Source organism: Ylistrum balloti, unplaced genomic scaffold (assembly GCF_031769215.1).
Source record: "Ylistrum balloti isolate Yb309-2 unplaced genomic scaffold, AGI_CSIRO_Ybal_v1 Utg369582, whole genome shotgun sequence".
NCBI lineage: Eukaryota > Metazoa > Mollusca > Bivalvia > Pectinida > Pectinidae > Ylistrum > Ylistrum balloti.
In genome coordinates, this window is record NW_026781872.1 from 58980 (window position 1) to 193881 (window position 134902).

The 134902-nt window shown below is 34.6% G+C and overlaps 6 protein-coding genes across 6 annotated transcripts in view; 3 read left to right on the forward strand and 3 right to left on the reverse strand.

The window, feature by feature from the left end:
* Window positions 1-136, forward strand: part of LOC132543461 (uncharacterized) — a 1257-nt gene extending 1121 nt beyond the window's left edge. Inside the window, exon 3 of the mRNA XM_060206965.1 lies at window positions 1-136. This exon is cut by the window's left edge and continues 85 nt beyond it. Coding sequence (XP_060062948.1) covers window positions 1-136 — 136 coding nt within the window.
* Window positions 137-11832: 11696 nt separating this feature from the next.
* LOC132543613 (inositol oxygenase-like) lies at window positions 11833-13960 on the reverse strand. The gene has a single exon (XM_060207130.1). The coding sequence runs from the start codon at window positions 13732-13734 to the stop codon at window positions 12874-12876; it is 861 nt and encodes a 286-aa protein (XP_060063113.1). The 5' UTR covers window positions 13735-13960; the 3' UTR covers window positions 11833-12873.
* A 4469-nt stretch (window positions 13961-18429) lies between these two features.
* On the reverse strand, window positions 18430-29853 carry LOC132543592 (probable Bax inhibitor 1). The gene is made up of 9 exons (XM_060207109.1): window positions 29726-29853; window positions 26634-26742; window positions 26342-26462; window positions 25688-25736; window positions 23509-23606; window positions 22816-22895; window positions 22396-22496; window positions 20666-20735; window positions 18430-20307 (listed from the first exon to the last, which is right to left on the reverse strand). The coding sequence occupies exons 1-9, from the start codon at window positions 29785-29787 to the stop codon at window positions 20284-20286; spliced, it is 714 nt and encodes a 237-aa protein (XP_060063092.1). The 5' UTR covers window positions 29788-29853; the 3' UTR covers window positions 18430-20283.
* Window positions 29854-36055: 6202 nt separating this feature from the next.
* LOC132543570 (tubulin delta chain-like) lies at window positions 36056-49990 on the forward strand. The gene is made up of 15 exons (XM_060207088.1): window positions 36056-36215; window positions 36384-36479; window positions 36759-36811; window positions 37519-37591; window positions 38449-38507; window positions 39577-39654; window positions 39777-39840; window positions 40223-40378; window positions 41184-41279; window positions 41568-41640; window positions 42103-42244; window positions 43737-43897; window positions 44269-44384; window positions 44891-45045; window positions 49941-49990. The coding sequence occupies exons 1-13, from the start codon at window positions 36121-36123 to the stop codon at window positions 44335-44337; spliced, it is 1215 nt and encodes a 404-aa protein (XP_060063071.1). The 5' UTR covers window positions 36056-36120; the 3' UTR covers window positions 44338-44384; window positions 44891-45045; window positions 49941-49990.
* A 171-nt stretch (window positions 49991-50161) lies between these two features.
* Window positions 50162-55820, forward strand: LOC132543559 (sulfotransferase 1C4-like). The gene is made up of 6 exons (XM_060207077.1): window positions 50162-50249; window positions 50867-51087; window positions 52332-52655; window positions 53789-53892; window positions 54231-54405; window positions 54923-55820. Exons 2-6 carry the CDS (start codon window positions 50916-50918, stop codon window positions 55033-55035), a joined length of 888 nt encoding a protein of 295 aa, XP_060063060.1. The 5' UTR covers window positions 50162-50249; window positions 50867-50915; the 3' UTR covers window positions 55036-55820.
* A 1372-nt stretch (window positions 55821-57192) lies between these two features.
* LOC132543471 (xanthine dehydrogenase/oxidase-like) lies at window positions 57193-102710 on the reverse strand. Its single transcript, XM_060206977.1, has 34 exons — window positions 102663-102710; window positions 96482-96539; window positions 95398-95494; window positions 94961-95069; window positions 94218-94344; window positions 93288-93352; window positions 91620-91703; window positions 91242-91295; window positions 90885-91017; window positions 89879-90049; window positions 89583-89656; window positions 88685-88778; window positions 88297-88406; window positions 87778-87959; window positions 85140-85293; window positions 84846-85026; window positions 82686-82864; window positions 81178-81297; window positions 79349-79573; window positions 74396-74459; window positions 73927-73996; window positions 72637-72724; window positions 71532-71618; window positions 70738-70929; window positions 70255-70400; window positions 69332-69413; window positions 67582-67677; window positions 67112-67240; window positions 63575-63649; window positions 60010-60062; window positions 59650-59764; window positions 58954-59040; window positions 57570-57737; window positions 57193-57375 (listed from the first exon to the last, which is right to left on the reverse strand). Exons 1-34 carry the CDS (start codon window positions 102708-102710, stop codon window positions 57193-57195), a joined length of 3900 nt encoding a protein of 1299 aa, XP_060062960.1.
* Between the last annotated feature and the right edge of the window lie 32192 nt (window positions 102711-134902).

The following is a 134902-nucleotide window of genomic DNA, read 5'->3' on the forward strand; positions in this document are numbered from 1 at the left end:
ACAATTCACCTTTTGGGATAGTGATCAACCCTGGCAACAAACAAGCATCTATATCATATTGGTTGGAAATAATTATGTATGGATGAACGGACATGGAACACAACCACGTGACTTTGTGTGTGAAATACTTGTATAACTTGAAACCAATGATTGAGCCTTTCATTTGTAGAATGGACACCATGTGATTATGAAAATGATTCCATAGCTGATGGGTCATATATGTAGTAGTGAATATATGTAGTAGTGAATATATGTAGCAGTGAATATATATGTAGTAGTGAATATATGTAGTAGTGAATATATGTAGCAGTGAATATATGTAGAATATATGTAGTAGTGAATATATGTAGTAGTGAATATATGTAGTAGTGAATATATGTAGTAGTGAATATATGTAGCAGTGAATATATGTAGTAGTGAATATATGTAGTAGTGAATATATGTAGCAGTGAATATATGTAGCAGTGAATATATGTAGTGAATATATGTAGTAGTGAATATAAGTGAATATATGTAGTAGTGAATATATGTAGCAGTGAATATATGTAGAATATATGTAGCAGTGAATATAGTGAATATATGTAGCAGTGAATATATGTAGCAGTGAATATATGTAGTAGTGAATATATGTAGTAGTGAATATATGTAGTAGTGAATATATGTAGTAGTGAATATATGTAGTAGTGAATATATGTAGCAGTGAATATATGTAGTAGTGAATATATGTAGCAGTGAATATATGTAGCAGTGAATATATGTAGCAGTGAATATATGTAGCAGTGAATATATGTAGTAGTGAATATATGTAGCAGTGAATATATGTAGCAGTGAATATATGTAGCAGTGAATATATGTATTAGTGAATATATGTAGCAGTGAATATATGTAGTAGTGAATATATGTAGTAGTGAATATATGTAGTAGTGAATATATGTAGCAGTGAATATATGTAGCAGTGAATATATGTATTAGTGAATATATGTAGTAGTGAATAGCATTTTAAATCTGAAATAATAAATTGAACTTCATATTTACAATCGACACGTGCGAGGAATCTTATACTGGGAGGAAGTAGCCAGGAAAATCCACGTTGTTGGTCAGGTGACCCCATATCTATGTACGTCCGGTCCGGGAATCGAACCTCAGACGCCTGGGTAAATGGTTAAAGGATGTGAAAGAATTGTCATAGATGTCAATACAGAACAAATAGTACTTTAACAGATATAGTATAACAGTATTTCGTGTGTTGTTTAGTTGTGAATGTCTTCGTACTGACTGGTGTTGTTTGCTATCTAGCAACATTGTTCAAGTATATAGATGTATTTAGATTATTGTTAAATTTTGTTTTGTTTTTCAAATAAAATGGAATGCACGCGCACTTTAATGAAGCATGAATAAATGTCAGTGTGTCTGTCTTTAGTAACAGATCAATTTTCGTCATATTGCATAGGACGTTAAGAGTACAAGAATAATTCTAGTAAAGAACTGTTGAGAATTCATGTGAAAATGTTTCTTTGTGCTCAAGTTAATTTTGTTATCATTTATACTCAGAAGATTTATATGATATCTCAATGAGTGGAATTTACCAGGTAGCTACGACAGAATGTTTAATATAATTTAGTAAACATCAGTTCTTTAATAAACGACGCTTTCACTTGAGAAACAGCATACATAGTTATGCCCGTGGACCAATTAACCCTTCTCTGTGTCAAAGGTTCCTAATGGTTTGTCCTTCATTCCTATTAGGATGTTATACACTTTCCTGTAATAACAGGTGAGAATACAGCACATGATGATAACAATTCTAGAATCGATAACAAAAAGTTGGAGTTTATCGTATTATTAAGGTAATAATGTAAGGATCAAATGTAAAGAATTTAAAGGAAAAGGTAATCAATAAAAACGTCACATTTGCTGGTCGGCAGATGTTTGTGTACAACAAATAGGTTTCTGAAGTTGTAACAGGTAGATATGATTGTAAGCCAACTTCTTGCATTATTTTTCTGTGGAGATAATGTGACGTAGATGATTGAAGTGATAAAATAATGTTTTAAATTGTTTCTCTTCTAAAAATAATACACCAACATGTCAACATAACACAACTCAAACAACTGAATTTTTTTTTTCAAATTTAATCACTAGTGTCCTGTAAAAGGATATATCAAAACAAAATCATTTTCTGATTTTGTTTATATTGTTAGCGAATCACAGAATTTTACACACTATACAAAATCAATAATTAAATATTTTAGCATTGAAATAATGCATAAGTAATGCTTTATTTACAAACGACATTGATGGATTTTATAAAGTTTATCAAATAAAATGGAATTGGAATTTCATGTTTTAAGTTTTTATCGGAGTAATTTCTGTATATTTAAGATGTCGTTCTGAAGACAAGCATAATTACTTTTCTTTGAGGATGGAACGCCTTAACCATTTATCCGTTAGTATACAAATCAGTCCCGTTACCAACACATCATCCGTATAAAAAGAAAGGGTCGGATGCGTGAATTAACGGACATGAAACGCTAACATTGTATATTAACACTTTATAATTTACGATTATGTCGTATTGAAAATCCGGACTGATGATTTTAATGTGTGTTACGTGACCACATTGAGATTCGCTAGCTAGGACAGAGATAGAGTGTTGGTTAGATTATTAAAATGGTGTTGGATAAAAAAAAAACTACCATGATGTCAATATAATCATAATACAAACTCAAATTCAATGAATCAAGGGCAAAATACGAACAGGAGCTTCTGCCCAAACACTGTCCTTGTAGTCTCTACTGCGGTTACGAATCGATTGCGCAAGTGTATCAATCGTATACGACCGTCATCCCTGGCGGTCGTTTTACGGGGTCGGCCGCTTCGGGGACGATCGGATGTTGATCCAGTTTGGTTTAAACGACTTACCAACTGGCAAATTGTCTAAACACTGCAACCAAAATGATGTGCAACTCGACGGCGAGACTCCCCAGCCTGGATCATGCCTACAGCCCTTTCTCTCTGTACTTGTGACAGCCGGGGCATAATGATAAAGTTGATAGATAGCAAGATTCGGTGATTTCTAAGTCCTAAGGATCTAAGGAACAGTTGTCAGTTTGAATGTTTATGAAATTCAAGCGAAGATACAAGTTAGTCGCAGAAAACCTCGTGCAGCTCTCTCGCTAATACAGACTTTCACGCTTGAATGATTTTGGTAAGCCCCTTGGATTTTGTAATGTAAAACATTACCATTTTCTGATATTGCACAAACGTTATTTTGTTTTCACTCATTGACAGGTATTCGCCAAGGAAACATGTTTACCTTTCTTTTTTTGTTGAGTATATATGTATACTGCATGTTGTAAAGCGTTCCATTGAATCGGAATATAGTTCCTGTTACAGCAGCCATGCTTTTGAGTTGTAAACATAAAATGGTATCAGAAAATCTGATAAAATCCACGCCAGATTGTGCCATCAATCGAAAAACAGCTATCCAACTGTAAGTTATGGAGGCTTTAGTGGGTGCAACTCCCATAATGGACTGGCAAAGCGAAGATTTAGAGACGGCTTGGAAAACATTCAAACAGCACGTTGACTGTATGTTCTCGGGACCGCTTCTGAAGAAAACGGAGCCTGAAAAATGTTCCCATCTTATGATATGGGCAGGGGAGAAAGGAAGAGACATGTTTACTACATGGAACCTCACAGAGGACGAACAAAAGGAACTCAAGCATTACTATAAACGCTTTGAACAGTATGTCAAACCACGCTCAAACGTTATTTACAACCGGTACAAGTTTCAGATTAAAACGCAAGGCGAAAATGAAACTTTTGAACAGTTTACAACGCAGTTACAAGTGTTGGTGAGAGACAAGTCAGATGAGATGGTTCGCGATCGAATCGTTATCGGTGTGCGGAATTCTAAAATCCGCGAGAAGCTAATCAATGTTGGCAGTGAACAAACGTTACAAAAGGCAACGGATATTGCTAGGACTCACGAACTCTCCCACGCACAAGCTAAGTCAATGGCTGGGGAAGATATTAAAGTACACGCGATCTCCAAACCAAAACGTGAATCGCACGGCGATCGTAAGCAGGGTAAACCATGGTCAGGTAAGCCTCATAGTCATAAACAGAGACCAAAAGTTAAGGAAACTAACTGTTCAAGGTGTGGTCCTGTGTACCCCGGAGGTGGTAAACATGCTAACTGTCCGGCATTTGGAAAAACTTGTTTGAAATGCAAAAGGAAAAATCATTTTGCTAAACAATGTAGGTCCAAAGATGTGCATGGCATCGAAAAAACATTGAGTGACAGTGAAGACGAGTTCTACGTTGGCTACCTAGAAACTAACTGTCAGTGTTCAGGCTGAGTGGAGCAAATCCATGGCAGTTGAGGGCAAAAGCATATTGTTTCAGTTAGACACTCAGGCAATGTGTAACGTGATCAGTTTACATACATTAGAACAACTCAACCCCTCTCCGGTCGTACTCAGGTCATACTATCAACCCTAAAGGTATGGTAACCCTAAAGTGCAAACACAAAGGAACAGTCAAAAACCTAAAATTTCACGTCGTTGAACGTGATGTCAAACCAATACTTGGCGCTCACTCGTGCAAGGACTTCAATCTCGTGAAACGTGTAAATGTGGTGGATACCAGTACTACCTGTATTCCTGAAGATCTTCAAGAGTTTGCCGATGTATTTGAAGGGTTAGGGTGCATACCAGGAACACATAAGATTCAAGTGGACCCTGAGGTGAAGCCCGTTGTTCATGCACCACGAAAAGTGCCTATCGCTATCAAAGACAAAGTCAAGTCGGAACTTGACCGGATGAAAAAGGAAGGTGTGATTGTAAAGCAATCCGCGTCAACTCCTTGGGTAAAATCGATGGTCACATTTAGATCTCTCATTAGTAGTAAAATGTTTAACAGCAAGTAAATATTTACAGTGATTGTCTGATAGAATTTTCTCTTATCTTAAGGGGAAGGATGTAATGTATTGTACTGTTGGTTCGGTTACGCCACCATAACTCATTAGAAGACTCGCTATGAGTACTATATCTAGTCAGTGTCAGTCATAGTCTTTATCATATATGTATACTGCATGTTGTAAAGCATTCTATTGAATCGGAATATAGTTCCTGTTACAGCAGGCATGCTTTTGAGTTGTAAACATGACATATCTTTAATTGACTTCATACAAGCTTTAGAGACTACTTTGAAAAATAAACGAATTATCATGTAGTTTTAATGCCAAAATGCTCGTATTAAGGGGATTTTATTAATAAATTTCATTTATTTTGATTTTGCTAAGTAAATGATAACCTTTTCTTGTGATTAGATGTGAGTGATGTTAGGGATTATACAATCCGGATGTACAATGTAATAGTTGCTGAATTCCCAGCATCATATAAGTGCGAATTTAGGCGACAGTATTGTGCTGTCAAGGGTCACGCAGCCTTAATGTAACGAGTGTCGATTAAAGTTACTCCCCTTAATTTGCTCTTCTGTAATAACAAACGTTGCTACTACGTCGTGTTATGAAATACATTTTCGGTGCATCGAATGCATATTTTCCTTTCAATGTGTTTTGTGGCCCCACACACTAAGCTTTGTGATTTAATCAGTTAATCGTTATGCCTATTTACTAAGTAAATCATGTTTTCTGTGTTTTCAATCTCAATTGGCAAAACAGTGCGTTTTGTGTCAATCATACTCGAGCTGATGTATTTCGTTGTTTTGTTTTATAGTTTCACTTGATTCGTCAGCAATAAATGAGATTTGTCGTTGAACAGTGAAAAGTGTCTGTGTACGCTACACGCGGTCGCGATGTCGAAAGAACTACCCGAGTCGAGCTCAGGGGCTCACCTTGACGAGGTGTCATCAGAACAGGGACCTAGGGACCGGTACAGCGACCAAAGGGAAACAAGAAAACTTTCGGAAATGGCAAGTAACCTTTATGAAGAGACTGTCCTTACTTTAACTGGAGGATTATCATGTTATTTCTGAACCGGCACTAATAGGACCATCCGTGTTCTATCGTGGACCAGTACCACAGGAACCTGGTGAACCGTTTCGCCGTCCCTCGATTAAGGAGATCTTTCAAAATGAACTTAACATAGTTCTGGATATTTTTGTCTTGCTTTATGCTGATGATACTGTTATTCTCTCAGACTCTGTCGAATGTTTACAGAAGGCGCTGGATATCTTTCATTTGTATTGTACCAAGTGGAAACTTAATGTTAATGTCAAGAAAACCAAGGTCATGATATTTTGTAAGAAAAGGTTAAAAAATAGTGAAGGTTTTAAGATTAATGGCCTTATAATTGAAGAAGTAGATAGCTTTAATTACTTGGGTGTAACATTTAATTTTAATGGTAACTTTTATAAGTGCAAGCAACAGTTGCGTGAACAATCACAAAAGGCTCTTTTCTCTGTGTATAGGAGTATTAAAATCAACATCTTCCAATTGATTTACAGCTCAAATTATTTGACATCTTAGTTAAGCCTATATTACTTTATGGATCAGAAATATGGGACTTTGAAAATATTAAAATTGTCGAACAAGTCCACTTGCAATTTTGTAAAAGAATTTTAGAGGTAAGAAACACGACACCAAATTTTATGGTATATGCCGAACTTGGCCATTACCCTCTGGAAATAGATATTAAACTCAGAATGGTTAATTTTTACAACTAGTTAATAATGCATGAGTCAAAGTTAAGTAGTCTTATGTACAGACTGATATACAAACTTCATGTCAACAATTTGTGTAAGTTTAAATGGGTAGATTTTATTAAATCTTGCTTTGATGATGTAGGACAGAGCGCTGTTTTCCAGAATCAGGACCCAATTAGTAAATACTATATAAAAACCAGTATTAAAAAAAATTTTAATAGATCAATTTATACAAAAAGGGAGAAACGAAACAGAAAATTCATCTAGAGGCTTATTCTAAAGTAGTTTTAAAAATTCTTTACTGCTTAAGCCATACCTGACTCAACTCTCTGTTAAAAACAGACGGATTTTATGCAAAATTAGATGTTGTTAAATGAAATTTCCCATTGAAACTGGAAGATGGCGCAATGTTCAGAGACAGAATAGGAAATGTTCTCTATGTAATACCTCAGTAGGTGACGAATTCCATTACTTATTTCAGTGCTCTGATATAAGATTGATTGAACTGAGACAGAAATTCTTACCTTCATATTACTGGAGAAATCCAAACGTGTTCAAAATGTACGGGTTGCTCTCAGTTTGTTATAAAAAAAGTTCTAAATGCCTTTTGTTTATTTTCAAACAGTCTTGACAAAATATTGTAAGAAAGATAATGTTTTCATTATATAAGTGGTTTTATGAAACCCAAGTATATCAGCTTTATGAAAAAAACTACCAGATGCCATGCATTTACTTAATCAAATATTGTGAAGAAACACTACGTTATCATTAAATAATATCAAAGGGTATTTAGATGTACTAATTGATATCAGTCTTTTACATATACACCTGATGCCCTCTGTTTATTTTAAACAGCGTGGTGTTATAATAGCAAAGTGTATATAATGTGCAAATTGCTATCAGTTTGATATAAATATTTGATACCCCATTTTATTTCAAAGTCTAAACAAAATACTATGTTATCCTTAAATAATGTGGTTTAATGAAACCAGTTTGATATACAAAAGTACCTAATGCCCTTTGGTTATCTTGAACAGCCGTAACAAAATATTATGAAGCAATACTGTGTTATCATTATATAATGTGGTGTTATATCAAAGTGTATTTGAATGTACTAATTGCGACCAATATGAAAATTGAAAGTACTAAATGCACCCTGTTTATTTTAAAGTCTTAACAAAATATTTTGAAGTAACACTATGTTATCCTTATATAGCGTGATGTTATGCTACCATCTTGATTTATATAAGTAAATCGTATTGTTCTAGTTGTTATCAGTCTGATCTATGAAAGTACTGTATAGTCCTAACAAAATACAGTGAAGCTTTACGACTTCCAGTTACCATCCATTTTGTCACTTATCTATTGATATAGTATTGTTTTACCTCATGTTATACATTTTCATGTATCTGAAGATCCAATAAACTTGAAACTTGATTACTGCCGACAACACAGCGATCTCTGCATCGATTGAGTTCCGAACCAGCTCACAACATATCCCGTGAACCAGGCCACAGAGCGTTCACAGAGTTCACACAGTTTCTTATGAAAAAGGGACTAATTATCCAGAGACTGAGCAGTTTTGACGACAAACCTGAACATTTCTCTATCTGGAAGGCAAGTTTTACCGATATTAAACGTGAACTAGCGCCGCAGAAGAGGTTGACCTCTTAATCAAATACCTCGGACCAGAGTCCACGAAACACGCTAAAAGCCTACGGGTGTCTGACCCGAAATGGTTGAAAAGGCTTTACGTGACAAACTAGAAAACTTTCCAAGAGTTAGCAAGGATGTTAAAAAGCTCTCCGAACTGTCTGACATACCATCTGAGATCGCATCTGTCATGGAGGATCCCAAATACGAAACACTGCTGTTTGCTCTTCATTAAAAACAAACGTTGCTACTACGTCGTGTTATGAAACACATTTTCGATGCATCGAATGCATATTTTCCTTTCGATGTGGTTTGTGGCCGCATACACTGTTTTGTGATTTAATCAGTTAATCGTTACTAAGTAAATAATGTTTTCTGTGTTTTGTATATCTCATTTGGCAAAATAGCGCGTTTTGTGTCAATCATACTCGAGCTAAGTGTTTCATTGTTTTGTTTTATAGTTTCACTTGATTCGTCAGTATTAAACGAGATTTGTCACTTAACAAGTATAATTCTTGTTCTGTGATGCAAACTTTTATTCAACTACGGTTCTTTATCTATACAGCCGGCATAAACTATTGAAATAACTTGAAAAGGAATTACATTCTGCACTAGCGATTGCGGGCCAAATCAGTTCTTTTACCAATTCAGGTCTATTAAGCACACAATTTGACATCTATTACGAAATCTGACTCTAGAAGTATGATTTGTAAGCCAATTAAATTTTAGCGTCCGGATTTCGTCATGAAGTGTAGTCACGTTTTGCCACATTCAGCTGTATTTTTCGAATTACGTGATGTGCATGTAGGAAGAAATCAAATATCATGACACAATGATTGTGATTACAGTTTATCAGAGCTGAAGTTTTAATGTTGGGATAGAAGATAGCAGCGATATTTTAAAACCTGAAATATAAGCCCAGTCACAACACAAAATCAATGAAGCGAGAGAAACTTTATTGGATAACAACATAATATGGATAGGTTTATAAAATCAATGAAGCGAGAGAAACTCTAATGGATAACAAAATATAGATAGGTTTATAAAATCAATGAAGCGAGAGAAACTAATGGATGACTAAATAATATGGATAGGTTTATAAAATCAATGAAGACAAAATTTAAAGGAAATCTATAAGATGACGACAATCTAAATGAAATCTGCCTCAAAAATGGACTCCATAAAATGTCATTTCTAAATACTTAATTCATATATTTTAAAAAAATGAAGTGACAAATTAGCGAAATAATAAACTGTATGTACTTAGATATCATTTCCCCAGTCGAAAGTTACGAATATGAACGCACGTCTATAATGGATGCGTCATAACAGACCCTGTTTTGGAAAAGTAACAGTGTAAACCAAGAATCTAAAATAAACAAAATCGGGTTGAGGAAAGATTCAATTTTCCGGAGGCAAAGTTGACAATCGTAATCACGGTTTGAATACGGGTTTAGTATTGATACACTAAGATATTATGTTGAGCTACATTTAAAGCCATCAGGATAAAAAAAGACATCAGTAAAAATGGCATTTCAAATATTTTTTCGACGTAACATAAAGCTACCCTGTCGCTGAACATTCAAGCTCACGAATTCAGTCCAGTATCATATCATTTCATTGACTGGTACATACTTCTTACACTTCAGTTAAAACCAGTAACAACTGTCGTGTAAATAAAACCTCCATTTATATCTCAAGTTAATTACGCAATTGCAATATATAACCATAAAAAATGAGTTGAGGATTAAGAACGGAAGAAAAATCAACCTTGGTAGATTAAAATTGACCTACACCATGGAGAACGAGTATCACAACAGGTTTAATGACGAGGTGTATGACTGACAGGAAATCGATCTGCTTGTATCTTTCATATAGATATATTCTATAGATCGATCTGCTTGTATCCTTCATATAAATATATTTTATAGATCGATCTGCTTGTATCCTTCATATAAATATATTCTATCAATCGATCTGCTTGTATCCTTCATATAAATATATTCTATAAATAGATTCACTAATGCGTCCGGGGTACAATCACATCAATCTATAAAAATATACACCTTATAATTCCTTTACGTTACACTTGCCAGAATTTGTGGATTACATGTCTGTGTATCAGTTCCATACCTAAGTCATTGCCTCAATGTCTACTGATGTGTTTGTCTGAGTAAAAGTATAATTTGTGCGTTCACTGTCACTTTTGTCACTCCTTAAACATTTAAACTCTAATTGGACTGCATTGACCTTCTGTCTACTCGATAATTTTTTAATCGTAACGTTACAAGTCTAAAGACCATCTTTGAAACTGTTGAGGTTTAGAAAAGTCTAGGTTATCTGAAAGCTGTTGATCGGTATTATAGACTATGACTTACCATTTTTAATATTTTGTGATAATGTAATCATTTATGATTTTTAGCATTTGCCTTTTACGTTTTAGTTTGTTTGATGTTATTTCCTTTTTGAACACTAATAGTCTTTCGTGTGTTGACGGGCCATAATTATCGTAATAAAAATAATAATAATTGTCACTCCTTGTTCGGGATATAAATGTAGGAAAAGCATCTCAATCTTTTAAACTTCGCCTCTGAATAAAGAAGTCGGTCCTTGGGTACGTTATATAGACCTTACGATCTCGCGATCTCAAAGGGAAATAACTCATTAGTGAAATGTAATTAACGTGCAGTATATATTTTATGTGTGATTTTATCCTGTAACTTTATCACGGTATTTTCCAATATATATATATCGGTGAAAGTACAAAGTACACTGAACATATTCCATGTCGTGAGTGTTTGTTATGTAATCGCTTCGTTAAACATACGGTGTTTTACTGTATGTATACACTAATGGAGCCAAATCATTGAATCTAGAGTTTCACCGCTTTGCAAGCTTATTCAAAAATTTAGATTTAAAAAATCGATATACAGATACATACAAACGTATTTAACACGACAGTATCTGGTGCCCAGTATCTTATTCAATACACAGCAGACATACCTAACAAATCTATATAAGTTACACTGCTGTCAACGCTTACCGTTGATGGTACACATAACACACGTCTGGGTTCATTTGTATATATTTATGTGTGTAGTATGGTCAATATATTAGACAGTTGCCGAACTGTTGTATTATATACAAGACTATATCATATTATCTGTTAAATAGTATAAAGATCCGGCCTGTATAAAGAGTTCATGTTAATCTGGCTGAAGATTGACATAAAACATCACACCAGTAAAAATATTTGTAAAAGTCTTTTGATAAATTGCGTCATGGAAACATTTAGTGTAAATTTATAATAAAAACAGACCCCAGAACTACTAACTTCTCTTCTCTGTGTACCTCGTGATAGATATGGAGTATTGATAAAATACATAGTGATTACCTATATATTAATACCATTGTTAATGCTATAATATCTTAATAATATCAATAAAAACATCTATATCTTTTCTATAATAACAACAGCCAATACGTTGATAAATAAGAACAGAGAGATTTAATTAATACAAAGCTTCCTTCCGGTTTATTTACAAACTTGTCAGCTCCGTTCGTATCAACTACATAAAACTAATTAATTGAAACAATCTCTTTGTTAAATCATCTCCTCCAAATTTAAATACAAATAATAAATAAGAAAACATGCTAAAATCGTACATTATTCTTTTCTATACTAATAAGCAACTTTATTCAATGAATGCACCAATTTCATGTCATAAACTGCATATAAATCTAATAATGATATTATCTTTATCAATGTATTCTCTAAAACAAGTCGGTCAAAAGATAAGACTGTTCAATATGTTTATCAAACAAAAAACAATAAAATCACAACAGAACATATTCTAAAATTTTGTATTATTGATAGTATCGTCTTGCACTTCATAAATCTAGTACTTCAAAAATTAGACCCTTCACGTCATCATGATAGACAATAATGGAATGTATATAGGGATGTTAATTGAATCACCCTTTACGTCGCCTACATCCGGGGACCAAGACACTCTCTACATATTATGTATTAAGCTGTTACAATATTCCTGATTATTTTCCATAATAGCTGTTTTGGCCCACATCAGTTGTATATAAAATGATTTAATCTTCCTGAGGGCAATGTACTATAACTTGAGCAGTGTTATAATCACAGCAGGTTAACAATATAAGTACGTGCAAATTTATATATAAAAAATAAAACTTTAAAATGAGCCTGGAAACTATCTTCCTTAGTAAAATAAATTGTAAGGGAATAACAAGTCTACGATTGATCCCTGGGAATACGTCACATTTCGTTCACCGGTAAGATGCTTACTCCAATTTTCTAAATATGTCAATCCCATAATGTCTTGTCTATACATGGTAAAACATTCCGTGCTATGCCAGCATTATAGATAATTGACTATACTCCAGAACTAGTATGATAAAGCACTTATGTGTGAAAACAGAGTGGTGTTTGTAATGATGTTGTTCATCTCAGACACCCTCAGGTAATTCACTCGACGCTGCATATCCGTATTCAGTGTTGAATATGTATCTCCAGCTTTACCATTTCACCTTTCCTGGAATATATTTGTCCATAAGACTGCTGTAGTATGTCTGCAGTTTCTCAACATCGGGTGGAATAGGAGACTTGGTATAAAGGTCAAATTGATTAAACTCATTGACCCAGGTCATCATCTCATTGTCCTTGTTGTTACAAAGATAATCATAGGCTCCGGAGGTGTGCCAAGGATAGAAGGAATGGAACCTGATCATATACAACGCTTCTTCTGGAAGATAGCACTTGTTAAGGTCAGAGGTTAGCACTCGGTACAAATATTCATCGTGGCCCCAAGACATAGTCACGTTACTGAGACCACAGTTTTCTGTGTACATTCCCAATTTAGAATTGAGCTTTTCATCCTGAAGGTCGGGGTTATCCTTGAAGCTTTCTGTCCCGAAAACAATGCTTTCATCCGGATAACAACCTACCGGAAATGTATCACCAACTGTGGACCACTGAGGCTCCCCCCAATGGGCCATCACCTTCCCTGCATCGTGAATTAATCCCACCACATGAAACCAGTCCTTGTCCGGATGTGCTTTTCGGATTGCTTCCGCGGTCTGGTATGCGTGAAGGGAGTTCGGAATGTCCACATCGGGATCACTTTCGTCCATGAAGGCATCCAATGAATTAATCGCTTCCATCATTGTCATTTCGGCATGACTGAATTTTGTGTAATGTTCTATTTTTTCGCGCACATAGGCCAGGGTTTGTCGGGTATGCATAGTCTTGTATGTGTTTACAACACGGGTGGGAGAGTTATGTATATCAAACTCTCGGTAGTTCCTCTTGTCTTTATACTCCGGGCGATATTCCGATGGGTCTGACAACACAATCCTCTCCTCGTTATCCGTCATCATCGGTTACTACTGTATTGTTGTTATGATAGAACTACTCGATTCCGTTACAAAATGGCGAGTTTTACAGCACAGACGAGAGATACACTGCAATAAGCGAACAATCCTTTCCCTCAGTTAGCCGGTGATGGGTGACGCGTGAATGTTCCTTAGCCTAAAATCATTTGAGCTTGAACATATGAATGTTTATCATTTCATGTGGAGCTATGCGTGAATGATCAGCAGTAGGTCGCCATGTTACACCGCCATTACACCCAATACACGTCTGTTTGTAAACACTGGTCGTGGATTGAAGCCAGTGAGATTGTAACCTCAATATCGCTACTATAGTCTGTTTCGGATTATCATTGTAGCTGTAAAAAATGTGTGTATTGCGCCTTGTTATCGCTTTCGGATGTCGTATATCATTAACTCACACCAATATGACCACACTATGTTATACACATTGCACGTGTAGATAATGTCATATCTGTCCGAAGTCGTCAACCACAGACAGATAACGAGAAATGTATACGGTTCCTTGTTGTACAGGTGAATTAACACTGGCGGAATAACCGTTTGTTATAGGTTTCGTTTCATATTTCTTAACATTAACGGTCAGTATATCTCACCATATGATATATACATATCCGTGATTCTTTAGCTCGTAATTTCTCTACAATACTATATTACACGCATTTCTATAGCAACGTTTATTTTTTTTTTCGTATTTATTTTTTTTTATGTAACTCGGACAGGAACTGATTAGCTTTAATGTTATTGACCTACCCCAGATGCAACTGTACCTCTGTGTTATAATTATAATTTATCATATTTATATAGTTCTAAAACTAAATATAAAAATATACAAAGCTGTAGTTATTCACATGGGAATTAAACCACACCAGATACAGCACCATGTCAAATGACTAAAAAAAATCTTATCTCATCGATGACATATAGATTGGATAACGTCATATACATACCTACATACAGTTTTGGGGTCGCACAACGGTACACGATACCTTACACGTTACACGATGTATGCATGATGTGTGCACGATGTATGCATGATGTGTGCACGATGTATGCACAATGTGCGCACGATGGTAAAATTGACGAAATGAGTTATGCAATTCGTTCGCACGTTACGCGGTTCTATTGCACAAATGTGTGATTCTATCGTGATTGATATAAATTTAGAAATGACTTATAAGTAAGTGTGGTTTAGGGTTTATTTGTTTTCTAAATATATAAGAGTACAACTAAATATATCCTAATTAAGCCATTAATATATAGGTTGGACACCTGTATATATATATCACATACACACTTAATAGTCAGAAACACTTTTTTTTTGAGTCAGATACACTCATAACGTGAAGTGTTTTTTTTTTACAAAAAGCCACACATGACCAGCCTTAGTGTACAGACACAGATTATATATACATTATATATGTAAATATTAAATGGACGTCTCCTCATTTCACAACATTGAATAATTTAAAATCTCATACCGTCAGCAAGGAAATTTTATTTTATCTATTTCTGTATTACCCTCATATTTCATACATTTTGTAAACAAAAAATATCTTGTGTTTTTTGTGTTATGCTTGTTTCACGGGCGACCCAATCCTAGGTGCTCACTCTTATTAATGTAAAGCTATCTAGACGTGAAAACACAAAAATTCATAAGCCTGATTATTTCAATTTCCTTATCGTGAATTTTCCATTTCTGGATATCAACATTCTTGCATCACTAACCTACGATATTTACCTGTCTCAAGGGCCTGTTTCGATTATCTCGATTTTCGTGCAAGAGCTTGTCAATTGACTGACAAAAATCACGGAGAAGTTTCACTGTCGTCATAGTGATCTCATTGAGAAATATTCTATTTCTTTGTGCGATATGAAGCTGGACTTGTTTGATGCTCCATCCTTTACCTGTTGATATAGTCTTGTATATAATACAACAGTTCGGTAACTGTCTAATATATTGACCATACTAAACACAGAGATATATACAAATGAACCCAGACGTGTGTTATGTGTACCATCAACGGTAAGCGACGCTAAACAACGGCGGCCAAAATTATCTAAAAACCGACCCTATTACATATTGACCATACTACACACATAAATATATACAAATGAACCCAGACGTGTGTTATGTGTACCATCAACGGTAAGCGTTGACAGCAGTGTAACTTATATAGATTTGTTAGGTATGTCTGCTGTGCATTGAATAAGATACTGGGCACCAGATACTGTCGTGTTAAATACGTTTGTATGTACCTGTATATCGGTTTTGTAAATCTAACTTTTTGAATATTCAATGATTTGGCTCCATTAGTGTATACATACAGTAAAACCCTTTGAGATCGCGAGATCGGAAGGTCTATATAACGTACCCAAGGACCGACTTCTTTATTCAGAGGCGAAGTTTAAAAGAAAAAGAATGATTATTTCCTAACTTCATATCCCGAACAATGAGTGACAAAAGTGACAGTGAACGCACAAATTATACTTTTACTCAGACAAACACATCAGTAGACATTGAGACAATGACTTAGGTATGGAACTGATACACAGACATGTAATCCACAAATTCTGGCAAGTGTAACGTAAAGGAATTGTTTGGAGTAGATTTTAATAGATTGATGTGATTGTACCCCTGACGCATTAGTGAATCTATTTATAGAATATATTTATATGAAGGATACAAGCAGATCGACCTACAGAATATATTTATATATAAGGATAAAAGTAGATATATCTATAGAATATATTTATATGAAGGATACAAGCAGATCGATTTATAGAATATATTTATATGAAGGATACAAGCAGATCTATAGAATATATTTATATGAAGGATCTATAAAATATATTTATATGAAGGATACAAGCAGATCGATCTATAAAATATATTTATATGAAGGATATAAGCAGATCGATTTCCTGTCAGTCATACACCTAGTCATTAAACCTGTTGTGATACTCGTTCTCCATGGTGTAGGTCAATTTTAATCTACCAAGGTTGATTTTTCTTCCGTTCTTAATCCTCAAGTCATTTTTTATGGTTATATATTGCAATTGCGTAATTAACTTCAGATATAAATGGAGGTTTTAATTACACGACAGTATCTTTGTTGTTGTTGAATTGTAAGAGATATGTGTCATTTAACGAGGTAATATGATAGTCTTCTAGTTCTCCAACAAATTCAGACATGTATAGAAAAAAAGTCGGTCAACAGAGGGACACAATTATTTCCCACAGATATGTCAGTTATCTATTTGAATCAATATAATATTCTTTTCTCCCAAGAACACAAAACATGATTTTATATTTTTTTCTGAATTTAAAACAGAATCATATTCAGAGTTTTGACTTTGATATGTATTTTCTTTCTATAACTAAATCGCATTTCGACTTGTTAGCCTGGTTACGCTTTGTAACTAAGAGAATAGTAATCATGAATCATTATGTATATTAAAGAAAGAATTATAGTTTATGAAGGACTTACATGATTATATAGTCCAATATGCTACAGGCAAATGACTTCACTGTTAGATTTATAATAATTGGTTTGATATTTCCATCACTGAATAGTAACATTCCTACCTTAAATGATTTGTCCATGTTTAATTGGTTTTCTAGTCCACGTCAATGTCTTGATGACGTGATAAATCACCACTGCCAACGGGAAATATATTTACAGCCTTTAGTTTGTGTCAATAAACAATAAACACAATACAATAATAAGGTAATGAAATGTCTTGACAAAAGACAAAATAATTGACACTTTTAAAGTTGTTATATTCCCTGATGTGATTTAATGTTAGATGTAGTATAACTAATGATTTCTCGTCACTTCTCGGTTTTTCGTTTTACCAATAACAACTTTCAATTTACCTGGATTTAAATGACGTGTGTTGCCGTTTCATTATAACGAGGGCTAATGGAGAAGTGGTGAGTCTTGTATTTAAGAAGTTAAGCAAGGATGTCATTTTTCAGCTCTACTATTCTCTAACTATTTAAGTCTGTGTACTCGAAGACTGGTGTCATTTGATCAGTTTATGTCGAAGAGATAGCACTTTAAAGTACACATGGTAAGTGACTGTTACAAAATTAACAACATCTGAATGTGCAATGATTCAATATTTGATAAGAAATGTCTAGCACTTAAGAATATCCTTATTGGTATGGTATCAACACTAAGGAATAGTGCCCCATCATATGCTATAATGAAAAGATACTGTGGCGGGTTTTAAGCGTGGCAAACAGAGCCTTGGTGATTTTGTTTTGTTTGAGCAAACCAAATTTTCATCTTCAAAAGTTTAAGATGGCCGCTTGTCTTTTTTGTTTTCCTGATATATATATATATATATAGTCAGTGCATTCCATTCTTACAGAAGATCTTGTAATGGGAAAGCTCACGGCCTGTTGGGTACCAGTACTCTGACAGTTGATCAGAAACACACCAGGCTGACTTTGTCGCGTGCTAATCTCAACCTTTTAGAGGCAGAGCCTGCTAACTTTCTGCAGAGGTTTGTGACTATGGATGAAAAGTGTGTCCATCATTTCACCCAGAGGCCAAACTTCTTAGGCAGTTAAGAGAAAATATTAAACTCAAAGACTAGACATAACTGTTGACAGGACGTTAAGACAATGTCAGCCAAATTTTATCTATGTTGAAGAAAACCAAACTAGATATATGTGATGAAAAGAATTTATTCCTGTACATTGAAGAAGGGCCAGTACACAATAGATAACAAACAAAACAATATCTAAACAAACAAGGTAATCAAAGCTACACCAAAAGCCATCAAAACTTGTCAAGTTTTCATTTTTTCCGTGAAGGAATTTTAATCTGATCCCAGTTAGGAATATTCTTCATTCTTTTTGTTATTCAAGAAAATATCCAAATTTCTACCTCAACATTTAACATTTTATTCCGATTTCAGAAAACCGATGTTATAAACTACAACCAAATACCAGATGAAACATAATAAAATGTTTACCACATATAAAATCCATACTTATCACTCTGTATAAAATGGTATTAAACAGAAAACATTTCTACTTTACTGCAACTTTATTGAAGTATGATGTCTTCAAACATCTTTTTCCATGATTGTTTGTATGTACATCTACTTTCTGTTTAATCAAGTTGCATTTGCTTGTTAGCAAAGAATTAAATCATTAGTATGTGAAATGAGATGAATGTTAAAAATCAGACACAAAAATTATTTAATCAACTTTTTTAAATGAGTCATACAATTTCCAAACTCATATGGCACTAATTATCAAAAGTTGTGAATCCCTCATATTTTTATTTAAACTGATAACGGTGGTAATTTTAGCTATTCATTTAATGAACCAACACCAACAATGCATATGATGTAAACTGTACAGTTCTGTTGTTGACTCTAATAAATACCAAACCATTTAAAACGGTAATTCAAATCAGGCAAGTAACAACAGTATCCTGTATCTAAATATCTGTATATATTTGAAACATTCAACTTTTTAGTCACTTATGAAATATCTTCAAAACAAAAAATATTTGTTTGAAAATGCATTTTTCACTTCTGTATATTAAAACATTATCCTATCAAGATTTCACCTGCACATTTCAAATTCAAGTCCTCATTATTCAGAATTGAATTCGCTCCAGACTGGAAATAATCCACTACACAGGAAATCTACCATTTTCAGTAAGGTGTAATATGAAAAGAAAACATGAAACGATGTATATTATGTAAGCATGATACAACATGTAACAATATCATGAGTATAAAGATTCAGCTGGATATTTCTGAGATGTAATTACTGCAAATTGCATTTTTGTGGAAAACAAGCTCAAAAGATTGTGTCTGATTATATTTATACATATAAAATGTAACTGTTAAACTCTTGTGCTACATATAAAATATTCAAAACGCTGTCTTTATTTCTATGTACTGATAAATAATAATAAAAATTAAATAATTTTGCAAGATGAACAAAGCAAATTAGTTCACAACATTTAGGAATAAATAAAAAATGAAATCCAGAATACATATGTAGGTAATAAAAACAATAAGCTTGTGACGGTAAAAAACTGCCGAAGTCTTTAATACCAAAACATCATCAACTTTAACACTCTTCATGTTTCTTACATTGATGATTGTTGATGTTCTGAAACAACACAACTAAAAGTCATATATGTTTTTAAAGTTCTAGTCAGTTCTTAATCTGTAATTTTAATCATTTTCAAATTATGTAGTTGTCAGTAATGAAATGAAAATCCAACATCAATTAAAGGTAACATAATTTCACAACAGGGAAGATATGAAGCTACAGAATCTTTCATGCTTGGTTATGGATATGATTACTATTAAACCAATACTTAATAAGGTCAGATAAGTTCTTCTTCCCAAAAACAGCAGCATATTTTCACAAAATATTCATCTTAATAGAACTGTGTAACACTTGTATGTTAGCCATAATCCTGTTTTTTGGGAATGTAGAACATTTTCTTTTATTGTGGTTGTCAATAACAACCATCCTTCAACGTCTCCTCCCTCTTAATTCTTTTCCTTCTTCTTGTCCTACGAGTAAAAATGAACAGTTTAAACTTTTTATATACTTTTCACTCCCAAATAACACACACAAACATTTATGAATGTACATCTTATTGAACTCATCACTGATCTATATTACATAATAACAATAAGACGTTTCAAGGTCACTGGAACACCAGAGTAAACATTCATTTATGTACCGAGTATACTGACAACAATTGACACATATTTTTTTAACTAAGTTTCTCATAAATCAGTTATCTTGGCTATTTTACCTCCAAACTTAACATACAAATTAACAATTTAACAAATATTCAGTCTTTTCTTTTCTATAGTCGTAAAGGCCATCATCAAATAATATATTTAAGGGATTTTAATGACAAACCTTGTTGGACAGAATGATGAGAAGGCGGCGAAAGATTTGGATGAAGTCAATAAATAAATCCACACTATGCCTGAAACATAAATTTGACAAAATTCTCAAGGAAGAGACCTCACTTATTCCTTACAACAACTTCAATATATTCCTCTAATGACATATCTGATTCACTTAAATAATGGCTAGGGGGTCATTTTGAGACCTTGATACCCAAAATCATTTTCACTAATTAACAAGAGGGATCTTGGCGCCCACCATTTGAGGATCTGTTTTCAGTTCTTGAAGATTTGTTTATTTTTTTTGTTTGTTACAGGTGTTGTAAATGTTCATGAACTGGTCTTCATTGAATGTACTCAATGATGGCACAAGATATTTTTATTAAGCACCTATTAGCAAATATTGTTTGAAAAAGATCCCAAAGTATTATTAGATAGCAGTCAGTTACAGGTGGATAATGGACAATATGCTTGTGCTGTATTACAGTCGACATCCAAGATGGCTGCCTGTGGGCCACCTTGATTTCAAATCAGTTCAAAAAAGGTACAATGCACAACTAGGGACCAAGGGAAACCAATATCTATGAAATATCAGAAGGATCCATCCAGTACTTCCTCAGATATAGCAGTAACAAGATTTTACTCTCAAAATCCAAGATGGCTGCCAGTCAGCCATCTTGATTTTGGATCAGTCCAAAAAGGTATAATGCACAACTTGGAACCAAAGGGAACCTGCATATGAAATTTGAGAAAGATCCATCCAGTACTTTCCAAGAAATACCAGTAACAAACTTTTACATTCAAAATCCAAGATGGCCACCTGTCAGCCATCTTGATTTTGGATCAGTCCAAAAAGGTATAATGCACAACTTGGAACCAAAGGGAAACTGCATATGAAATGTGAAACTGCATATGAAATTTGAGAGATCCATCCAGTACTTTCCAAGAAATAGCAATAACAAACTTTTACATCCAAAATCCAAGATGGCCACCTGTCGGCCATCTTGAATTTGAATCAGTCCAAAAAAGGTACAATGCACAGCTAGGGACCAAGGGGAAACTGCATATGGAATTTGAGAAAGATCCATCCAGTACTTTCCAAGAAATAGCAGTAACAAACTTTTACTTCCAAAATCCAAGATGGCCACCTGTCGGCCATCAAGGGTCCAAAAACGGTACAATGCACAACTAGGGACCAAGGGAAAACTGCATATGAAATTTGAGGAAGATCCATCCAGTACTTTCTCAGAAATAGCGGTAACAAACTTTTACTTCCAAAATCCAAGATGGCCACCTGCCGGCCATCTTGAATTCGAATCAGTCCAAAAAAGGTACAATGCACAACTAGGGACGAAGGGGAAACTGCATATGAAATTTGAGAAAGATCCATCCAGTACTTTTCCAGAAATAGCGGTAACAAGAATTGTTTACGGACGGACGGACGAATCAGGGACCACGGACGCAGGGCGATTTGAATAACCCACCATCTATTAGATAGTGGGCTTAAAAGACAGTCTATCCTTATTCTGCATGAGTTGGTAAATACAAGCTAAATGATCATTAAAGAGACAACTCTAAGATTTATTGATTCTCTAACATTCATGAACTTACAATGGATCATATTTCCTTACAGTTGATTGGCAAGATCCTTATAATCTCGAGTCTACAAATATATCTACTCTTCAGAAAAAACTTTTTAGACAAATTTTCTTTTTTTTTATTCGTTTGATTTCAACCTACCAGATGTAGTCATCATCTCCCATTCTCTTCTTCTCTACAATCATTTGGGTATCATACAGCACAAAGGCACAGAAGACAAACAGACCAGCATACAGCTGAACCTGGTAATCAATGATACCGAGAATTAAGGAGCGACCAGAGACATATCCTACCTGAGTATTCAGTCTGATCCTTCTCATTTGAAATAGAGGTGATATTTTGTTATTCTATATCATACTGTATGGCATAGTCCCCCTTATTTTTACATATCATAAATAGTTCATATCATCATTATTACAACAAAAGAATTTAAAAACGGTTTTCATATTGTATGTCTCTAATGGTAAAACCATAAGAACCCCACAGTCAATTAGCAAAACAAATACCAACCCTGTATTAACACTGTAAATTACTATAAAAAATTAATAATAAAATACTTACTTCCCAGATTAGTCTAGAACCAATGAAAATGTTGAGGAGACCAGCAAGGCAGAGCCAGCTCAATGTGCTCAACAAGAATCCTGAAAACCAACAAAATTCACATTAAATTCAACAGGAAACAGCCAACAAAAACAATTGTCATTTCCCTGGGTAATTTATACCATAGTGATGCAGTCTGTTATCAAACATGTACACACAAGGGGACATATTTCTGGAGGGAAAACAAATGTACTTTGTGTTTTGGTGGGCTCATTTTCCCTGGAACATAATTGGTAATTCCAAGATGCTGCCTAACAGCAATTTGGTTTTTCTAACAAGTTTAAAACCAAAACAGCACAACTAGGGACCACAGGAATCCTTCACATAAAATTTCAGACACATCCATCCACTGCTTCTGAAAAAAGCAGTAACTAATTGTAAACATCGAAAACCTATATGGCCGTCTCTCCGCCATTTTGTTTTTCTGATCAATCTCAAAATGGTCGAGTATGTAAAACTAGAGATCATGGTGAAACTACATATAAAATTGGAGAAGGAGTTAGCCAGTAATTCTCCAGAAATAGAGATAATCATTGCAAAAATAATATGGAAGGACAAATGATAAAAAGTGATTTGTATGGAGTATCATCCCACAACAGATTTATCTCCCTTGACCAGGTTGATATGAAACAAAGAACGTTGCAGCAGACTTACCGCCCATGTACAGGTAGGTACGATTGGTATTGTACAATGCAGCCAGAGAGAAGCTGATGAAGATTACTGAGGTTCCCATTAATGCTGTTACAATGATGCTGGAAAAATAAGATTATAAGATTTCAAAATGAGCAGGACCAGAACACTTCAGATTATTATAAAACATCTTAAGTCATTCACTGGGTATTGTTATGGTATTGACTCAATTGGAAAACATTTAACTGTATAATGGCTTGATCTGGAATGATGATGCAGAATGGTGACCTCAGACAAAGTGGCCATGCACAAGTCTCTCTTAAATCATTATAAGGAAGGTGTTAAGTCTAAAATATCTTTAACCAAGTGGTCGGTGTCAGAGAATTGTGTTGTCCTACAGCCACCAGCTGGCTCCATATCACTCAAAATATCTGACATCTGATACAGCAGCCATGTATTTGCAAAAATCACTAAAATACAAGTTTCATACCAGATTAAAGATAACCTCAAGGTCAGTGTAACAAAAACGGAGTCAGCTACTTTACTTATATGATCCAAGGAGTTGCAGGATCAGTCAATGTTGAAATAAGTGGGTAAACAGTTATTGGGGAAAGTTTCCACTACATAATATCCAAACCATCCTTCTATTGTTATGTGTACAAAATGTACGTTTATATAAAGTCTACAAACTTGTTTGCTGTATCAGGAAAAAGCAAACATTGTTGTATTAACTCCACTTTGGACTTTTTAGATTAGTTCATAATGCCAATTCTAGGGTCAATCATAATGCCACTTACACAGGGTCAATCATAATGCCACTTACACAGGGTCAATCATAATGCCACTTACACAGGGTCAATCATAATGCCACTTACCTAGGGTCAATCATAATGCCACTTACACAGGGTCAATCATAATGCCACTTACACAGGGTCAATCATAATGCCACTTACACAGGGTCAATCATAATGCCACTTACCTAGGGTCAATCATAATGCCACTTACCTAGGGTCAATCATAATGCCACTTACCTAGGGTCAATCATAATGCCACTTACACAGGGTCAATCATAATGCCACTTACATAGGATCAATCATAATGCCACTTACCTAGGGTCAATCATGCCACTTACCTAGGGTCAATCATAATGCCACTTACCTAGGGTCAATCATACAGCCACTTACCTAGGGTCAATCATAATGCCACTTACACAGGGTCAATCCTAATGACACTTACCTAGGGTCAATCATAATGACACTTACCTAGGGTCAATCATAATGACACTTACACAGGGTCAATCCTAATGACACTTACCTAGGGTCAATCATAATGACACTTACACAGGGTCAATCCTAATGACACTTACCTAGGGTCAATCATAATGTCACTTACCTAGGGTCAATCATAATGACACTTACCTAGGGTCAATCATGCCACTTACCTAGGGTCAATCATAATGCCACTTACACAGGGTCAATCATAATGCCACTTACCTAGGGTCAATCATAATGACACTTACCTAGGGTCAATCATAATGACACTTATCTAGGGTCGATCATAATGACACTTACCTAGGGTCAACACTTACCTAGGGTCAATCATACTGCCACTTACACAGGGTCAATCATAATACCACTTACCTAGGGTCAATCATAATGACACTTACACAGGGTCAATCATAATACCACTTACACAGGGTCAATCATAATGACACTTACCTAGGGTCAATCATAATGCCACTTACCTAGGGTCAATCATAATGCCACTTACACAGGGTCAATCATAATGCCACTTACACAGGGTCAATCATAATGCCACTTACACAGGGTCAATCATAATGCCACTTACACAGGGTCAATCATAATGACACTTACCTAGGGTCAATCATAATGCCACTTACCTAGGGTCAATCATAATGCCACTTATCTAGGGTCAATCATAATGCCACATACCTAGGGTCAACCATAATGCCACTTACCTAGGGTTAATCATAATGCCACTTACCTAGGGTCAATCATAATGCCACTTACCTAGGGTCAATCATAATGCCACTTACCTAGGGTCAACACTTACCTAGGGTCAATCATACTGCCACTTACCTAGGGTCAATCATAATGCCACTTACCTAGGGTTAATCATAATAACACTTGCACAGGGTCAATCCTAATGACACTTACCTAGGGTCAATCATAATGCCACTTACCTAGGGTCAATCATAATGACATAGTCAAGGACGGGTCCAAGAGACATTCCTGAAATTATAATTAATCATTATGATTCTGGGGTATCCAACTTAAACTGAAAATTGGTTTTGCTTCAAAATGTTGCATGTATATTGAAAGTTTTCTGTGCAGTGAATAAACTTCGTAGGAATGCTAACATGGATTTCTAAATATATATATATCAATATATTTAGAGTTATATTTAATGTAGATTAGAAACTCAAAGTCATTTCAGCACATTCTAAATTGAATTTAAACTGACAATTTATCTGCTTATTAACTTCAAACTTCATGTACTCAAAAAAAAAATAAAAGTTCACATTCATTAATCCATAGTATTTACTCTTACTATCTAACATTCAACCTTACTCCTGTACCAGAGAAATATAAGTATTCAACCTTACTCCTGTACCAGAGAAATATAAGTATTCAACCTTACTCCTGTACCAGAGAAATATAAGTATTCAATCTTACTCCTGCACCAGAGAAATATAAGTAGTCATCCTAAATCCAGTACAAGAGACATTTAAATATTCATCCTTACTCCTGCATCAGGGTGTAAGGTAAACATCCTTACATTTGTACCAAAGAAATGAAAGTATTACCTCATGAAAGCAATGGAATTTCATTCTTACCAGAAAGGAATGTGAAGCCAGCAAATATAGCAAGTCTCTTAGATTCATTTTCCTTGGAGTGACGGGTAGAGGCAAGCCAAATCATCAGCCCAATGGATGCAATTGTGGTCAGAATACCAGCCTGAAATAAATTCTTTGATGAATACATCGACATATATCATGCCTCATTAAAAAATTTGACTAAGCATTAAATTGTGTAACTAATATTTGTTTTGAGGAAATTTATGAAATGTTAACTAGTCTGTTTGTCTTCAAATAAATATCTTGTGTTTAGTAAAAGTACTGGACTTACCTGGAGCCATGCTGTATAAAGGTGAACGTAGGCGCCAGCACAGGCAGTAAACATAGATATGGACAGACACCCATACACTCTCTTCAGATGGGCCTGAACATGATTTTCCCTGAAACACACCAAAATATTTGTTGGCAAAAAGGAGTTAAATAGATTTTTTACAATAGTTACAGGATAAGGAACAATGTCATTTTTTATACTGCTTTTCCTTGTTTGAATACCAGAGATCTTCCACAACACTGATTACTGCCAGTCAAGTATCTTTCTGGGCTAATAGCTTTTGTAATTCTATTTTCTTTCTCATTATTTTATTTTTGAAGAATTTACATGTAAAACAAACATACACAATATATGTACATGAAAGATGAAGAGAGGATAGAAAAAGGTGGGGGATAGTATGTAAGAGAGGTAGTTTCTCCAGACTACTTAAATTGATAAATCAGATATCAAGCCTGAAGAATGTTTATTTAGTAAACAAATATATAGACTGTGCTGTGTTGGCTTGATTTACTATGTGGTTACAGGCATCATGAAATATAGGGAAAAAATTCAAAGTAATAATAGTGAGATCACACTAGAGATAAATGTATAAATAACTAATGAGAACTTCATAATAGACAAACATTCAAATACAAACATTGAGTATATACCATAACTGGTTACTCATATTTTGATTAAATTGGTTAACTTAACTGATTACCAATAAATCAGATAAACCCACAAATGTTATTTAAGTAGGTAGCCAAGTACACCATAACTGGTTACTTATAGAGTGGTTTAACAAATATAAAATAAATTATCAGATATACCATATACTAGTTACCTACAGACTAAATCACATAAATAGGTAATCAAATTTACAATACCCTAGTTATTAAGAACTACTGGAAGTACACAAGTTATTTATATATATAGACAATCAGATATGTCATATTCTGGTTACTAATAGACTGATTCCTATCAAGGTAATAAGCTAGGAGACAGATCCAGACACTAGAACAAAGGTTACTTACCTTACTTGTTTAAATGGGAGTCAAACATACTATAAACTGGTTATTTATGTTACTGTGAAAATAAATTACTAGTCACATGAGTAACTGTATAGTTGATATCACCACAAATTGGTGACATATATAAAACAGGAAAAAAACAATATGGTCTGGAGCAAAAATAACTGCCTGCATATATATAGCTACATTTTGTATATATAATGAAACCAGTCCATTGTTTCCTGGTATAACAGTGAGTGGTTACAATCTATACATGTGATATATCCATGAGCTTGTTGGTGTACAAGACCATCGTAACACTGGAAAATTAAAATATCTGAAACTGATTACTTGTGTAGTATTCCAACACTGGGCACATGTACAAAATTAAAAAGATAAAAGAAAAAAACACTATAGACAATGCTTCTACAGGAATCTCTGGAACTCCAGAACTAAAGATCTAAAAGTGGTTTCCATTTCCTCCAGTGTAATTTGAATTGTCTTTTCCTGTACCCATTTTTTCTACTATTTATGTATTTATTGACTGTAAAGTTATCCTCAATTGCATTAATTAGGGCATTCACATTTAAGGATTTGTTGAGACATCTGCTCCTGTAGATATAGTGTTTAATAACTAATAAAATTCCATTATCAAAAGAGTTGCATTGGTGTGAAATTATTCCAAATATAAATGAACTCTTATTGTATGCGAAAGGTATTAATAAAAGATCTAGAAGTGTTTCAAATTGCTGAAGAAGCTCTTGCACTTTTTCACAATCCCAAAGACAATGTATGATTGTTTCATCATCAGTATTACAAAACAACATGTCGGACTAGGAGCAAGGTTAGTTTTATGAAGAAAAGAAATTTGTAGTTAGAATATGATGAATGACTCTAATGTGAAACCATACTAATTTGGAATTTTTTGTTATATGGAATGAAAGTTGATAAATTTTAGACCATTTTTCAGGAGTAAAATTAAAAAGACAATTCCATTTTCTAGTCCCAGAAGGCAGAGATGCTGAGGTTATGAGAGCAACATATTCCACACATGAGTAATAGTGCTGCATTGGAGGGAGAGTAGTTACTGGTTTTAGAAATCAGTTAGTTACTCAAAAGCAGGATTATTTGAAATAGAAACGCAGAATGTTTTTGAAAAAAAAATTGCAATAAACAAGAGGCTAACTGGGCCTGCAGTAATCACCTGGTATTGATTTATCCAAACCGAGGTGAGCCACATAAACTTCAGGCCAAATGGGACATGATATCAGAGAAGGGAAGGATTACAAAGAATTTTTCTATTTTCCATATTCAGCACCAACCCTTCTGACCAAAATTTGGACAAAATCCAAGGCTTTTAAATAAATATCCCCTTTTGAGCCCCACTTCTCAGGCCTCTGTGGGCCCCAAGAACCACTATTTATACAAACTCGGTTATCAAACATTACTAGGCCATGTTAAAAATATGACATTTTTTTTGTTCATGTGTTTGTGTTTCAAATATTAATATAAAAAATCTACAGCTCATGATTAAAATCATCAATTGTGATGAAAATCATTATCCCCTTGGAAGAAACAGTAATTTACAAATGCTGGACTATATATAGATATTATCCATATTTGCATGGTTTACTAAACTTGTTGTGACAACAATGATATGACTTTATATGAGCAGTATACAGTCACACCTTGTGCATTTCACAAAAATTACTAAAACAGGAAGTAATAGGCTATTGCACAAACAAGTTAATTATATATCCGTGTATCCGTCCTTATCCGTAGTGACCGCACATGGAAGTTCGTACTTTTGGTTAACCACTAGCTAGTCTGAATTACCTTTTCAAAATTCCATTGGATGCGATTATCCTAATGCATTTTTTCACTAAAATGTCTTCGTTATCTGAATCATTATTTGATATCTTTATTAGGCATTCGACAGCTTCTGTTTTCAGTTACATAAACACTGCGTACTGATAGTCCTAAATATAGCAACACGTAAGGCCTTCCGCGAACTTTTGCAGCTGTCACTACAATATGTCAAAGCCATTGCGATATTCGTTGGTTCTGCGGCACATTATTTAATTTTCTTAATCCTATACTTACAAGTTATCAAACTTGAATAACTGAGGCGGAGGAAATTGGTTCCTTTCTGAGTGTCGATTCATTTCTTCAGCTTCTGGATTTCCGATCGAACGTTCGTGTCCGTTTAGCGTAGACTTCGTCACAGAGCCGCTTGTAACAATGGAAACTATACAATTTCAAAACACTTATTTTAATCAACCGTTACAGTTGGACTTCAAATATAAAAATCAAGGTATGTTGCAAATAAGTTTCGCTTGTCTCTTTCTTACTATACCTATGAATGAAAAATAATTACGCATTCAAACATTAATCTGACGACCGCTTATGTACTCACGAAAGAAACATGACCTTTGACCTCAGCAGTGTGACGTGTACATCCTGTATGTTGTAATTTATTTCTAGATTCGGCTGGAAATACAAACGATTACGTGGAATTTACTTTGTTTGTCATCACAAACTCCAAGAATCACGACGCTATACATAAATAATAACACATTACTTAAGTAAACTTTATTTAAATATGTTTTGTTTTTAATTTTACGTGCAATTTTATAATATTTTTGATCTTATATGTATGTATAACCATCGCTGATAGAATGTGATAAGCAATTCACCGTTGAACATTTTTGGACTGCTTTGACCTTCTGTCTACTCGAGAATTTTTTTTTATCATAACATTACATGTCTAAAGACCCTTTTTGAAACTGTTGAGATTAATAAACTTCTAGGTTATCTGGAAGACGTTGGTCTGTATTATTAGAATATGACTTACCATTTTAATCTTTTGTTATAATTGACCATTCAAAAGTTTTAGCATTTGTCTTTACATTTTAGTATGTTTGATGTTCTTCCCGTTTTGGATATCTGTGTGTTTCACCGGTTGATGGCCCTAATGGCCTTTTATGTGTTGACGGGTCGTGAAGAATGTCATAATAATAATTATTATTATGTAGTTAGAATGTATCGATCCAGTTTTTAGCAATTAAATAAGAACAAAAGAGATCGATAATATCAAATCAACACGTTTTATTGGTGGCATACAATTATAACATAATAAAATAACCGATGACTAGTCAAAATTATCCAATACGCCATGGCATATAAATTTAACACCCTCAGTCATTGCGTTTTCACAACCGTTATCAATCACATGGATGTATGGACTCCAATATAGAAAACGGAGTATAAAAAGAGTTCTGAATCTTAGGAGTACCATTGGACAGTTCAGTTAATCACAACCAAAGGAAAATAAATTGCAATACAAAATGTCCTAAAAAAAAAAAAAACCAGAAATAAATAACAAACATCGCTCAATATCCTATTAAATATAATTATAACGTCTCATCCGCCGCGTACCTAGGACGACACTTTAGTCCAACCTCAGGTGGAACATCCACTGCGACAATTTACCATCAAATGGCAACAAAGTCTTGATTTGAGAAATCTGAGAATTTCAAGGCCGGAGTTTATCACTCACTACTCCGATCCAATTAAATTGAGAATGGTACTTACAGTAGCGTATCAATGGTGTATATTTGTACGCTCGAAACAGCAATCGTGGTTAACAAAACATATTACTTCATTTTGTCACTTTTGTTGAATAAATGTGTTTGTGTAAATAGAAAAGATATTTACGATTAGCTAATGCTCGACAGCATCAGGAGGGCTCCCCCCACACGACCCCAGCCCTTTCGCCGACCCCCTCCCCCTTTCCCACCGGGGCCGTTCGACCCTGGACCCGCTCTAGAAAGCATAACTGTCATAATACAAGAAATGTGTCAGAATGATAGAAAGCTTTCAGTGACCACTCTTAGCAGATTTTCAGATTTTATTGGTACTCTCAGACATACAAAGTATGTTACAAGAGGTCAGATTACAAAAAAAAACATTCTTGGCATGGCGGTAAACAATTACATACATAATATTATTTTAGCTACGTGCATTCAATAGATTATCAAGCTTTTCAAGAAATTTACTGAGATTTGATAAAACTTTAACATTACATGCAGAAAAAAGTCCATGTTTTTTTTTTGTAATACTAGGATAAGTAGTATAGTAACGTGGGATAAATTGATCTCTAATTCTACGAACTGATTCATGATCGCATCTAAAAAGATAGTGGTATTCATCGCCAATTTCATTTGAGCAAAGATTACAAATTCTGTTCTCCCTTGGTATTCCAATCCATCTTCCTGTTTCTACAGGTTAATGCATATTTAAGTTCTAAATTTAACGATAATTTGTCTTCCTCTAGGTTTAAGTTTCAAAAGATATTTTTCTAATTCAAAATTGCTCTTCATTATACAGTAGGTATTTCCTCGAGGGGAATTAATTACATCACTGAACCATTTTTGTATGAACTGGTCTTGTAATATTTGCTTAACGACAAGTTTCAAATAATTTCTATTAAATGTACATATTTTCTGGTAGCCCCAGATAAAGTTAAAACCAGTTTCTATAAATATATTTTGAACATTTTGCAACCATTTGAAATCCATATTGCCACTAATTTGTAGATTGTACATTAAGTTATACATGATACTTGACAAGTTATTACAGGTAATTAATTTATACCAAAACATAATTACTCTGCTTTTAGCTTCGATCAGTAAAGGGAATCTCCCCATTTCACCATAAATCATAAAATTTGGTGTACTTTATCTAATACCTAAAATACGTTTGCAGAATTGTAAATGAAGTTTTTCAATGGCACTTAAATTTTCAAAACCCCAAACTTCTACTGAATATAAAAGTATAGGCAACACAAGTGAGTCAAAACTCTTCAACTGAAAGTCTACTGGAAGCTGAATATTTCTTATTTTCTTATAAACAGCAAACATTGCTTTTTCAGACCGTTCAATTAATTTAGATTTAGCTTTAAAGTAACTTCCGTTGTAATTAATTAAAACACCCAAATAAGGAAATTCATCAAGAATTTCTATTTCTTCACTACACAATGTAAAGTGGAAGGCTGTGGGACCTTTTCTCTTTGCAGATATAACAATTTTGGTTTTGTTAGTATTAACATTAGGCTTCCAGGTATTACAATATACTTCAAAAGTATTAAGAGCAGATTGAAGTCCTTCCGCTGTTTCAGACATAATAATGGTGTCGTCTGCATACAGAAGAATAAACAATTTTAAGTACATTTCTATATTTTCACTCAAAGTTTCTATTGTTTGAAGACAATTAACATTATTTTCTGCAAGAAAATCTTCCAGATCATTAAGATAAATTGAAAATAAAAACTGTGATAAATTTTCTCCTTGTTTTACCCCGATATTACAATTGAACATTTCTGACAATTCGTTGCCATTTTGACACAAGATTGAGTATTTGCATACAAATTAAATATTACTTTGAACATCTTCCCGGTTATATTACTCTTTTGAACTTTTCTCCATAGACCAAGTCTCAAAACTGAATCAAAAGCTTTCCTGAAACCTATAAATGAACAGAATAATTTCTTTCCTAGAGAAAAATAAATAGAAGTCAATGCATGTAGAATAAAAATGTTGTCAGTGGTGGAATGATTTTTCCTGAAGCCAGCCTGGGAGCAGGTAATTAGACTAATTTCATCAGTCAACTTGTTTAGTCTGTTATTAAATATTGGTGTAAAAAACTTTTCCTAGACATGAAACAAGACTTATAGCTCTGTAATTGTCTAAGTCAGCTGGATCTCCTTTACGTTTATAAATGGGTTTAATAACCCTTATCTTCCAAGAGTCGGGAATACAACCAGTATTAAATATAATATTAAACAAGTTACAATACAAAGGTTTAAACATTTCAAGAGTAGATTTTAAATATTCATTCAAAATTCCGTCAAAACCTGAAGCTTTATTACACTTCAAGCTTACAATGGATTCTCTAATTTCACATTCAGTAATATTTCCATTCAACAGATGATCAAATCTACTATCCCCATCTATAACCACATCATCAAACATCTCTTCAGAGTTACCTCCCTTATTCAACTCTTTAAAGTAGTTATATAATTCATTAATATTTTTGTCTAACTTCTGTTCCTTACAGGGGCCATCAATTTCATTCAAAACATGCCAAAAGGTTTTCAGCTCTAGGTTCGAAACGTTTCTTAGTTCCGTTTCCATTTTCTCTTGGTGAATTCTATATGACTTGTTTAAAGTTTTCCTATACTCTGTACCTATATTTTTAAGAGTAATTTTATTTGCGAGAGTTTTCTCGACGTTATACTGACGTTTAGCGTTATGAAAGTCTATTCTTTTACTATGGCACTCACGTGTAAACCAAGGCTTATAAGCGTTTCTTCTTTTGTATGCTTTACTATACGTTTCTTTTCACCAAATACACACTTTGCCGAAGTTTTGAACATATTATTTATAGAACGTACTATATCATTTATTTCAACAAGATCTACTAGATTGCACGGTTTTTGAGATAAAACATCTATTTTTTCAACAATTTCTTTCAGCATACCATTGTCATCTTCTTCAATATATTGTACACAATTAGTTACCTTGTCAGTCTTCCATTTAATAAAGTCATTTGTCAAGGAATCGTGACACTTATCATGGATCTTATGACGAATTTCCATTTTGTTCATTTGAAATTCTAATCTACAATGCACATCCGAAAATAAAGGATCAAAATCAACGATTTCAAAATTATCAACAAATTGAAACAGATCTGATGACAATAAAAGATAGTCAATTACACTAGTATCATTACATGTTGTTTTCCCAATTAGTTTATCTTTACCAATACGTCCATTGGCTACATATACATCGTTTTCTTTACAAAAAAAACAAGCAGTTTATAACCGAAATTATTAGAACTTCATTTACATTAGCAGTGCCCTTTGAAACACACACCTTATTTTTTTGTTACAGTCTGTCTTTGCCACATCTTGATAAGTGCGGTTTATCAATCATTTTATCAAAACTCATTCTCGGAATTTCACCCAAATTCACAGAAAAAAGAAAAACCCCAAAAAGTAGTAACCTTATCAATAACCCAAAGTAGATTCAATCCTAAAAGGAAGACTCATCTCTATATTTTTCCCTATACAATTGACATGTCTTGGTTTTACTGGTGTATGCCATGGTTTTTAGTGCGAAACAATACATTGTATATCAAACTTGGGTATTATTACAACAGGTAATTCAAATCTGGAACCTTCGGATCAATGATATTTCTGTATAGGATCAATTGTGTTAATTTATCAATATTGTGGACATTGTAACATAATTAATGAAGGAAGACCATTTTTGACTCGTGCCCTGTCCGAGTGCCTCGAACTCACGATTTACGCTACCAAATCGCCCAGCCAAGAAATTCCAGACTGCGTAAACATCACACCACCACGACATCTCCAAAAAAGGATGCTTGGTAGTTTTGCTGATATTATCATAGTGGCAAATTGTCTAATAACGTGATATGAACACCTCGATCGCAATGTAAATACATACATGGATACACACAGCACACATCAAACTCGGGTGCATATACGATCAAAATTAAAATTTGGAACCTTCCGATCAACAACATTACAGTATTTGTTCAAACCATGAACATCTGAACTCCGTTTCTGGCTTCATTTTTGCCATGACATTTTCCAGGGGTGAGAAAGTGATCGAAACTCCTGGAGTATCGAGGATGGTTCCAAATGTACAGAGAATGAAAGTGATCGAAACTCCTGGAGTATCGAGGATGGTTCCAAATGTACAGAGAATGAAGGTGATCGAAACCCCTGGAGTATCGAGGATGGTTCCAGGGGAACAGAGAGAGAAAGTGATCGTAACCCCTGGAGTATTGAGGATGGTTCCAAGGGTGCAGAGAGCGAAAGTGATCGTAACCCAAGGAGTATCGAGGATGGTTCCAGTGGTACAGAGAAAGTGGTCATAACCCCTGGAGCATCGAGGATGGTTCCAGTGGTACAGAGAAAGTGATCATAACCCCTGGAGCATCGAGGATGGTTCCAGTGGTACAGAGAGAGAAAGTGATCATAACCCCTGGAGTATCGAGGATGGTTCCAGTGGTACAGAGAGAGAAAGTGATCATAACCCCTGGAGTATCGAGGATGTGTAATACGATACGGTTATATTATAAGTATTGACTGAAATATACAGAACTGTTATAATTTTTCAAAGATATTATAATTACAATCTCTCACACTCATTGCATAAATAGATATCACGTATAGGGTATAATTGTGATATTCCTTCAGATACCAACTGATCCTTTCATAGTATTCCATACATAAAGCTGAAATATTGTACCGATCCGCATTCTTCAATACGTTTTCCGGATAAACTTTTACAAGACACCAAAATGGCGATACTCAGGTGAAAAGTGTGTGTGGCTTTTGTTTGTGGCGTTGTCAACGTCTAACATGACATTAGGATGACGGTCTAAACTCTCAGTAAAGTCGAAAAATGTCGACAGTCTTTCTCCACGTTGGTCAGTGTGGAAATCAAGTTGGTCATGCCTTCTGGAAAAAGGTCGACAAAGATCACATCGTCAAGGAGAGGTAATCAGAATCCGGACCAATTTACATACACCGCTGTCGCCGATTGATCTAAAAGTACAATGTACAAGATATAGATATTTCATGATTTTACTTATTTTTACAATTTCTACATGCTATTTATAATTGAACCAATATATTTGCTCTTACCTAAGCCATTTTACATTTCAGCCGTTCCTTTGTACAATCTGATGACAAGCAAAGGTCTATTCATGTTGACAGTGAACCAAAAGTTCTACGAAAGATATCCAAGGGCTTGAAAATTAGGTTAGTAATCAACAGTGTTAAGATATGATTCATTTTCTATCCATAAAGGCATAGCATTATTTAATGTATAATCCTATATAACCAATTTAAATTGCTCCCCATTTCAAAAGTCACACACTCAGTAAAAGTACATAATTTAATAATAATCTTATTTTATCACTTTTCCCCCGAAATTATTATGTAAAAATACAAGTTCAAAAATTCAATGCAGTTCTTATGTTGTTTACATAGCAATTATTGGATCTGAAATAATTGTCCTATGATATGTCTGATTTACAGAGAGGGAAATATTGTTTGTGGAAAACGAGGGAGAGGCACTAACTGGGCTTTAGGTGAATATAACCGTTTGAAAATTGTCATCCTGCTTGTGTACCGAATTCTTAGTGCAAAATGAAAATAGTGATACTAAAACTTATTTCATGGACAAATGTAAATAGATGAAATTTAGCATAGTATTATTGTCTGAATGACGAATTTTTCATGCTTTTTCACATGCCTATGTACTTTTGTACCGTGTCGTGCAATGCTCAACTTAAGTAGAACTAAAGGCAGCCTACTGGTTGGCTTTAATTGCTTCAATGTCGTGGGATTATTGACAAAGCTTTTTTTTTTAATTCTACTAAACATACAATAGATATGAAGGACAGGGAATGGAGGTTGGGGTTACTTGTAGATCAATAAGTGGCAAGTATATATCAAGACTTTTGTCAGGGCCCCACATGAAAGTGCAGGTGCCCTTTAGTAATCACAGTGTTTGCTTTGGCCAATCTAACCAAAGCTTAAGATTGCTTTACAATTTTGAAGGTCAAAGGTCATTTTCCAACATAGAAGTATACTCCAGGGTAAATACTTGTTACTTCTAAAGATGTCTAAATTAGATAAGTAGGTTTATATGCATTAATTAGACCCATAATTCATTAAGTTTTGGAAATTTCATATATCCGATAATTTTCGAAGAAAATATAAACAAACACTGATATTTACAATTTGTTTTTAAACTCAAGAAATCAGTTACGAAATTGCAACTTATTATTGATAGGTTACTATGGCAACCAGAGAGAGCAGCATCTTTTGGAGGATAGCCTTGAAAGAGTCAGAATGGAGGTTGAGAAGTAAGTATTCATTTCTTAATTGAAATGACTGACAGAACATACAGACTCTATTTAACCAAACAGTCTGGTGATTTTAATGGTTTGTTGGATCTTAAAATACCATCATGGTTAAATCATTCTCATCTCTTACTGTAATGGTACATGTATCTCTGTACAAACTGAATGATATGAATCGTAATCAATTCATTGTAGTAGTTCATATTTGTTCCATGATAATAAGACTGTAAACTCTTCCACATCTATGATGAAGTGTTAAACAAAGTGTAGTCAAATTGACTACAGTACATTGTTACCATCTTGTGTATTTTATAGTCTGGATTTGTTTACCATCTCGTCACACTATTTTTGATCCAAGATTGCATAGGATTATAGTACAAACAAGAAAAGTTGAGCGATTCCTTACCATCTCGTACACTTTTGTGTACGTCAGTGCTAGTGCGCTCCACACTGGTCATTTGTCTGATGAAGGTGACAGTGGAGTCATTGAAAAGACATGCTCTTATCTTCTACTGGGTGTGTCATAAGAACTTCTATTCTATTCTTTTAAAATTGTTGATAATTAGGCTGTTTCTGGAATCGATGTCGGTGTTTTGTTGTTCATGCATACAAAGTTTTGTTCTTTGAAGTAGAGTTGCATTGAATCTATTGAATTTTAAAGTGAGTGAAAGACCATGGTTATATTTTTAGTACTTAGGTTTGCTGTATGTTACCTGTAAATTTGTGAATTTATAAAAGATACACTAATAAGTTGCATTTGATGAAAGGAATGTCACAGTTTGAACATCAGCAAAATATATAAACACAAAAAATAAAGTCCTTGTGATATTTCTTTTACAATACACCATTATTTTGTGTAGGTGTGATAACTATGGAGGCTGTATCATGATGCACAGCTTGAGTGGTGGAACAGGGTCTGGTAAGGAAGTATATGTTGTTGATATAAACATGATATAAACATGATATAAACGTGATATAAACGTGATATAAATGTGATATAAATGTGATATACACGTGATATAAACGTGATATAAACATGATATAAACGTGATATAAATGTGATATACACGTGATATAAACATGATATAAACGTTATATAAACGTGATATAAATGTGATATAAATGTGATATACACGTGATATAAACGTGATATAAACATGATATAAACGTGATATAAATGATATAAACACGTGATATAAACGTGATATAAATGTGATATACACGTGATATAAACATGATATAAACGTTATATAAACGTGATATAAATGTGATATAAACGTTACATAAACATGATATAAACGTGATATAAACGTTATACATACAAACATCAGCAGTGTGTTTCATTTAATCAAATATATCTATGTAGTTTCATACTTCAGATATTTTTACATTTAACACAAAAATAACAAAAACAATTCCTTGCTCTTTAGAAAATCTGGATAAGATTTTCAAATTTTTCAAAATTTATTGAAGAAACATGTTTCTGTTTTGCCAAGTGGTTACTTACATACCGAATATATTGAAGATATTTTGACCAATGTGTTATAGACCATGATTATTTCTTACTGTTGAGAGGAACAGGTGAGAGAGAGGTTGTCGAACGGGGATGGGATGGCTTCACAATTATTTGTAGAACTATTAAAAGTAAACATTGGAGAGGGGTAGAGAGAACAAATTGTTGAATTTTGAAGACGAATATGATTCTGTTATCACTTATTGCTGTAAATTTAGAACTTGTATGTGAAGTGATAATGGTATTGTAAATATAATAGGACGAGACAAGAAAGAGAATGGAAGGAGTGACGATATTAATTATATTAGGTCAACTAACATCTCAATCTGTGATGTAATGACAAAGATCACTGACCTGAATGACCAGAAATCTTAAGACTGTTTAATTAATTGATGAGACCTCCATCTGAGACATAAGGGAGATAACTATCATTGAACTATAGCTTTATCATGTGCCTTGTTTTATCATGCTTCAGGTTTAGGGTCACGCTTGTGTGAGGAGATGAGGGACCAGTATCCCCTAGCTCATCTAATGTCTTGTGCATTTACTCCCTGTTTATCTGGGGAAAGTCCACTTCAGCATTACAACTCACTGCATTTACTCCCTGTTTATCTGGGGAAAGTCCACTTCAGCATTACAACTCACTGCTGACTTTGTCCAAGCTACAGAGGTGAGTACTATCTGGGGAAAGTCCACTTCAGCATTACAACTCACTGCTGACTTTGTCCAAGCTACAGAGGTGAGTACTATCTGGGGAAAGTCCACTTCAGCATTACAACTTACTGCTGACCTTGTCCAAGCTACAGAGGTGAGTACTATCTGGGGAAAGTCCACTTCAGCATTACAACTCACTGCTGACTTTGTCCAAGCTACAGAGGTGAGTACTATCTGGGGAAAGTCCACTTCAGCATTACAACTTACTGCTGACCTTGTCCAAGCTACAGAGGTGAGTACTATCTGGGGAAAGTCCACTTCAACATTACAACTCACTGCTGACCTTGTCCAAGCTACAGAGGTGAGTAATTTCATATATAAAGGTCAATGTGATATTTTTTCCAAGGTCATTAATAAAAATGTACCCAGCAGTGAAATATTTTGCAAAATTAATCTGATCTTTTCAGGAACTCAGATTGTGTGATCCTGATACACAATGATGATGTACTTCAGAACTTGGAGAAAAAGGCCAAAGGTAGTGTGTCATTTGATAACATGAACAACAGTATTGCTGCTTCACTGTGTGGACTGCTGCTGCCAACAGACTCCCTCACACCTAACAGGTATACATTGTGTGATTCAAGCATAACTCATTACATCAGCTGTTCAAAAAAAAATAAAATAAATAAAAGAATATATTATAAAAATAATGTTATTGGGTCAATTATAGCGGTGACCTGGTAGTTTTGATTGCTCATCAGTAAATGGAGTTGTTATTTCAATATTTTGTAATAATCCTTTTCTCTGATTTAGAGTAAGTTTGCATGATCATAAAATGTATCTTAAGTTGGGATCTTTTTACTTCTCTATAGACTTATTTGTGTTAACTAAAGTTTCCTTGACACTGTCTCACTTTTGGCAGTTCATAGTTTGCTACCATGAGAGAGGCTTTTGGACTATGTTGGCTGAGTTATACCAGAGTCTAAAATATGTTAGTTGCTACTCCCTTCTTAAAACAAATTATTCTGGTAGTATAACAAGTTGTTTGGTTGTTGTTAGTACCTGTATGATGTGATTAGATAGAGTATGCTGGGTGTCTTTGACAGGATACTTCAGAGTGATAGCACTATAAAACTAGCTTCAGTTCCTAACAATCAGAAGGAAGCTGAGACAAACATATATGGCCATAGCTTTTTATAGGAGATAAAACAATATAAAACACACTGGTACATACATAGTGAGGCCATCTTTAAAAAAAATTATAGGACATTAAAGAATAGAAAACTGAATTACCTGGCATAAATCAAGAGGTTATCATTACAATAACAGTCACCATAAAACTAAAACCAAAACAAATTGCTGGGTTTATTGTATATCTGTTCATACCAGTTAGAGTTGGCAATGATTGTGTAGAAATATATCTTCCAGAGGTGTCAGTATTGGTATGGAGCCCTGGGAACTGATTCGATCAACATGTCCGATGCCTGGACACAAGTTTCTCCACGTCAATCATCTCTCCAGGAGGTATAAACATTTACGTATATTGGTTTAATTACTCAGTCTTTATTGTCCATATTTCTATATATCTATAAACGATAATAATTGTAATTGTAGATATATTTTATTAAAAATGTGGAGAAGAAAACAAATTGTCTTAAAGCCCTTGAACCAGCTTACTCAACTTATCACTGGTCATCCAAATCTTAAGACTTTGCTGAATAATTTTAAACTGAATTTTAATTCATAATAATATTTTTTTCTGAATTTCATTACATTGAGAAAGTGTTAAATGATTGTGTTTTTATATGACAGTAAAGTGACATGGGAGGCTATGATGAGTCAACTATTACTAGGAGTTCGCAGATACAACACACAAGGTGGCACTGTATCCTTTTTGTTAGTGTGTTGATTGTTTTATAAAACATTTACCGAAGTTTTTATACCATGAAATACAACAGATCAGTTTCACTTCGTGTCATATTCACACTAAATACATGAAAACTTTATTTTCACTCTGTATTATTACTTATCCTTTCTTTAAGTTTGGCCCTAAAAGAGTCCATCAAACAGTCAGATGGGAAACACCATATATGCACAACATGAACCGGTCAAATTTCAAATGTAAAAGAAATTGAAGCAATAATAAAAATCACTATAAAAAAAAAAAAAAACATACAAACCATGAAAAAAATGAAAAGAAAGCAAAACAGAGCACATATTTCAGATGCCATTATAATGAAATTAAGACACTCTCAAATTAAGACACTCTCAAATTAAGACACTATATGGCAATTGTTTAATTATATTTACCTGGATAATAAGCAGTACAGACCTTGACTTATATCAGTTGGGTAGTCTCAGTAATGTGGTGGTTGCCCGCGGTGACAGTGGAAAAACCTTCCTGTACACAATGAAGTCACTAGAGAAAAAGGTCAAGGCTGTTTACAACTGTGTTTCTTGGAACCCTTTCCCCTTGGATGTCTGGACAGGTAATTTATTACATTTACATAAACCACTTCCCCTAGGACGTCTGGACAGATAATTTATTACATTTACATAAACCCCTTCCCCTTGGACATCTGGACAGATAATTTATTACATTTACATAAATCCCTTCCCCTAGGGGGTCTGGACAGGTAATTTATAACATTTACATAAACCCCTTCCCCTCGGACGTCTGGAAAGGTATTTTATTACATTTACATTAACCCCTTCTGCTCGGACGTCCGGACAGGTAATTTATTACATTTACATAAACACCTTCCCATCGGACATCTGGACAGATAATTTATTACATTTAAAACCCCTTCCCCTAGGGCGTCTGGAAAGGTAATTTATTACATTTACATAAACCCCATCCCCTAGGGCGTCTGAAAAGGTAATTTATTACATTTACATAAATCCCTTCCCCTAGGGGGTATGGACAGGTAATTTATAACATTTACATAAACCCCTTCCCCTCGGACGTCTGGACAGGTAATTTATTACATTTACATAAACCCCTTCCCCTAGGGCGTCTGGAAAGGTAATTTATTACATTTACATAAACCCCTTCCCCTAGGGCGTCTGGAAAGGTAATTTATTACATTTACATAAATCCCTTCCCCTAGGGGGTATGGACAGGTAATTTATAACATTTACATAAACCCCTTCCCCTCGGACGTCTGGAAAGGTATTTTATTACATTTACATAAACCCCTTCCCCTCGGACGTCTGAAGAGGTAATTTATTACATTTACATAAACCCCTTCCCCTCGGACGTCTGGACAGGTAATTTATTACATTTACATAAACACCTTCCCCTCGGACGTCTGGACAGGTAATTTATAACATTTACATAAACCCCTTCCTCTCGCACGTGTGGACAGGTAGTTTATTACATTTACATAAACCCCTTCCCCTCGGATGTCTGGACAGGTAATTTATAACATTTACATAAACCCCTTCCCCTTGGACGTCTGGACAGATAATTTATAACATTTACATAAACCCCTTCCCCTCGGATGTCTGGACAGGTAATTTATAACATGCATGGTGCCTAGAACTTGGAAAGTCTTAGTAATAGAAAAAAGTTTTCTTTTTAATACACAAAGTTCACAATCATTAGCCATAAGGTACTTTCCTTGTTAAGTTATTTGTCAATTATAAGTTTATTGTCTTTAGGAAAGACAAATTGATAAAATTTGTTTACTGTGGATTAATCTCAGTGGCTTTATAGATACATACATCTTAATTGATAGTCAAGGTCATTGGCAGTAGTCAAGGTTATCATTGTTGTTAACAAAAGTCATTGGCATTTGTCAAGGTCATCTTTGAATTTGTAAATAATCAAGGACATTTCTTATTAATGTCAAAAGGATCTCAAGGTCAGGTTTGTATAATTGTACAATGGTCTAGTTAACCATAGATTTATTAAACGTGTAAAAGATACATGAGATTTGGTTATATAAAAAAATACCTCAAGTTTTTGTTATTTTGCAGCTACTGCTAATCCTGGTGGACTTAAGGATGCATCGTCCATCACTATCGCTTCCAATCACGGCACTATTGTTGATTATCTGGAGACTCTGATTCAAAGGTCAAAGGTCATGTATGATGCCACAGCTTACATTCACTGGTATAAACGTTATGGATCAGGGGAGGTGAGTGTAGGGATTGAAGTTACGGTAACAATAAAGCAGAAACTCCAGTGTCCTTAGGTCATGATTAGGATGCACTTGTAGTAATATAAAAATAAAATGCTTAACATGGACTTAATAAACTGTTCAATGCATTGTTATCTTTAGATGTATATATCATGTAGGTGGATTATGGAGCTGACAGTAGAGGATAGTTTATATGTTTGTCTGAAATTTACTGAGTAGTCGGATGATTTCAAACTTGTCAATAATAAAACTATGTTAATTCAAGTTGTAGTTTCATACATTCTATTCACAGTAACTAAGACGAACATCTATTGAAGGGAATACAAATAATGGTTCTATAAAAGTAATGTGTTGTGTATTTTTTAAAGGATGATTTTGAAGCAGCTTTTGAAACAATGCGTGAAGTGGTTGACGATTATAAAGATGCTCTGAAGTGATCATTCACAACCCTCTGTGATGTAGGAAATGACAAACAGCCTCTCAGGTACTTTTCTTTTCTGTCAATCTTGATTTTATTACTAGAAGTAAACTAAAAGGGTCTACAGTTAAAATAAAAAACTTTCTGTTTTCATAAAACTTTTTTTTTTAAAGTTAACTTTCTTATGAGAAAGTAAGTTGTAGTGTGAAAACTACCAAGCAAAGTATTTATAAACACCCCAATGGCCTTGATGTCCCTTAATGTGACTACATATAAATATATTCCTTACAGATGTTTGTGATTAAATGAAATTCATTAAAATTCAGTTCTGTCTGCCCTTTTTGATGAAGCAATCTCCAGTTCTACAGAGGGTGGACATATTTGTTGCCTTGTATTAGAAACTATAGATACCTTTGGTTTTTCCTTTTCCTGAACCTTAGTGTTTTTGTGTAGTTATTCAATAACTGATTTGTTACTGTGGGCCAATGACACATGGTACGTGTAGCATTTAGTCAGGACAGAAAAAATCGACACAATTTATTATAATGTAGTTCTATCTTTGTCATTTTCAGGCAGTTCAACCAGGAACTGAGCAAGCGCTGGGCCTGAGCTCTTCAGTCGGACTTCTGATTGTATCTTCACGACTCTGCAGAAAAATAAACCAATTATGGAGTCGGTAGTACATGTAGATATGGATAATATTCAGTACACAGAAAAAGACCTATGTGTGAGAAGCTAACAAGGACTTGAGTGCATTTAATGGTTACTGCATGACTCAACCTGTCCTCAAAAGTTATACCAGAACTGGACCATCTATACATGAAAACTTTCCAATAAGTAGGCAGTAATAGCTGAAAACATTTTGTCAGCAAGATAGTCTTGTATCTATAATGAAAAAATACTGGATTTTCTTCCATTTCTTTATTGTTGCTATTTTTTGAGGATTGGATGAAAATAAGAACAAATCATGCAAACCGTTGTCTGTCTCGTGTAAAATTTCTTTAGGGAAAAGATTCTCGATAATTTGATCCCTCAAAAAAATCAGCCTTTACAGTGTTTCATGTTATGTATGATATTGTACTAATTTATCAATCAGGTGATAACAACCTCTAACAGATATAAAAACAGTATTCAGGAAAGCAGTTATCAGTGTAGAGGAATGTATTGATACTCTACTATGATTTATGTTTATTCCTATTAAAGTTAAGTTTGTGTTATTTTTTATTGATATTTTAAGAGAGTGATAAACAGAAACTGAGAACTGGGGTCCAAGGTCTTGAAAGCAGACAAACTTCTCTCACCTCCTCAGCATCACGTCTACATTGTTACAGTATATTTCCTTGTACGATGTAGTAAGATACATTTGATGTGTGCTCGGTGTTTTCGTCTGGTGATATGTCGATGTACATTGGCTTGGCTGATGGTTTCACTTGGCTAGTGAGAACTTCTCTTTAGCTCGATTGGTTGAGCGTCAGACTAGTTAGCCAGGGGTCCCTGGTTTGATTCCTAGCGGAGGCATTTGGATGATAAATGACCTCTGTTACAGATGTTAGCTCTGTGTTTTCGTCTGGTGATATGACGATGTACATTGGCTTGGCTGATGGTTTCACTGTCGTTAGCCTTGCTCTGATTTAAGAATATCACATCACTTAATCGGCTAAAGTCTACACATTAGGAGTCTATAAAGTAGATCATTCTGGAACGTCTATTATTATTCTTGAACTTTCTCCAGGGTCTCTTAAAAATCTTTCTTGAATTGAAATTTTCCCATTGAATTTGGTATAGAGAAATATTTCACATATATATCTGTTTCCTTACTTTTTAACCTCATCCAACCATATATATATTTTCAGTATTTCAAAGTGTTCTGACTCTCTCCGAAATTTGATTTTTTCTCGGTCGCGGATTGATAGTCAGAATTCCACTCTTAATAAAAACACCAAATACTACAGATGCCTGTAAGGGTATGCATTCTGACAATAATTTAAAAGTTTACAACAGTGCAAAAGTTATATGACCATACATTGATGGAAAGATAAAGACATTTTATGACTAAATTGTACGTGTCAAAGCGATGTAATGTTGTAAAGTATTTCCCTCGACAATTTTACCTTTTTTATCTACAGTGACCACCGTTACATGTAAACCCTCTAGACTTATTTATTCATACATACGGACTGTGCAGTACAGACAAAGCTTCTCAAACTTCTATATTTTTCAAACTTCTTTATGACCAAAAATACATAATATAAGAAACCAAATATCCGGAAAAAGTAAATTCTAATTAAATGAAAAAGGATACGGAATGAAATATCCGGAATTAACATGGTAAGGGAAATAACTCTTAAGGTACAATTAAACAATTAAAGTATTTTAATATATATTTAGCAAATTAACCATCTCATTCAGTTTGTATATAGCAGGGCATGGCATCCAAATACTTGTGAAGCTTTCTGCTGTTTCATGTATAATTCATATCGTTGAATACACAAAATTATGGTAAATACAGAATGTCATGTATGTAATGTACATCATATATATTGTATACAGCCACCCTTTTGAAATAGATTTTAATTAATTAAAATCATCTACGTGAAATCATTGTGAAAATATTTCCCGTAATCCTTGTAGAATTGCTTTAACAAAGTTGTCTTCAGAGTGCAGGAGGTAAACACAACATTGGAATTTTCTAGTCCCCGAGGTTTGCTGCAACAGTCATGTTCATCTATAGTCAAAGTAATGATACATTCTAAAAGTAAACACAAGGATTACAATAACTAGAACAAATGGCAAACTATCAAACAAAAACATTAAACCATGAAACATTCATATATACTTCATTATTCCGCACTTGAGAAACATTTTCTCATCAGCTGTTGACACAAATCGCATGAATCGTAATATTGTAATTAAGGCCGAGAATAAATTATATATTATATTAAGACAAACCATAGCACCTCTCAGACGAGACCTACACTCCCATACAGTCACATCCAAAAATAGAAAGTCTCCGTAACTTCATTTTACATTGCCAAAAAAAAAGACCTTGAAACTTTCGAAATGATATTTTGTTACAATGAATAATCGTGTATATACAAAGATAACACTTCACGAACAACATTTACTAGGATATCATTGAATGTCAGATCTACCAACTAAATAATGATGAATGTAATTAAATCCTGTCACGTTCTCAAAAAGATGAACTCAACAAACACCAAACATCAATCACATCTCAGTTTAAGCAGAACAATAGAATACATAATAATGATATAACAATGGATAATGTCCCCACAATCTTGATCTTCCTTCAATCCTCGGTGCGTCATCATACAAAACGGGTGGTTTGTTGACACAATGGTAAAGGACTCGCCTTTCACTAGCCTTCAGGGATTCAATTCCTAGTACTGACACGAAAAGGAATGAGGTCACCTGCTTGACCACGTGGGTTTCCCAGGGTACTCCGGTTTCCTCCCACAGTTTGATCCTGCATGCGCAACCGTCTGGGTCATCAAGAGTGATTGATATAAGCTGATAGTTTTTTTCCACAATTGTTGTAAAATCAATAAAGTTTATATACGCTGTGTCGAGATTACCTTTTAAAAAACCTGATCTTATTTTGCTTCAATATTTTCGGAAGTCTCCATGTAAATATTTTTTTGTTCATATTTTCCCCTAGTTTTATTGAATTTGAGTTATAGAGTTACAGATCATCTTTGAATACTGCTAAGAAAGACTGTATTTTTTCTATTAGTTCTCATCAAAGTCTCAACGAGTAGTACCTACTTTTTAAGTCATCTGACCCAGGGGTCAAGATGATCAATAGCCACCGCGCTTCGTTCGTCGTCATGTGTCGTGCGTAAACCCTACTCCACTTTCATACCTTGATTGATTTCATTAAAATCTAGTCTGATTTATCATTGGGTGAGGTTAATCATTTCTGAAATTAAGAATAGTGATTCCATCCATAGGGGCGAGGGATGGGGCCCCAAAAGGGGAGGGGCTGAGATTAGATTTAAAACCCTACTCCTACTGATTCATTAGTTAGGGTAGTCTAATATTTCTTTAATTCAGAAAGTTGATTCGACCCCTTGGGACTTGAGGAACGGAAAATAAGACTATATTTTGTTTCAACATGCTACTAATTTTTAATGCTTGAATGGATTTCAGTCAAATTTGATCTGTAACATCATTAAGAGTGGGAAATCATTTCTTGAATTCATAAGGTTGATTCAGCCCCTTGGGAAAGTTAGTCAATATGTTGCTTCAAAATGCCCATCTTTCTAAATGCTTTAATGAATTTCAACCAATTTTAGTGTGATATATTATCGAGATTTGAAAATCACAGCTTGAATTCAGAAAGTTGATTCAGCACCTAGGCACTTGGGGACAAGGCTCCAAATGGGGAAAGTTAGACAGATTTTGCTTCAAAATGCTTCTCTTTTTTAATGCATGTATGGATTTCAACAACATTTAGTCTAAATCATCATGGAGATTGGGAATCATTTCTTAAATTCAGAGAGTTGATTTGACCCTCAGTTAATAGGAATGGCATCGATCTACTTGAAAGCTCAGAGGGATCACATACATTAAAATCTTAAGTGATTTCTTTTCAATAACCAAATTGCCAAGAATGATGATATTAGGCTTGAAGCATGCTAGGATGTAGGGCTACCAACTTTGTTCATATGAATGCCGGTGACCCACTTTCAAGGTCACAGGTATCAAATGTGTTAAAATGTTTAAACAACTTTTTCTCAATACCTAAAAGGACAAGTGTACTGATATTTCACCAACCTTCAAGCGTCTTGAAAATGGGTCTGTATCATGCTTTTTCAACCAGCAATATGTTCCGGGTAATGACATTTGTGTAGTGCATGTATAAAGAATATGATTTTAACTTTTCAGATAATGTTTTGATGAACCAACAATGTCTTCTATATTAGCTGTAGTGTAGTTGAGCAATTTATCTTAGGCCTATTTGCCCTCTTTCATATATAGATCTTTATAGTCAGATAGCCATTAAGGCCCCTCTTATTAGTGTTATATATGTGACTGTTAGGACTGGTTAGCACTGTGATATTACCAGATTGGTTGTCATGATACATGTTCCTTAGCTAGGTCATGACATTCCAAGCTGTATTATAAGCTGATGAATTCGACTTCCTCATGGTGAATTTTCTGGATAGTGTCCGGCTTTCCCTGTATAGGTTGATGAAGAGTAAGGGTTTGCTTCCAGGTCGGTATCATTATTTCTTTGGGAAATAATCTACTTTTTCGTGCAGAATATGCTCTTTCGTATACTTTATAGTTTCATTTTTTACAAACCTTTGTCCTTTGGAAACTTATCTTCGTTGCCTGTTCTCTTGATAGATACTATTTATAAAGCAGACGACAGAACCAGATGGTGATGGAGCATAATCAGGACAGATAGACATTGTTTAATATTTAATTAGAATACAAATATATTCATACATAAAAGTATTCTACATGGCATACGTGATGAAAGAACCAGATGAAACACATTTTTGTCTGATGTATTTTATTATATTAAATAGAAATATAATTACATAAAAATGATAATAATAATCGTGTCATGTTTTCCATGTTTTCATTGCACAGTTGGATTATTCCACCTATTAGACGTCAAAAGGTCACATGTATCTGGACAGGTATTCAAAGTTATTCGTATAGTCGAACACTCGGGTAGTTATGGAGAAGGTAGTATTTGTTCACTACGATACTGATCAGCATACTACAGTAGCTTGGCCAGGTGATGTTATATGAGCGGACATGAACCACGAACCACACACGGTTGTGTATCTCTGACTCTCAGTTCTGTGAAAGATGTCATTATCTAGGACCTATAATTAGACCTAGGAACACAGACCATCTACACGGAAGACATAGATACAAGATACGTTTATAGTGGTAGGTAAATATGGTTTATTTAATGTAAAGTTAACCTAATTACTGTAATCTTTGCCAATAAAGTATAACCTACTTTCGTATTTTATATGCTCTCGAAAGCTTTTAGTTAACATATTATTGTGTAATGATGTGCTTCGTTTCAACTTGTATGTCTAGTTTGCGCGTGCTGTAGCTAAGACAACCATGCAATTTTTAACCAAATGAAAAATTACTACAGATATTTACTATGAGATATTTGTGTCCAAACGAAGAAGGTAGGATAAGATGTATTTAACTATGTTACTTAAGATACCATGTTTATAAGTATATCTATAATCATGGGTATTTTTGTAGGTAATCAGTTTATATCTAATGCATATAAGAGATTGTGGTTGTATATAAGTAAACAGCACACCAATAATGCTGCATGTATACTTTGAATAAGTAAAGACAACGCCAAATTATGTCAGATTTCTGTTCGCAGATCTTCTTGCATAACATACGCTTTGTTTACTGAAATGCAGAAATAAAATAATAAAATATGAACAGGGTGACAACCCCTCTACCTGGTGAAGTGAGTTGATTCGCTGACGAGGAATTTAGCAATATTTGTATTCATTGTCAAATATTTTTTACAGAGCTCATCAAACATTTAAGTAACTTAAACCATTAACAAAAAGAGTAGCCATGGAGATCCACAAGGATGAGGACAGAGAAGGGGAAGCGATACTCAGTAAATATTATGATGGGATAAAGTTTCCAGCAAACGTTCCCGGAAATGTGAAAGACCATTTAGAGTCAGTAAGGAACCTGAAAGATATGGAGGGCGATTTACTGCTCGACAGTTTCCCAAAATCTGGTAGGTAGACAGACCGGTCAGGTGTACGTTTAGGATATGTTGTGATTCTAACAATATTGTAGGTCTTTCAACCAAGAACAAATACGAAAAAGTCGAAAGGGAGCATACTTTCTTTCAACAGACATTTTCGTTTTATTCTTAATTTGGGAAATGACTGTTCTTCCTTTTGCTGGAAAGAACCTTTGATTAATTTGATTACATTGGTGGATGGATTGCGTATTTTTCAGTCCGATGGAGTTTTGGTATATATTCACGATTTACCTTTTGTTTACATTGCAGTAGACGGACTTCCGTCGTATGTAATATATCATCTATCATCAGTTGGTTAGTTACTGTAAAAATATCGAAGGATAGAAGATAGACTTCTTTGCTAATCTAAATATGCTTGAAAATCACAGAAAATCGTAGCTAAACCTGCCCAACAATTTTCACTAACAACCAAAGTTATTGATGGCTGGGTTTGTAACGTGTAAACAAACTGTTTTTAAAAATCTTGCAAGTGCATTACTCTGATCTAACACTCCCATCCTACTGTAAACAGACTTAAACACATAACCTAGTTTGCTGTGCATATACAATGCTTATTAAAGTTAATAGAAAAGTGATGGATACGTAATAAACGATCTTCTGGAATTGATGTGTAAAATGGGTTACATTTTCTCTCTTCGTTTGGTATTTCAACCCAATTGCCGAACTACATAAGACACTTTTTTTTTATCAAAATGGTATCGTCAGCAGAAGCACATTGCTTAATGAAATGATTGCGTATTACTTTGATTGACCTGGATCAACAGGTGTCGTTGGTAAAGCAAAAGACGGTTATCCTTCCGGAGACACGGATTTATTATTCGATTTTACGGTCTATTCATAAATCTTTCCTTTATATTTTGTTCCATTGAACCTGTTTACATTGAGTTTGAATAATGAGTTTGCAATGATAATATCGGTATTCTGTTAAAGTTAACAAAAGCTGAAATAGATATTTATTAGACAATGGAGTTTTAATTTGTTTGTCATGTTTTGATGCATTGACAAAAATGAGAAAAAAATGTATTGCATGTTTTTCTTGTTTTTGTTGTTTGTCTACAATGTAACGTGACTCAAGTTTTTTCATTTAAATGAAATCTAGTGATGAAACACGAAACAAGATCCTGTCTTTCTTACATTGAAACAGTTATTAAAACATTTAAGAGTCCACGATTGTTTTCAGATCACAGACGTACTTACTTCGTGTTTATTTTCAGGGACTCACTGGACCTTCGACATTTTGTATATGTTGCAAAATGGAAAAGCAGAGTACAGTACTGGCATGATTCTGGCTTTGGACTTTGAACCAATCGAAAAGATTGACGCGTTAAACAGTCCTAGGATTCTGACGACACATTTGTATCCGCAACACATTCCGAAGTTCGTGAAAGACGGAAAATGTAAGGTTATTTACATCTATCGTAATCCGAAAGATACAGCGGTATCCATGCATTCTTTCTTGAGGCGACTGAACATGGAGGTATTCAAAAACTATAACGGCAAATGGGAGAACTTCTTCGAATTATATGCGACACAGCAATGTAAGTTAATTAGTCCATAATACCATGCAAATTATATACCTATAATAAATATCTTAAAATGCGATTTAAAGTTTTATTTGTATAAATAGTAAAATAATCTTCAGAAGTTACAGTTGGTCCTATTTGTCTATGTATGTGTATGGATGACTTGCAGCCACAGCTCTAGTAATGGCCCTCAGGAAACAGATGTTTGGGTCAGTCCTGTACTGTCGTTGTTGTGACCTCAAGCCAGACACTTTACAGCAATGGCATTTGATAACATGCAATTCATCTTCCATATGTTTTTTCAATGAAACAGCCACTAATTGATTTATAATGGTCAGTGGTTGTATGATGTTTTTTGCCTTTTATCATTTAAACTGTTCTCTTGCAAACTATTTAAGTAACATTTTTATGCAGTTTCTATCATAACCTGTTTAGTAACCGATCACAGTCTTGTTTTGGCTGAGTTTCATGATTCTTACGATAAATCAGGTATGAAAATAGGTACCAAAGACCTTGCAAAGTCCTTCAATTTCACTTTTTTTATTGATGGTATCTGTTCTTTAAAAAACCGGAGATATATCATATCACTCATATATACCAACCAAAACAGATAAAAGACACGACAAACTCTTATGTAATTGCCACTTACGTCGATCTTTTCCTGCAACGAAACTTACAGGAAAAGACGCAGATTGATGAAGAATACCTGATATTTTGTGGTCGTTTCAATGATCTCACTCGGAAAAATTCTATTCCATGTGTAATATGAAGCTGAAAGTGTCTGATTGTCGTTCGTGTGTCTGGTAGTGCGGTTGTTTACCGTGTGTTATTATATGGGAACGTGTTACATATACTGGAATCGACTAAGATTTACATGGCATGTTTCGTTGATGAAGGAGAAGACAGTTACCCTCCGGGAACACCAGTGTCAATCTTACATTTATTCATAATTTGCCATTGGTTTCTCGAATTGGATTCTGTTGACTTGACGGTACTTTCTTTATTCTAAAAACCCACCCCACCCAATAACCAAAAAGAAAATTCTAGTTTGTCTAAATGAAAATACAACAAAAAGGCATTATCGTTTTTTCTGTGACAAATGTTGGGTCGTGGGCGCCTATATATCATTTGGATCATTTTTATTTTAGTACATTACAATACCTGGTTCGAGCACGTTCAGTCATGGTTGGATTTCAAAAAGAAAAACCCGGACTTACCTATCTTGATGATGTCGTACGAGGACATGAAAAAGGTATTCGTCTGTATCGTGATTTTGTCTATATTTACCAAGACTATTTCTTTTGGTTTATACCGAGTATAAGGTCGATTATTGCGATCAATAAACAATTGATATCATACTCTATCAATTTGTAAGCACTTGATTAAATACTTATGATTCCTTTAAAGCTAACGGTTTCACAAGCTGGAACTGTTTGTCCCTTACAATAAACTTATTGCTGAAATTGGTAATTGAATAAAAAAAGTATTCTCGTCTGTCTGCTCTACCAAAGTCTAGAAACATTGATTTGTTTTACATTTATAAACTGTTCTAAGGATCGGGAAGTTTAAAAGGATATTTATGTATTACAGGACCTTAGAAGCTGTGTTCAAATGATGGCACAACACATAGGAGCGAAACAAGACCCGGAATTCCTTGACGAAGTGACGAGTAAATGTCAGTTTAACGTGATGTCGAAAGCAAAGAATTCAAATAACGAAGAGTCCCAAATAAGCAGAGATGGCACCAATCCTTTTTATAGAAAAGGTAATTCCGTCCAAAAACTGCTACACTTTGTCATGTAAGGAAACAGTTGAAATATATGTATATTTATACTAATTATCTGTATGTTTACCACAAGCATTAATGTTTGTTTCACAATTAATTGAAAGTCCTATGATTTCCACTTTTATTTTCAGAGTACATTTGTGATTTTCCATACATCCTCAACAGTAAACCACATGAAAATAACATTCGTCCAGTAATTTAGATTTTTATGAAGAATTTAAGGTCAATAACTGATATGAAGTCGTTTAGTAAAGACTTTACCGAATCTTTCATCTTATTCGCCTCTCATCTTTTTCAGGAATCTGTGAGTTAATCTCTGTATTGTCTATAGTTTGCCTTAGTTTTATCGAATTGGTAATTGAACTAAGAGTCTGGCTACATGTCAGTGTTTTATCTGTGGTTGCCTTAGCAACTTTTGTGGTCTGTGAAATCAGAACATCTCAAATTTATTCACATTTTTATATGGATGATGGCATTTCCTGTTTTATCATTGAAGGTGACGTTGGTGACTGGAAAAACAGGCTAACTGTGGCACAGAACGAGATGTATGATGCGGTAATTAAGGAAAAGATGGCTGAAATTGACCTAGAAATGAAATATACCTTATGATTGATATTGCATGGCTGGATCAGGATAAAATTAAGTTTTCAGAAAATCGCCAGTATTTGTAATTCAACGACGTAAAAGTATGATTGCAGAATATGCTTTGTATCATTAGCTATATATACACTCAAGTTTATATTTACTTTGATATCCGTAATTTGTTGCAGACAACACTATTTTCTAGCGAAATATTATTTATTTTATGAACCGATATTTGATGAATAGGTGGCAAAATTTCAGGACGAATATGTCACTCAGTTTCTTTTACACGAACTATTTTACTTTGAAACAAAACCAACACCATAATTTATTGTATCAAACAACATGTTCGTTCGATACATAATAGAGGCCGCTATAGGGTTGACATAGATAATCTTGGTTGAATCCGAAGTGCGTGGTTTAAAGTTCTCGTCCCATTCGGTTTATGTATCTATGAAAGCTAGTGCTGTCAAGGATGTGTTCTGTAGTAGGTTGCCCTAATTGACCTGGATGACATGGGTCAGCTGTCCCGTATTTCGTTTAGTGAGGAACGGCAAGATATTAACCTCCTAACACCGACCGTGACTGTTCACGGAGATATAAACCAAACAAAAATTATCATTACATCATCAAGTCGTGTTGTTTAATTAGTCGGTGTAATGAATGAACCATTTATGCATAAAATCAATATAATTTAATTGTTCCAAAATAAGTTTACTGTATAAAAAAGACCGTCGGGATGTTACTAATATACCAGTATATGGTATTCCTACATGTATGTCATATATAAATAAAGATGTACTGAACAAAAACGGGATATCTTGATGTTTATTCATTGACATAAAATGTACATTGATGTCAAACATGCTATTATCTCGAAACACAACTCCAATCAGGTAAAATTTGCGTAAGAACAAAAGTGCGTGAAGTAACAACACCTCTCATTATTGAAATTATTTAGAGCACTAGGATTTGACAACATCCTATAATGGGTTACGTAGGTCTGTCTTTTTGAAATTCAGATCTGAATTCTCGCTCCGTTTTACTTTGTGTAGGAGTTAGGAAAATATTCAGCATTTAAATCTATATAGATATGCTTCCAGATTTTGTCGACATATTGTGACAAAACAACGTGACGTACAAGTAGGATATTGCAAAATAATTCGCTCACCTGCATTCACTTTCAAATTTCGATAAACGATCATTTGATTGGTTGATACAAAGTTCAACAGAACATAACCCCGTATGGGATGTTGTCAGATCCTATGCGGAGAATAACGGAACGGAATAAGGATCTGTACCTTTAAATTAAATTGTTGATTTGTGTGGGGAACAAATTCTATAGTTTAAGAAAATACTTTGTTCTACTTTTGTCAAGTACCAGTAACCTGCTATATGCATACTAAATAATATCGGTTATTTTAAGTTACATTTCGTAAAGATATAATTGATTATCTATCTGTTTAAATTGACTTTCGATCCTCAGCAGTGTATGGCTAGTATGTTATATAATGGGCAGTGTAGCCGGTATCTGTTTAGGTGTTGAATCTGGAATCCTCAAATTTCCACAATATCTTTGTAACTATAATATATGAATATCTTTGATACAGTGTCCAGTATTTTGAATCATTCACACAAAATAGCGGTATCAGCAAGTATGTAAAATTAAATATGCTTTGTTAAAGGGGTACCTTTTCTTATCTATATTGAATATCTGTTTACATATACACTTAAGAGTTACTTCCCCTTATCTCGATATATCAAATCAATATCTCAATATATTATGTGTCTGTATAAGAGAGGACATAGACTAAACCTAATGTTCAATTCTTTTGACTTCTATTTTTGTGAACAAATGGTTGAAATTTAAAGACTGGAAATTCATATTGTATGTACCAGATTAAGAATTACAACGATGAGTTTAATGATTCCACCGTACAACATGAAGCAGCAATCCCATGGTATGTGATGTCAGATGTATTGTCTTTAAACAATGCACAATTTTGTCACAATTACATATTACTCACATTCTTAACTGAACATTTACTGTTATCGATTTTGGTTCCGTTACATCGATTTCATCATTAAGGATAAGAATACATTTACAATTTTGCATCACAATGAATGTTTAATCTAATGCCAAAATCTAAAGAGCATGACACGGACGTTTGCACTTTCGGGTGTTTACGAAGCAGCTTTGCCGGTTGGAAGTTTAACTGGACAAGCCATTCGGATGTTTTCGGCAGTTAAAGGAATATCAAGATCAAAATTAGCTGAAAGTCCTGCATCCGCCCTACAAGCTTGGATTGCTTTTCGCAATGCCAAATAAACTGATATCGCCAGAAGAAGAGGAGGCTCGCCTACACCCTGTAACAAGAAGTACTAACTGTATTTTATGTATATCAATGACAATAAATTTGATCAGATTTGTAAACATACACTTCATCAATAATCAATCAACGCTCTAAATAATCGTGAATAAAAAATGATTAATTTTAACCACGTGGTTATAACTTGCTAGATGAAAAGCTGGACAAATGATCTTTAAAAAAGTGTTTCACCTTTGAGGAATACACGGTACCCATGTTGGGACAATCTTTGAGAATGGAAACTTTCATGCGACGAGGAATGTTCCGAACACCTGGAAGTTTGTAATCGACCGGACCGTATGCAAGGGTTTCACCTTTAGACGAGAATTTTAATTCTTCCATTGTTACCCATCCATATCCCTGAAGACAACAACATAACCAGCTCATGTCTCAGTCTAATCAGTTTAGATTGAACCAGTTATCACAATTTTGAATGAGTAAATGAATGTATATTGATATCTATATATCAAATTAAGATTACCATAACAACGCTTCCTAAATGTCCAAAGCATGCAAAAATGGCAATAACATCATTCATACACGAGACACCTAAGACACTTTCAAGCTGTTCCTATGACTATTACGGGAACTTCAACTAATCTGTCATATTTTCCTGTTTGATGTTATTCCTTCTGTACCCTGTCCTTAACATTTCTATTATTCAATCCCCTGTTTATTCACCATGCCATCATTATCAGTTCCGGTAAATCTATGTTAATGGGATATTTGGCGCAAGTCAGGATTTCATAGGGTGCTTTTGAAAAAAAATATATACGAAATCGTCTACTTATGTTCTATTGGAAATCATACACCTCAATTTACCATTTAAACAAACAAATGATATTTAATGTACGGAAATTCTATACAGAGCTAGCTAGATCAATTTACAAATGCTCACGCGGCCCTATTTACGTCATAGTTGGTTTGCGTTGTTATAAGCCGAACAGAATGAAATATTTGTGCTGATTATAAAATCAACAGAACATAAGGCTGATGAAGTATAGTACATTTATTGTTACCCAATCACAATTTTAGGGAACAGCATACGCAATTGTGAAGTTACCCAATCACAATTTTAGGGAACAGCATACACAATTGTGAAGTTACCCTATCAGAATTTTAGGGAACAACATACACAATTGTGAAGTTACCCAATCACAATTTTAGGGAACAGCATACACAATTGTGAAGTTACCCAATCACAATTTTAGGGAACAGCATACACAATTGTGAAGTTACCCTATCAGAATTTTAGGGAACAGCATACACAATTGTGAAGTTACCCTATCAAAATTTTAGGGAACAGCATACACAATTATGAAGTTACCCTATCAGAATTTTAGGGAACAACATACACAATTGTGAAGTTACCCAATACTCTGAATAAAAGCTATAATCCAGTGATTGTTCATTTCCGGATTTCCTTATGCGCTGTATTTAATCGGTTTGGCTAGGAATATTCCTGCTTATTTTAATAGGTTCATTAGAATTACAGATATCCATAAATTATGTTATGTGACGGAAGTCCCTTCAAATGAACCCAAATTAGATCAAATCAGACAACTTATACATTTACCTGTACAAATCCGCCTTCAATCTGCCCGACGTCAATACTTGGGTTCAAACTGTTACCTATATCAATGACGATTTCTGTGTCTAGCACCTGTAAGAAACATACTTATCGTTTTACATACCTTTATTGGTTTCTTGTATAATTCGATGCAAATGTTTCCGAAAAGGAATAGTTTCAATAATAATAAAAGCACGTATTCATGAATACTTAATGAACAAATTTTAACATTTATAGTCTCATGCTGCTTGTACGTTCGAATATGCATGAAAAAAAGTGTTCGCTTTTATTCACTCTTTGTCTTTGTGATAACATTAAAAAAAGAACTTGTTGAAAAATCTATTAACATGCATTCTTTAATAAGTTAGAAAGTTGGTTGTTTTGTAGAATCGCACGATGTGGTGTTACCAAGGCTGTGACAACTCTGGAGGACGATATATATAGGTATAGTACACGAAGGATGCGGGGAATTTATTTTGTCACGATCATAATCTCATTTCCATTTGACCGCCAAACCCAGTTTTCTTATTGTTCGAAATTTGAGTATTGCCAGATTTCCAGGGTTAGTTTGTGGACATATTTAATGGTCCCCGTTACATTTTTTAAATATTTCACTTCGCTGTTTCGACTTTGAAACACAATCACACCACTTTTTTTAATGATAAACGCATGGTTACATTAGACATTTGGGTCCGTGTGTACCTGGTGTTCTCCTGTTAAACAGTCGATCTCCACTTCAGTACAGGCCGTCCCGTACGTGTAGTAGTGCGAAGGGTTACCAACGCCCTTTTCAAAGTCCCAGTGCTGGTTGCCAGACCTTTGTACATCAAAACAATAGCCATAAAACATTACCATAGTAGGTACTTAGACATTGCAATTGTTAACATCAATTGAACACAATATGTTTTTTCAACACTTGCCTTCGTTCTTCAGTCACGCGTGTTCTATATTTATACACTTTAGGATTTACCATCGCCGACATGCCCTTGAAGAACAAAAATGTTATATGGTGCAACTAAATTCCTATACCCAGGTGATTCCCGTTATAACTACAGTTCATACCTTCCTATGCCAGTAGCAGATAAACCCACTCTGTCCATGTAAGCAGCATTGACCTGTAAAAGTATTGCATTCGATGTCAAAAACAACATTGTATCTAAACCTTCTGTCAGCTTTACATAGCGAATGTATATATTGCACCTACATTTATACAACCTGTGTCATATTTGTAACCATGTCATGCCCGTTATACCCTTGGAAGCCAAACATTGATATATATGCATATCTATCCTGTCTTGTGCACTAGTAGTAAGATAATTAACTACATGTAACATTATCTGTTGATCAACAAACACTGCTGAATATGTTTAAGTTAATATCTACTCGCCTACTTCATCGTAACCTATGAACAATGCACATGCATATTTCTAACTATACATTCGCATTTCAAACTAAATTGCTCTATGAAAACTAACAATGGTTCAGAAAATATATATTTTCCTATCATTAGCAAATTTTCCAACTTTATATTATTGTGAACTACTGGAGTAGGTACCTAAGTATATGTATATGACAGAAATTACTCATTAACGGTTGCTGCCATTGTCACCGGCTCGTTTTATAACAATGATATGAAATAAACCTCTTTGTTAAAATTTCATAGCTTTTTGCCCCTTTGTTTCCTTTTAAAGTTACCATGGTAACCAAAATTTGAATATTTTGAAAAAACGTAATTTGTTTTTATCAATTTAACTCATCAAGCATTGAAAGAAACGTTATTTTATACACATTTTGTAAGTTTTAGTGTATTGAAGAAGTGTTCTAACTTCAAACGTTATTGAATATTTATTTTCAGATGTCAGGGTAGATAATTCAGTTTGAGAAAAATCCAGAAGTTTTGATTTAAGGTTTTTCTTCCAGTTTTTAATTATCTCTCTTTTAATGATTATAGCTGCACTTGTATTTTTTCGAATAATTATGTAGACAGTGATCATATTGCTCATCGGATCAACCACATGTAGTAGAAATATAAGATTAATATTTCATCTATTTATTCTATATGTGTTTTAGTTGTCATGATGCCCAATAACTTTGTTGGTTGTTTGAATGTCTAGACATTTCCACATTCCACTTGCGGGGTTTCATCTTCTGTGTAAAAATATAGAGGGATATAACAGACACTGGTAAAACATTTTTAAACATGGAACACAAAATTAGACACAATAATACTAATCATGTGCTTGTTGTAGTAAGTATCTTATCGAATGGTAACATATATCTGTACATTATGTTTCTTAGAGAAATGATATCATGGCTAAAACCATGATGATGTATTGAAAACTAGTTATTTGTACCAGATTGAAGCTGTAGCACTTACTTGAAGTTAAAAACAACAACACATGATGGAATCATTTTAATTTTATATAATTTTAATCCAGTATACAAATAAGCGAAGAATTTGCTGGCTCTGATGGCACTTGCTTAGCTTGGTTGTTCCAGTATCATCGCAATTTGTCCATGCTACTGCAGTCCTTTGTTGATACCTGAAGTAAGCAATTAGAACAAATGTTGATATACACATCCTTTTGTACACTTATGAACATCTCAATTAATACTTCATTACAAAATAGAAGAAGGTTTGAATAAATATTAGAAATATAACGTTCATGTCACAAGCTGTATCACATCAGTGATATATGAACTAACACATTTATTGACATATTTTATTTAGGCAAATTGATATCATAATCATCAAATGTATTATTAGTCAGTTCCTATATGGATAGCAATTCAGACAATTTAAATTTATATGTACACATTATACAAAACAAAAGTTAGTGAGTTAGGGTTGAGAGTATCTCTCTTTTATTGTAATGCTACATTTATCAAATTACTCTCCAAATTCTAGAGGTTTCCAGATTATAGGGGTTGATGGATCTTGACATTCAAAATATAATGTGTAAGGCTCACAGACCCAAACCTCAAACAGCGAACAAAGATACAATACAACAATTACTTTTTTTATTGTTACCTATTTTTTCTACAAAATATTCTACATATTGTTCCTAATTATCTTCATGACCAGAATCCATATTTTTTACCACCTGCCCTGTCTAATTCAGCTCTTATTTTCTCTAAATAAACTAGCAACTAAAACAAACAAGTTGTAAATTAGTTTTGCCTGAATGTAAGAAAGAAATGATACAAGAACCAAACATCAAGGAAGGTATCACCCGGGATCTGAATAAGGCAGGAGCCACATTTTCCAGGGTTTTGCATTTATATGTTTCAACTCCTTTATTATGTAAAGGTATCATGATATCATCCCTGTTCTTTCTGATAAAGACCGGTAGGAACTGATTCTTATAATTTTGTCCTCTCCATACAATAAAGTAAATTTGATAAATTATTTAGATTATATTGAGTCCCTCTAAAGCAAATGAGAAAAAGAGATTAATTCAGAGAAAATGAATACAGAACGTGCTTTTTGCCGACAAATATACAGTATTCTCAGACAATTGATATGTAATAAGGCGTAATCAGATAGAAAATTACAGTAGATTTGACAGTGGAAAATATAGAAGAAAATAAGTACATGTATTTCGTCAGGGATGTGTCACTTTGAACAATGAATACATTTTTGTTTTCATATAATGCTTACCTATGATATGGTTTGGTGACAAGATGAACGTCTTGTTTATTTCCTGGAGGCAGATAGGTTTACCTCATCACTTTATCGTTTGCAAATATTGACAGATCGCATTCCTGACCTTTAGTTCATGTTCAGACACAACACGCGTGAATTCTATCTCCTTGCATGTGACATGTCATTATTTTGCTGATATATCACATGTGATTACTTGTGATATGCATTCAACTGGTAGAATATCTTACTGTAGTGACGAATTATCTCAACAGATTAAGTCAGGTCCCGTAAAACACGTGCTTGTTAGTGATCACTTAGAAATACCCGAGGACTATAAATAACCTTTGCCGTCGATGATTAGGTCTTTTTTTCACCTATCGTTATTTGGATATCTTTTATTACCGTTATCTATCTCAAGCGAGTAAAATGATATATTTCTGGTAAAACGACTGTTTACACAGCGTATAATAACAACGTCTGATAGTTGCACTATGATCGTAATCGCACAGGTATAATATGCCGTGTTTTTTGTCAACTCGCGAAAAACGTAAGACATATTTTTTTTATTTAAAACAAAAAATTCTTTAGACAAAAGTTGTTCAGAAATTTTCTCTAGTTTTCTCATTCAGTAGACTAACATGGCCACCAATAAGGACAGTTTTCCCAACACCAACCTCAGAATGCGAAGAAATGCATATTTGGGAGTTAAGGGGTTAAAGCATACATTACCGTTGCAACGAACAACATTTAGTTTTGACCTATTGAATAACGGGCTACAAAGGCGAGACTTAAACTCCTAAGAAAGCTAGAATTCCTTGGCAAAACTTGTCAACAATGGCCTTCCCATCTTCAATTGTGTTATTATGTCCACGATATCAACAAATTAAAACAATGCATCATATGCAGTCATTTTGTCGATCAGATTAGAATTACCTGTCGTAGTTGTACCAGAGTTTGAGAACGCGTTAGATATATACATACCCAATCCTTCCATTGTCCTTTCGGGATCTTCTGTTTGTATGGTCGCAACCTATCCATAATCTTATTACATGCATCCTGTTGAACAGTTGAATCATTTTGTATAAAATGTAATATAACTAGTTTAATATATGAACACAAGAAAGATTTATACGGAGATTCCTGTAAAAGTACAAAGAGGATACGACCAGGGGTTCTAGAATGGTAAGCCTCTTTTGCTTCATCGAAGACATCGCCATGTAACCATAGTGAATCCAAGTAAGTAATGTCATGTTCTCAATGACGACAAAGTATACAAATACGGAACCGACAGACAAACTAACGAGCATCAAACACATCCAGCCTCATATCGCAATATCTTTTAGTGTAAACATCAATTTTCTTTCTATAATTCTATAACATCTTATATTAATATGCTATTATTTATGCAACCCAACATAATACAATGTTTACTTTTCTATGTATAAATGTCAAAGAATTAAAATAATTATAAAAATTTCAACATGCACCAAGTAAACTTGATCGATATTCTTCATGATCAAACTGAAATAACGCTGTGGTGATGCGAACATCGGACTTTATGATGATGCTGATTGCAAACACCCCTGGAAGTTAATCAAATGCAAATATTGTACAAAAGACACAATAGAAAAGCACATTTCAATAGAAATTTAGAATGATATCCATTAAGAGTTATATAATGAACTAGAAATTGTTGTTAACAATTTGACGGGCTTTTCACTTCTTTGGCAACAAGTTGACCGGAAGTTGACATTTATCCTGATAACGATATATGAGAAAGGTTCCTTGTTTGTAAGTCTCTACAACATATCCAAAGATGAACTTTGAATCTTGAAACGTTAAGGAGATATAACTACATAATAACGAAGAAATACACTTTTTAAAGGTTCAAACATATTTGATCCCTGTGACCTTGAATGTCAGTCAATGTTATTCATATTTGCAAGCCTTATAATGTAAAATCTGATGATCAATATATCACCAATATTAGTTCTCTAGACCTTGTGAGAAGATTGTTGAACACTGGTACCCTATTTTGTATATTTGAACTTTGACCCCATTAAGAAACCGGAAGTTGACATTTTGAGGGAAGTTTTCCTTATGACAATCACTAGGAAGTCTCCACAGAAGGTTTATAATCAATTTTCATCATTGTATGCCTTCTAGAAATTGAGAAACTTTCATTTAACGATTTTTAGTTAATTGACATCTGTGACCTTGAAAGTGGGTCAAGGTAATTTATATTATCAAACTTTGTTGTCGGTTACATATCCTTCCTGTATATGAAATATCAAGCATCTAGGCCTTCCAGAACTTGAGAAGAAGTTTTTCAAAGATTGGTACCCTAAATAGCTATTTCCCAGTTTGTGCCTTACCGAAAACCGGAAGTTGAACTTTTAAGGAAGTTTTTCTTATGACAATCAATAGGAAGTGTCTACAGAAGGTTTATAATCAATTTTCATCATTGTGTGCCTTATAGAAAGTGAGAAACTGTCATTTAACGATTTTTACTTAATTGACCTCTGTGACCTTGAAAGTGGGTCAAGGTCATTTATATTAACAAACCAGATAGATAATTGATCAGGCATATTACACATGAAATATCAAGACTCAAGGCTTTGCAGAACTTGAGAAGAAGTTTGTCAAAGTTTGTAACCCGAAATCGCAGTTTTCAACTTTGACCCCTACCAGAAACCGGAAGTTCACCATTTATCTAAATTTTTTTCTGACAAAATATGTTTGCAGGGTTATGTTTATAAACTGCTTTAAGCTTAAGTCAATAGCTTGAGCCGTTATTGAGTTACAGCAATTGAGGTAAAATCGGATATGACGTCATGGCGGCCATTTTGTTTTTCTGATGATTTTGTAAATGACACTAAATGGTAGAGGACATCTGGGGAAACCTTTCTGATATAAATTATTCCAAAAAAAGACCGTTGGTAAAGATCTAGATCGAGTTTTTCCAAAATGTCGGCATTTTTAAAAGATCAAAGGAAATTTTAAAAATGGCATACAACGGAAGTGGTAAACGTTACAGAAAAACTAAAATCATTAAATTCATCGGAAGGACATTCTACATCGATGTGTTAAAGAAATTTTTAAGAAAAATCAAAATTGAAAAAAAAAAATTTGTTTTCAAATTTTCAAATATTGACCCCACAGCGAGCTTTTTTATTAGACATATTTTGTAGTATAATGGCATTGGGAAAAGTTAGATAAGGCAATTGTCTACAAATAACATAATTGGACGAACTCTGTACACTCAACGGTTCTCGAGTTACGGCCGTTTTAAAGTTTTTAACTTATGACGTCATAGCGGCCATATTGGATTTTTGACCTACTTAAAAAATCTGCATTGTCACCTTCCAGTATGTACCTATAACATAGTCAATACATATTAGGTGTGATCTTTACCGTTTAAAAGATTACGAACCCACAAAGTTCGGAAGAAAAATAATAATAATAATAATAACTAGAAATTGTTGCTAACAGTTTTGCGGGCTTTTCACTTCTTTGGCGACAATCTACCGAAAAACAAAACATTAAATTCATCGGAAGGATGTTCTGCATCGATCCGAAGAAGAAAATTTCAAGAAAGTTCAAAATTGAAAAAAAAAATTAAAAATTTGTTAAATTTTGAAAACTTCACCCAACAGCGAGCTTTTTTATTTGGCATATTCTCTGATAACATGTCATGACAAAAATTTAGATAAGGAAATTCTCTAAAAATAATATAATTGCACAAATTCTGTATAATCAACGATTTTGGAGATATCGTCGTTTTTAAGTTTTTAACTTATGACGTCATGGCGGCCATATTGGATTTTTGACCTACTTAAAAATTCGGCATCGACAAGTTCATATACGTATCTACATAAAGGTGAATAGAATGTATATCTATATATTTCAATTTAAAAAGATTACGAACCCACAAAATTGGAATAATAATAATAAGAATAATAAGAAACAGAACAAAAACAATAGGTCTTTTCACCACTTAGTGAAAAGCCCTAATAATAATAAGAAACATAACATAAACAATAGGTCTTTTCACCAAATAAACCCTAAATAATAAGAAACCGAACAAAAACAATAGGTCTTTTCACCATTTAGTGAAAAGCCCTAATAATAAGAAACCGAACAAAAACAATAGGTCTTTTCACCAAATAAACCCTAATTAAACTGCAGCACACTTTTTCGTCATTATACGACAAGTCAGTGATACTAAGGGTCTAAGTTTGGAAACCTAAGAGGCCAAAATGGAAAACAATGTCATTTAGGTTTTTTCTCAGTTTTATGAAATGCATCATCATATGTAGTCTGATGTAGTATGATTTTATATTTGAAGTATAAATAAAATACCTCGGAGAAAAGTTTAACTTCTTTGATACGATACATATCTAAATTAACGTACACGAATATAACCCTGTGGTACCTGATATTATAACATTTACTTTTTAAGTTTTTTATATGGTAACGTATAAATTTATTCGGCTGTGTTACTCCTTTGAAACTAACTAGAATGGCCGCTCCGTTCAGATCTGATGATACACTGGCCGCTGTTGAGGTGGTATTTGGACATGTATTTGTTCCTGTCTCACTGACATGAATGTTTTCCATCGGTACCCCGAGAGCTCTGGACGCTACCTGTGTGAAAAATAGAATAAAGCTGTTATATGTCTTTTTGAGTAAATAGATTTTAAAGGGATGACAGCTGATACGATTTATCTATTTTCAGAATCACGGAGACGATAATCAAAAGATGTGAAGCATTTAAGAGGTGGGAGTAAATGTTCAAATGACGGAAACCTTATTAACACAATGTATAGAGTAAATAACAGCCATTTCATAAGTTTCGTGAAAAATACTGAAAGTTTTCTTCAAACTGTGGCAAAATCTCGAAAATATTTACAATTTGCGGTTGTAACAACGTCAAATTAGACTAGCGATTTTCAAAATGACTGTAAACAAAGGACGGTGTTACTAACCTGTATCATTTTTGTGTGAAGGCCTTGCCCCATTTCCACGCCTCCGTGAGCTATAGTGATAGATCCATCAAGGTAGATGTTCACCAAAGCAGCTCCCTTAAACACGTTTAACATTACCGGCTAATGAAGCAGACATGAAATGCAGAAGCATCATCACACAAAGTTATGAATTAAATCAATATTTACTCAAGGGATAAAAAACGCAGGGTAAACTTTGAAGATGATTCTAGGTAAGGCGCCGAGAAAAATATTCAATATTTGAAAGTAAGAATGAATAAAAATCAATACAGAACAAATTGCAAAATCAACGATTTGTAACTGGTAAACGATTTAGAAGTGATTGAAGGGAATTGAAAGAGAACTCTGAGAGAGTAATCTGTAATCGAAATGGCCTGATTGTTGGAGCTGGCTAGTCAATAACGGGTGTGTTCCCTTTCGCTCTCTCCACAGCTCTGATTCTCCTAGGCATTGAGTTCATGAGTAAGTTTATCCTACTCATCGGGATGTTGGCCCATTCTTCCAAGAGGGCTGCTCTCAGTTGGGCCAGAGTAACAGAGGGAGGCTGGTGTCGTCAAAAACTGTCTATCCAGCTGGTCACACAAGTGCTCAATAGGGGAGAGGTCGGGTCTGTATGGCGGTCAGTCTAGTGGGTGGATATTGTTGTTGAGAAAGTCAAGACGGATCCTTACTACATGGGACCGCGCATTATCTTGCTGGAATGTGAAGTTGTTTTTTGCAATAATTGGACAACATGGGGTCGAAGGATCTCATCTCTATAACAAGCGGAATTTAATTACCGGTTACCACAACCAGTGGTGATTTAACTCCATGTGAGATTCCTCCCCACACCATCACCGATCCACCTCAAAAAACCTATCAGTCTCTACTACGCAAAGTCGGCAAAACGTTACCCACGACGTCGGTATACACGACGTCGACCGTCTGCTGGAAACAAGGTTATCCGGGACTCATCAGTAAACAACACCCACCTCCACTGCCTAAATAGAAATATTCTTCGGGCATGTGCCGCTATCCAAGCCATACGGCGCTGGCGATAAGGAGCAGACCTACAAGCGGATGACGTGACAGCAGACCAACTTCTCCGAATCGTTTCCTTACAGTTTTTGCATTGATATGAGTACATATTGTATGAAGGGTAGATTGAGTGACAGTACGGTGGCGATTGCGAAAAATGCGCAAGACGAATCAATCTGTCCAGACGTTGCGACGTCACACGAGGACGATCAGACCTAGGTCTGTCAGCAACCCGTCAGGTTTCCTTTAGACGTCTAACATGACTTTCTGAAGTGCAAATATGGACACCGAAATCTATGGCAACCTGTATTTTCCTTTGACCCTGCAAAATCATAATTATGATGGCCTGACCGCTCTAAACTTGCGTCAGCCGTGCCATTGTTTAATGCTATCAGGAATTAATAATGTGTCCCTTTGAAGACTACCTAATTGTATGACGAGCAGTGTTACTCAATGTAACAAAACTACTGTGCACAATGTCTTCCCGTTTCGTGCTTTCCTCGGAAGACATCGTCACGCAATACAATAATGCAATATTAGAAACAGGACCACGTGCGCTGTGGCCTAGAGAGTTGCCTGACCGATTTTCATTGTTTTTGAACTACGCGTTAGCAAGATATTGCAAATAATGGCAACCTGCGTTCCTTTATCCCTCGAGTTATTTCAACTTTTAATTTAATGTTTGTGATATTTACTTTTAATCAAGGTTTCGTACCTGATTTAAATGTCGGACTGGATATCCAACCCCAAATTTCAGTGGCATCACAGCAATCCCTTTCTTCATGAACTTGTTCTGGCTGTTAATGAGATTTTCTAGCTTTAGAAAAGCCCCCATAGAATGTTGGATTGTGTTTTTATGCCACCAGAATTTGTTAGATATAGTCTATAGAATTTTTAACATTAATCATCAGTAGAATATGTTCACAAGTTTCCAATATACTCTAACAATGTTACACTGGATACACCCCTCAGATAAACAAAGGTCGTCATTTGGTTACCATCGGATAACATATCGATTTCGACCAATCAGAAGTCACCATTATATCTTATATTTCGATTGTAATGGTTCTGGAAACAACGCATCTGTCAAATTTATAGGCTTTGAATCAACATGGATCAATAAAATGCCATTTAAATCGATCTATTAGCTGGAAAGGTATGAATCATTGAAACAACACACTGTATGGTGAACTGGCTTCTATGGCAAACCATATTTCTGCTAAAAAACTGCATGCAAAACTGCACATGGTCTCCAACATTGCTAGGTAATTTTATTAGAATTGGTTGATATCGAGTATACGCCCATCCTCCGAGGGTATAATTTCTCCTCTTATAACAAACAGAACAAAATGTGTTTATTAGGAGTTTGACACTTATGATATGGATGTGGCACTTACATTACTCAAAAAGATATTGCTTCATGTAATATGACTTTGAAATAATTGATTATTTGATGACGTTGCTTTATATCCATTCCATATCAAGTCTTTCAGAAAATATATTGTTCTAGCAGTTATAAAAAAAAGAAAAATATGATCATTAATTTTTTACTAATATTTTCAAGGTAGTTCAAAACGCCATATTTGCCTTTGGAGGAAAATGTAAATAACGAAATGCCTTTTTTCGTTGAAATAGTACCTATTGTAAAGCGTGACTGCTTTCTTCCTTTCCTCGAATTTGCTTTGTGTCATACAATCTCGCCAACACCGTTGCAACATACAATTTTCTAGTTCCCGTTTGTAGTGAGTGATACTGCCTTCTTTGTACATATTAAGTTGGCGTACCTGTATTTAAGACAAATACTACAATCGACAGATATATTAATCACATATCATTTCAATGATATTTTCTAATCATAGGGAATCTGTAGCCTCTTGGATTGTATGCATAATGAGCGTAATAAATAATTATTTGATTTGTTTGTGTGTTGAGTTTATCTCCCCGTGACCAGTTATTTTGAAGTACCTGGTGGCTACCTGTCTTTCCCATGTACACGACCGCAATAACAGAGGGTTTAAGTTGCGGTATTTTGATAATGTATTTTTCAGTCATTAGGAATAAATAAAGGTAAATGTTCCAGAAAGGATATCCTAATTTATCACAATAAGTATCTGAACATACATATTCCTGATCAAGTTTGACTGTGTCCGCTACAGTACACAAGATGGCTTCCATGACGAAAACCGCTTCCGCAGCTCCGAATGCTCTCATGGATGTGTTGGAGGGCGTGTTCGTCTTACACACGTGCCCGTACACGGAAAACACGGGTGTTTTATATGCTGCGTCAACGCTGAAACATGCATTATCCAATATCTGAAAGAGAATCACTAATAATGTTGGTTTCTACATAACGAATAAAGTATATATTTTTACATTAATATTGCCTTGTCATTATATCATGATATTGTGTAATTAACACATTTACCGACACTGAGATTGTTCTGTGATCCAGGTATCATTCGTAGTCCTTAACAAACGAACAACACTATTGTATTACTAGCAATCCAGGAAAGTTGTGTTTCTGATTTTACGTGAATGAAATATCTTTATGAAAGTGATGTAGAATTTTATGGTCGCCATAGTGATGTCATTAAAAAGATATTTTGTATCTTTTGTGTTGGTTAGTTTGCATGTGGTTCCGTTGTTGTATACCTTGTTCTCATTTGGGAACGTGACATTACTTACTTGGGTTGACCAAGATTTATATGGCGGGTGTCGTCCATAGACTCTTTGTCTTCAATTTAAGATTACTCCCGTTTAATTACCCATTTCTTTTCATGGCAACACAGCTCTGACCCTGCAATTTTCCTGCATATGTTAAGAATTTACAGGTATAAAGATTATAGATAGTATTTTACCTTACTGCTGTGCTGATTTGTCTGTAGACTGAACATTTATGGCTAGGATCGACTTACCGTGGCTGATACGTCCAGTGTATACCCAGCGTTGATATAGAAGTGGATAGATACAGCTTCCAGCTTGCCGTCACACCGGAAACCGACCTACGTAAAATGTGATAGTGTTATATTATTCACAACGAAGTGAATAAGAGTACGATATACAATAGGTACATGTACAAAATGTGATACATATCGCTATGTCAGTTGAACTTTACATGTTGACAGTTTATATTTGCTCTATAAGGATGTAGATCATACAGAAACATGATTGTATTAATATAAAAAAACAGTTCATTTGCATTTTAATCAAAACGTGGGCATCACGTCACAGGAAGTCGGAACACGTTATATTAATTTTGAAAGGTATCAATTAAACCGTTGATATCGTAGCGATTTAAGTCTCATACGAACACAAATATCCAACTAAATGTCAATTCTTCGGCAAAGCCTTGATATAATGGCTGATTATTACATATAGCACGTGCAAAAAGCGCAAAGAAAGCTGTGTAGGCCTCTCAATAGTGTTCGACTTTTTGAATGTCGTTCGGATATAGCCTGTAACATCGCGGCGAGTTCTCCTATGAAATAAGTAACCGCTGGTCGGTCGATTTGTTATCTGATGTCATTGTGCCGAGTACAACCTCTTATTTCACAAGCACTAGTTCCTTGATGCTCGTTCCGCCTTCAAATCAGGGAGTAAAAGAATTTTATCACTATTAAGGTCTTACAACTTGATGACAATTATGTGTTCTCATAGTTTTAACACTAGTTTTCCAAATTTAAATACTCAAGTAAATATAATATAAATTCGCTGTAACATCCCCACCTACCTAATTTATACGGAAATAAAAATATGTATTAACCCGAAATCCGCTTCAGCAACAAACAAGACTTCTTTTCTCTTATAATTAGGGAGTTCAAAGGTTTACAGCCACCATCAGTGATCGTGATGTATAGTATAATTAATACCAAATCGAGGCTATTGGAGTGAAAGAAGAAGCCGTGCACAATGAGACGAACGGAAGTCAGTAGTCGTTTTCAGTTTTACGTTGTATGTTGTCGTTCACTACGTTTTACTGGTTTTATTGTTTGACTGATAAATGCATCTTAAGTAGCCTACCTTATATTTTGACAAAAATGGATGACGTTTGCCGGTGGTTTTGAAATCGGTCGTCCTATCCATGATCATACGAACTGGTTTTCCCAATCTGCGAAACAAATGATGACGTTTTATCCTGTTGGGAAACCACGAATGTACAGACTATTTTTGTCTTGTTTGATCAGTCTCATAAAACGATAATTTCTAGTAGGATGATTATTGAGTTAACTTCCATAATGTTTCTCCATCGTGTAACCTTGAGTATCAGACGTACAATATATTGTTGCACGATTGATGAGGAGCTCGAGGAATCTTTTCGTGTTTTGTACAATTTCCCGAGATGTCTTGGTATTTTCGAGAAAATATAACAAAAAAAAAAAAAAAACAAAACAAAACAAAACAAAACAAAACAAACCCCCCCCCCCCCCCCCAAAAAAAAAAAAAAATCTCATTATCATATTTTGTTTTAATTGTTTGATATATAAATGTGATAACTTTTTCAGCCATTGAGATGTTGATCTTTTCAGGACCTTTCTGTGATCAATATGTCGACTAGATTTTAAACCTTCTGTTACCCTACATGTTAATTCTACCTGCTCCCACGTTGTGTGATTGCAGATTTATTGAGATCTGTATTTTCCTTCCTTTCTAAAGATTGTTTTTAATCTTTCACAGTTTATACTAGCTACTGCCTCACCTTGCCTCCAGGTGAGTGGTTTTACCTGTGAGGAAGATGTTGGGTACTGTACCCAGGCCAACATATAACAAATTCTTTTACAAATGTCTTGATCACTTTCTTACTGGGGTTATGCAACATCTTGTTTGCTCGTTGTCTGTCATGTAACTGATGTATGGGCCTGCAATAGTGTGCTTCAGTGAGGTAGCACTATAAAGGCAGCTTCCGTTCCGCACTATTACAAGGGGGTTTATGTTGAAACCTCCCAAAAAACACGCACGCACAACACACGTGTACACCTTTAATGACTATTAATAGGATGCTACATAAAATAAACTATACCTGGAATGTTAATGATGTTTTAATCAAACATCATTTATCCATTCGAATGCAAATCTGTTTTATTATACAAGCATATAAACGATCACCCGAAAGAACAAATTTTGAAAAATCGACGTCTTTTTTTTAACGCCACGATTGATTGGCCAATATGGCGATGAAAAAATCATTAAAGAAAAGAGTCATTAGTGAATCGTGCTATACATTTCAAGAAGTATTTGTTATACCATGTTTCATAGCGTATGCTGTCTGAACAGTTTATGAAAATTATATTTTTGTTCATGCAAATGTTATACCTGTGTGCTGCTATCGCGGCAAAGCCAAACATCAGAGGGGTGCGATACTCTCTTCCACCAAATCCGCCACCTTAAATATCAAATACAAACCTAGAGTATTATTAAGCGATGTTAAACACACTCGCACGTACGAACGCACAGAAAAAAGGGATGTCATAAGGAAAGTTCATAGTTATTGGAAATGATACACACCGATATCAGTGCACAGACGCAAAATCCTGTTAAAAATACTACGTGAAAAAAAACGGGGCATAGACACGATGACAACAAACAGGAAACTTCAACCACAACTTGTCATGACAGGATTTTCGATAAATTATAATCATATTTCAAACAACGATATCTTAAAATTCCGACCATGACCTTTAAAATACTTCATCGGAAGACTCAAAGCTTTCTGTCCTGTTTAGTGGAAATGTAAGGCATTATGCGTCTTAACATTGTAATACGCCGGATTTATATCACTCACCAAGTCTCTTCTGTCGCACGACGATTCTGTTCCTTGGTATACCAAGAATCCGCGAAGCTGACGTCTGTCAAAGTAAAATGATGTTATAAGCGTATTCATAGAGGAAAACTGTAACTAATTTCCAGTCCCGTAAAAAAATTGTCGAAAATATGCTATAGATTTATATATAAAGGTTTCGAAGTTTGATCATTTCAATTACACTATTTTCAAAAAAGTCTTACATGTACGTAATAGAGTCTTTGTTGCCATGGTAACTATGTGTATATACGCAAGTTTTTCTGCACGTCACAATATAAACGCCTATGATTTGACACATGTTCTAGAACCGTGACTATTCAACATATAGGAGGCTTCTAATTAGTCATAATTGAAAATTTACCCGATCATACTGAAAATGAATACATAAAGTTTTTTTTAGAATTGTAAATACAGTAATAGTACCAAAGCCGAAACATCCGATGCAATTTAGGTGCCATGGTAACCAAATGAAACCTACGACTACAGGGATCTTGTCCACACTTCTCTTAAACATTAGAACCAATTTCAAACTATAGAGAAATATCATTGGCTATATGTAGATGTGCAAACAATTTCAAGTATTGTTGTTATGGAAACGAATATACATGGAAACAGTTTTTCAAAATGTTGGTGATCTCTGCTTGCCATGATATCGAAACGAAGTGTTATGACTGGAAAGCAATCTTTTCCAGACTGCTACTCCTTACCTTGTAGGTGTAAGTTGTGGACCGAATTAAATGAAACTGCTTGCGAATATGAGAAACTATATTTATATGTGTTAGCACTTTTTTATACCCTTGCATCCTTGGATTTCGATAAAAATTGCGCGTGGGAAACAATGGACGTACAACGTTCCTAATTATCTGAAATATAAAGTATGTTCTTAGATTTTAAGTGCAAATGCGGCATTGTCATGGTCTGTTTTCTTTGAAAATCCATCAAAAAAGGCAATTTAAACGCATTTATCAGCAGTTTTTTTATATCCGATCATCGAACGTTAACTCGCTCATGAGTAAATCATAGATATGCTACAAATATCAATGTGTCAGTCTCCGATATGTAGGCTGTGTAACAAGAAACTGTATCTCTACACCAAATTTCTTGTCTATGGATTCTATAATTTTATAGATATTTGATAAAACGGTAATCCTTTTACATTTTTATTTTGATATCTATTAAGGTGCATGGATATTAATGTGCCAACCTCATAGAACTAAGTTATTTTGTACCGAATATTTCGTAATAAATTGGCATATAAAATTATATTATACAGATCAAATACATAAAACACCCATATTATAATGTGTATGGAATAATTTAGATATGCTATTTGAGATATAGAGGTAGAGTATCTGCCTCCATATACGTATCCTTTTACCTGATACATATAAAAGGACAGATAAAAGCCAGTTGCAGTCAAAATCTGGTATGGCTATAGTCTGTAATAAAGATGATAACGATATTGTCTTACCAAGACATTGCATTGTTTCTTTCAGATTCAGGCAGAATGTATTTCATTGAAAATACAAACAAGTGTGTTTGTGATTTTCTCTTTATCAAACCTGGATGACATTTCAAAACGAATTAGAATAGTTTATGGGATGGTTGGTTTTCACCAATAGAAATAATTCTTCCTTCTTTGAGAAAAAACTTCTTATTTTTACCATCTTGACAGCAGAGATGTCTTGTGACAGTGACACGAGTATCTAAGTATGGAGCTCATCTTCAGCTGGTTACAATGTTACGGCATTGTCTTTCAAACGACATTCAACAATCATATGACTCAGCGTATTTTACTTTAAGTTTTCAGAATTTTTTAGTTTGTCATTTAATAGCATTGTTTACTGCAAACTGCATTTTGGATTAAGATAAATGACGTGTACCTCAATTTGAAATAAAAAATTGTTTCTGCATTAAATGTTATGTAACATGTCTGCGTCCTGTACATATGTTCGTGTTGAGTTTTCTGTTACTATTAAAGGTCAAATAGCATAGAAGCATGTATATAAGAAACTAGAACCTTCATTACAACTCGTTAAATTCATACTAGGCTATATATAGTTATCTCTTAAATATACACGTATGTAAAATATTGCAATGAAATATCCATTTCAAACATTCCAAAAATATTTTACATAAAAATAAACAAAGATTAAAGAATAAGAAAATATAGATAAAGTTACATTTAAACTTAATCATGCGAGGATTTTATTTGTAGGTATGTTTGTTTACCTGGTATTTGATAGTGCACCATCAGCTTTTACTGCAGTTAATACCTTCTGGGAAATGTTTCATTTTGATATCTAAAAGCTCTTCACAAATTATGTCATGTTCTATATACAAAATAAAACATGAAATTTTGCTTCCCTTAAATGACTTCATATCTACTACAAATACAACCAAGAGGCCCAGAGGATCTGTATCGCTCACCTGTCTACTTAAGTCAATAATGCAAAACTTTACATTTCGTTAGAAGGAAAATATTTACCCTGATAATTCTCACCTCACAGATACAGCTTCAAATTCCCTAGGGGTGGGGACGGAGATCAAGGGTTCATCTCTTGATGTCCAGCAATGCTATTAGGTTTTAGGATGACAATATCAATGACTTATAGATATAATCTGTCCTGCATTGGGACCATACACCAGGTGAAATTATCAGTTATGACTGTGTTTATCTGCTGATGCTCAGCAATGCTACAGTTTTTTTCAGTTGGGGTTATAACTGTTTCAAAGAACCAAAGATCAAAATGAATTGGTGATGGTGCAAAGCGATGATATGAAAATGAACTAAATCTACTTGGGGTAAGATTTCTCTGCTGTTGGGCTTCCTCACACAATCTGAGCCCACGGGGTGGAAACCTATGCTTTATACAAAACTGATTTCCCTTTTGTGCCCGTCCATATGGCCCTATTGGGACGAGACCTACCGTTTATACAAAATTGATTTCCCTTCACCCAAACATGCTTCAGACCAATTTTGGACAATATCCTGCAATTCCTGAAGAGCAAGATAGACTTTAAAGACATTGGTTTTCCCTATTGGACCGCAGGGGGCCAAGAACCGGGTATGGGCAGACCCACCATTTACACAAAATTGCTTTCTTTATCTCGGAGGGGGCTTCATGCCAAATGTGATTAAAATCAGTCTTTCATATTGTGGAAGGTGACAGATGACGAAAACCGGACGACGGACGCCGTAATATACCTATAACTCCTATAACTAAAAACCATTATTTTCTTCTGATCATCGACTTGCCTAGGTATAGGCACTGCATACATTTGAAAGGTTAGTTTTCTGTTTAAGTTGTGTTATTACTTATGCTATTACAAATGAAACAAGATCAATTTACTTCATATGCACACACGTAGATATTCAACAAAATGTTTTTATTTGTACATTATGAAGATTTCAGTAGAAGAAATAATATTTTCTACATAACGTACATTAGGATCTACTGTAATACGAATAAGATTATTAATCGATGGTTTTGGAGCTTAGAAAAAGCAGCTCTAGTGTCATGAAGAGCATATCCGGAATTTCGTCCTGGCACCCCGCGTATGTTAGTGGCGCCATGCGCAGAACAATGTAAACAAGACAACAGTCGTGGCTCGTTAATGCAAAATCGAACCATTAAAAAAACTGACATCTTTACTATATGAAAGGGAGAAGTGCAAGTAAGAAGGACTTCAAAATGTCCGTTTCACAACCGTGTGATTTGTGATAGGAACATTTTTGCACATTTCGAAAGGGTCTTGAAGAAAATTTTGGATGCTTTGTACAATAAATCAGTGTTGAATGAATACTTAGATTACTTACATAACCAGTGACAATTCCTGCATATTTCATTCGCAAGGGTCGACGGACACTTTTTCCGTAAAAGGTATTAATTTGGGAAGCGTCACGTTAAACAATTTCCAACGATGAGTAGCGGGGATATTATTTATTCCTAGGATGACTGTTATTGTTCTACTACTTTTTACGTAGTCTCCGTTTATATATTTCTCCTATTTGCCTAGTTTATTTGTATTTCAGTTTAGATTATGATTTTTTATTCATGTTGGTACGTTTTTATCCATAATGATATCTTTTATATTCGGTTCTGCTCTGTAATTATATATGTTCAGTATCTCCAGTTAATGGATTGATTATATCCATGCTGAGGCCGTAATTTTATGACAACACATTTGTATACGAACGTGTCCATAGCAACGCAATTATTTTCTTTCCTTTTTGCTTTCGACTCTGATGAAATACTTTTCCCGGATTTACGTTTGTTATGTATTTCTAAATGCAAAGATGTGATGTCCCGTTATGTTGGTGGGTGGCAGATATTTGACATTTGTTTGAGACCAGTCATTTTGCCATTCAGGGGTCCAGGTTCCAGGGGCAAAACCCGGCAGGGAGTTGATGCGGAGAACAAGAGCCTCCATAAGCTGTAAGCTGAACAGAAATACGAATGGTGTTGCAAATGAAAATGATATTTATGCAGCAATGTATTTACTTTGTACGTAAATGCATCCTATAGAATTAAAATGTTCTTTAATCGTCCTTTAAAATCTCGCATTACTCGATCTCTTTATGTACAAAATGCCCCGGTCAGTAGCTGTGCAAATTCCGTTTTAGGACTGCGCGATCGGTAAGATTCACCAATGGGATTGTTGTAGTAAATATATGTTCAACATACACTGTGATCTGATACTAGAACATTTCATAGTTGGAATACATTAGTGTTTTCATCGTTAGTACTAATGTCGTAATTGCTCAATGGATGCAATTTTCTCCTTTAATTGATATAGAAACTTGTTTGCTATAACTGATGTAGACTTAGCTTTATACGTATCTGTTATATATGAACTTCATTTTATGAACTATTTTGATGGTATATCTCATTTTGACAAATATGAAACTATAAATGTTGTACAAATGATTACCTGGCAGAACGTTGGTGCTTGAGATGTGGTAAATATTTCAATTTCTCCTGATTCATTTTTCGGTACAACAACTGCTCCGCTCGGCTCTAGGTAGAAATGCTCTTGGTAACCCGATCTCACCTGTCCCTCTTTCACAATGTCACAATATGGGAAATGTTTGTCTGGGTCTCCACAGTCTATTGGGTGTGAGGAATAGTCAAAAAAGGAACCGGCTGCAACGGCGTCCTGCAATAGATTATATAGAATGGTTAATATCACAGTTTGTATTATCAAATACATATGACCAAAATAATTTCCATGCTTATGATGCTTCTAGTACCTTTTTCTGTATTTTTTAACCATCACTGTTTTCTACTTTGGTATACAAAAGATCATTATACAATCCAAAACGTGTGTTGATTTCTTACAATCACACCATTTGCCTGATGAAGGTGACCATGTAGATGTCACACTTTAGCTTTCTACTTGTTGTTTTACAAATAATCAGAAATCTTGCTGAAGTTCAGTCTTTTTACATTTTGCACAAAACGTTACTCGTTTGTATTGACATTATCCCATGTAATATGAATTCCAACTTAGTTGTACATTAAATTCTTAAAGAATTTTCTTATGACATTTTGAGAAATGTTTTTCCTGCCGGCTACTGTTTTGACAGCATAGTTGAAGGCCTGATTTGTTGCTAAAGTAGTTTAGCTCTATAAAGTCTATAGTAGATTTTAACAAAATTTTGTAGAAATAATCGACACAAATCAAATTTAAAATTCATGAATTCCGATTTAGTGTACCACTTTTCCACATTTTTAGCATCCGTTAACAAATATATCAGTTTGTTCCTTCATCTTTGAAAAACTGGCTATTCAGGTAAAAATAAAAGCACGTGCTGTGAGATTATAGGAGTTTTCTGCTTTATCGACAACACCGATCATATCACGCTTGGTTAATCCAAGTAAGTTAGGTATCACATCCAAATGAGAAAAGATTAACAACAAAAGAAGGAAAAATCACACTTAAGAACATCAGGTCACAGCTTCACATGGCACCAGGAAACTGAACTTCAAAATTCAGAACAATTTTATGTGTGTATTTTCCATGATGTCGTCAAATTGTTCATTTGTATTTGATCATTTATTATAATACGTTATTATTCAAATGTTTTGTACCTGAGTTTGAGGCGTTTATGTTTGCAATGAACTGAACATTTTATGTCCAACTGTCAGGTCACAGACTTGAAATCGAACATGTTTTCATTAAATGGTAAATTACATCACTTATCAAACTAGTAACTTGTTTTCAGTGTAATAACCCATTATTGTTTTGTTATGACTATACGGTAAGAGTAATTACTACTTGTGGGACAAAACGTTACCATTGTTACAATATAGACGTCCTAACGTCATAGTGGCCTTTGAATTTTAACTTCATGAGGTACAAAATAACAGTAAAATATCACTTATGAGATTTCATATTTGTCTAATAAAATGCTGTTGTTTTAGGAAATATTGGCTTAGTATCCATATTATCTGAGAAATGGAATCTTTAATAATTATAAGTTCTTACAATATTATACAACTCATCTTGATTTTTTTCATAACACTGCTCATGAGACATGGTCAAATAAACAATAATGAAGACTCGTTTACTAAAACAGTGAAAAAAAATAAAAATAAAAAAAAAAAAAAAAAATAGAAATATAAACCCTAAGTGGTGGTAAATATCATTACTCAAGTGCCTAATAAAACTCGAGTTCCTGTTTAAATTACGAAATCTTAGGACCGAGAAGATATGGTTTGACATTATAATGTATATATGTCTATCTACAAATCATTTACCTCATTTGTGATTATGCATGGTAGATCTAGATACATGATCTTCACAAGGTCTGCTGCCGTCTTTGCGTACTGTTCAGATGAAGCTACAATTGCACATATAACCTGACCGACACAAAACACCTGTTACGAAAGAAACACAGAACAGAAATCAAATGTTTAGATCAGTTGACGCTCACAACTGGGATATTATATAACATTTTTAAATATATCCTAATCTTATCTTGTACAGATATAGAATATAGTTAAAACATATCTTCAGTGATAACAAATATATTTCACCAGTGTGTGCAATATTTTATTATCTTTTACAGTGAAAGTATTGATAAATGTATGTTCCATCAACCATCCTACAATGATAACACAAGACATATGAAATCTTATATATTTTTTGTTAAGTAACTTTTTTTGGAAGGCTGATGTCATTAATGCTTTTATGATCTATTATTAGTGTTGTGTACGGTCTTTGCAATATTTTTACCACTTATTGAAAAAAAAAAACTAATATGGCATCATAAACATAAACCAAACTCAAATTCAATAAAATTATGACAAACTAAGAACAAGATAATGATTTACACGGAAACTTCTGCGAAAGTGCAAGGAGAATAAGACCAGGTGTTCGGGAAGAGTAAGCGTCTTCTGCTTCACCGACGATACCCGCCATGTAAACCTTGGTCAATCCAAGTAAGTAATGTCACGTTCTCAAATGAGAACAATGTATACACCAACGTAACCAACAAGCAAACTAAGCTAAACAAAAACAGGTCAGCCATCAGAGGGACAAAGTTAGTTCCCATAGGTATCCTAATAGTCTTAATTCACAATCATATATCCATACAGTCGTTTTTTAAAAGAAGAGGGTGTTAAAGATTCAACAAAAACTCTTTGTAGTGCTTAAAATTCCACTTGAGTAAACAGTATCACAATAAGACTGTAACCCAGATTTCATAGTACTTAGAACGGTGGTTAGTAGTTTAAACAAAGACTTGGTTGAGCCAGATATAAAGGTTGTTTATATGGATTCTTGTGAAGTTTCGCGATCCAATATTAATTGGGAAGGTCGTTATCATTATCAAAGGCAATCTAAATAATTGTAATACCGAAGCATGTTTAGCTAGTATTTAATCTTTTGAAAAAATAGAATAATATATAGATGGGGTTCCCTTCGTTATCACGCAAGGCCTGTTCGTTTTGTATACAGGTAATGTAATAATGTTTGCAGACAAGGATAAAGTTATTGGACGCCTTTTCTATGTTTATGGCTATCAACATTCCCATATCTACCAAATCTAAACAACAATTTCTAAACTAATTGTTTTCATCTCTAAAATCAAGTTTCAAAGCTTGCGAACAGTCATGTTTAAGGGTTTCTTTCTGATCAGCTGTCAGCATTTATAAACTTTAATGGTTCGCGGCATCAAGCCAAATCATCGACAAGATTAGACTGTAAAACAGTATTAGACATACATTCGGCGTAAGACTAGGAGAGAAACAAGGCAACAACTTACTTCGTTTTCAGCAAACAACGGTTCGTCCTGAAGAATGAGCCCCCACTTATTTTCACCTGGAACTGATGATGCATCTAAGAAGTCTACAACACCTGGTGATGCGATGGCAAGGCTCTTGTCTATGGACAATATTTGAGCATGCGCTCTTGTGCTGAATACTGGCTGAACGTACAGCTCATCTGTACACATAGAAAATGATACATCTAACATCAGCATGAAAAAACTATGCTCAGTCACAGTTTTTGGTCTATAGTAACGAAAGTATGTTTACTCAGTACAAGAATGTTAAAGATATTTGGACACATTTCAGGTTTTGTTAAATAATATGACACCAAAATCCTAATAGCAATGACAACCAGACGGTGTAGTTCAAATAGGCACCGACACCTGTGTTTGGCTGTTGCAAGCTCTCGTTACGCATAAGAATGAATCTCTTATGAGAGGATGGTCACGTGGCACGTGTGACGTCAAAATAGGTCATCAACTGACTGGGTCTAACAAGGGAACAAAAGTGTAGAGACAGCGAGATATTCTACTTTAACTAATCACTATACATCGTTATGCAAAACTTAAGCAAATAAAAATGTTTGAATAAAACCAAATTATTGTAAAATCCACATCGACTGATCATGAGTCGGCGATATTCAATAATATATGTCTCCGAATACATGATCCTGGTAAGAACAGCTGTTATTGTTTCTATGATATATAACACGGGGATATATGGCGTCCAAGATTGTTTTGCTTTCAAGTTGTCAGTTTAGGAAGTGAAAAAATGTTATTTACGCACGTACACATGACACGTGTTGTCAGTTCTATATGTGTGTAATCTTGTTAACCATCGTTACATAACCATGATAATTATGCGGATATCCAGGACTATTTGATAAAAAAAAAATATATGAATCCCAGCGGTTATTCAGTAAAAACGATTGAGTGATGAATGTCGAGTACTTTTAGAAATGATTTAATACAAATTTAAAAATTTTATCTCGGAGACAGGTTGAAATAGTTGATTGATATAGGTATGGGTGGACAAGTGGGACGAGCTATTGTGTATCATGCCAGAAAACTGGACATCGAACACGTTCCGTTTGATAGCATTGTCATTTTACCAGGTTCATAAAAGAAACAAACAACCATTTGATACCTGAATGGTAAATTACAAACACGACGACTAAACAGTACAGAAAAAGACCACCTTCCTTCATTTTCGATGTCGTTTGTCTCGGGTATTCATTTGAACAGATACGGGCCTGGTTCTCCTTTTTAACCACTTCAATTATCATGAAACAATAACAAATTTGATTTCGTCTTTAAAAGTTTAACAAGAAGGACGCAAGTGAAAACCACATGTTAGTAAATTAAAGATAGATACAGTAAAGCCAAACTAAAGTAAGAACATATATTGAGATATTAAAAAAGTTAATCGTTTTTCTCCAGATTTCTGATTTAGTGTATTGATCATCAGTTTGACTCCCATGTGTTGTCGATAAGTATATATCCGCCCGTTGCCACAGTAATGTAATAAGAAATAATGACCCGTTTTTATAATTGCATGTAGCCGTTTCCAGTTGTGGCATACCATTCAAAACAAATTTGGAAAGAAAGAGAAAACTATTTTCGCGGTCATACATCATTATGCAAAAAATACTTTATACAATGGAAAAGTTTCACTTTAAAACGATTTTAACATTTGTCAATGAATATAGGTGTGAGTTGTGTAGTAGTGTCGTATTGATAACAGTGTTGTCATCGCCGAAGTAAACTTTGACAACACGCGTCACGTGACTTCGTTTCGCATTCAAAATATGGATATTCAGCATACTAGGCCTAAGGGAACAACTATTGCGATCGTTTGTGTGCCGAGAGAGGCGGGATACCACGAAAAACATACATTATCATATATTTTTATGATGAAATAGAGCAATATGAAAATCATGGCCAAAACAGGTTTCTGTTAACTTTATTCGGTTAACCTGCCATTTGCTGTCCGAAACGAAAACGTTAATATATCATTCATGATTTGTTTTAACATGAGACGTAAATGAACAATAGAGAGTACAGAGAAATTAGAAAAGACTATCATACGCATGTGTTATAATGTGGTATACTGAAAATGAGATGTCACTGGAAATAATTGGTTTTATAGTAAATTACCTTCAAATCGCGGCATGTCATCCAGAAACCGAGCCTGTCCTGTTACAATTGCAGGCGCACCAACCAAAGGAATGCAGCGTCCAACAACGTCTTGTGATGGTTGTCCAGGTGATGGCGCTTGAAACAACTGTTGACCTTCGCAAGGTTTCCAAACAAGACCATTTATATCCTCTTTCTTGTTCTGTTGTAATAATTATGATGAAGTGATTTGCGTTTACTATTAATAACCTAATGCCATCAAAAGCGTCAAATAGATAAGCGTAAATTTTGCATGCCTCTCCTAACATTACTTACATGGTTAAGCTTGTTTTGTATCTCTCTCCAGAATTTGATCAGGAAACCACATGCCACATGCTGCTTGTAGGTGCTGGCCATACCGTTTGATTCTGTATATAGCTCGCGTTTAATTTCATCACACACCAAACCAAGTGTATTGTCGTCAAGATACCTATAGATGGGAAACATTTGCAAATTCAACAAGTCTATTATACGTTATTATTCGAAATGGAAATGAGATCACTGTAACGACCGCAAACTTTTCTTATAATATCATCAGCCAGCATCACTCGAAACCTTCTGTGATGAGCTTGTCAGTTGACGACATCTTGCACGAAAATCGTGATACTTGGAACAGACTCTTGAACATCGAATCAACTTCGATATGTTAACACCATGTTGGAGATGCAGGGGTGTTGATATCTGGAAAGGGAAAATTCACCTTAGGGAAACTGAAATATCATGTTTATACAGCTAAATGGGAGGCTGTCTGTGTTGGTTTCGTTATAGGAAATCACGAAAATAAGGTGCTAATGCAGAAATGTCTGCCATGTCCTTGATTTCCAATTCTGGATGGTATGTGCTAGGGACTTGGTAATTAAACATCTTATTATTTAAAACCAAGACATCAACAATATATCTGAAAGTGATTTCGATGTACTTTGTAAAGTCATTGTGACCCTTTTTGATAGATCTTTGATAAAGGCTCTTATGATAATAAAAACAGGTTAGCCAACAGAGTGACTTCCCATAGGTATGCCAATAGTCTGAAGGAAGACCTTACCACCAAACTCGACGGTGATGTTTTCAATCAGATTCTCGATTATTTTATGATTTTGCCCATCGTATGTTTAACGAAAAATGCCTATGTATGACCCATAACCATACATTTTGCACTGTATTTCAAAGTTCCGGGAAAGGAGCTCTCATAACAAGAGACAGAAGGCGTTCTTTCAGTCCAGCTTGTAGTTTGGTGTTGTTGTGGAAAAATCCAATGTTCATATACAAGAAATATTTTAGAAGTTTTAATCGATTTTTTTAGTTTAAATCTCCGTTAAATCCAGTCAACATCCAGAAATGGTAAACTCATATAGGTAAATTGAAATCGTCACGCTCATTACACAGCTTAATGGAAGGCTGTCCATGTTGGTTTCGTTGTGGAAGAGGTAAAGTGGCTGATGTTGAAGAATCTGTGGCGTCTTAGATTTCACATTGTGGAGGTAAATACGATGGAGTGTATTTTGTATTTTATTTCCAGATCTGGTGGATATATACGATATATAGGTCTATAGGTATCTTATTATTTAAAGACAAGACGTCACCATTAATTCTAAAAGTGAATTTGAAGGAAAACAAACACACAACCTGTTTATACCACAAGTAGATCCCTCCCCCATCCTCCTCTCTGATCTATCTAGCTACCATTGTTGGTATTGTTGATATTGTTCCTTACTATTTTTACTTTTACACCTCCTAACATGAGGGAACACCTCGAAATTCTGTCTTTCGACCGCTCCCAGATGATCCTTCCTTCACCATTGGCCGCTTGTGTGCTGCGAAGCTGTCCACCGCCGGAGCACATATCTCCACTGTTATCAAGAAGTACACACAAACCTGTATTATTGACCCAAGTACAACGTTGCATGACTTTTGACTCGAGTGTGGTTCTTTCAAACACTTATCATAAAGTTATAAACCAATAATAAAAGTTACTATTAACTAAATATCGGCCTATTTTGTCACAGCTGAATGTCGGACAAATACCTTATAAAAGTGTGACAGTATTACGAAGTCAGAAGTTTGGACAAAGATTTAGTTGAGATTTGACTACAATTTGTAAAATACTGAAAAAAATCCGGTTTACGAGGGGTTCTACTTTTCGCAAATTTAAAAAAGTAAGATAATGTTGCTGAAAGTAGATATATTCAAAGTACGAATAGAGTAACATAAAAACTTCGTTGTCTCTTCAATAAATTTGTCAAGAGTGGATTTCATTGACTTCTTATTATACAATTGTGTCCCTCTGTGTTGGGATACATCCAGAATTGTCTACTTGGGGATGACTATTTTCCCTCGGGCCTTCTAGGGAGATAATTCCGGATGTATCCCGACAAGGAGGGTCATACTTATTTTATTATTCACAAAAAATAAATAAAAAAAAAAAAATAATAAAGAATAAAAGAATGTACATAAGTGTAAATTTATAAAATAGATCATATGCAACATTTGTGTTCCGTGTTCACATTAATATTGAGATTTACTACACATCAGGTGATATAAGGTGTAAATCCTGAATTCGTTTTCATCAATGGCAGGTGTGTGGTTGATTTTGGCGAAACCTTCTCTTTTTAAGTCCATACATACTGCCTAGAATATTTCATTTGCTTTGTGAAGGTGTTCGAGTTCGGAATCATGGGGCTCACGAAGGGTGATTTCCCAGGGGTTTTTACCTCGGATTATTTCTCTTTGGGGTTATTTCCCTCGGGGGTTATTTTCCCCATAGTCTAATTTCGGTGAAATGTCTCAGTTATATAATATCACGTGGTGACATTTAATCCAATCATATCATTCTAAGTGAAAGTGAGGTATTATAATATCAGTAAAATTGCAAAATCATTTAACAACAAACTATAATGCTTTGTGCATGCTGACTTACATTCCATTTGCTAATGTTGAACATTTGGCCAACTTTGTAGTTGTTTTGAGAACACTTCCGAAACAAAGATCAAGACTTCTGAAGGCACCGCGACTATCTAGGCTGGCAGAGAAACATCCATTTAATAGGGCGTAGTCGAAACCTTTTCTACTGGCCTGCTTGTAGTACGATATGTATGTATCCTGAAACAGTGTTTATTGGGATCATTATCAATAAATATGTAGCAGACATAGGAAAGGATAATATTAGCAATATTTACTGTTTATTGAGTAACGCTTTACAAGCTTGCTTCTCTCAAATGGAACGTTTCTTGATGTTTTCAATACAGATTCTGTTTTTCCATTTCCAAAACATGAATGGTGAGTTATATCGTATTTCAACGATTGGTCTAAACAGTACTGTGCTAAACGTTAAACATGTTATACATCTTAAGAATCTTAATAAATGTTTGAAATGTCTTGTTTTAAAAGAATCTTGGAAGTTTTTTTTTGCAGATTGTTTATTGTTAATCTTTCTTACCTTGGGATAAAAGGACACCTTTACCGATACCAACATTTCTATTGGAGCAAGTGATGTTTTTCCATTACTGACAAAAAAATTGTTGTCCATTTCTACTTCCCTCCGTCCGTCTGATCAATATCCGGTTATAGTGTAAAAAAAACGTATCAATACTCAAGGATCAAAGTGAAAATGAAGTTGTTTTGATTCATATTTATTTTAATAACATTAGTTTGAATGGTTTATAGAGTGAATAAGTTGAAAATAAATGAATGAAATCTGTGTATATAACATATGAACTGGATATTAAATTCATAACTCAAATTGAAATGGTAATGAAAAAATATCCTAATTTACAATCACAACCTCAGAATAGTACATATGCATTTTGAAGACAAATGTTACTTACATTTAGAAATCACCACGGCTCTCGCCCTTGCAGCCATTAATACAACACATAAATCGCATCGAGGATCAGAAATCATCACGTGGCCCCCAAGAGTCTGACAAATACCAATTGTTGAAAGTTAAACAAGATCTGTAGAATTTGATATCATGGATTTATTGGTAAAAGGGTAAATGTGGATGAAGTCTGTTGTCAGATTATTGGCGAGAGTTTCACCTTAAAAACGTCATTTATGCATATCAATGAAACGCGTTAATTGGCAGGTTGCAACCAAATTTTTAAAAAATACATATTTAGGCAGTATTGTTTATATGAGTTTGTTGGTTGAAAACATTACTCGTTAATATATTTCATTAAAAAATATTCTAATACAAATGTCACTAGTTATGTTATAATGCAAAACTGTACTTGGGAACAGGATTGATACGAAAAGAATGTATGCCTATATAGGGTAATTACACAATATAAATACAATTTACATTGTTATGTTTTAGTATCAAATCATAAAGCAGGTACTAGTATATACAAATGTAGATATTAATGTACATTTCAAGTTTGTGGCACAAGTTAAATTCTGTCAGCACAGTTCCAGTTCCAACCTTAATTAACGCTCAATATCGAAGCGTGATAAAAGACGAACAAAAAGGTATTCACCCTACAGAATGTAAAAGGAAAATATGATCAGGAGTTCCGAAAGGCAAGGTATCTTCTGCGTCATTGGCGACACTCAACACATAAATATTTGTCAGTCCAAGTACATTATGTCACTGATTTAAAATGAGAACAGAGTTACGAACAACGAAAGCATCTAAATTACTTCACATCTAGATACAGACCACGACGAAAATTACTATTCAAACCGTGAAGTTAATACACACGTATGCCCTTTGCAGATACTAACCGCATGGTTCCTAATCTGCTGACATGCTAGCCATCGCAGACTTTCCAGCATCGCTGTCACCACATGACCTTGTCCTGTTGACATGGGTGAGTGAAATACATCAAAAGCTTATTTATAAGATTAACAATCATAACACTTTTAATTTTTTTCTCTAATATTTTAAATAGTGTATGTCCAAACTGGAAGAGAAATCAAAACGGAAAATACTTTAAGACCAAGAGAAAATCAGTTATGATTATTCCTTATCTATTGGACCGACATGAACTGGATAGATGTATATACCAAAGTATACAAACCATTATCCAAGGAGAGATAGCACGCCTGCAAACGTTCAGCGACACTGGACAGTGTAAGACCTGCTCCCATTTCAATGCCATATTCGTTCCGTTCAAATATTGTCATTTCTTGGATATTTTTACAAGAAATCAATGTTCCTTTCGTGATTGTCCGTGATTTCAGTTTCTCAACTAAAAACGAATATAGCAATCGGATTTGATAGATAAAGCCACATGAAACTGCGGCATTTAAAGTATTTATTCAGAGTCTGAAAAGTGCATCATCATAAAAATTAAGTATGAATTTTTCTGCTCTAATATCGTGCCAGTACATCGATATGTCACATGTGATAGTAAAAAGCTTCTGATTGCCAATTTTCCATTGGTTCCCGATATGCAAAAAATAACAAGCCATCATAATATATGTTCGTTGGGATTAAGAGTTGCAGCATACAGATCAAAACGTTGCTGCTTTTTCAAAAATACCTATTTTAAGCATAATTTCAGATCATGTTGATAATATTGTAGACAGGGGGTCAGGAATATGGTAAAAACGATAGCAAAACGATTATGTTTTTTGAAACGATTTGCTTTATGCGTTGTTCAATTTCCATATCAAACCTTTATACAGATAATTGGACAAATGATGTATGTATTTATCACATAATACGCCTGTTATCCAGGGAATGCGTAAAACGAAATATTTGTCACTAGTGTAATATACCCATGATCGTTTTTCACTGGTTAAATGCCATGATATAGAAAAGATGTTATGTGATGAACTTAAAAGTCGTAACACAAAATGTCCGTCTTCTATTTGAATTTTTCGATCCACATTCTTAATTTATAACCTGCTAAAATGTAACTTTTAGAAGTAAGGTGATATAATATATCTTAACATTGCTTTAATTTCATATGGAATCTCATGAAAACCGTTTCGATATTTTCGTGTTTGGCTGGCCAAGATTCGTTACATAAAATTTCATCTGCAGTGACGCCTCATTTCAGATCCTTTGTAAAACAATACCAAGATGTGTGCCTCCCATCACGATGTGGCTATTTGGCTCCTTGTCCATTAGACTCAGCGCCTCCTTTATAGTCACAGGTCTCAGCCAGCACCAGTCGTTATTTTGGAATACAAGTGTCTCTGTGTCCAGGTTCTATATATAAAAGGTATTCATTTGATAATTTAGTCCTCAAAATCTATATTGATCTCTAGACGGATTAATCTTCTAGAGGATTCACCAATGTTTCAATGACGAATAATCTGAAAACAATATCTCTATACAAGGCTTTCAGATATTGAGAAATTCCTATAACGAACTTCAACAAAAAGACCAAGTAGTGGGGTATGCCATACTGGCAAGTTTTTGATGAAAATTACCTTAAGTTCTTTCGGAAACCGTAATGTGTCGTTTGATTTGTCTTCACCAGTATTCTACAAATGAAATAAGATATTATTAAAATCAGATATATTTTAGAACTTGTACTATCACAAAATTAATCTATCACAATTTAATACAATAATACGCAGTATCAGTAACCTGCATATCACTTTTTCAATTATTCTAGTAGTGGATCGGTTCAGAATGTACACTGTTCTAAAATCATCTGATATAAGAAAATTACGAAGATAGGATGTTCTCACAGATATATTATTAAGATAGAATTAGCGATAAATATGATGACAGTTAGATTGAGAATACTCTTGAAGAAACAACGGCTATATCAAAACTAATTTAGATATTTATGAATTACGTACCTCATGCTTACCACCATCAATAATGGTACAGTGACAGAGGTCTTCGATGTCTCCTACACCACAATAGCTACTTTTCCCGCAATCCTTTGTACATCAATACAAATAAGAACAAAAAGTTCTCTCAAAATGGTATACAAATCTCTGTAGATAAATGCATTATATATCGAGCTATGATGTGTGAGAACAGCTTATTATGTACATAGTATACCGTTTCAGACATTAAACATTATTGCATGTTGATGACAAAAGGCACTCTATTATATGAGTCAACGGTATAAAATAAAATGTCAGCAAAGGTTATTTGTTATTCAAGCATGTTCAAGCTGATCGGAAAATCAAAATGTATATGTATAATTACTAATATTCGGACACTACTAGGGATGCCGACAACAACATTAATTTTACTGGCGTCTTAAATGCACAAATTAACAATTTGTGAAAATAATCATAAATCAACTTTTAAAGTTTTACGGTCGCCATAATGGTCTCATCCCGTCGATCTTTCCTATAACGAAGCCAACATGGAAGACTTTCCACCACAGTGTATAATAATCGTGATGATTTCTTTTTTCCCTATTATGAATTTCCGTTTCTGGATAGCAATACCCCTGACTCTCCAACCTATTTTCTTTTTGTCACTGTTGATAAGATATTCAATGACCTGTTTCCATTATCCTGATTTTCCTGCAAGAAGTCGTCAACTGATGAACAAACTTTTAACATTGGAGTTTCAAATGTGATGCTCGATGAAAATTATGCGGAAGATTGTCATAATGATCTCATTGATAAATATTCTTTATGTTTGTGTGATATGAAGCTGGACATATTTGATGCTTGTTGGTTTCGTTGCTGTCTATGCTGGTCGTTAGTTTGCGATCTGGTTCCGTTGTTGTATACCTTGTTCTCATCTGGGAACGTGACATTACTCACTTGGATTGACCCTGGCGGTTTTCGTCGATGACGAAGACCCATACTTCTCCGGAACACTTTGTCGTATTCGCCATGTACTTTTTCAGGAGCGTGCGTGAAAAACCTTTCTGTCGTTCATATTGTGTCCAAGTTTTATGGAATTTGAGTTTAGTTTAGATCACAAATGATTATTCATAAGCATCTAACAAGGATCTACAGACTCTCTTTCTGAACACCACACACATACAAGTACTTTAATTAATACAAGCACATTTTTACAGTTAGAAAAAACAGCTTAGGGAGATCTAAATAAAAAAAATAAATATAATTTTAGGAGGTTGCAACGAAAAAGGAAAAAGTTAATAATCATAGTAAGATTAAAGCTTTATATATTATTTATCTGATGAAGGTGGTCGTATAGTCATGGAATCGTCATAGACGATGGGACATGGACTCAGTGCGATTAGAACTGTTCACCTGATGATGTTGGGCTATTAAATTTGTTATTTTATTGTTTGGCTTGCACAACCCATAGATCAGTAAGTGGGTTAAGAAGCAGGTGAGATTTTAACTGGTCAAACTATAGCTGTTATACTGATACTTAAATAGGTAACATGCCCGAAAAACAAATAACTTCGCTATCGGTAAATTAAAGTTAAAAGTATTAATTAATCTCATAACCGTCTAATTTCACATTGCTTATATTGCATTTAGATTGAAGCAGTATTTGGCGTGCTTCGACGACTTGTGATATTTTACCTTTTTGCAAAATTTTTGGAAAGCATCAACGATTGGTCTATACCCAGTACAACGACAGAGGTTCCCTATAAATAAAGAAAAATGGCTATGATATGTAAGCATCATATGTTCTTATTTAGTTTGGTGTGATATCCATTCTTAATTCTTAAAACAATTTGCTAGTTACATGATATCCATCCAATCTCTAAATGAATACATAGAGCTCAGCTACAAATAGGTTTGTTATGTATCGTTACTTGAAGATGTGCAACTATGCATAAAATTTGAAAAAAAGCTTTATTGTCAAAGAAAAAAACAAATACCAAGAAAAGAATTGCATTTTTTAAAAATTATTAACACAGGCTTATATATTTCTCTAATATCATGAAATTGATGACATGATCAATTTTAACATGTGGACAAATTGATCTGTATATCGAATCACACAGAAATATATGCCTAGGTAATACACAGCTTAGGTAATATATAATGTCGACCTACTTCACACGCCAACTCCCTACTTTAATACACGTTCTCATCAATTATATCAGTTAAAATGTCATTAAAAGAATGGTGCATAAATTTTTCGAACCATAAAATGTTATTGCTGGCGATTTCTGCTCCAGCATCTTGAGTCCGACAAGATCATGAAGCATTTTACTTGTACCTTCCTATATTAATTTCAAAATTGTCATTAATTAAAATTACTACCCGTCTACTGTTAGACTTGAAGATTTGATGTCACTTACCAAAATATACGAATATGTCCATCGTATACCATAAACATGGAAAAACTCAACAAACACACATACAGAAGAATAATCACACAAACAAATTTATATATTTGATAATCATATTCACATTGGTTCGATTGGTAAAATAGGGAAAGGTTTTATCTGACGTACCCAAAAGCTAACTACAGATTAGAACCTATTGGAACAATAAATATACCTTCGAGTGCCATTTCCAGCGCTTCCGGAGACGGCTGTATGTTCTGTTGTAGTAAGGTATGCATTGTCATCACCATACCCGGTGAACAAAAACCACATTGGAGACCGAACGATTCTATCAAACTGGCCTACAATTATAAACTATTTCTTTGATTTTTCTTTAAAACCGTCTAGCTGAAACGTCAAATGTTTGACCATCTTAATTAAGAAACATGGTATGTTAGAAAACCTGGTTCACGTTAATATGATATAAGATTTATCACTATTGGCATAACCATGAGAACTAACTGTGCCCCTCTGGTGGCTGACTTGCTCTTGGTTTCATACGATGCTGTCAGGTTACTATGACCCTTCAAAGTCCTTAAATTTCACTTTCCGATACATCGTTTTTAAATTTTATTCTCTTTATTACCTCCAAAAAGAGCACAAAGAAAATGTCAGATCATAGAAAATATTAGTTCGCAATAGTCTCCATAAAGACTAATTTTATTATAAGAGACAATTAACTTTTTGTTAAATGTATCTAGATTACATACTACGTAATGTAGAGACACTAAGTATACATATACATGAGGGGTCTTACTGTGGGAGGAAACCGGACTATCCGGGGAAAACCGACGTTTTCGAGCAAGTGACCCCGTACCTTTCCACATTCATTCCGGGAAAGGAACCCTGGACGGTTAGGCGAGTGCGTTAGCACTGCGCCATCCGACCACCCTTGGTATCATCATATCATTGACCTACCTGTATCCTACTAAGTCCTTGTCGCGTACTTCCTAACCCTTCCACCGTCGTAATTGCATAACCATGGAGATGACATACCAGCATAAGACAAGCATTTACATTTGCATGCCTGAAAAAAGTTTGGGAAAATAATCACCTAAACAGTCGCATAACAGCGAAGTCGCTTTGCTTCAATCCATATTTTTACTTATCATATTCGATACCAAAATACACCTGACACAATTGTTACTTTAAATGAAAAAGAAACTTGCTAATCTCAATAGTCATTATAAAAGTTATGTCCATATGTCCTTATAACTTATTGCTAGGTTTTATATGATCAAATGGCTATCGGACATGAAGATAGTATTATACTGGAAATATTTCACTCGAAGCTAATGCAGATTGAGCATTCCTAGGTCATGTAGTAATTTCAACTTTGGTTACAAAAAAGATACTTGATCTTTTGTTCTGCTTTCTCCCACCACGACAGCATCACTGTACACGATCCACATCCTCCCTGATTGCATGCGTTTTTTGTTCCTGTCAGTTTTACTTGATGATTTTAAGGAAACCATTTTTATTTCAGATACATATTTTTGGAGAATGATTAATAGATATGATATCGATCGATATGAATAAAAAACATAAAAAAATATCAACATATCAACACCATCATAATCTAATCTCAAAATCCATAAAACAAGGGCAAAGTATGAACAAAATAAGGATTCACACGGAGACTCCTGAAAAATTACAAGGATAATAAGACCAGGTGTTTCGGAAAAGTAAGGGTCTTCTACTTCATCGACGACACCAGCCATGTAAACCTTAGTCATTCCAAGTAAGTTTAATCACGTTCTCAAATGAGAACAAGGTATACAACAACGGAACCAGCGGGAAAAATAACAATCATCCTGTTTCATACCACAAACAGAAAAAAAATAATAAAATGGTCCCATAATTGTGATCAATTTGCATCTTTGAACCCCTGTGTTACGATTTCATCAGAAGACAAATATACATAATCTGAAAGTGGAATTAAATGACTTTGCAAGATTTTTGTGACATTTTTGATAAGCTTTCCAATGAAATCAGCCTCGTATGAAAACAAAAACAAGTCAGACAACATAGGGGCGCAGTAAGTTCCCATTGATATGCCATAAGTCTTTTGGAAGATCTTACAACCAAACTTGACGTAGATGTTGTCAACCAAAACCTCAACAATTTTATGATTTTGTCCTCCGTATATTTCCTCTTTGATTAGGACGTATGTTTTTCTTGGTTGCAATTGTTTGTTTTGCATTTTAAGATTTTGAAAAAAATAATTGAAGAGACTGATTGACTTAATAAATCCGTAACTTAAATTTTACACGGTTGTAATTGTACTGCAGAATCCGAATTTGTATTGTTCAGGGTGCTATCAGTGCTTTGTGTAAAATCAATGACGTCCCTAAGGACAATCTTAAATTAGTGCAATTGTAAATTGTCAACGTGACAATGTTGTGTTATGTTAATAACATAATACAATACTTGGGATACAATTCCGTCGGAGATACTGCAACAATGTCGTTGTTGGATCAGGCCGATTTTCCACGATCTAGAACATAGATAAAAATACTTTCTATTGTTGATACTGAAGTTACAATTATTAGAAGATGAATGCCACTCTTTCCTAGCCTTCGATATCTCAGAACCGAATATGTTTTTAACTAGAAATGCAATCTCTTTTCATCAAAACAAATCCAAAATTAAGGTATTCGATATAATGGCAAAGTGCCGACCAATATTTTATACATTCTAATCAGAGATGTTTTACAGCATTTATGCTTGTGATTTGAGAGATAGCACAAGTAAGTAAAGTTGACTTGATTATTTCTTATGTATCTGGGGTATAATTTAAGTTTCGTTAATACGGTTATTGTAAAGAAAATTTGAAACTTGTATAGTTGTAATGTTACATCAAATGCATATCATGAGTCTGATTCTACTTCTTCGTAAATACTGAATACTGAAATTCGTAGAGAAAAGTTGAGACCAAAACCAAGTTGGTGCATTTGATTTAATTGTGTATGATATGTAACAATATCCACAGCAACGGAACACCAAACTGCCTAAATACAAGTCACATGATAGGAAAATCAAGAAGACATCAGACAAAAACACACAATATGAACTTTCATACAAACAAAAAATTCTAATTAGCAGTTCCGTACAATCCTATGCATCCGAAAAACTATCATTTAAAACATTTCATAATACACACATACATTACATTATCGTATCACGTGGCCTATTTTAAGACATTTTGAATGTCATCATTTTTAAAACACATTTTCTGTATTATTTTCAGCTCGGACATCACAAACAAGGTAGCTTCTTACAGAGAAAAATGATGGAATATCTATGTTGTACCAAAGATCTCGTCATCGTCTCAATAACCGAAATGTCCAGAGGTCCGTATGGGGAGTGTACCATGGTGGGATGAGAAGCTACCATGTATATCTAAGTGAATGACCTTGAATAATTAAGGATTTAATTTGACTTTCAGTTGGAATTACCAAGCAGGTTGGAATTATTTCGTTGTCAAGGAGGAACAATGCACGCGACCCCTCGGCCAGTCTCAGGATACTTAAAATTTATCCTTTCTTAGAAACAACTGCATTTTGAATACATTAATATAATACTTCTCACTAGTTAGTTTATGGTAATAAGGTTATAATTAGATAAGTATTTATATAATAATATAAGTTTTTTATGTTAACTATCATAGTGATTTTATAATAGAACTGATCCTAGTACATATTGACTAAATAAGATGATATGAACAAAAGAGAAAAATCTACCAGATTTTCCTGCCGAAACATTTGCTATTAAATTCCAATTCTGCATGCCAAGGCCGCCATTTCGTTTTGAAATGCTACATCATATGCTAGAGCATTGAAAGAGTCGGAATTGAAAAGCTTCTCAACGACCCGGACGTTACTTCAGAAATCTATCCATTACATTTGCCTTAAGTAACAAGCTACTACCAGATTATTTATACTTTAATTGCTTATGTACTGCCGAACAGTCGATATGTTTACGGTACCATACCAATTTGTTTTCATTTTGTTTCATTTTTATTTACTTTATTGCCAAATCTAGAACTTGATTACGAAAAAAAATCACTAGCACAATGTTTGTTTGTTTCATTGATATATGGTATTTACTGTGGCCTGACAACCCCCGTCGCACCTACAAGGATACCTCCCATCAGTTCTACAATGATACCGGTATACTAAAGCAGAATTCTTATTGTCCACCTAACCGAGACATCAAACAATACACTAACACATGATGATGTAAAAACCGGAATTTTGAATATTAGAATAATTATTATTACCAAGACGCATTCTAGCCAATACATTTTCAATCAATATTTGTTTTCACAAATGTGCCACGGCTATCGCACATTAACAGAAGACGAGTTCTCGCAATGCTCATAGCAGGAAGCACTCAACAGGAGGTCGCTACTCACTTTGGAATTCACAACTCGATTATAAGTCGGCGAGTTTAACATATCAACGCCTCAGGAACAGTTGATCACAGACCGAGATCCGGGCCTCAACGTGTAACGTCGCGACGTCAAGATCAGTTCATTAGGCTTCATCACTTCCCTGACAACGGCAGCCGAAACAGCACGAAATACCATTGTTAATGGAAACAGTCGAATCCACCGTGAAACTGAGAGAAATAGACTGCGAGGGGCAAACCAACACCCATGTCGCGAGTACGTTGGTTTACAACCGACACATCAATGTCGAGCACGTCGTATGCGATGGTTGATAGTACATGAGTCCTGTCGTTTCAGGGAACAAGCTCTTTGCATATGAATCTCGATTCACGTTATTTCTATGAGATGGTCATCAACCTTTTAACCGGAGTCAAGGTAAACGTCTTGCAGACGCCTGTGTTTTGGAACACGACAGAGTTTGGGATGTATCGGTTATGTTTTGGGAAGAAATTGATTAAATCAACCATCAATTTTTGTGTTTGTTAGCATGAGACGTCACATGCCAGCTGCAGTGGCTGGCCGAGCACTCGGGATGCTACAAATGAAACAGAGGCTGGTCGAGCACTCGGCATGCTACAGGCGAAACAGAGGTTGGTCGAGCAGTCGGGATACTACAAACAGGACAATTACAAAGAACACTTCACACATGTGTCACAGCGTGTCATTTCACGATTATGAAATAGATTCCAGGTGACCGGAAACGTCAACGAGATACCTCGATTTGGTAGACCATGGCGTAAGACAGCCCATCATGAAAATTACACAGACCCGCTGTATGCCCTTGTCTCACACACCGTATAGCTCGGCAGCAATAGGCAGCTGATCATGTGTATTGACGACAGCGTCAGCGCAGGCCTAATCTTTTTACGGATGAACCCATGTTCTGTAAGGACTTTCATGATGGCAGGAGGCGTGCTTGGCTCGGGATGGCTGATTGTATCATCAGTAACTATAACCGCTTAGGTTGGGGCTGGCTAATGGTTTGGTTTGATGGTTGGACGGACTTGTACGACATTGAATGTGGTAGCATTACAGGTTTAGAGTACCCAAGTGAAATCCTTCTTCCAACTGTGAGAAGCTTTGCTGGTTTTATCAGCATTGAGTTTGTACTGATGGACGAAAATGCTCAACCACATACAGCAATACTTGTGAATGAATACTTTCAAGCAGGTATCAAGCTATCGCACGCTCTTTCCTTTCAACCGAAGGAACTTGCTGATGCACTTCGTCAAGAAAAGTCACGAATTTCACAAATGGCTATACGGTGCCTGATTCACAGCATGCCAAGCCGAAGACGTGCCGTTATTGAGGCCAATGGAGGACACAGAATTATTGATATTTTCGAATTGGAAAGAATTGTTTATTGTTTTATTTCACTCTTGTATTTCATATTCTAAAAAAAAGTGTCCTATAGTATTATAGCCATTGTAGCAAATATCCTACATCATGCACTAGTATATATATGTCTAAAATAAAACAGTATAACAGCCGATATAGAACAATTCCTACATCAGACACCAGTATATAGCTGTCTAAAATAAAACAGTATAACATCCGATATAGAACAATTCCTACATCAGACACCAGTATATAACTGTCTAAAATAAAACAGTATAACAGCCGATATAGAACAATTCCTACATCAGACACCAGTATATAACTGTCTAAAATAAAACAGTATAACATCCGATATAGAACAATTCCTACATCAGACACCAGTATATAACTGTCTAAAATAAAACAGTATAACAGCCGATATAGAACAATTCCTACATCAGACACCAGTATATAACTGTCTAAAATAAAACAGTATAACGACCGATATAGAACAATTCCTACATCAGACACCAGTATATAACTGTCTAAAATAAAACAGTATAACATCCGATATAGAACAATTCCTACATCAGACACCAGTATATAACTGTCTAAAATAAAACAGTATAACGGCCGATATAGAACAATTCCTACATCAGACACCAGTATATAACTGTCTAAAATAAAACAGTATAACGGCCGATATAGAACAATTCCTACATCAGACACAAGTATATAACTGTCTAAAATAAAACAGTATAACAGCCGATATAGAACAATTCCTACATCAGACACAAGTATATAACTGTCTAAAATAAAACAGTATAACAGCCGATATAGAACAATTCCTACATCAGACACCAGTATATAACTGTCTAAAATAAAACAGTATAACAGCCGATATAGAACAATTCCTACATCAGACACCAGTATATAACTGTCTAAAATAAAAACAGTAGAACGGCCGATATAGAGCAATTCCTACATCAGACACCAGTATATAACTGTCTAAAATAAAACAGTATAACAGCCGATATAGAACAATTCCTACATCAGACACCAGTATATAACTGTCTAAAATAAAAACAGTAGAACGGCCGATATAGAGCAATTCCTACATCAGACACCAGTATATAACTGTCTAAAATAAAACAGTATAACATCCGATATAGAACAATTCCTACATCAGACACCAGTATATAACTGTCTAAAATAAAACAGTATAACAGCCGATATAGAACAATTCCTACATCAGACACCAGTATATAACTGTCTAAAATAAAAACAGTATAACATCCGATATAGAACAATTCCTACATCAGACACCAGTATATAACTGTCTAAAATAAAACAGTATAACAGCCGATATAGAACAATTCCTACATCAGACACCAGTATATAACTGTCTAAAATAAAAACAGTATAACAGCCGATTTAGAACAATTCCTACATCAGACACCAGTATATAACTGTCTAAAATAAAACAGTATAACAGCCGATATAGAACAATTCCTACATCAGACACCAGTATATAACTGTCTAAAATAAAAACAGTATAACGGCCGATATAGAGCAATTCCTACATCAGACACCAGTATATAACTGTCTAAAATAAAAACAGTATAACAGCCGATATAGAACAATTCCTACATCAGACACCAGTATATAACTGTCTAAAATAAAAACAGTATAATAGCCGATATAGAACAATTCCTACATCAGACACCAGTATATAACTGTCTAAAATAAAACAGTATAATAGCCGATATAGAACAATTCCTACATCAGACACCAGTATATAACTGTCTAAAATAAAACAGTATAATAGCCGATATAGAACAATTCCTACATCAGACACCAGTATATAACTGTCTGAAATAAAAACAGTATAACAGCCGATATAGAACAATTCCTACATCAGACACCAGTATATAACTGTCTAAAATAAAACAGTATAACATCCGATATAGAACAATTCCTACATCAGACACCAGTATATAACTGTCTAAAATAAAACAGTATAATAGCCGATATAGAACAATTCCTACATCAGACACCAGTATATAACTGTCTAAAATAAAACAGTATAACAGCCGATATAGAACAATTCCTACATCAGACACCAGTATATAACTGTCTAAAATAAAACAGTATAATAGCCGATATAGAACAATTCCTACATCAGACACCAGTATATAACTAGGTGTGTTGAACCAATACTACAGGGTATGTTGGTTATTTTACCGAGGATAACTACCAGAAGATAAATGGTAACTGAATTATGCACATAAGGCTTGAATATATTTGCCTACATAAGTTATTTATGTTATTAGTAATTGTACACATTTAGAATACGAAGGATCATTCAAAGAACATCTTTTGATAAACATTGTACTTACATTTATATACAGAAGACAGATTAAAACAAAGCGGAATTCATTGTTTACACAATTTGGGTTACAATGAATAGAAGTCCTGTGTTCTATTGAAATATCTTGATATTTGTCTTGTTTTAAACGACGTTGATGAGAATACAAACCGAATATAAATATCTGGGACAAATGCTGTTAGATATTATTGTCACAATCTAGCAAGAAAATATACATAGGCTGACATTTTGATAAATTTTCAATAAACTCTGGTAATTGAATCAGATTCTTGTTTTTTACTAAATGCTGATCGATGTCGTATCATTATTTGGACATATTCCGCTCCCTTTACTTAACGAATAACTATAACGAAGGTAATATGATAGAAGCTACTTGTCATTTTAGAAACTAGTTTGTGTGAACAAGAAACAAAAACGTATTCATTATGTAACAACTTGTTACAACATACGTCCTAACTCACCTTTCGTTGATTCACATAAAACACAAGTGTGCCCCTTGTCTTCTCCATACTCTACAGTATTAGCAAGTCGGTGGCGTATGGTCAATATTGTGCAATAGTTAAGATGTAGATGCAAATGCCACAAGAACGCTTTCTTTTTTCAATCGTATTTAAGTGTACACTACGTGTTCTACTCATCGTTTTATAATACTTTAAATTTCAACGGGTACATAACACCCCAGACCACGTGACATGTATATTGTGATAACATACAAATGTATATCTGATAGTATAGTGTTAGATTATGTATTAGATAAACTTTTGAGTTCAGTGAACCACACTTATAAAGCTGACATATACTTGTCCGTCACGTGTCACATGACCTGTCTAGAAATACTGAAATTAGACCATAAGCCGTAGACGTCGGCACGGTATGAAGCTTTCTTTACCGAGACAAACATAAATAACCCCGCCCTCTATATCAAGATCTCCTTTCAAATGTTTTAAATACCTGTTGTAATGGATAACCCCTATCATCACGGTGTCTGTGTTAGTGAAAATATCTCATTTTCATAAAAAACTAAAACTAGAATTATGCAATCCACAATTTATCTTTTATAGCAAACATGCGTTTTCACACCTTGTTTAATAATTCCTGGTGGGCGAGAGCAAAACATTTTATGAATTAACTTTTCGTTGAAAAGGGTATCTGTGTTTTTTGGCCACGAGAGAACCTCGTGAAAAGAATCTTAAGTAACTAGATATCGAGCAATTGTGCGTGTACTTTAAAATAATTCCACTTTTGACAGATGTAAGGTATATATGTTGTGTCAAATAACAATCTTCTTGCCAGGACATTAACACCAGTAACCAGTATTTCTTACATAATCTCCTCCCAATGAATAATGGATACTGAAGTTTACATTAATGCAAAACATCTGTGTAAGATATCATTTAGAAAGAATGTGTACATATATATGATACTAATTGTTATATCAATACTAAAGATTTCCGAATTGTTTTGTAGAAGACTCAATGATACCAAAAATATTATTAATAACGCTATTTTTATCACCCCATAGATCTACAATTAATGGATAATATTATACGATATGTTTGTCATTTTGTACATTAAGTTGATAGTATAACCGATACATATGAAATTGTTTCACAATGAATTGATTAATATCAAAGATAACATCTAAATACCCTCTATGCGCGCTTGAATGGAAAAACGTTACTGCAAGTGTGCTAGATCTAACTCTATGCTCTCTATGTCGATATGGAGACTACCTAATGGTATGACGAACAGTGTAATTCAATGTCAAAGCACTGCACGAGATTTTCCCGTTTCGTGCTTTCCGTGAAAGACATCGTTATGTAATATAATAGTGTAGAATTCGATACAGGGCCACGTGCACTGTAACCTAGAGTTGCTTGACCGATTGTCATGCTTTTAGGGCAAAGTGTTTGCAAGATATTGCAAATATTGCCACCCAGCGATTCTTAATATCTTGCGTATAATTATATTACATGTAAGGTATACAGATAGACAGTCACTGCTCTGTATATGTTAGGTAGAATGTAACGTTGTTTATGTAGTTGTGAGAGGAAGGTGAATACATTTAAATGTTCACAAGTCATAGTTAATTAAGATATTTATACACAGTAAATAATGATGTGTATGTTTAAGGGAGTATGTTCATGTAGACTGAAAGTATTGACCTTGTGAATGATGAGTTTGGAGAATGAGAGCCCGCCTGTGACAGTGTGAATGTTTGTGGAGAACGAGAGCCCGCCTGTGACAGTGCGAATGTTTGTGGAGATTGAGAACACCCCTGTGACAGTGTGAAAGTTTGTGGAGAATGAGAGCCCTCCGATGACAGTATGAATGTTTGTGGAGAATGAGAGCCCTCCTTTGACAGTGTGAATGATGAGTGTGGAGAATGACAGCCCTCCTTTGACAGTGTGAATGGTGAGTGTGGAGAATGAAAGCACTCATTTGATAGTGTGAATGATAAGTGTAGAGAATGAGAGTCCTTTGAAAGAGGACAAGTCTTGTAATGTAATGTATGTATCTTGGTCAAGTTCAAAAATCTCGAGCAATGGGACGCGTTAGATGAATATTAAATAGGTAATAAAAGAATAGAATTACTTTTAATGTATAGAACAATGTTATCTTGTCATGAAATCAACACCAGGATTTCCTAATGTCGTCACATCATCTGGAATCTTGGTCATTAATCATGAATTTTGCATCGAAGCAATGAGTCGGTGATATACATCTTTAACAACGGCTAATTTTGGTTTACTCTTTGGAGACAAAGTTTTAAAGGTGTGAGTTTTTGTTTTCGTCACGCGAGACTCCCATGAAAAAACCTTCTGTAACTACATCTTGATAAATTAGACGCATCTCATAGATAGAAATACGATATCGGTAATTGAAAAATAATTATACAACGATATTCTTACCAGGTAAGCAGTATTTCTTACATAATCCGATTGAATCTTTAAACTAAGTTTGACTCAACTTACAAGAATATTGAAGTCATTCGATGATAAACCATTGCTCAGTTGGACTCTACAGCAATGTGTTACCATGATAACCTACAAAACCATTTTCATTAACATGTATTTCTTAGCCTGGTTGCATCTCTAAAAATCTCCGAACTTGCTGTCCAAGCTCAGAGCTGATCACGAGGGGAAGTGAAGGGGTGGGTGCGGTTCACAATTAATTGATCAATTTTCCAAGATAACATCTAAATACCCCCAATGTTCGCTTTAAAATGGCAAATGTTACTGCTTTACAATTCCATCTCTGAGCAAGGTGACACTTATACTTCCATTGTCTCTTAACCCTAAACCTTAAGTACGTTAGACATATATCCATGCTCGCTTTAGAAATAAAAATGACATTTTGTCAATTCCGTCTCTGAGCAATTCGATGTAGACAGATCAGGATCGGAATGTTAAATATGCCTATAGCAACTATACCTTGATATATATCACTTACCTAAAATTAGTGCCCCGTAAGATTAGATTTGGGCATTTCAATCGCTTTTATATAAGAACAATATGGCTCATCCCTCAGTCCCCAATGGGCGTAGACCTACTATTTACTCACAATGGGTCTCCTCCTCTCCAGTATACTTCTGAGCAAATTTGACTGAAATACCTTTGATCTTACAAATAATATACCAATATTGGAACAGAATAACATTAAAATTCAAATGCAATAAAACAGGGGCATATATTTACCAAAGAAACATTTACACAGAGACTCCTGAAAAAGGATAAGACCAGGTGTGGCGGGAGGGTACCTTTATATGCGATGATGTCGGGTTTCTGTAACAAAGAGTCATTTCAATCAGTTGATCAACGTATTTTCTTTCCTTTGCGGTTTCAAGATCTACTTATGTAACACGTTGATATCACTGATGTCATTGGCCAAACTTATTAAATAACAACTATTAGCATAGTTCTTACGTCTTTCATGGTAGATTTGAGAGATAATATTTCCTGGCACATCATTGATTTTAAAAGGTAGCAAATATACAGACCGCTGTGGTGTTAGTTTACATTTCCAGCACCAAGACTTAAGATTAAAAATGTACGCTCCATCAGAATAGCATGTAGGCAAATAAGTAATATCTTAGTATTTACAGAAAAAAAGTTTGTCACCCTGGCGATATCGATTTGAACAGATACTATCGAGTATGACAAGAGCCAGAACCACATTTCAAGTTTGTGGACCCGTTTATGTATACCTCATTTACATCATCATATGTATATACATTTATTCATTTACAAAATCAAGAAAAATACCAACATGTCAGCCTAATCATATTCCAAACACAAATTCCATTAACAAAAATTACATCGAGTCTCCTGAAAAAGTACAAGGAGAATAGGACCAAGTGTTCCGGAAGAGTAAGAAAACGCATCTTCTGTTTCAGCAACGACAAATGTCATGTAATGTTACGTTCTGAAAAAAGGACAAGGTATACGACAACGGAACCAACAGGCATACAAACGAACGTCAAGCACGCTCAGCTTCATATCACACAATGCATGTTTACCTATTCATTTGGTGTACATATATTGACAGATTAGTTTTAACATTACTTTATATAAATCTTGATATTTTTTTCAGAAATTGTGAGGCATTGATAATAATCTCTTTAAAATCAGAGTAATACGATAAATGAAAATATTATTTTTAAAATTCTTCAAAAGCTTACATTATTTTTTGTCACCTATTTGAAATGAAACATTTAAAGAACAGACAGCATGCTACAATTACAACTTGATCAGTGAGATGTTTGTGTAACATAGCGCACTTTACGCCTCATTAATAACAACTATGTAGAAAATGACTTTTTTACTTGATTTATCTATAATGGAAATAAATACCATTTCCTACGATATATACTGAATGTACTATAGTAAGTGAAAAACAAAGTAGCGTGTGATAATACTAATTGTTTCCTCAGGTTTGCGATATTTTGGCAACGAAATTTAGTTTAGATAAAATGATGTGCTTTTTCCTCGGGTGTTTCGTTGGAAAGGCCATCTAATGACGATTTCATATTTTGTAGAATAAAAGATCTGTGTTTTTTCACCACGAGAGAACCTCGTGAAAAGAATCTTAAGTAACTAGATATCGAGCGATTGTGCGTGTACTTTAAAATAATCCCACGTATGACAGATGTAAGGTATATATGTTGTGTCAAATAACAATCTTCTTGCCAGGACATTAACACCAGCAAGTATGTGTACATATATATGATACTAATTGTTATATCAATACGAAAGATTTCCTAATTGTTTTGTAGAAGACTCAATGATACCAAAAATATTATTAATAACGCTATTTTTACCATCCCATAGATCTACAATTAATGGATAATATATGTTTGTCATTTTGTACATTAAGTTCATAGTATAACCGATACATATGGAATTGTTTCACAATGAATTGATTAATATCAAAGATAACATCTAAATACCCTCTATGCGCGCTTGAATGGAAAAACGTTACTGCAAGTGTGCTAGATCTAACTTTATGCTCTCTATTTCGATATGGAGACTACCTAATGGTATGACGAACAGTGTAATTCAATGTCAAAGCACTCCACGAGATTTTCCCGTTTCGTGCTTTCCGCGAAAGACATCGTTATGCAATATAATAGTGCAGAATTCGATACAGGGCCACGTGCACTGTAACCTAGAGTTGCTTGACCGATTGTCATGCTTTTAGGGCAAAGTGTTTGCAAGATATTGCAAATATTGCCACCCAGCGATACTTAATCTCTTGCGTATAATTATATTACATGTAAGGTATACAGATAGACAGTCACTGCTCTGTATATGTTAGGTAGAATGTAACGTTGTTTATGTAGTTGTGAGAGGAAGGTGAATACATTTAAATGTTCACAAGTCATAGTTAATTAAGATATTTATACACAGTAAATAATGATGTGTATGTTTAAAGGAGTACGTTCATGTAGACTGAAAGTATTGACCTTGTGAATGATGAGTTTGGAGAATAAGAGCCCGCCTGTGACAGTGTGAATGTTTGTAGAGAACGAGAGCACTTCTTTGACAGCGTGAATGATGAATGTGGGGAATGAAAGCAATTTTTTGACAGCGTGAATGATGAGTTTGGAGACTAAAAACACTCCTGTGACAGTGTGAATTTTTGTGGAGAATGAAAGCACGAGTTCGACAGTGGGAATAAAGAGTGTGGAGAATGAGAGCCCTCCGGAGACAGTGTGAATGATGAGTATGCAGAACGAGAGTCCTAATGTGACAGTGTGAATGATGAGTGTGGAGAATGAAAGCATATTTTTGACAGCGTGAATGATGAGTTTGGAGATTGAGAACACCCCTGTGACAGTGTGAAAGTTTGTGGAGAATGAGAGCCCTCCGGTGACAGTGTAAATGATGAGTGTGGAAAATGCGAGCCCTTCTTTGACAGTGTGAATGATGATTGTGGAGAATGAGAGCACTCATTTGATAGTGTGAATGATGAGTGTGGAGTATGAAAAGCCCTCCTTTGATGGTATGACTGATGAGTGTGGAGAATGAGAGTCCTCTGTATGAGGACAAGTCTTGTAATGTGATGTATGTATCAGGGTCAAATTAAAAAATCTCGAGCAATGGGACGCATTAGATGAATAGTAAATAGGTAATAAAAGAATAGAATTACTTCTAATGTATAGAACAATGTTATCTTGTCAGGACATCAACACCAGTATGTCCTTGCGTCGTCACATTATCTGGAATCTTGGTAATGAATAATGAATTTTGCATCGAAGCAATGCATCCGTGATATACATCCTGAACATCGGCTGATTTCGGTATACTCTAAAGAGACAACGTTTAAATGTGTGATCATTTTTTCGTCACACGAAACTCCCATGAAAAAACCTTCAGTAACTACATCTTGATAAACTGGACGCATTTCATAGATAGAAATAAGATATCGGTAATTCAAAAATTAAAAAAAATCGTTAATGTATACAACGATGTTCTTGCAAGGACATAAACACAGGTAAGCAGTGTTTCTTACATAGTCCGAATGAATCATTAAACTAACTTTGACTCCACTTACAAAGAATACTTAAACCATTTGATGATAAACCATTGCTCAGTTGGATCTCTACAGCAATGTGTGTGTAACCTACAAAACCATTTTCATTAACATGTATTTCTTAGCCTGGTTGCATCTCTAAAAAGCCTCCAAACTTGCTGTCCAAGTTTCAGAGCTGATCACGAGGGGAAGTGAAGGGGTGGGTGCGGTTCACAATTAATTGATGATTTTCAATATAAATACCCCCTATGTTCGCTTTTAAAATGGCAAATGTTACTGCTTAACAATCCCATCTGTGAGCAAGGTGACCCTTATACTTCCATTGTCCCTCAACCCTGAACCTCAAAAGTATTAGATATATATCCATCTTCGCTTTAGAATTCAAAATCAAATGCTTGTCAATCCCGTCTCTGAGCAATTCAATGTAGACATATTTGGATCGGAATGTTAAATAGGCTTATAGTATTTATACTTTCAATTCCCCTCCACCCTCAAGTGTGTTATACTTACCTAAAATCAGTGCCCGTTTAGATTAGATTTGGGCAAATCCAATCGCTTCTACATAAGAAGACTATACCCCCTCAGTCCCCAATGGGCGTAGACCTACCATTTCCTCAAATTGGTTCTCCACCCCTCCAGTATGCTTCCGAGCACATTTGATTAAATATAGCTTTTATTCTAACGAAAGAATATACCAATATTGAATAGAACAACATTCAAAATTCAAATACAAATATTTTAACATTTATACAGAAACTCTAATGAAAGAATATACCAATATTGAATAGAACTTCAAAATTCAAATACAAATATTTTAACATTTATACAGAAACTCCTACAAAAGGTAAAAGTAGGTTAAGACAAGGAGTTTAAGTGTCATCTACGATATCGAGGACACGCACCATGTAAGTCGTGGTCAATCCAAACAAGAATAACACCAACTACCACGCTCATATTCATATTACAAAGAAGGAATAGAATACTTATTAAGAACAACGACATGTGAACATTGTGGTGTTATCACTTCTAAGTGATACAGATTATCATTTAGACCACTGGCCATAAACTCAACAACGCCAGGTGTAGGTTTAACATACGAACAACTGATTTTTATTACCTCCTTATTCGAGAGTTACAAGTAAGGGGACGTAATCACGACCAACACTCAAAGTCTGCATGGTTACACACCACTTCCATTACAAACATGGTAAATTAGGGATGCAGGATTGTTAAAAGAAATGAAAATTTCACAATAAAAACATTGAAAGCATCACGTTTAGAACAAAACTTGGTCCATTTCCAGTTTTGGAACCTGACGCTCAGGGTCTAGAGGTAATACCCACCAAAATTGAGTCCTCTTATCCTAATGATGCTTCTTTCCAAATGTAGTCAAAAACCACTATGTCATTCATGTCTAGTGGCGATGTGTAGAAAATTGATAGAACTGACTCTCCAGTAATTTGGATCAGATGAAGTAAAGATGGTAGTAAACAATACTTGCTTTTATATTGTTTGGCTTCTGTTAACATTGCTTAACTTCCTATCATCTGCTATTGGTATTCAATTATGGTCTCCGTATATATGCGAAATGAGTACGTATGTTTAGGTGAGACTGCAAAATGTTCGTGTATTAGTGTGAAAAAAGGAAAATACCAAAATGTCAACATCATCATAATCCAAACTCGGATTCAATCAAAATAGACTCCCAAAAAAGTACAAGAAGAATGAGACCTGGTGTTGCGGCAGAGTAAGCGTCTACTGCTTTATTGACCCACAGTCTATGTAAACCTTGGTTAATCCAAGCACGTAATGTCACGTTCTCAAATGAGAACAAGACATACAACAACGAAACCAACAAGCAAACTAACGAGCATCAAAAACGTCCAGTTTTATATCGTACAAAAAGGTAGAATATCAACGCTCAAAATATATCAGCTTGATCTCTATCAAAAAACCCACAAACGGGAAATAATATTGAATGTTTCCAATTTTGTTAATTTCGTGTTTGAACATTTTCTCTAACCACTAGTTTAACTATCCAGCTTTAAGAAACCGGCATTGTGGCAGGCGATCTCAGGGATACCTTACACCTCTACATCGCATAGTGTTCATCAACCTGCATCTTTTGAAATTAATGTAAACCTAACAGTGCTGTCACACTGCAGTATGCTGCCGAACACACCTCAGCTGGTCACATTATACTGTTAAGGACGACCAGTCGGTGCCTGCAGGGCTCCTGCAATACAAAAAACGTTTTTATATGTTTGCAAATCGTCAACATTATAAGACCAAATTTGAAGTCCTTTTGTATGATTTCGATAATATAATGCAGTGATATATCAATATTAACTCGACAACATTATCTTCTATGAACTCTAATAATGATAGATGCAGCGCATCGAATATTGCCCATTAACTCAAGATTTAAGTTTGACTGCTCTCTATGTATGTGATGTCTAGGTTTTAAACTTATAAAGCACTTTCTTGTCATTGAAACATTACGAAAACAGTCGAACAAGCTTTTAATACTTAAATTATTTTTCCGTTATCGTTGGATTTTTTTTTATAATTTTTCATTTTTAAGTTTTTTGAATTTTTCAAGTAAACACAGTTTTTCATTTTCCGTTGGTATATTTCAATATAATCATATATTGTTTGATTTGCGAGTTTCATATTTAAATGAATTCCAACATTTTCAGGTGTTAACGTCTATGTATATAGAGATAGTCATGGTATTGTTTCTGCAATAGCTTTTCCTATCATATTCATTCGTTGAATGCAGGCATTGACTTTATAAATGAAAAAGGAAGCTAACACGGTTACACGTGAATGCCTATACATAATACGTGATACTTTTATACATGTATTTATAAAGGATTCTAACAAGACCTCACAAAAGTACGTTAGAATCTCTGTAAACTTCATTTCTTCCAGAACATCACTAACGTTGCATCCATTTAAAATTGTTACACTGGAATGTGTTTGTGATCACTGATGAGTTGACATGGCTGTCCATACAGACTCGAATACTGACGATAGTACCAGGTAAGTTTGAGATTTGTAACATTACAATGTACAGTTTATTGATGCCCATTTTATTAGTGTTGGAGATGACACCTGTAATATGACGAAACAGTAAATGGCTGAAACGCCTCCATTGTTACGTCATCATTTCATGACGTCATGTCAATTGTGACATCACCAAAAAAGAGATATAAAGTGGAAATATTTCTTATTTCGAATATGTTTCAGTCTCATGAAATAATGTTTTCATACATATTTGTCACATTGAAAATCTGCGGGGGAACAACCAATCGATGATAACATACATGTACATTATACCTACCATACCTAGACAACTGCCGATAATTGAATTTGATAGCTGTTGTCTGTTGTGACGTTTGTCATAGTCTGTACATCACTGACGATTGATTAAACAAATGTGTAATTATTAAAAGACACATTACGATACTAGCATTAATATTTATTTTCAAAAGAAAATTTACAAATCTGTCATATCAATAAACATTAATTATTCATCTAAAATAGATAAGACTACACGTTAATTATTTTGCGGGGAAAATCAGTCAACTTTGGTCTTGTATTGCTTCAATCGTTTTAAACGTCATCCTCTGTGTCCCATTCCCTCGTAGACATTTGTAAAACAGTGTATGAATACAGCGAAGGCAGTTGTGCCCCCGGAGGTTTCAAGTGGATTGTTCATTGTCGAAACTGTGCACATGTATAAACGACACACACAAGCAAACACGCACCTTCACGTAACTGTTTTACAAATGACACCAAAATGAGACAATAATAAAACTTTTACAAACCTAAAAAGTAAATAAACCTCGTTATATGAACCATTACAAGAATATACGCACAGAGAGTTTCTAACGACCAAAATATCGTTGTGTGGTTTATCACCTCTTATCCAATAAAATATTACTTTTACTTCAATCTCCAGATAGAACAGAATGTATTTAATAGTATATATGATAAAATAGGCAAATCAGTCTCTATTTCGACTTAAAATGTAACAAGTAAGAATTAATACGTTACTCATTCTAACCACATAGCCTAAAACACACCCAATCATCCTACCCGTGAAATCATTCATCTACATTAAGTATAAAGATCCCACTGCAGAATCACCACGTATAATCTGATTTAAAGGACATCACGGTACAAACATTAGCTTTACTATTAACTGTATGTGTTATTCATACTTCCAGTAACGTTTCTATGTTATCCCAATAGCCACAGTCGATTTGTCCACTTATTGGGTTCGAGAATCCTCTCTCAAATTTATCGCCGATAACGACACGCGATCAATTTGAAAACGGGCAGTTCGTTTTGTAGATATGGACATATAATGGCGGACATACATGACATCGACAGTGGTGACTCAGTCAGTAAAACCGCATTTTCATCACCTGATTTTGTTGTATGCGTGGCAAATGTTATTTCACAATTCTTAGTCAATTCCGAATTACGTAATAAGTAATGTTAATCGTCGACCGATTTAGTCAGGAAGCCAGTTTTGTTTACAGGCGACGATATTATGTTCGCATTCGCTATCATATCACGTCAAAATTTACATATTCAGACTATCTATTAACAGGTAAGGATGTCCTTCATATAATCATTAATTTTTTATGTGCATATTTCAGCGAAGCCCTGTAAAGTTTACAAAGCATAGCCTCACAAAATACTCACACACAAACCTATGTTGATGAAACCGGTGTTGATTTGAGATCCTTAATTTGAATTGTATATCACAGCGTTTGGAACGTTTATTCGCGGGAATAAAATCCGTGCAAACAGAGTGATAAGGTTTACCTAGACTGAAATTGATATATATATAAGATAATTATAAGATAGAACATATTCATATTTAACTACCCAAAAAGATTATCAAGTAACGAGGTTCATAAGCATGACTGAACGGATTGAATGAAGTGATCACATGCAGTTAAATCATGTGACTGCTTGAACCGGCTTTATTTTGTCATACCAAGAAAGACCTCTAACCTTCAGATATTGACATCTCATGATCATATGTCAATCATTTTCCCGTGACACCGTTCAGAGACCGATGAGGATGGACACAAAAAAAGTTACACATATACGCAGTGACCCTCACATTCGATCGACTGCGACTGATCTCGGTTGATAACCTTCTTGAACTAGTTAGCCTTTCTGCAAAACTAAAATCTTTCCTATATTTCTGCTTGGTGTGTGTTATTCATACAGCTGGGGTAATACATAACAACTCCACGCAAGCTCTTTTCATGGGTGCCGGGAAGTGAACTAACAAGCGCAGCTAATGAATGTATGTTATTCAGTGAAACGCTTGAAATCAATGGGAAAACTAATGCTGTTTAACAGCTAGAATATATCAAGGTCTATAAAGTGAGGTAACAACATATACTCAACAAAAAAAGAAAGGTTAACATGTCATTATACAAATGTAAATATGTCATACATAATAAAAAACAAAGTTATATGTAAAAACTAAAGAAGAAAAATCTTTCAAAATTATGGAATTAGAACTTTCATAAAAATAAAAATGATAAACAGGAACCTATATGTTATCGTAGATCTTGGTTAGCCTAATGGTGAAAGCAATAACATCATAAACCGACCTATTATTTCCTGATGTGTCAATGTTACGTTTTTGATTTGATGTCGAGCAACTGCATACATTCTGCATCGGTAAATACACCTTTTATCTTCCGCTGTCGCCTCCAAGGTCCCTGGCATCACTGTGCCCTAGAGGAAGGAAACAGCAGTATAATACAATTAAGTTAATGTTTAGGTTTTACTATATGTTATTGTAGATTTGTATCAAAATATGCTATTCCCTTATGTGTCTTCTGTACAATCCTTGTCGTTACTGTTGCAAAACATAAAGCCACATACAAACTAGCATTGATTTTTATAGATTTCCATCTTTTTATTTCTCTTTTAAAATTCCTGTTTTCCCCCAACTTTTTAGTAGGTCTGAGGTAGAAGCAAATCCAACCGCGAAGAAATCATCGAGCAGAAGATGGCTTGTGTTGATGTCGGGATTTTCCATCATGTTTCTCTGCACTGGATTTCCATTCAGCATGTCCGTCCTAATGCCTGAGCTCCTACGTACATTTGAGAGAAGCAGGACAGAAACAGCATTGGTTCAATCATTCGTTAACGGGATGTTTTATGTGGCAGGTAAGTTGACGTAATATTAAGTTACCTACGTCATGAAGATAACATGGGTACCACGACTTAATCTAGTGAAAAAAGACAATGCAACTGAGGCCGTATCTCTATATCCCCCGATCTCCGAAACCTACGTGCGTACCTAAACACAATAAAGGTAGACAGTCTGATTCACAACTGTGGAATATAGCATTCATCTACGTATGTTGGCCGTCTAATTCACATGAAGGACATCAAAAAGGCGAAATTCCAAAATTGAAATCAGACATCTGTACAGATGTATACCAATAAACTATCACACTCTAGGCTGATAAATACACAGACTATCAACCTCATATTATTGTATCACACTCTAGGCTGATAAATACACAGACTATCAACCCCATATTATTGTATCACACTCTAGGCTGATAAATACACAGACTATCAACCCCATATTATTGTATCACACTCTAGGCTGATAAATACACAGACTATCAACCCCATATTATTGTATCACACTCTAGGCTGATAAATACACAGACTATCAACCCCATATTATTGTATCACACTCTAGGCTGATAAATACACAGACTATCAACCCCATATTATTGTATCACACTCTAGGCTGATAAATACACAGACTATCAACCCCATATTATTGTATTACACTCTAGGCTGATGAATACACAGACTATCAACCCCATATTATTGTATCACACTCTAGGCTGATAAATACACAGACTATCAACCCTATATTATTGTATCACACTCTTGGCTGATAAATACACAGACTATCAACCCCATATTATTGTATCACACTCTTGGCTGATAAATACACAGACTATCAACCCCATATTATTGTATCACACTCTAGGCTGATAAATACACAGACTATCAACCCCATATTATTGTATCACACTCTAGGCTGATAAATACACAGACTATCAACCCCATATTATTGTATCACACTCTAGGCTGATATTGTAAATACACAGACTATCAACCCCATATTATTGTATCACACTCTAGGCTGATAAATACACAGACTATCAACCCCATATTATTGTATCACACTCTAGGCTGATAAATACACAGACTATCAACCCCATATTATTGTATCACACTCTAGGCTGATAAATACACAGACTATCAACCCCATATTATTGTATCACACTCTAGGCTGATAAATACACAGACTATCAACCCCATATTATTGTATCACACTCTAGGCTGATAAATACACAGACTATCAACCCCATATTATTGTATCACACTCTAGGCTGATAAATACACAGACTATCAACCCCATATTATTGTATTACACTCTAGGCTGATAAATACACAGACTATCAACCCCATATTATTGTATCACACTCTAGGCTGATAAATACACAGACTATCAACCCCATATTATTGTATCACACTCTAGGCTGATAAATACACAGACTATCAACCCCATATTATTGTATACTCTAGGCTGATAAATACACAGACTATCAACCCCATATTATTGTATCACACTCTAGGCTGATAAATACACAGACTATCAACCCCATATTATTGTATCACACTCTAGGCTGATAAATACACAGACTATCAACCCCATATTATTGTATCACACTCTAGGCTGATAAATACACAGACTATCAACCCCATATTATTGTATCACACTCTAGGCTGATAAATACACAGACTATCAACCCCATATTATTGTATCACACTCTAGGCTGATAAATACACAGACTATCAACCCCATATTATTGTATACACACACTATTAGGCTGATAAATACACAGACTATCAACCCCATATTATTGTATCACACTCTAGGCTGATAAATACACAGACTATCAACCCCATATTATTGTATCACACTCTAGGCTGATAAATACACAGACTATCAACCCCATATTATTGTATCACACTCTAGGCTGATAAATACACAGACTATCAACCCCATATTATTGTATCACACTCTAGGCTGATAAATACACAGACTATCAACCCCATATTATTGTATTACACTCTAGGCTGATAAATACACAGACTATCAACCCCATATTATTGTATCACACTCTAGGCTGATAAATACACAGACTATCAACCCCATATTATTGTATTACACTCTAGGCTGATAAATACACAGACTATCAACCCCATATTATTGTATCACACACTGATAAATAGACTATCAACCCCATATTATTGTATCACACTCTAGGCTGATAAATACACAGACTATCAACCCCATATTATTGTATCACACTCTAGGCTGATAAATACACAGACTATCAACCCCATATTATTGTATCACACTCTAGGCTGATAAATACACAGACTATCAACCCCATATTATTGTATCACACTCTAGGCTGATAAATACACAGACTATCAACCCCATATTATTGTATCACACTCTAGGCTGATAAATACACAGACTATCAACCCCATATTATTGTATTACACTCTAGGCTGATAAATACACAGACTATCAACCCCATATTATTGTATCGCACTCTAGGCTGATAAATACACAGACTATCAACCCCATATTATTGTATCACACTCTAGGCTGATAAATACACAGACTATCAACCCCATATTATTGTATCACACTCTAGGCTGATAAATACACAGACTATCAACCCCATATTATTGTATCGCACTCTAGGCTGATAAATACACAGACTATCAACCCCACAGACTATCAACCCCATATTATTGTATCACACTCTAGGCTGATAAATACACAGACTATCAACCCCATATTATTGTATCACACTCTAAGCTGATAAATACACAGACTATCAACCCCATATTATTGTATCACACTCTAGGCTGATAAATACACAGACTATCAACCCCATATTATTGTAGCGCACTCTAGGCTGATAAATACACAGACTATCAACCCCATATTATTGTATCGCACTCTAGGCTGATAAATACACAGACTATCAACCCCATATTATTGTATCACACTCTAGGCTGATAAATACACAGACTATCAACCCCATATTATTGTATCACACTCTAGGCTGATAAATACACAGACTATCAACCCCATATTATTGTATCACACTCTAGGCTGATAAATACACAGACTATCAACCCCATATTATTGTATCACACTCTAGGCTGATGAATACACAGACTATCAACCCCATATTATTGTATCACACTCTAGGCTGATGAATACACAGACTATCAACCCCATATTATTGTATCGTACTCTAGGCTGATAAATACACAGACTATCAACCCCATATTATTGTATTACACTCTAGGCTGATAAATACACAGACTATCAACCCCATATTATTGTATCGCACTCTAGGCTGATAAATACACAGATTATCAACCCCATATTATTTTATTACACTCTAGGCTGATGAATACACAGACTATCAACCCCATATTATTGTATCACACTCTAGGCTGATAAATACACAGACTATCAACCCCATATTATTGTATCACACTCTAGGCTGATAAATACACAGACTATCAACCCCATATTATTGTATTACACTCTAGGCTGATAAATACACAGACTATCAACCCCATATTATTGTATCACACTCTAGGCTGATAAATACACAGACTATCAACCCCATATTATTGTATCACACTCTAGGCTGATAAATACACAGACTATCAACCCCATATTATTGTATTACACTCTAGGCTGATAAATACACAGACTATCAACCCCATATTATTGTATTACACTCTAGGCTGATAAATACACAGACTATCAACCCCATATTATTGTATTACACTCTAGGCTGATAAATACACAGACTATCAACCCCATATTATTGTATCACACTCTTGGCTGATAAATACACAGACTATCAACCCCATATTATTGTAGCGCACTCTAGGCTGATAAATACACAGACTATCAACCCCATATTATTGTATCGCACTCTAGGCTGATGAATACACAGACTATCAACCCCATATTATTGTATCGCACTCTAGGCTGATGAATACACAGACTATCAACCCCATATTATTGTATCACACTCTAGGCTGATAAATACACAGACTATCAACCCCATATTATTGTATCGCACTCTAGGCTGATAAATACACAGACTATCAACCCCATATTATTGTATCGCACTCTAGGCTGATAAATACACAGACTATCAACCCCATATTATTGTATCACACTCTAGGCTGATAAATACACAGACTATCAACCCCACATTATTATATCACATTATAGGAATAGCGTTATATAAGCTTATTCATCCTTAAGTTTGCAGACTGCAGAATACTAAATACAGACAAAATTCATCACGAGGTAAGCTAAATAGAATTTCTATACATGTACTACAATATATCCAGTTTTGAGCAAAGGAGAAAGATAAAAACTCTTATAAAAAAGGTAAGTTACGCAATCAGGAACATATCGATATACTTTAACTGGAATTGTACTTATACAATGGATATGTTAACATGCATGTTGCGCGTGAATGGTGCGTACCTGTACCTAGCCTAGACCAAACAATGTATACACACTGTATACGATAAATAGGTCTCTGACTGTGTGTCCGATGCATACCTGGACGTGTCTTATTCATGGAGTACCGAATACGGAATACAGGTAACTTCCGAAAAATACTATAAAAAATGAATCATGACACAAAAAGCGTTGAACATGATGACACTAGCAAAAGAATCACATCTACAAAAAGTAATCTGCAAGCTTAATTTCTTCAAATAATATAGAAATTGACAATTTAAATATCCATCTTTCGATAACAAAGTTTATAAGAACACATAAGGCCAAGATATTAAGTTGGAAATAATTTTGATAATGAATTATGTCTTTTTTCCGTCAAACGAATATATCCTTAAGCTGCAGGACCATAAAACCTTGGCAGAAGGCAGAATCATCCGATAGAAACGTAATTGACGTACAAGTCATATTGTGTCTAAAAATTATGAAAACGAGTTTTGGCAATGGAAACGAAAACGTTGAAAAAATATTATCATCTGCAAGAGAATTATGCATATATGTTTGTGTAGTATATAAGCTTTCCAGCATGAGAGTAAGTATTTAATAGATTCAAAGGATAACAGTTTTGCTTATTTCCGGAAAAATGATACCACATTATATAAAATGTTATACTTGAGTTTTGTCTATACAGGGTTGCCGTGCGAGAGGTTTGTAGACAGATACGGGGCAAGAATGACTGGGATAGCAGGAGGTCTATTGGTGACACTTGGCCTCTTCTTCTCTTTCTTCGCCCAGAACATCCCTTATTTAATTGTTACAGTTGGTCTCGTTTCAGGTATATCTAAAACCGTTGTATTCATGTTACCATGTTAATCCAGTTTTTAGACATTGTAGGCAACAACTTGTTCTTTAATGCCATGTGAGTGAAAGCCTCATAATTCCGTAACAAAAACAAAAATAAAAAATACAACAAAACAAAAACACCCAACAACTACCGCGAATAGAAGTACACTGTTTTTCATTATTATTTCACGGTCGCAATCGTTGCCAGTATCTAAATTACGTTAGTGAATATGAAAACTAATATCACAATATATATACAATTCCACACACTTATTGACTAGTACCGCCAATCTACAATATGCAAAACAAACATGCCCCTTTCCATTTACAAACTCAAATGCAGATCACACTCTGACATACCTGGACACAACTTGACAAACATTTCAGATGCAACTGTAGACACAAAATATCGCCATCATGCACATAGGCATTACAATAGAAACGCAGGTACATACTTCATGTAACTTATGTAAAAGTAAGAAATGTGTTGAGTTCGGCTATATTATTCAACCTGTCCATATTAGAGGGCATGATTCGTATCTTGACGTATGATGTGAGCTCTATAATGTTGGACAGGTTGTGGACATATCCTTCACTTCCTTTAATGATGATTGTTTGTTGACAGGACTTGGATTATCGGCGACTTTTATCTCCGCATTAACAAGTATCGGGGAATACTTCGATGGGAAATCTAAACTGGTGTCGCTGGCATTCCTTACATTTGGAGCCGGATGTGGTGGCATAGCGATCCCTTTCCTCTTACACGTTCTCATTGAAGAGTTTGGCTTGAGAGGTTGCTTACTCATTACAGGAGGACTTGAGGCAAACATGTTGTGTTTCTTTGCTATTTGCAAGCCAGTATCAGTCGGTCTCCCACAAACAACAGTAAATAATTCTAAGGAATTAGCCGCTGCAACGAAACCAAAATATAACGGTTTTACGAAGTCGTTGAGATCACTGGTTGGCAATAAACTTTATTTGATACACGTTGTAGCGTTGTGTATCGTGATTTCACTACTCAGCGTGTCTTACATTTTTATGATTGATTTCTTGACGTATAAAGGCATTGACACTGAAACTGCTGTTGCATTGTTTCTGTATTCACAAATAGGAATTACATTGTGTGGAGTTGTACCTGGGTTATGCAAAAAATACATACCTCATATCAGCGTTTTTTTTATTAATGCGCTATTCACAATGATTGGTTCAGTAGCTACCGCACTCCTGCCTAATGCAGAAACATATGCTCAGTTTCTTGTCCTTCTGGTCTGTGTTGGGATGACGATAGGTGTTAGTCTCACAGCTATATCAATGACTACAGTGAAAATCGTCGACCTCGTTGACTACACGGCAGGACTTGGAATTCTGATGACGTTACTTGGCATCAGCAACGGCATTGCAGGACCAATTGCAGGTGAGTATGCACTTGACTGAACATATCTGTTCTGCCTCCACAACATCCCTCAAGTAATTCATCCCCTCCTACCTCCCTCTCCTTCTCGTCAGTGGTAAAATAGCATTAACAGAGATCAGAATGTTATCAAGTTGTCCATATTTAATATTCATATGTTGTCCGTTACCTGGAAATATATGAATGTATCACTGAGGTTTCTTTTATATTTATATACCATAGGGCTGATTGCTGACATAACCGGGTCCTATACAACGCTATTGCACGGTATTTCCATTGGACTCGGTTTTTCATCTTGTATGTACTTGCTTGCTGCGGTATTAAGGCAGACGTCAAACAAGAAAGACGTTGAAAACAAAACCAATACCAACACCGACATGACAGCAGATGGTCCTGCGCAGCCTCATCGGAGCACCGTGTATATTTAGCACAATGTAACGTGGTTGGTTTTATCATCAGACTCTTCGCACGTTATTCTATGTTCATGATCAGTCAGGCTCCTTCAACTATTAGTCTACAAGTCTTAATCAATAGCGTTTCTAATTGAAACCCTCTCCGTTACGGTAAACAAACGCCAAATAAACATTCATTATAATCAGCGTATGTCTACCATTAACACATTAACGTTAGAGCAATATTACCCTCTCTATACCCAGTCGCCATATTAATCCAACTCCCATTATTATTATGCTGTACTAGCCTAAAAAGGAATGTGTAAAACCTCGATAATGATTTGTTTATTTGTCTATCGATGTACTTCGAATATTCCTTACATATATGTATATGTCAAGACATAGGGTAGTCTGTTCAGACTTAGATACCCATTTAATAGCATATCCTGTCAAGACATAGGGTAATCTGTTCAGACTTAGATACCCAATTAATATCATATCCTGTCAAGACATAGGGTAATCTGTTCAGACTTAGATACCCAATAAATATCATATCCTGTCAAGACATAGTGTAGTCTGTTCAGACTTAGATACCCAATAAATATCATATCCTGTCAAGACATAGGGTAGTCTGTTCAGACTTAGATACCCAATTAATATCATATCCTGTCAAGACATATGGAAGTGTGTTCAGAGTTAGATACTCAATTAATATCATATCCTGTGAAGACATAGGGTAGTATGTTCAGAAAGCAAATAATACATCCAGTCGAGACATAGGGCTGTCTGTTTACGTCATTGTCAATTGACTAAATGTATCTAGCATGTTCTTCTAAGCATTAGATTTGGCTCCTTGGGAAAACTACCTAAGAAGAGATACACGCCTGGTTTACGGTTACAATATCTAACTACCGTATGTAAACGTACTAACTGGCTTCTGTGTCGTAACTAACGATGGAATGTGAGTATCACAAAAACTTAGCCCCTACAAATCCACCTGCCATGACTCTAATTTGATTGGCTGCTATGTACTGGTTCAAATAAACTTTAAATAGCAGATAAAATTAAGAAAATTAAGAGAGATCAATGGTAGGTGCATACCTATCCTTTAGTTCTATGTATCAGAAAAAAAATTGTTTATATTGTAGTTGAGTACAATGCTTAATTCGATCACTTTAAGTGGTGGTTGGATTTCATTATTTTTTTTCTTTTTTATTCATGCAATAACATACATTCATTCTGTATTTTTACACCTTCACACACTATTAATGCGTATAAACACATTCGAACAATCCATCCTCACTTTACCAATAACAACTTGCTGTGATAATTAGTAAATGTTTTAGTGTCTGATACTAATTTACTTAATTACCAATAGGTGGTTTGAGCGTTTGTGCCAATCTCCACCAACAATAACTTCCTCCGGTTATATCTATTGACGATACAACTATAATCCATAACGTATATTAATGCAATAACATCCATTCTGTATTTTTACACCTTCACACACTATTAATGCGTATAAACACCATCTCATCACTATATTTTTCAAAAAATACCTTATCCTGTTAATTGATTAATGACATTTTGTGCTGTATGTAGTGGAAATGTTTTCTTTTGCTTTGAGTTAATATATAAGTATAGATTATCTATTAATGAATTACAATTTTTTTACCTGTTTCTGCTATTGTATAAACCCGATTTTGGTATTTTGATTCGTTCCTTGTCTTCCAGATTATCCACGTTATAGTTATAATTATCGTATTAAATATAATCGAATCCTTATTTCCATTAAAGCCAAGCATAATGACTTCTTCAGAGATTTGCTCTCTGTATTCTTGAATAGCAAAATCTACTAGCTGACATCACATATTAATAATGTTTTTCACATGTGCACATCCATAAAGAGATGGTAAATATTTTCGACGCAAACTTTACAAAAATGACATTTCCCATTAGAGTTCCCAAACTTGCTTATTTTAGATTCTGTATATATTATATTATGAATGCATTTACATTGAAGTTCTTTCATTTTCTTGGTAGTAATCGATAAACCAATATTATTCCCAATCTGGTTCCACTGAAAATATTTTCGAAATTCAAATTCCCATTTAACTTGACATTTTGGCTTGTTGTTATTTAACTTCATCATCAAGGTTTTCAATTTAACTTTTTTAAACGTGATTTTTATATGGCTCTTGTCAATTAAATCACAGTCAACATCAATTTGAGGATATGCACATTGCTCCATTTGATTTTCATTACTTCTCAATAATTTAGGAATCTCATCTGCAAATGATCGCTTTATTCTGGAATGTTCCGCTATGCAATTGTCTGTAAGTAAATTGTAAATTATCTTATCTTCCTTAAAGTCATTTTTTTCATTGTCCCAAATATCGTTGACAGTACAAAGTGCGCTTTTCGTTAAGCAACAAAAGAAAATAGGATTTTTATTAAACTGAAATAAATGGTTTCCAAATAGGAACTGTTGAAGAGCTTCGGTTTTACACGTTGGCCAACTCGATCTTTGTAGTTCTGACCATGCAGATATGAAAGACTTATTAAAATCAGAGATATGTGACAGATTCAGATTCCTTAAATCTGACAGTTTGCATAAAAAGTATGGTACTCTGTATTTACTATAAAATGAACATAACCAATGCTTACTTATTGCGTTCCATGTAGCGTTTTCACTTTTCATTATCGTATAAATAAGTTTAATTTTTCGGCTTAATACATATGATGTTATATCAATTATATCCATCCCTCCTTCACTCAAAGTAGACGCACGTTTCACCAGATCTTTCTTATTCCACACAAATTTCCAAATTAAAGAATGAATTTCCTTCAAATACTTTTCTGGAATACCACGAGTCTCTATTTCGTTACCTATAAGTGAAATTGATAAAGACTTGATTAATATCCGTTTACCATAAAGTTTAAGATTTCTACTTTTCCATACATGAATGCATGAAGTTATTTTGATGATGTTTATCTTCCATATGGCGTCATCGTCTACTAAATATCCGTGATGGACTCCCAAAGTTTTCACAAATGTACGCGACCAACTGATATTCCTAAAGATAGGTTTTTTTATTTTTTCCACCTAGATATATACCTGTTGTTTTATTAAAATTTATTTTTGAACCCGAAGATTTTTCATTTAAGTTAAGAATATTAAGAGAATTCACAATATATTGTTCATTATTATTAAAGAGCTGCGTGTTGTCCGCAAACATATTGATTTTCGCCTCGTTATGATTTGAAAGTTGTATGCCTTTAATATAGGGTTACTTCTTATAGAACATGCAAGAGGTTCAGCTTGTATAATGTGCAAATTGGTGCAATAGGGCATCCCTGCCTAGCTGAGCGAGATATAGGGAGAAATCAGAAATGTAACCATTTGTTTTAATACAAGTTTTTGCATCTTTTAGAAGCATAAATACCCAACTCCTAAATTTGGCGCCAGAATTGAAACGTTCTAGACAGCTGTCTAACCAGCCCCATTTCACTCTATCAAATGCCTTCTGCTGATCCAAAAATATGACTGAACCTTCTGTATTTTCTTTTTCTGTATAAACAATGAGGTCTTGAATAAGTCTATTTGCTTCAGTTATATGACGTCCAGGGACGAACCCCTTTTGATTCAGATGAATTATATCTTTTTAATTAGTTTTAATTCTATTTGCGAGAATTTTAGCTATGGTTTTATAATCGACATTTAATAGCGTCAATGGTCTCCAATTACGTATCTCTTCCCTTTTACCGACTTTATAAAGCAAGGTTAATATTCCTGTAGTCTGAGATGTTGATAATTTACCTGATTGAAAAATTTCTAATAGTACGGCTAGAAAGTCATCCTTAATAGTATTCCAATAATATTGGTAAAATTCGACAGCTACACCGTCCTCTCCAGGAGATTTATTCTTTTTCATTTGGTAGATACATTTTCTAATTTCTTCCTCGGATATATTACTTTTAAGATATTGTTTTTGCTATTCAGTTATTTTTTTCTCGACATTTCGAAGAAGTGTATCTGCGGCATCGCTGTTCCAGCCTTCCGAAGTAAATAGCTATTTATACAATTTCTTTTGTTCCGATAAAATCGCATCTATTCCTTCTTTGTAGTTCCCATCATCAGCTTTAATTTTATACCATAGTTTTTCGCTAACTCTCTTCTTTTCATGATTAAAGAAAAATAGAGAAGTTTCATGTTCTCCAAATTCCTTAATTCTAGAGCGAATTCTAAACTCGTTCGATTTTTGGTCATGGTAACATTCAATGTCTTTACTGAGTTTATCTATTTCTTTATCATTATCTGGATTATCTGATTTTGATAGTTCCTCAAGTCTTTTTTCTTTTATTTTCATATCATATTTAAACAAAAATTGTGAGTTCCTTTATTTTAACTTTTGCCATCTCCCACCAGTCACCAAGGCTTTCGTGTCTCTGTTTTTCTGTTTTCCAAAATACCCAGAATGTTTCAAACATATTTTTAAAGGTATCAGATTCTATAGTAGAAACATTCATCTTCCAAATTCCAGGTCCCAATTTGTTTTTTTCCTAATTCAAACTCTACACTGACTAGATCGTGATCGCTAAAAATACAAGGGATAATTTTAGCAGCAGTTATTTCATTAAAAAAATTAATCACTTGATAATATAAAATCAATTCGTGATTTGGATTTGTTTCTTTTGAAAGTAAATTCTTTATTTGTAGGATTTCGCACGCGCCATACGTCTTTCAGTCCAGCGGAATCAATAAATGTTTAAGCTCTTGAGTTATCGGTTCATCTTTGTGCGACGACGGTATACGGTCATACATGTTATTAAGTGTACAATTAAAATCACCAGTGTAAATATAATTAGAAGCAGTGTGATTAACTGTAAGCTCCTGTAAAAAAATTTTTTTTTTATTTCGGCGCTTATATTTGGTGCATATATTCACTATATTAAAAATAAATTTATCTTTCCTTGTTACAGAACATTTCAATAGTCTACCATCACTGTCGCGTTGTTCTATTATTTTCATATTTTGATCTAATCTGAATAGAAACGCTACACCACGTAACGCCGCGGATCCATTATTCCAAATACTTTAACTACCCCCCAAATTCCTCCATTCCTTGGCCCATACAAATTCACTTTCACTTGTACAATGGGTTTCTTGAATATATATTATATTGAATCTCCCTTTTTAACTAATAAAAGAAGTCACGCCGCTTCGTATTATCTCGTAGACTATTTACATTGATTGACACAAAATATATTGATTTCAAAGATGTAAATAAAAAGTTATTTGTTATCTTAGATTAAGCTCTATATTAAAGATCAAATTATCAGTTCAGATACTCCCGTCTGGAGAACCAGCTTTGATGATCTTGTTCGCCTGTCTTTCCGCCGATAACGGGGTGGCCGATCTATGCTGTTGGTGCGTTTTCGACTTCCGGCTGGAGTATCGATACAGACACTAGTATCGGCCGACCGTGGACGATTTCTGGACGAATCAATGAATCCGGACATGACAGACCACATCCGTTTTACTCCCTCCTCGTTGACATGGATGCCTGCTGAATCATTGGAATTACAACTTGTCCTTGCCGAAGGAAAACATCAGGGATATTCACGTATGTGAGGTTTTCACTTTTGTTGCAGAGCTTCTCAGAAAGTTTATTTACACTCTCAGAATTTTCATTGGCCTGTTTTACCTTCTCGCTCTGATCTTTCCAGGGTATAATGCCGCACAAACCAATCGCGGGAGATGGAAATGTATCCTGAACTTTCCTTATTGCTGCGGACATGTTACATATCACTTGTTCCGGATCATTGCGATTGCGAGCTACGTCGTTTGTGCCTAAGCAGAGCGTAACGTCTTTGACGGTTGTTTCCTCGGGAAGAAGTACTATTGCCTTCTCAATAACAGCATCCATATTTTCTAAGGTAGCACCAGAAATAGACGCGTTAATAACGATATTGGACGTTTTATTCGCTCGTTTGACGTTGGACGACCCGAACACTACTGATACTAGCGGAGGATTGTTTGACGCTGTTTTAACTTTCGTTGACGCGTTAACGGACAGCGAGTCATTCTGCGATTCGTCACTGATAGCCTGTTTTGGCTGTTTCCACACAATCTCTGCCTTCCTGTATTTCCAGAGCATAATCACCATATTCAAGAAAAGGACAGTTCATAAGAGTATGGCCAAATTGGTTACAATTGTAACACTGTGGGCCGTCCCTATTTGGACAGTCCCGTGCCACCTTTACAAACAAAATAGTTTTTGGGACTAGTAATTCTATTATGACATTTGTAACTAGGGTGATTTTTCTTTCCACAATGAACACATTCGGTACGATTATTGTCTGCGAAAATGCGTATCTCAAAACGGCCAATACTGTTCATGATGGGGATCGTGGGCACACATCCTACCACACATAGATACCTAGTACCATTTTCAATCTCCGTACCGCGTACATTACAGTATATACACTAATAGATCTCAATATAAGCTGACTGCTCGTACATTAGTCGCCGTTTCATTGACGCTAGGTTTTGTGATGAAATTAGTCGGTATTGCAAACCTTGAGTACAACTCAGAAGTAACACTAGAAACTAGCAAGCTTCATGTCGGGTAATTTATAGATAACGCTTCATGGTGCCTTAGTCGAAAAAATCCTGGTGTCGTAGCTGTAAACAAGGACCTATACCACGGCTTGTTATCTTTTGATCAATGTAAACGGTTTGTTGTATAATGAAAATATCGAATATAAAATCAAAAGTAAAACTAGGGTAGTAGGGTGGCGCAGTGGTACCGCACTTGCCTTTCACGACGTTGTCTGGGGTTCGATTCCTGGAATGGATATGAAAAGGCTTAGGGTCACTTGCCCCACCACGTGAATTTTGCCCGGGTACTCCGGTTTCCTCCCACCCTTCGCGCGCTTCCATCCCGGCCAACAAGAGTGAATAACGTAAGTTGGGAAAAACATGCCTCACAAGTTTATTATTATATCATTATTAGAAACAAATTATTGCTGTAACAACAAAACGAAATACATATCTGATCTGATTGTAGGTACAAACTGATATCAACATAATTCGTGTATAACAGTATGTATATCAATGTTACTGTATATGTATCAAACGTTGATGATCCCACCTAGCGCGTTTTATTGAATCAAACACACATATTTCGTGTATGGAAACACATTGATACAAACATACGTATCACCAGTGTGCTTATAATAATAATACTATGTAATAACTAATTATGTATATAATAATGTTATTAAATGTTAATTACCGTAGCGACTGTACAATATCTGATAAACCTCGACTGATTTAGTTGCTTTGATCACACTGGAATATTATACAATGTTTGCTTGCCGAACTATACGCTACGTACCTTACAATACACGTTGTTTGGGATATATAACTTTAACAATCGGCAAGTTTCAATTAATATTCAATAATAATATAACTTATTGATGTTAAGTTAATTTGGATAAAAAGCAATAGTGCCACACTATATTATAAATCACTTGAAATAGACAATGTATGTAGCAAAAGGATTCTTGATAGTTGAATGAATTGTGTAAGTATGCACATGTCCTTGTACACTCAGTTCTGAAATTATTTGGCATTGACCTTGAAAACGGAATGTAGGAGAGATATCAACATAATTGTGAAAAAAGTTACTATCGATACATAACAAAGAAGTATTGATCAATGCAGCCAGCAGGTAATCATTAGTTTCTTTTTTACATTTTAACAAAAAACGTCATTTTAGATACAGTATAAATATATATTACCTGTTAGCTGGGAATAATTTAATACGTATTTACATAATGAACGATATTCATGGTAATGCCTGTAACAACTATACACTAACTGATATACTGAGTACATTAGATGATCTGGCCACATGAGGACATTGTACAAGGTTTAATTATAAACTCCAATCAGAGATGTCTGCTCAAAGGCTGAGATGATATTGGGTTTCAAAGTACAAAATTATTGAAGACACAAAAAAATCGACTAATATTCCTTTTGTAGCCAGCGACACACCAGGATTATTTTTATAGAGGAACTGTTTGTATGATGTAAAGCAAACAGTCGATACAATCACAATGCTATAGCTGTATAATTTTAAGCAAGGTACCGTGTCAGCTCTCGATCTGCTCAACAATGTAAACTATTGACAATGGTAAAATGAAATATATAGAAACTAAAACCAAAAAGTAAGAAGTGGATGTAACATCATAACGAAGCCATCTTAATAGTTTTCGTCTGAATATATTTACCAACTAATCTAATGAAATTGTTATTAGGCAGTATGTATATCAATGATACTGTATCTGTACCCTACGTTCATCAAAAAAAAAAAAAAAAAAAATGCAGATTTCATACATTATATACACCAGCATTACCAGTTAGCTTGCAATAATAAGAAGAATGTGCTACAAGGTTTGCGCAACTGTGTTCAACATCTAGCAACAAAATGGAAGCTGAACAAAACCCACATTTCCTTGACGAAGTGGCAAGTAAATGTAAGTTTAACGTCATGTCGAAACCTCGGATACGTCACAAATAGACAGGAATTGCACCAAACCGTTCTACAGAAAATGTCACCCTGACACATCAGATAATAAAAAAGATTAAAACTTCAGGTTTGTGTGTACGTTATCACGTGTGGTAAAGCCATACTTACTAATATATGTTACATTATATTCATGTAAACTAAAAAAATCCAAAAAATTGATTATTAATAGGTGTGTTAATCACGGAAGTCAGGGAAAGTCTTATGATTTCCACTATTATCCTTTAAAGTATAATTTCTTGCGAATTGAATCCGTCTTTAAAATAGCCAATGATAGAGCCATTCGAAAATAATGTTTACAGTGATTGAGATTTTCATAGTATGTTTTCTGTTTGAATATTTGAGAAATAAGGTCTTGTAGTTTTAAAAATTGCCCTGAAACGAGTGATTTAGTATCATAAGTGTATATACAACTCCATCATAACCTTTAAGTTGAAATAGTTATACTTTATTACGGGAACTTTAAACAAGCTGATTTTATATATTTTCAGTTACATTAACAAGTCTGATTTGAAACGAAATCCAATAGAATCAAACACGCGTATACATGTATATCGATTGCAAAGTTATCAGCTATTTCCTGAACACAAATTATATAAATACATTTATGCAGTTTAATTAAACTTCAAAATCCAAAAGTGACGGTGCGCGTTTTAATCATTAGCTTCATTTGGACAAGTCGGCAGAAACAATCGTAATCAATGTATTAAACTGTCATGACGTTCTTCTCTCTGTTTTGCCGGAACTCATTCCCCATCAGATAGTGAGCATATATTATCAGACGAAATTTTTCATTATGTGAAAACATGTATATTTTCGTTGAATATAGACAAGGAGATTCGGAAATGTAAACACGTGAACAGAATCCAAACTCAAATTAATAAAACTAACCCAAACTATTTACAACGTAATTATTTACATGGATACTCCTGAAAAGGTACAAGGAGAATAAGTCCATATATTCCAGATGAGTAAGCGTTTTATGCTTCATCACCGACACCCTCCATGTAATACTGGTCAATTCCCGAAAGTAATGCCGCAAAAAGATACCATCTAAACCTCGGTCAATTTAAGTAGGAAATGCCAAGTTCTTAAAAAAAGAACAAGTTAGACAACAACGAAACCAACAGGCAACGAGCATCAAACATGTCTAGGTATATATCGCACAAAGAAATAAAATATGTCTCAATGAAATCAGTAAGACGACATTAAAATACCATACAATCTTCATAAGCATGCATTTATCGAAACCATGTTACGAGTTTGTCAGCTGTCGGTATCTTAAATGGATAAAGAGGAATTGAAAACAAATCCTTGAATATCGATTCGACTGCGACCTGCAGAACCATAGATTAGGGAAGTGGAGATGTTACTACTCAGAAATAACAAATGCACACCAGGAAAATAAAAAACATCACTTATACCATAAGCTTGATCGAAAGCTATATCTGTTACTTTCGTTGTAGTAGTTTATATTTGTTTTATTATTTTTTGTTGACCAGGGTAAATAATAAATAAACGAAATCAACGGAGAAGGTCAAAATAACAAAAGTCAAAATGTGTAACAAGAATTTCTGTCATATCAAACTGCACTTTGCGCCTTCTCTACTTAAATACCGTCGGCCTTATCACTGGAAATGACGTCAGAGTCGGTCATTCATAGTGAAGGAAGTATTCTGTAAGGAACGCTGGTATGTTGACAGGCTATGCGTTATTCTATGTGAATTTATTTATAGAACGTTCACCAGCGTCGGCCCTTTATAGTGAAGCAATCATGATGTCAGGGGCGCTGATTTGTGAATTGTTTGACAAGTAAACAGAGTATTTACAGGGCAGTGTCAAATTCGGTGTCGCATAGCTGTTCTGTTAGGATCTAGAACGTCTGATAACACCCTCAGCTAGTGATCAATATAGCCACCAGAAACACCATCACAGGATAGAACAGCAGAACTGTACACGAGGTAGGTACATTGAATCTTTTTGTACATCAATATATGAGATTCTGAAAAGAAAAAAATGTAAATTGTTTACGGTGAAGCATTAATGATATGTTTAACTGGTACCGACATAATAAGGTAAATCTGCTTATGTACATCATGTTCTGTGCGACAGGTTTTCAAAAACGTTAATATTTTATTATCATCATGATATCACCAATCATTGTAATTTTAACATAAAATATGCATATTTGATATACATTTTGTTTCATACCATTATTTACTATTGTTCAAAATAGCATTAAAATTAATAATAACAAACGAGGAATCAAATATTTAATGTGCAAGTAATATGATAATGTCTGAAAAACAAAGGGTGTATAACAGAAAAATCTAAAAAAAATAAAAAAATGGAAGTATTGCAAGTATGTCAGTATAATACAGGCTTTTAAGCAATTATAGTTGCACTAGGCTGTCTGTAAAGTTTATATCTTAGTTTGCACTTAATGTCATACATTGTGACCCCGTAATCTGTAAATAACGTTTACTGTGTACACATGAAGAACAACGTAGAACAAGATATCTCAATAGATAGCAGAATATTAGGGATCCGACTTGTTTACGTCGGTGGTAGATCTATCGTACACCAACGGAAGCAGCATTTTATAACAAAACGGCTTATATAAAGCTAACTGTGGATAAAAAACACATGCTAGCTACAATAATGCTATTTGTTCAATCAGCAAACCTGTTAACATATCGATTTAGATAGATTAAAAGAGAACGAGTTATTACGACCATATGATATCAGTAAGCCGTAGCGAGGACATCTGATCACTGAACAAAGCCAAGCTTTTGTATGGTTACTCTGTTTTATAAATATGACATTTCATCACTCATTGACTACAATGCTAAAGAATGAAATGAGAACTTCATCGTTAGCAAAACTTAAACAGGAAAAACAAGTTGGAAGATGAAAGCATTGTGTTGACATTGAGACCAACGGATATAATCTAGCTTACCTGGTTGATTCCTCAGGTTTATCAAATTTAACGATATCAAACTTTGTCGTTAGTTAATATTCGGTACATGATTTGGACATTGCTCTTCATTGGACTAAAAATATAAGACATGATAATAAGATAATATATGCAAAGAATACAGTTTATTGTTGGCGTATTCAATCTTGGTAATCTTCACGAAGGTGTGTTTTCATGAACGGTAGTTAGACTGTATCTATGAATTATTACCCCTTGATATGCTCATTATATTAATATTGTACGGAGATCTTGTTTACTTACATGTCTATTCAATTCAACATTTCAAATGAAAATCTGTCTTTTGCTATTTGAACATTTTACTTTTATTTTTCATCCATTTCTCTGCAAATATGATAGCTTTATAAAAGACAATTCGAATATGGCAACATACTCATTATCAAAACTCAAATTCCATAAAAGTAGGGCAAACATATGAAGAAAAGAAATATTTACACGGAAACTCCTGAAAAAAGTCAAATGAGAATAAGACCAGGAATTCCCGAAGACTAAGCGTCTTCTGTTTCATCGCCGACACCCTCCATGTAAACCAAAGTCAATCCAAGTGAGTAATGTCACGTTATCAAATGAGAACAAGGAAAAAACATGTTTTCTCCGATAGGTTTGTAATTGTACAATTGCGGGCAAGCTATTGTTTATTTCGTGTACAACACCTTCTCCTCGGTATTTTAATGATCTTCAAAAGCATATAATTTAAAAAATATTTCATGATTCTGAAGTGTTTAATCTGATACAATTCCTATTAAACTAAGAACGCTTTAGTTCCGT

Excerpts from the sequence above, each read along its gene's own strand:
- LOC132543613 (XM_060207130.1), bottom strand. The coding sequence starts at position 13,734 with ATGATGACGGATAACGAGGAGAGGATTGTGTTGTCAGACCCATCGGAA.
- LOC132543592 (XM_060207109.1), bottom strand. The coding sequence starts at position 29,787 with ATGAATCGACACTCAGAAAGGAACCAATTTCCTCCGCCTCAGTTATTC. Across the intron at positions 20,736-22,395 it reads GGAGATGATGACTACATCTG|GCATAGTGTGGATTTATTTA; the intron begins GTAGGTTGAAAT and ends TTTATGTTTCAG. Across the intron at positions 20,308-20,665 it reads TCATCATTCTGTCCAACAAG|GACAAGAAGAAGGAAAAGAA; the intron begins GTTTGTCATTAA and ends TTTTACTCGTAG.
- LOC132543570 (XM_060207088.1), top strand. The coding sequence starts at position 36,121 with ATGTCGACAGTCTTTCTCCACGTTGGTCAGTGTGGAAATCAAGTTGGT. Across the intron at positions 37,592-38,448 it reads GTCAGAATGGAGGTTGAGAA|GTGTGATAACTATGGAGGCT; the intron begins GTAAGTATTCAT and ends TATTTTGTGTAG. Across the intron at positions 40,379-41,183 it reads GACTCCCTCACACCTAACAG|AGGTGTCAGTATTGGTATGG; the intron begins GTATACATTGTG and ends TATATCTTCCAG.
- LOC132543559 (XM_060207077.1), top strand. The coding sequence starts at position 50,916 with ATGGAGATCCACAAGGATGAGGACAGAGAAGGGGAAGCGATACTCAGT. Across the intron at positions 53,893-54,230 it reads CGTACGAGGACATGAAAAAG|GACCTTAGAAGCTGTGTTCA; the intron begins GTATTCGTCTGT and ends TATGTATTACAG. Across the intron at positions 54,406-54,922 it reads CAATCCTTTTTATAGAAAAG|GTGACGTTGGTGACTGGAAA; the intron begins GTAATTCCGTCC and ends TTATCATTGAAG.
- LOC132543471 (XM_060206977.1), bottom strand. The coding sequence starts at position 102,710 with ATGGAGAAGACAAGGGGCACACTTGTGTTTTATGTGAATCAACGAAAG. Across the intron at positions 91,296-91,619 it reads TTGATGGTGGTAAGCATGAG|AATACTGGTGAAGACAAATC; the intron begins GTACGTAATTCA and ends TTTCATTTGTAG. Across the intron at positions 60,063-63,574 it reads AAGGACAATGGAAGGATTGG|GTCAATGCTGCTTACATGGA; the intron begins GTATGTATATAT and ends ATACTTTTACAG.